This window comes from Grus americana, chromosome 8 (genome assembly GCF_028858705.1).
Source record: "Grus americana isolate bGruAme1 chromosome 8, bGruAme1.mat, whole genome shotgun sequence".
Classification (NCBI taxonomy): domain Eukaryota; kingdom Metazoa; phylum Chordata; class Aves; order Gruiformes; family Gruidae; genus Grus; species Grus americana.
In genome coordinates this window covers 7,167,072-7,307,827 of record NC_072859.1, presented here as the reverse complement: position 1 = coordinate 7,307,827, position 140,756 = coordinate 7,167,072, and the positions used below count along the sequence as shown (strand labels likewise).

General features: G+C 49.5%; 7 protein-coding genes across 8 annotated transcripts; 3 read left to right on the top strand and 4 right to left on the bottom strand.

Moving 5' to 3' along the window:
* Positions 1-48,940: 48,940 nt before the first annotated feature.
* NUF2 (NUF2 component of NDC80 kinetochore complex) lies at positions 48,941-64,774 on the bottom strand. The gene is made up of 13 exons (XM_054834420.1): positions 64,590-64,774; positions 63,415-63,489; positions 62,246-62,322; positions 61,716-61,777; positions 60,706-60,803; positions 60,035-60,108; positions 58,097-58,193; positions 57,254-57,316; positions 56,368-56,505; positions 55,351-55,491; positions 54,360-54,535; positions 52,565-52,700; positions 48,941-51,600 (listed from the first exon to the last, which is right to left on the bottom strand). The coding sequence occupies exons 1-13, from the start codon at positions 64,710-64,712 to the stop codon at positions 51,451-51,453; spliced, it is 1,410 nt and encodes a 469-aa protein (XP_054690395.1). The 5' UTR covers positions 64,713-64,774; the 3' UTR covers positions 48,941-51,450.
* An 837-nt stretch (positions 64,775-65,611) lies between these two features.
* On the top strand, positions 65,612-70,278 carry LRRC52 (leucine rich repeat containing 52). The gene is made up of 2 exons (XM_054833725.1): positions 65,612-66,236; positions 70,031-70,278. The coding sequence occupies exons 1-2, from the start codon at positions 65,612-65,614 to the stop codon at positions 70,276-70,278; spliced, it is 873 nt and encodes a 290-aa protein (XP_054689700.1).
* A 3,190-nt stretch (positions 70,279-73,468) lies between these two features.
* Positions 73,469-80,120, top strand: MGST3 (microsomal glutathione S-transferase 3). The gene is made up of 6 exons (XM_054833446.1): positions 73,469-73,585; positions 76,275-76,398; positions 77,554-77,627; positions 78,314-78,371; positions 79,475-79,547; positions 79,892-80,120. The coding sequence occupies exons 2-6, from the start codon at positions 76,282-76,284 to the stop codon at positions 79,999-80,001; spliced, it is 432 nt and encodes a 143-aa protein (XP_054689421.1). The 5' UTR covers positions 73,469-73,585; positions 76,275-76,281; the 3' UTR covers positions 80,002-80,120.
* Positions 80,121-80,339: 219 nt separating this feature from the next.
* ALDH9A1 (aldehyde dehydrogenase 9 family member A1) lies at positions 80,340-89,193 on the bottom strand. Its single transcript, XM_054833445.1, has 11 exons — positions 88,849-89,193; positions 87,952-88,097; positions 86,719-86,848; positions 86,256-86,390; positions 85,562-85,758; positions 84,588-84,728; positions 83,674-83,862; positions 82,500-82,587; positions 82,005-82,146; positions 81,329-81,441; positions 80,340-81,219 (listed from the first exon to the last, which is right to left on the bottom strand). Exons 1-11 carry the CDS (start codon positions 89,027-89,029, stop codon positions 81,125-81,127), a joined length of 1,557 nt encoding a protein of 518 aa, XP_054689420.1. The 5' UTR covers positions 89,030-89,193; the 3' UTR covers positions 80,340-81,124.
* Positions 89,194-90,712: 1,519 nt separating this feature from the next.
* On the bottom strand, positions 90,713-109,409 carry TMCO1 (transmembrane and coiled-coil domains 1). 2 transcript variants are annotated; one of them, XM_054833964.1, is made up of 7 exons: positions 109,228-109,409; positions 107,575-107,652; positions 104,092-104,151; positions 100,479-100,525; positions 99,779-99,846; positions 96,081-96,225; positions 90,713-91,065 (listed from the first exon to the last, which is right to left on the bottom strand). In XM_054833964.1, the coding sequence occupies exons 1-7, from the start codon at positions 109,295-109,297 to the stop codon at positions 90,967-90,969; spliced, it is 567 nt and encodes a 188-aa protein (XP_054689939.1). In that variant the 5' UTR covers positions 109,298-109,409; the 3' UTR covers positions 90,713-90,966. The 2 variants fall into 2 exon arrangements, with proteins under 2 accessions (XP_054689939.1, XP_054689940.1); XM_054833965.1 differs by lacking the exon at positions 107,575-107,652 and having other exon boundaries at positions 109,228-109,381.
* A 4,019-nt stretch (positions 109,410-113,428) lies between these two features.
* UCK2 (uridine-cytidine kinase 2) lies at positions 113,429-134,941 on the top strand. Its single transcript, XM_054834196.1, has 7 exons — positions 113,429-113,763; positions 124,135-124,294; positions 125,188-125,284; positions 126,140-126,282; positions 130,090-130,187; positions 132,182-132,230; positions 132,804-134,941. The coding sequence occupies exons 1-7, from the start codon at positions 113,665-113,667 to the stop codon at positions 132,941-132,943; spliced, it is 786 nt and encodes a 261-aa protein (XP_054690171.1). The 5' UTR covers positions 113,429-113,664; the 3' UTR covers positions 132,944-134,941.
* A 2,598-nt stretch (positions 134,942-137,539) lies between these two features.
* Positions 137,540-139,907, bottom strand: LOC129209455 (uncharacterized). The gene is made up of 2 exons (XM_054833878.1): positions 138,198-139,907; positions 137,540-137,763 (listed from the first exon to the last, which is right to left on the bottom strand). Exon 1 carries the CDS (start codon positions 139,434-139,436, stop codon positions 138,309-138,311), a length of 1,128 nt encoding a protein of 375 aa, XP_054689853.1. The 5' UTR covers positions 139,437-139,907; the 3' UTR covers positions 137,540-137,763; positions 138,198-138,308.
* Positions 139,908-140,756: the final 849 nt, after the last annotated feature.

The following is a 140,756-nucleotide window of genomic DNA, read 5'->3' as shown; positions in this document are numbered from 1 at the left end:
ACAGGATTAATCTATTGAATGGTTTGCAGGCATTTTGCTGACATACAAACATTTGAAGAATACATTATGCTTCCCCCCTCCTAGTATAGCATTAGTGCTTTTTTTTTCCCCGTAAACATCTTTGTGCAGGAATCCATGAGACAGGATGTGGAAATGCATCTCTGCCTTGCAAAGTAGCCTCATGTCTGCAAAGTTTTGCACTGCACTTAAATCACTGGTGCTTGGTGACTTAAAAAAAAATAGAGCAAAGACACCTAGCGATGCACGAGACGTTCCAGCAACACAGAGCGTGTACTGAACTGCCTTTACATAGCCAATACTGAACAAAGCATCAGCAAGTATAAATGAAATAAATGATATAAATGATATAAATTCCAACTTCAGCAGAAGCCTTGACCTAAACACCTGCCAGTCTAACAATTAGTCTCCTCTGCTGGCTTCACAACATCAGGACATGCATGTAAAAAGCCATCTCACCTCTATTACGATAGCAGTCTAGTGTAATTCTGGGGCCCATGAGAAAAGGTAGTTGACCATAGTTTATTCTCTTCTCAGAAAAATGAGGATCTCATCACTTGTGGTCCTTAATTTGGTCTCCAGAAAATTTATTGCCCTGTTCTCAGCAGGATTGCAAGACACGGCAAACTTTCTGGAAGAGTGTGTTACATTTAATGAGATAGTTGAATTTTAATTTCCCCCCCCTCCCATTTTACAGGCATGGAAATAGAGGCAAGTTTTCTTCTTTCACCAGTATAAGCAGGCCTTCCTGAAAACACTGTGCTTTCAACACTAGCACCTTTTCAACTCCCGAAGAGTTGTTTCCCACCCAAACCTGGGGATACATTGCCCTCAGTTCAAGTATCTGCGCTTACCCATACGCGGCAGGATCTAAATTTCCATTTGTCCAATATCACAGCTTCTCCACACCCAGTCTCCAAATGTCAGCATTGTTTGTAAAACTTTCCACAGGTGATGGATTTCAGGCCAAAGGCTAAGATTCGTTTTAAAATGTTCTTCACAAAATTTGATCTGGGCAGCAATATCGAAACTGTTTTGGAAGAACAGAGAACGATAAAGCAATTATATCCCATGCAGCAGGGCAGCAGAAAGCAAGTGCATCCGTCTCACCACAGCTGTCCTTCCTTCCTCCAGCAACCTGAGTCCAACAGACTGTGCAGATCTATTTCCCACCACTGTGGAGGGCACTACAGGTATTTCCAACTCAGAAAATACTTTCTATGCTATAATGTATTATCCTGGCCAGAAGGGACATATCTCGTTATAAAGACGTGATAGCCCTGCTTGCTTACCTACAAAAGGCTCTACCCCCCAGGGCCACAGGGAGAGAGCAGAGCTGCTCCAGAGCAATCCCCGCCTGGACACCCTGCCTGATGCAGACAGCAGTGGAGACCTCAGCGTGCATACAGGAAAGCTATCCGTTTCTTTGCCTCAAGATGCCACGTATGGATGTGGCGTAGAAAAGGCAGCAGAACAGCAGCGCCATTCAGGAGCCGTTCCTATTAGCGGCTGATCCCAGCTCCAAAATAGTCAGCTGCACACACCAACCTTGATGCCTAAATGGTACTACGTTCACCTGGAGGGTCACATTGTCCACTAGACCTTCTCTTAAGAGCTCTCAAGCTGTCCATGAAACACATCTTCAGGCCTGCCCCCATCATGATATCCTCCTTCCCCCAACTTATCTATCCAAATTATTGCCCCTCTGTTTCTGTATCACTCACCTGCTGGGCTGAGACTAAGGCAATGCATCACACTTGCTTTTCACCTAGGAGCAAAGCTCCAGAAGTGGATTTATCTCACACAACTCCCAGCACTTGCAGCAATGCATTTATTTCCTCATGAGCCCTCTGGATGGTCTCCAGTTGCCATCAGCAAGACCTTAGTCAACAGGTGAGTCCCTCCAAACAGCAACACTGTAGGTTGAAATAGGCTGTTTCTGGCTATCCCTTGCAAGCCTTTGTTGACTGCACCAGGATATAATCACCAGTCATGAAGCATGAAGAAACCTACACCGTTCTGGGAAACAAGTCCCCTTGTAGGCAGAGCAATGTGCAACGTGCCCATGCTGTGCATTGTCTGGAGAGGAGCATGGGACACTCAAGGACTCCTTTGTACTACACCATAGAGCACCACTGGAGAGCTTCCATCAGGTTCTCTCATCTTGCCAGGACATCCAAGACAGATCCACAGTAACTGAATAATCAATTAATCCTCCTGTAGAGCTCCATTTACATAATGAAAACACAGCCTCCCAATATACCACTATTTTTCAGTTGTCTAGACTAATATATCTGTCCTGTAGTTGGAGGGGGGAGACCTAACACAGCTTCTATTACGGATGGCAGAGTTCCAGCTGAAGTCACATGGTGGCAATAAAACTTCTATTGATTTCATGTAAGCATTTAACCCTAGCAGAGCACGTATTCCTCCAACAGCCCACAACGGACTCTGCATCCAGCAACCCAGACTGAATTACAGTTGCACCTCACACGGAGCCTGGGGAATCTCTTCTTTCGGAGCTAGAGAGAAAGAGGAGTCATAGACAAGCAGAAATCAGGCAGGCTTCACGGCATATTTTGAAATACGGCAATGAGTTTGGATTTTTCAGTTCAATACGTGCAACTCATCTCAGACCGCAAAGGTAGGTCTCGCCCTACGAGCCTCAATGAGAAACAAAACAGCTATAACTCTAGATCCAACTCATTTAGCAAGCGAAGGCCTAGGGTTGGGCTCTGTCCTCAGAAGTCTTCTCCCAGACTGAAGACTAGGCCCAGTGGTGCTGAAACAACCCTCCTCCTCCTCCGCTCCACACAGTGCTGGCCAAGCACAAGCCAGTAGAGACTCCAGAGCTGAATTAAAGCCCTTACTCTTCCTCCCACTTTCACCTCCGTACACAGGATATGAAGAGCAAACAATCAGTACCTCACAGCAGGGCCCACTGGCAGTCCCCAGCTCCCAGCCAAGCTAGGCTGGCTGCAGATGGGCCATCAGCAGAGAAGGCTGAGGTTCAGCGGCAGCCCTTGGTCCTGCCATGGACTTCTGCAGGTCAACAGGCAAATCATTTTGAACTTATCTCCAAGCCCACAAAAGTCAGTGCAAGACTCCCCATTAATCCCAGACATTGGAAAGGGGACCAAATGTCTGGCCTGCACCGCCAACAGCACAGCTGGGCCGCCGGAGATAAAGAGACAAAGCTTTTTGTCAGACCTTCTCCCGAGCAGGACCGTCTCTGTGTGCAGTATGACAAGCCCTGAACCAGCGTGCAAGGCTCCCACTGCTTCAGTAACAGCACTGTACCGACGCATTTCCATGAGAGTGCGGTTTAAGTGAGCACGCTCTGCCCTCCTCTGCTTGCTACAGGTTGTCTCTTCAGCCTGCAGAAGTCCAGGCGAACTCGTACATCTTACCCAAGGGATCGCATTGTGCTTTGTTGATGACACAGCCGCCCAGCACAGACCCAATGACTTCTGGCCATTCCCATGACTGGGGCACACACACAAATCATCTGCTAATTGCAGCAGCCTAACATTGCAGCTGGTAATAAGGACACTGATGCCAAACCACAGGGTTCCCCACAACCAGCTGACAGCTATGCTGAGCACAACTTGTCTCCATCTGAACAAGCAACTGTTCAGGCAGTGAAGGCAGCTCCCCCAAGGCGCTGTCCTGACCCAGCACCATTGTCAGAGGAGACAAGGTCTTTGGAGCACACACACGAAGCACCAACAACATCTCACATGTAAGCTGAGGCCACAGCATGCCGAGAGCCATGAACTGCCGCACTTAGGGACACGTGGGTTGGCCAGACCCTGTGGGGACAGGACAGCCACCGTTCCAAGTGAGTGTCCGGGACACGTCCTTAAAGTCTCCCATCTCCTCCCGCCCAGCCAAGCACAAGAACAGGAGATTTTGCTTCCTGAGTAAGCAAGTACCAAGATTCGCCTTGACATTTGTAGGTGACTGGAATCAAAATGTTTGGGAAGGGAAGACTTCAAAAATCCTTGAAAGCTCAGCTCTTGCCAGCACACCTCAGTCTCAATCTGCCGTGCTTCCTTCTGGCCTTTCCATGTCCCCCACAACATCCTTCTCCCTTTTGTCATGGGACAGAACTTCTCACCTTACAGCCCTCTCTCCCCATGGGGTGGGGGAAATCAATTTCACCAGCACCAGGATCTCTGGTTCTTCTGTCTCACCTTCCAAATGGAGCCTAGGTGGTGCTTCCATAAAACAAACAGAAGTGTACACATCTCTGCTCCTGCCCAGGTGAGCTCTAGGCCTGTTTCTTCTCAAAAGCCATCTCAAATGTCCTCTGAGGAGCCCTGGCCTGCTTGATTTTCACGATCATTCTTGCTCCTCAAAATATGAATTCCAAGTTTTGCAATCAAAGGTCCCTCCAGCTCCTCTGAGCAATCAGGGAGGAGAACAGTGCAGACTAAATTAGATTTCATGGGGTAAGCCCTCTAAATTTCTTGCAGAAGCACACAAGGGTGGCTTGTATGAAGGTGTTTCTCTGGTAGGTTTTGTGGATTTGTTTTGCCAAGTTCTCCCCAGGTAACAGTCTTCAGCTTAGAGAAGACCACTGGGAAGCACACACAGTGCTAACAGAAGGGCTCCCTGCTTCCAGAGCATCCCACCAAGGCTTCAACCACAAGGAGAGCCCTGGGCTACTGTGATCTTGTTCTCCACACCCAGGACTAAGGCCCAGAGTTTTCCATTGGCCGGGTGTTCCTCTCCATAGTCCTACCCAAGGATAACAGCAAGACATTTAGACTTGGCAGCCCTGTATGTCCCAGGCATAAGTTTTGGCACAGACTCCAAAACCTAGGATGCTGATATCTTCCTAGATAGCAGTTATGTTCCTCTGTGCGGCTTCTGTCATGGCTTTCCCTGCTTTGCCCCTCATGTCCTACATCCTCCCTGGGGACTGGAGCAAACACAAAGGCATCTCCTCTTTTACGTAGCTCAGAACAGCTGCCTCACACAACAACTTTCTCCGCAGGTCTGGAGCTCTTGTGAACAGACTACATCTGGTATGATGCCGTGTTTCGAGTCATCCCCGCTCCCAAAGGACAGTCTGAGCCAAGCTTATGTTACCAGCACCAGAAGCATGTTCCCCACTTCCGAAACATTGCATCAGAGCACAGTGTCAGAAGCATTTGGAAATGCATTGAAGCTGCCTCTGCATATGTGTGTCAGAGGACACGCATGCATCCCGTCTGGAAGCTAGAAGAAAGGCCATCTGCCTTTCATCGCGAACTGGTGACGGTCGCAGATTCTCCCTGTCGCTTTGGCTACTGCACGCTGAGCTGTGCCCAGCTCCACAGCGTGCTCCAGAGCCACCTCCTGGCTGAAAGGATAATAGTCCTGGAGAAGAGCAAGGAGACTAAAAAAACCAAAACCAAAAAAAACCCAAATGCACTCTAACGAACCCAAACACCAACCCCCAAATCCCAGTCGTTTGATTTATAGCTGCAACACCCCTCAATATTGAGTTTCAGCATCACCTCCCTTCAGAGACACTACCCCGCTCCCATTCCTACGCACGGCCCCAGATCTGGGACATCACAGGGACCTTCCCGTCAGAGACAATTCTTCCCGCAGCGCTGCCTGCCTTCCCACCCTGGCTCCAGCACCGGCATGTCCACTGTACCCGCACCCTCCCTGACTGTAACCCCGCTGCACCGCGTGGATGCTGCTGTGCGTACCCAGCTCACCACGCAGAAGCAGGGAAGGTGGCGGGCACCAGGCAAGGTAAAACACCGAGACTAAAGCTGAACCTTTGCGTTCAGGCGTGCAAAGGCCAGCGCTCTCCCCATCACTTCCTCCCTTTGTCTCGCACCTGGCTCGTGGGCAGCACCACCCTGCTCCCCCAGCTTAAAATATTCATCTGTTTCAGCCACTTCTGCAGCCATTTATACCAGGGATTTTTCTTCTCTGTAGAAGATCTGTGCCATTCCTTTATCAGGGTCTGCTCGGCTCAAGTCACACTGAGACAGCCAGGAACTGCTCCCCTTCCAGGCCAGAAGAAAGGACAGGAGACACAGTTATCCCAAAGAAAGGTCCTTGGTCCATCAGTGTGGAGCAGGAAAAGCGTCTCTCAGTCCACAGCAAGGCCAGACCCTGCTGTTTGATGAGGCTTGTTTTCCAGCAAGGCTGTGCAAAACATCCAGGCAACTGAGCTGCCCTGAGGACAGCAAGACGCAGTTTACAGGGCAAAGTGTCCTTCCCCAGTCCTACCAAAGGCAGGTGAAGAGATTATCACCAGAATCCTATCTCTGATGCCCAGGTAATGCCCTTCAAACTTGTTACTACTTTGCACAATGGAAGGTACGTTACCTAACTCTGGAAGCACAGGCTGTAAGACAGAGGCCAAGTAAAGCAGAGATTTAACTCTAAGCTAAGGTTGTGCACACAAAAAAACTCTAAACCTGATAAAACATCATATGGAACCCTTATAAAAGGGTTTTGCCCGCTGCAAATGTGCTAACATCAGGTAAAGGAAGGGTTACAGCAATTTATAATGGTCTCTAGCCTGGATTTCTTTCCTCTCAACCTCCTTTCTTCCAAGGTGCCCCTGCCACGTCCACCTCGTCCAGCCCGATACAGAACAAACTCAAGCATCCTGCGTGATCCCCAACACGAGACCAGACTGAGGAGGCAACCACAGACCTCAAAAGGTCTGGCAAGAAGAGACAACTCACCGCTATAACCCCACTGCAGAGAAACCCAAAGGCAGCCAGAAATCCACCCACCACGTACCCTTCAAACACGTAGAAATGCGCCAGACGAGCAGCGTAGCCAAGAGTGACACCAGAGTCCTTATGATGTAAAAATCTCTTCCCATGTTACAGCATGTTGACCTGACAACATGCCATCAGAATTTTAAATTATGTATCCGAAAACCCTTCTCCCTGTCAGCGAGTGTTTGAACCTGAAGCGAAGCCGGCAGCGGAGAAGAGCAGACAGGAGAGGTAATTACCCACGGTCTCCTCCAAGAGCTGACAGAAAGCAGGCCCCGTGCTGGAGATCCTGGCCTCATTACGGGCTCTCCTGGAGGCTGCAGCTGCTCCTCTCCGTGGTCAGATGTGAGTCAGAGCATTTCGGAGGAGAGAGGAACGCTCCTGCGAGCTCATTAATGGCTGCGGGGTCCATCAGCCACAGCACAACCGCAACCATGCTGGTGTTTGAAGCCAGAGCCCCAACGCTGTGCTGAAACTTCAGAGACTGAGCAAAAAGCCAGCCATGAAGTTGGCTTGCTCATCACTGTGGCATTTCTAATACAGGAAGGGGCTTTCTCCTGAGCCAGTGTGTGGTTTGGGGCTAACAGAAAGTGATGGAGCAAACTCTCACCCCCTCCTCATTAATGGCTGCAAGACAAAAGCTGTAAGATCCCACACAGTAGCTGGGGAACAGCTTTAGAAGCCATACCAACTCCTGCAGCAGAGGTACGTCCCAGGGAAAAAGACATTTTGCCCCAGGAGAGCTGCCACTCCACAAAAATCAGGGTCTCCCTGAGGCCGCACACGCCCCTCAGACCTTGCCGCACAACCCGTGGATCAAAAAAAGCATATTGTACCTCTTTCCTTCCCACCACCGTGCTCACAGCCCAGCCTTGCCCCTTTCATTTTGCATGAGGTGTCTTCAACAGGTTTCCAGTTGAAGACCTTGGGCCTCCAATTGTAGGAAGGGAAACACGAGTGCACAGCCGAAGGACTTGCAGCATCAGTAATTTGTGCTCCGTCTCTATCCACCCATCAGCTGTTTGAGAGAGAAACTGCCAGCTGGACACGAACTACAGACCCAGACAGCAAAAGGTGATCTGTCCCAGCCACCTCAGCCCCTTCCTGGCAAGGGCCCAGCCCAGGGAAATAAAAGTCCTGAATAGCAATGAAGCAGGGAGACAGACATAAATGGCCAAGTCCTGCACGGGTGTAAGAAAGTCCTGCGTCCGTTTACTCCAGGGGAAGAGACATGAAGCATGTGAAGCCACTTGAATACCAAAACAGAGGTGCAATGGTGATGGAGAACTTGCAATACATAATATCCCTCAGATATGCCCTTGTGGCTGGTGGCCCAGGCTGAGCTGTGATGGAGCAACCGGCCAGGGGATGCAGCAAGTCCAGCTCTTCCCAGGAAGCCAGGAATGAGTGTCTTTGCCTTCAAAAAGGTCCACTGTTAACTAGCAGCTTCCTTTGGGAAAATACAGACCTCACAAAACCAAAATCTGCAGCGTATCTCCCTAGCAAGCAAACTGCCTGCCCTTGGATCCAGGGAGCACAAGGCAGAGAGAGAGGAAAGATACGTCAGGCTGTTCAGCCCCCCGCTCCTGAGGAAAAGGACAGGAGGGGAAGGGACAGAGAAGAATGGGAATAAGTCACCCCCACAGCCACCTGCTCTACAATTTCCTCTGCCTTGTCATTAAAACACCCAGTGCTAGAGCCACCATGAACACCAGACCGAATCAAATGGATCTTGGTGCCACTCCTGCTGTCCCTTCACACCTAAATAATTAACATGGCCAATTGTTTCCTCAAGAGCCATTTTCTGCCTTCTCCTCTTCCCAATTCTTTATCTCAACACAAGCCAAATTAGCTTGGCAGTTTGGGGTCCAAGCACCAAAGCAGAGGTACGTATGCCAAGCCGCACAGTCCTCCCCGCACCCTCCAGCTCGCATCACACTCGAGTCTGCACTACGTGCACTAACGGGTTTCCCACCGAGCTCAAGGGAGCGACATCAGACTTCAAATGCCTCCAAGAAAGCCTCGTATTTCTCTCCACTGCACGTCCCACGAGGACCTGTTAACACAGGCAGCTTCTGCTGCCATCCTGGTTGGGGCTGTGCTCGAGGAGTCTTAAAACGGAGCATAAACTCCGCTCTCCTCCTCTGGAAGCGGATATCCTCCTAGAGGGATCGGTGGGAAATTTCACACAGGGTTAGTTTTAATGCTTTGAATATTCCGTGAGGTTTGCGTTCAATTTCTCATCATAAAGTTTTAATGGGAACTCTTTGAAATTGCCAGCTTTTCTGACACATCTTCAGACAGAAACTGTCTGTCTATGCAAAACCTGGTGAGGTGCATCCTGATTGTATCTGGGGCACTGTCTACAGGTTTTAGTTTAAAAAAAGAAAGCAAATCAGATATGCAAGTTTTAGCAACACTTCTAACCACGATGTGTCAACATTTGTCCCACACTTGCAAGCCTGATAGCCTAAATCCTTGGTTGTGGGATTACATATATTTGATAAAGGTGATTTTATAGCTGTCTCCTGCGATGGGAGGCAGGGAGCTGAGGACAGACAGGACTCAGCTCAGAGCTGCCACAGGCTAAAACCCACTCCCCCACAGATCACTCAGCCCCCTCTCTCTGCCATAAACACCACTGCAAAACTCTTAGAAACACCAAGTGATAAAATCTTTGTTGAACAAACTCACTGCTATGCTACCTAACAAACTCCCAAAAGTAAATCCATGTCTTTTCTCCAGCGACCTAAGCATTGCTAGCATGAGCAGAGCCATGGAAGGAGGATTACAAAGAGACACTTAGTGGCTTTTTTTAACATAGCATTACTTCTCAGGATCTGCACACAAAATTCTAGTCCTAAACAGCCAGGGTCTTTAGATAAAAGCAGAGGTGAGGAAGGAAATTTAAACAAAAAAAAAAAAAAAAGAGTGGAAAACAGGGAGGGAGGAAAGAACTAGAAACTTAATTTGGTCAGGGAGGAAGAAATAACCTTGGTTTTCTAACACATCAGCTCACCACGTACGTCAAATGTAGAGAACATTGACATAAGACAGGATGAATGTGGTGAAATAGAAAAAAAAATAAGATACCTGCTCCGAGATGGGATTTCTGACCCCTTGCACATTATTTCCGCTTGGATTTGGCCCTTCCGCTTGTGTACTAAAGGACAGCACATCCACTCTACCCATTTGCCCTGCACAGGACACCCTTTCCACCAGCCCATGCCCACAGTTAACAGCCCCAAGAGATTGCTGAGCTGCAGAGATGTGCCGCAACAGGACTGCATGGCTCTTCCTCGAGCAGCAATGATGCTCACGAGGGCACCGCTGGACCACAGCCTTGCTCCTACACCTTGCCCCCATTGGTACAGCACCAGCCTCAGCTGGGGAGGGGAATTTTCTAGTCTTTTCCTATCCGCTGACCCTATTTCAGCGCTGGTCACCCCCAGAATTAACCAGCCATCAGCTGCATGCCACCTGGGCAGCAGATTGGGGTGCATTTCACCCTGCATCCCTGGACCACCCCCGACTCGGGCAGCGGGGGACGCCTTCCCAGAGCAGCGCTGCATTTCAAGAGAAGCTGGGTTTCTCTCTGCTTCTTCCCTCTCTTTACCAGAAAGACTTTATGCAAATCAAACGTCTCTTTCGCTGGCTCCCGCTGTGCTGCGGAGGGTTGGTGGAAGAGAGGAGAGGGGAAGGGGTGGGAAGGAGGGGGGGAGAGGATGAAGCCTTGTTCGCTATCAGCTGCTCAGAAGAGCAGAGCAGAGACAAGATTGATGATGCTCTCTGGATATAAGATCTCCTCCTTGTGAAAGGCTGCTTATGAGGCCTGATAGACTTGTCATCTCTTAATAAACATCACTGATATGTCGGTGAGGAGAAAGCGGGAGCGAGGGGAGGACACACAGAAAGGCGGCTGACAATTTACTTAGAACGACACTCTTCTCTCTCCTTGGCCCCCACATGCTGTTCAGATGGCCTCTTCCCGGGGAGGAACATCCCCAGCCCAGCCTCACCAGCACATCCCACCTCAGCAGAGCTCAGGGACAGGCTGAACCCAGCACCAGGGCATTCCCAGTTAAACTACCCCGTTCCCCATGAGCCTGGGGGCACCAGCCCTTTGCATATACCTGGTCCAGAGCCTCAAAGCCAGCAGGATTTTCAAACAACTTACACGGTAGCTATGGGAGCAGATCCCAGTGGGAAGAGAGTGCAAGGGAGGCATTTCATCAGCAACTTGCAGAGTCCAAAGCTGTTTCGTTGCCGTTGCGCTCCTTCTATAAATTGCTCTCCAAGCATAAGTGGCTCTGCTCTTGCCCATGTGGCTGTAAATCAGAGGGACTTGCCTGCGATCAGGAAACAAATCCCTTGCTTTTGTTTAATTTCTGTAAAACAGCAAGGAAAATTTTAATGTCTGGAGGGAGCATTTGCCCTACCCAGTTCCAACAATGACAATCACAGGTAGCAAATGTGACATTACTACCAGGAGCTTGCTTGGATACAAAACACCCGTTTATGGTCACCCACATCTAGCTATAGGCATGCTGATTTTGCGTGACTACAGCCACATTTTCCTTGCATATCTGGCTCGGTTTGTATTTAATCAAGCTATGCATGGTTAAAAATCCTCCAGAGCATTAGCAGGTGCTTAGTGGTGCTGTGTAAGTGCAGAGCTAAGGAATAACGTGCTGTAAGCACAGCTAACATAAGTGTTCATAGCTCCCCGTGGGGCTAAGAATGACTGCAAACCAGCTTCTCCACCCCGGGCTTACAGACGCAAAGAGAAGTTCCTACAGAGACCACACTGGAAGCAGTTGGGCTGGAAGGCAGGTCCCTCTGCACGTCGTAGCTGCTCCCTGGAGAAGTTCAGACCTGCCCACAGCTATGGGGACACTTCTCCAGCGGTGTGGGAGGACATCAGGCTCCCCTGCGTGTCAGGGCCACCCCAGCACACAAGGATGACCAGGCAGCTCTGCTCCCACAGGCAGCCCAGCCGGGCAGGCTCCTTCTGCTAACACTTTTGGCCCCCTCCAAGGTTTCTTCCCCCCTTCCTTCTTCTCCCCTCACACACTGTCCTGCTCAAAACCTGCCTCGGAATGCTGATGCTTTACAATATGCTTCATCCTACGCTATTTATCTGTAAAATAACACCACGCAGTGATCTTCCCTGTCTTACACCAACTGCATCATCACTTTATTCTAATACAGCTATCAACAAGCCCTAAGAGAAACTCACTGAGTTACAAGGACTCATTACATCCCCAGCACCGATACTTAGACCCTTAGCAAATTAAATCCTTTTAGGACTTGGATTAATATTTTTGAGAACTCACCATATCTTCACCACAGCTTTTGTGTTTGCAGGAGCCCAGATCCATACTCCACGTTAATACAGGAACAGACTTCCAAGTGCTAGATTCACCATCAATAAACACCCATCCTAAATGAGCACAGTAGTGCCTACACCCCAAATCACTACCTGGCAGTAGGGAAAAATATATTTCTCCTTGTTTTGTCCCTGACCTTTCTACCATATCTCCCAGGAGAAAGATGTCAGACCTCCCTCCTCCCCAAAATTAGTGACCCACAAGGGATAAAAGCTTCTCAAGGCTGGAGCCCACAGCTCAGAGTAGACCTGGATGGCCTCAAAAGAAAATAACCATGACTCCAAAAGGTGAAAGTGCAGCCCCGGCATTTCCTGCCCTTGTCAGTCCATAACGAAGCAGCGTCACCTTCTCAAACGGGCACTTCAACACTTGAAACCCTCCAAATCAGAGGGATTTTTGACAACCCCCAGTTACAAGGTTGGTGTTCAGGCATTAAACTGGGATCATGCTCACTAACTGGCATATCCACGCCTGCCTTCCGTTTCCCAGGAAGGCAATGTTCTGCAGGAACGTTAGAACATGTTCGGCTCACCTGGCTGCAGGTTCCTCTGCTTACAAGATTTTTCTGAGACAACCAACACACCATAGCCCACATCTAAGCATACAGTGAGACTCTGTCGTTCGTATTTTAGTAGTAAACAGCTTGCTTTGCAGTTACTCCATATATACAAATGTCTGAGCCCTCTTACTCATCTGGCACCCCAGGTCAAATCCATGAAACAGCAGTCCCCAGCACATCCAAAGACAGAAAAGTTCAGGTGTCTAATGCAATATTCCCAAATCCTCACGATTTCCTTGTCTTCGAATATTTTAGGAGCTTTTTTCCAAGTTTCAGCTGCTGGTGGCAAGCGATCACATGAGAATCATAATAATTGTGCTAAAGGAAAATTATAAATTTCTAACCTCTGTGGCTGTGAAATCCTTGAAACCAGCAGGCAAACAAATGAAAGTCTCAAATGGACTTTTTTTCCTTAAATTTGACTCCCCCTCTCCTCACCTTAGGGCTTAGAGTCATGACTCAGAGTGCAGCTGGACTTTCAGATTTGTTTACAGATGCTTGCTTTGTTGGGATTTTTTCATTGCACTGGAAAAATTATTTTTAGATCAAAATCCCCACAAAAACCCCCATGCATTTTGTAGAGTTTTTTCACATTTTTCTCTACAAAAAAAGGTAACAGTAAAAGTACAGGATAAGAGGTTTTCACAAACAAAAAGTTAAAAAAAAGCTTTGCCAAGGCTACAGACAATAAAGAACCAACTAACTACCTCATCCAAGAAAGTGAATTGCTTGTCATTAAAAAAAGATAGTACCGATCTAAACTCTGCCATTGTCATTAGAAACTTAAGATACAGTATATACATTTTGTCCTCAGCACTTAACCTAATGGTTATAATGAGGATATCTAAGTGACTGAGGATATTATTTGGTCAGAGGGTCACCACAGCGAAAGACAGGTACAGCATAACTAGAAAATATGAGGGTATTTTCGCATCACATTTTACAAGTTGTCTTCCAATACAAATAGAGGCACGTAAGAAAACAAAAAAAAGCCCTTGTGACACCATTTAGAAACTCTTCACGTTAACAGAAATTAAAATAGACAACAAAAACACAACGAGAAAAAACAGGAGTCATGAGTGATGAAGGGATCAAGTGGGAGTACAAAACCCAGTGTTTTGGGAGATATACTTTTTTTTAAGTAATCTGAAGATAATCAAGCTAGAAAAAGAAACCACCAAGGGGAGGAGGAATTATTCACACTCAGGAGCTGTTTGCAATCTTCCACTGCTTAATGCCCTTCCAGTGCCACCCCATCTATGCACCCCCAGACCTTTCCTTCCAGGAGCATTGCTGTGGTTTCCAGCAGGCCGTTTTGGGGAGCGGGTGTGACTGAAGGATCACAGGGCATGAGGGAGAGAGAGTAAGAAGAAAAAAAAAAAAGAATATTTGAAGAGAGAGAGAGACTTAGAAGCCTAAGGACAGCCGAGGGTGTATTTCTCCAGCACAACCCTACTTGAACAGCAAAACTCTGATCAGAAATACGGGATCGGAGCCCTTTGAAATCTCTGCCTACAGCACGCAGCATCAAAGATTAAAACCCCAACAGTTCCCATCTATAATTCACCCCGGTTTGGCAGGGAGCATCACACAATTGAAAACACAGAGACAAACGGAAGGTGTCAAGTTAGTAATTTCCTAGCTCTACAGTGAGCAGCATGGAAAATATGTGAACCTGTATTTCATCCTCCAAATCGTATTAATACTCAGATCTCAAGCAAGAGATAATACAAGAGTAACTAAAGCTGTTCTAGCCAATATTTTGAAACACAGAGATAGAAAGAGAACGCAAGTAGTGTTTTAGAATATATATTAAAATACCAAGTGGGAGGGTGGAACAAAGTTAATGAACTTAAAAGATGACATCTGAACAAGCAGTCCATTACCCAGATTCCAGCATGCTCAAAAATCATATATCATTTGCTTTCACGTAAATGTCCATTACCTCGGGTTCGTTTGGGGATTTTTTATGTAGCAAGACATTACCCTTCCTAAGATCCCCTGACAAAGACTTAATGCTGCCGTTTTGTATCCACATCTCCTTCGTCTACTTACCAAAAACCTCTCACCCCTCCCCTGCTGACACAGTGTAATTCTCCAAATCTGCAGTTTTAACAGAAAGCGAATCTGATTTTGACTCAGACTCCAGGCAGGTATAGCTATAAAGATATTGTCTTGTGAAAGATTAGGCGCTAAACTTAGACAAAGAACCGTTCATCTGCAAGATAATAGCCTCTGAAACAGCAACTGCCACGAAAGAGTTACCAGGTACCGCTATTGCTATCCATAACAACGGCGTTGCAACAGAAGATGGAAGTGCTGAAAACTCCCAATGGTATTGAACGCTCTGCACAGAGAGCTAGCAACCCCGGAATACAGCTCCGGGCTCTTGCAGGTTGTCTACGTCCACATTACAGTTGTGACAGTCAGCGTGGAGTTTGCTACGAGATGCTGGAGGGCTGAGATGCAGCATATCACCGTGCAAGGTGATCTGCCAACCCTTCAGGGCTGGGGATCTGCTGCACAGTTACCTACAGGTCTTTCACCTGGCAGAGACAATGCATGGAAACTGCAGGAGTAGGGTTAATCCCACCCATCCAACTCACTGACCACCCACAATTCACTCGGTGCCTCTCCTCACAACTCTCTCATCTTTGCACCTACAGTCTACATAGTCCAAGCAAAATTAGGGGGCATAAGCTAAGGAGACAGAAAATCAGAACTGCAGCACCAGGCCTGGAATGAAATTGCCACCTCCTGCCCCAGAAATCCTAGAACAGGTCCCAGCTTGGGATCTGGGAAGAATCACATCCCATCCTAGATCCTATGTACACACTGAATTGATCTCCTGGCCCCTGCAGCTCCAAGCAATGACACAGGACATTCTTCCATGTACCACTCTGCCTTCCCAGACATTACCTCACCACCCAAGTTGGTGGAGGCCACTTACATCCAAGTCTACTGCCCCGAGACCCTAACTCTGCAGCCACCTCAGCCAGCAGGAGTTTCATCATCATCAAAAAAAAAAAAAAAAAAGCAGAGATTACTGTCACTGAGAAGACTCAGTGTCAGTGCCACACAGCAGAGACCAAGGCCAACACGGCAGACCATGCTATCAACATAATTGGGAGCTACTCACTTCCTCCTGAGGTTCTGCATACTCCAAGGCCGCTGCTCCTCGGATGAAGCCTTCTTCTCCAAGAGATACTCGGAACGTGTCTCAACAGGGCATAGAATAAACGTGCAGACCAACTGTGCCATGCCCCATAGCAGACAGCAGATCAGCAGCAGGCATAAGCTATTTCCACCTGTGGGAAGAGAACAAAACAAGACAGCTTGGTTAGGTGGTGCAATAGAGAAGCCACGATGCCCATCTGCCCTGGACACGATGAACACAGGCACGCAGATGGCTAGCCGCCAGCTCAGGCACTGGAAACACAAGAGCGTAATGCTAACGTTATGAACGCCAAGTTTGAAAGTGAGTCCTTCCTCCCACCTCCTGGGGACACAAACCTAAATCCTTGGAAGCAATGGTGAATTGACTCAGCCGGGTGCACCTGAATAGATTCTGCTGGAGAGAGAAGAGAAACACCAGGGAAAGTCAAAATGCCCCCCCAAAAGCTGGAGCCGTTCAGTGCAGCTGCATACCTGCATGACAGGAAGGCAGCTGGCTCTTCTGTGCCAAGCTGCCAGCTACCCCTGGGGCTGCCACCCGGGCAGACACTGTCACTATGTGGTGTGGGACCTCTAAATGGTCTTGGACTATATTTGTGGAAAATAACAACCCATGGGACTCCATATGCCAAAGGGGCTGGAATGGATAAGCAGAAGTAGCCAGGCAGCCAGAACACTGCATGAGGCATGATGTTTGCCAGATAGGTGCCAGAAGTACCTAACGAAGCCAGAAGTACCTAACAGGGTCATCCTGTATCCACAAGCCCAGCAGTCTGGGCAAAAAAGCATGCCAAGCCCCGCTTTCAGAAATCCCAGCCTCTCACCCCAACACCAATAATTCTGTGCTAAAAAAATACCTCCTGTTGAAAAAATAATGCAAAGGGACAAACTCCTCCGCTACTTGCCATGGCTTCTCCAAGGGGGACGAGCATCCTCAGGGATGAAATAAGACCGCTGCATGATGAGCAAAGCACAGCAAAACTGTGCTCATCTGCAAGACGTATGGAAGCTGTAACAACCACCTTGCACAGATAAGCTGCACCTACCGATGGAGAGAGCTCAAACTGGGAGATGCCTTAGCATCCCTTCCACTCGGTCCTAGAAAATCCTATTGTCCGGTGCTCCTCCTGCTTCCCCAATGCTCAAAAAAACGCCACACTGGGAGCTAAGAGACAGGTTTCCAGGGCACACGAGGCACGCCATCCATCACTAGAAAGACACATTCCTTAGGTGCACAGTTGAGAGACAGATGTGCCCCGTGATTCCCACGTCACTATAATTCACCCACCCATAACAACATCCCCTTACCCAGGGCACTTCCCCATTTGTTTCACATGGGGTGTCACCGCCCAGCCCCACAGAAAATAAATGTTTAGAGGGAGGGGGAGGTTAAGGAACCTCCTTTCTTTATCTCAGATTAATTAATCCATTCTGCTTGTTCAAGGAGCTGCTTTGCTGAGCTGTGAGGAGCAAGGCATACGGCATCCAGGGCATGGTGGAGTTCCACGATATCCCCTGGCACAGCCATGCCAGGTAAGGCTGGGGAACCACTAAATTAACACTGGCAACCATTTGCGCTATGCAAACGCTGTTGCTCTGGGAAACAGGAAAACTTTTTTTTTTTTTTTTAGGAAATGCTAGAGTAGGGCCAAAACATGCAGAGCTGGCATCAGTCTCAGTGAAGACTGTTTTCCCTGTTATCCATCTTGCCTCGTGTCAAAGAACCCAGATAGGATCAGGCTAAATATACACCTTTTTTTTTCCCTGATGGATCATGCAAATAGAGCATTACTATTGACTTACACAATACCAACACATACACAAGTGTAGCTGAATAATTTTTACCTAGACAGTAGGAGGAAAGTTTAGCTTCCCTAAGTTAACTCCAGGAAACCAGACCATAGATCTGATTTGTGTGTGCCAGGCTCCTACCTGATGAAATGGAAGATAAAATTTGTGCAACAAGAAAGAGTTATAATATATGATGAATAGATAATGGGGCGTAAGGGCTCTGAAGAGGTCACCTGCACCATCTCCTCGCCCTACAACAGGAGCCATAAACCATCTCCACGCTTCCCCATGCGCACAACTTTTATATTTGTGGAGCACCCAGCACAAAAGAGCCCTGTGCTGATGGACACTTTGATGATTTAAGTGTTAAATAACAGATAGGTGCTATTTATGTGGAAATTATTCCTGTTGGGACAGACACATGAAAGCAACATTTTCTCCGATGCCTCTGCCTGCCTCACCTGCACTCTCGCTGCTCATCCATCTCCCAGGATTGCCTGGAACATTGCACATGTAGGAGCATTTTCAAACAGCTCACATTTTCTTTAAAAAGTCAACCTGTTCGGTAATGGCTCATCCTGCTCCTCCCACCCCCTGCTACGCGCTCCCTTGGGGCCAAGAGGGGAGAAGATTCAGCCTGCGCTGGGAAACAGCTTTATGTACATTAAAATATCACCGCTTGTGAATCTGATGCCATTGCAACCTACAAAGCCAGAAATAGCAGCTTTGTCCCAGAGGAATAGAAAAGGACAAATTTCCAGCCTTCCAGAAGGGCTCAAGGTATGCAGGTGCACTTAGTCCTACAGTAACAGAATCTGTAACAGCAAAAATATTACAGGGAGGAGGGAACAATAGTGTTTCAGGTCATTATATTTTATATAATGTCCTTGTATACCTGTACAGTGAACCTCCAGCTCAAAGATTAAAATAAAAGCATTTTCCAGAGATGAAAGTAATAATCCCACATCTATCATTTTCGAAAACACTAAAACAACTTTATGAAGCATTTGGTGACTTCGAGGACCTCTACAGGGTACACGGGTAGGAAACAAAGAAACACTTCCCTGCAACCAGCCATCGCCTCAAAATGACAAATAAAGACCTAATTTTTTTTTTTTCATAATCTTCTTTCCCATGTTAAGCAAAATAAATATTTCCGTTTTCAAACAAAACCCTTTTTCTGTCCATCAGGCTGCAGGATTCCTGGCTCTGCCACAATCATCCCTTACGACTCAGCCAACCCGTTCCAGCCCAGATGCGCAGAGGCTCAGACATTTCCAAAGGTACGCGAAGAACAGGGGGAACCAGGCAATCACCTGTCTTCAAAAACACTTTGGTGTCTTGTAGAATTAGAAGATGAAGACAGGAGTGGAATCCATCCCTCCCACAGCTGAGGACAGCAAGTTAGCAGAGATTATCAATAGGGCTGTTGGCAGCGGAAACAGGGACAAGAAATACAAGGATACGGCTTGCACCAGCTTTTCCCCCCCACGCCGGAGGAATTGCGTGTCGACAGGGGATACGTACAGCACTGGGTGCAGAGGCCTCCTGCCGTTACAGGATCGCAGCCCAAGCAGCTCGTGTGCAGAAGAGGGAGGGAGGCGAGTTGCCTAAGGCAGCGAGGTGAGCATCGCGCCCAGGGGACAAGCAGCGGTTCACACTCTCTGCCCTCAGGGGCAACGATGGGGTGACAGCCAGCAAGATTATTGCTTGTTCCCAACAAGGAGGGATGCTTCAAGAAGGTCACTGGTCATCTCCAGCTGCCCTGAGATACAAATGTTTTGGAGGATAAAAATCAGAACAAGTCCTCAGTTTACCCCCCTTCCCCGTTGCTTTTCAGTCTATATGGTCCCCCAGGAAAGCGCTTGCAGACCAGCGCTTGTCTCCAGCCCTGTGACAGGAGGCAGATCAGGACTGCCAGGGACTGTCACCCATCACAGCTCTTCGTACACCAAACCCTTGAGATCTACACAGCTGCAGGAGCACCAGCCAGGTCCACAGAGCGATTTGTCCTGTGGCTGTATCACCTTGTAGGAAAGCCTTTGCTGTTATTTGCCCCAGGAAACCTGGAGGGGACAGGGCTCCTTCAACACCACAGGAACTGAGCTAAAGCCAAGAGCCAGATTTTAGGCAGAAAGCAGCCAAAAGAGCCCCAGGAGTTAAAACCAAGAGTTACTAACTGCAGTTATCATTTGCCTCTTGGTGCCATCACAGCAGCAAATGATTTTGCATTTTGTTGGCAAGATGAGAGTCTTAGAGAAGCCAAGAAGAAAGAAAAGTATTTCACCAAGTGGAAAGCACTCTTGGATGGCTTTCAGTGACCTTCCCAGCCCTCCCAGAGATACGCAGGTGTGTACACACAGATGCACACACCATCACAACTGGGGTTGCTGTTTTGGCAGCCCCCGGATTTGAGCTGATCGAAAATGCACTGGATGCAAGAAGACCGCGCACAGCGGCACTCCTGCAAAACACGAGCTCAATGCAGTGGCGGCAGCAGCAAGAGCCGAATTCCCATTTAAATAAAATGCCAAAAGGCAGTCAGCGAAAGTGACATTTATGGTGTTACTACAAATGCATTCAGTGGGAAGCTGAGTAGCAGAAGCAGGTTGGGGGGAAAAAAACAAGCTGTAGTGAAAACTGCCATCTGTATATTGTGCCCCATTTTTAATATTCTGTATTCTCATAAAAAGTGTTGTTTCTGTCACTATTCAATCTCCCAAACTCACATGGAACACTGTTAAAAGTCAGCAGTGTGTGAAATGGTATTTTAAAATAAATGAAACCCGCTCGCAAAGCTGCGGAGGAATATTGCAATGCCAGGGTGCTGACAGACAGGCATTGAAAAGTAACAACCGTTATCATCTTAAAGCAAAGCGGATTAAATAAAAACCCACAGCTAGTGGTGCATTACCAAGTCTGATATTGACACAGCTGCCGTGGTGGTTATTTTTCATTGTCTCATCAAGACAAAGCATCACGGGATATCAATCTTCCCTCTGTCAGGCCATGCCTGGTGTAAAGTTTTTCGTTTACATTTTCATTATATCCCTTTTATCTCAGCTGCCAGCAAAAAAATATATATATGTATTTTTTATATATATACACACATACATACACATATATATCTGTAAGTATGCATGCATGTATATGCTTGCGGGAATGCTGAGGCTGGTTGACCTCCGGCGCGTTGCCAAACCACAGCCTCTGGCCGTGAGGATCCCCGTTCTCCCAAGACAAAGCCAACCCCAGCTTGTCCGCGTTCGAGGTGGCAGGTGGGTGGGCTGGAAGGACTGGTTTAGGTCCCCTCTAACTGGAGATGGGCTCAGTGGTGAGCTGGTAAAGGTATGATTCCCCACCACATCCCCCCCCCCCCACAAGCTTTATAGCCAAGAAATCCAATTAACACAGCTGCCAATGCTTCCTGAGCAAGCCCCTTCCTGTAACCAGATTTCACTGGATAGACCAGCCGAGTCTGTTCTGCTCTCTAGCTCAGTTTGGTGCACAGAGAGGAAGAAAACAAAGCAGAAATCACAATTCTCTGCGGAGAGCACCGGCTGTCTCATCAATACCAGTACTGTTACATTTCTCCCTTTGTAGCTCTGCAGATTGATCTCTGCATCCAATCATTCCACACATTTCTGTCCTCGAGACGTCTTTAACTTCTCCAGCCCTGCAGCCTTCACAAAGCACTGCTCCCATTTCCAGGAGGCTTGCAGACTAGTCTTGCTAGGGCAGAAACCTCTTCCAGAGTGTGCCGAGAGCCTCACGCTGCTCACTTACCAAGGCAGCCTGGGCTCTCACTCCCGCTAACTCTGCTGTTCCAAGGCCTGAGGCCTTCCCCAGGCCTTGGAACAGCCTTCCCCAGGCCTTGGAACAGCCTTCCCCAAAGCAACAAGGGCTGCAGCAGAAAGAAAAGGTTCCACCCCTTATCCTTTGGAGACCCTCATCTTCCAAACCTGTTGCAAACATCTGCTGTGGCTGCTATTCTCTGCTTGTTATTTAACTAAAAGCACAACCCCATTTCCAACCTTGCGCGTTGTGTCTCGTCAGAGGCAGCTCAGCGCTGCCTGTTACAGCACTTCAGTCCTTTAAGAGCAGGAACTCTGGGAAATGTAGTTCCCGGTGGAAAAACAGAGCTAAAGCAGCCACGGAGGGCAGGTGGTGCCCTGGGAGAGCTACAGAAGGGGCAGGCAAAATAGGAAGGCAAACCTCTTCGGAAAGGGGCCACAGAGGAGAGAGCATCTCAGCAATCGGCCGCCAAAACTCCCGGCCTCCCTGCTAACTCCCCCGATGAGCTGCCTGTAGGCTGACAGTGCAAACTCAGTACCTCCCCTCCCTTCCTCAACTCCCAGCTCATGTAACTGCCCAAATCCTGTGCAACGTTGGACACGCAGGCTTACGCCAGTCCGCGCAGGCTCTGTCCGTGGCCCACCATGCTGTACAGCAGGAGTAAAACACCGATTACACCTTTCCCAAGCCAGGCAAGGGCTCTCTACAGCAGCCCAGAGTGTTTTCCCCATCCAAGTGGCTATTACCTCCAGTACACTCGTCTGCTTCTCTGGCACTTATCTTGAGGTCCATAGTGGTGCTGCTCTGCAGCCCAGCTGCCCCAGAAGCAGAGCTGACCGGTTCCAACACGCAGCATCTGAGATACTCCATCATCTCCCTGTGCTCCACTCAGACCCTGGGGATCTTCACACCAATGAGAACGCAAACGTTCCCTATGGCAGAGCAGGTGTCCCCTAAACACAAGAAATCCCTGCGTGGAAACCACAATGCAATGTAAAGCAATTCATCCTCCCACCTTTCCCGTGCCTCAGTTTCCCCAGCACTGCAGTTGATGTCCTTGAGCACTCCACAGTCCCCCTCCTGCTGCATGTCCCAGGCTGCCCGCACCATTCTCCCCATTTCCCCAGTGTAAATCAGGATCATCCCCCTCCTGCCAGAAACTTCCATCCCACTGAGGGGGGTCTCCACAACACCGGGACACGCGTCCTTTATCCTGCTGCTGGGGACGTTCCCTCTCCATCCCCAAAAAACGCTCCCTTCCTCCAAACAACAGCCCATCTTCCCGAGGTGTTTCCATTAAGAGAGAGGCTCATCAGCCCCTGCAAAAGGCCAACTTCTGGGAAGCCGCGGCAGTTCAGTGAGGCTCCAGCCTTCCCTTCATCCCTCCGGGGCCAGCAGCGTTCACGCTCGCTTGCACCTAGCCTGAATTTGACCCCTAGGTCCTGCCCCACCAGCCTGCAGCCCCAGACTGGCAGCGGTTACACCTTCTCTGCAGCGCTCGGCATAGCAAAGGGTTACACCAGCTCTCCCAGCAGCGTTTCCTCTCTCTCGCTCTCTGCAAGCAGCAGCAATTGCCATTCTGCATCCTTAATAGCAGCGTAATCAAAAGTTATGATGCATTTTTCAGTAATCACAAGAAATGATCCCCACTTAGCGTTAAGTAAAGCAAATTTGCCACTGGAAGGATAAAAAAAAAAAAGAAGAAAAAGAAGAAGTCAAAAGCATTTCAATTTTCATTTGAAACGAATGAGTCAGAGTCAATTTGGTAAAGCAGTTAACAGCAGCTGTGCTCCCCTTCCCAGCCCCTTAACAGGTACAATTTGCTTTTAACAAACAACCTCACGGAGGTCTCTGGCACTGTGTTAACATAGTGGCATTCAACCCCTCTTGCTGTTGTGTATTTAAATTGGGTAATAGAGTCAGGCGGAGGAGATCCACCATGAATCTTAAGAAGTGCAATTTGACAGCATCTTTTAAAAAAAAAAAAAGGGGGGGGGGAAGCCTTTATAAAAAATAATAAATGAGTTTGAGAGCAGGTTTTGCTGTGTTATTTCAAAGCAGCATATTAAAAACAACAAAAGTCCTAGAAAGCCCCAGCATGGTGGTAAGATCCCAGCAAGCCTGGAGCCATGAGCAAGCAGGGACCCTCTGCAAAGAGCTCTGCAAAAAAATCCAAGACATTTGACAGCCAAAGCATCCCCAGCCTGGCTGCACTCGAGATACTTCACCCCACACCAAAAGCAATAGTGGGAGGCTGCATATCATAAAGGATAAAAAAAAAAAACACCCCCCTACAACAGCCCTGGACCCTCATGCTAAGGTTGTCCCAACCCTTCAGGGCATCCCACACCATCCCATAGTCTCAGCACGTTTTTTTAGAGAGAGGGCTACCCCTGGGCTGGGAGGAAAACCAAAGATTTGTGATGAACCTCCAGCCACCCCTTCTTATCCCTCCTGACCCCAGAGCATCTCTGTCCTTCCCTCACCCCAAAGACAGGCCTCTGATGATGCCCTTATCTCACCAGGCTTTTCAGTTCAGGCAGTCATCTTCTCTCATTCATTCATTCTTTGAAGAAATCTCATTTCATTACCTTCCAGACTCCTCAGCTTTGTGGGGAATTACAGGAGGTCAATGAAAAATTCATGTTTTCAGTCAGTAATTGGCATTTTTGTTTCTTTTTTTTTTTTCTTTTAGAGGAAGGAAAGCAAAGAAAAGGATGTGAATTGGGCGGACAGCAGGGTGAGTGGGTATCTTCTGCCGGTTATTAAGATAAAGTCTCTCATATTGCTCCTGCCCAGTGTACTCTGGTGCTTGCTCCAAGCAAGCCCTGTAATCCTGCATATGGAAATTTGAAAGCATTCCTGGTACTTTTATTAGAGGGACAAGTAATGAAAGCAGACTGGACATACGCAATTATTACAGTGTAATCCGCTGGAAATGAAGTCAATCCAATCACCCAGCGTTCTGCTTTCTTCTCATTTTTTAGACTTCAAGTAAGTGCTTCCCAAATTCCAGCTGAAGTTACTGTTACGATCAATAGCGCGAGGGCTCTCAGCATAAGACTCAATTAATATGATGCTAGCAAGCACTCCCCTATTGATCTCAGGCTGCTCTGAACCACCAGCCAGCAGTGGCACCAACTACTAGCGCTAGCAAGGAAGACAAATGCAAAACAAGGGGCTGCCAGCAAGCTAAAAGGAGAAGCAGACCTCTCTCTTTTCAAGGATACTCAAGAAAAAGAGAAACCCCTGTCCTGAAAGCACGGGGATCTTCTCCAAAAACCAAAGCCTGCCTGGCTGCGATCCGCTCCTGTCGGTGGATTTGCCGTCAACGAGCGTGAGACCAAGAATTCACCTGCCCACGTGAAAAGAAACTCCGTGCAGCCACCTTCAAGGTCCTGCCCCACGGAGCTGCGGACGGGCGATGCTTCTTCCTCCGTCTCTCCCTCCTGCTAGCAGCGAGCACGCTGTCAGCCGGGAAACAGATTGCTACATACGGCACGACCAAGGCTTGCGATGATTAGATCTATTAATACAGCGCATCTGATTCACCTCCAAGGCCCCGACGCTCGGTGACAAATAGGGACGGGCTTCCCTGCTTTGCTGAGCGGGGCCCTGCGATAACGACCTCCTCGCCAGTGGCTGCGTGGAGCCCGGACGGGCAGGAGCCAGCAGGGACCGGGGAGAGCAGCATCCCCGTATGCTGGTGGGTGCTATGGGAAGAGCCCCAGCAAGGACGGAAGACTGACAGCCTCCTCAGAGCAGGAGGAGCATCACCCTATGCTTCTCTACTCAACATCTTCCACTTCCTAAGCATCCCCCTCTAGCTGTCCTTTGCCCATCACCTCACGCACTTAAAACCAGGAAGATCGCAATTTTAGCACCTTGGCTGAAGATGTGAAGTTTTTCATGACAAAGCGAAACCCTACCTGTTCCCTCTCACAACCTGCTGCGTGACTCGCAGAAATCAGACAAGCCCCGCTGCCTCGGGGGCTGATTTACACAGGATGAGGCTCTCGTGCCCTGACCTGCTTACCCCACCCCAGACCTTGCCCTGCAGAGCTCGTGCTCTCCTCTGCCGTGCCGGAGGCTGGGAGAGAAAAGCCAGACAGCTGTCGCTCCAGCAGGTCTGACATCATCTGCTTATCAGCAGGGTGACGTCTCCTGGTCAGCAGCCGCAGCCCAGGGTCTGCCTCTGCGGGGAGGCACGCAGGCAAGTTGAAGGTGGACACTTAGCGCATTTATTACCTGCTTATTAGATACCGGGCTCCCGTTATGATGAATTGGCTGGGTGATGGCTCCCGCCAGCTCCCAATGCTCAGCGAGGCTTTCTAATTCCATTTTGCAAAGGCTGGACCAAGGCAAAATTCGCTTCCGAGAGGAAGGAAGGAGTGGTTGGGTTTTCTCCTGCCTCCAAAACCATCTGAGCCCCTTCCCAGTCTCAGCAGGACCTTTCCTTGACGCTCTCCGGTTTTCCTCCTGACTGTGTGAGTGCAAAGGGGACAGCTGGGGACCAGCAGCTCCGGTGGCCGCAGTCTTCTGTCACCGCACGGGGTGGGCATCCCCAGTGCCCCTGCAAAGGCTCTGTGGAGGGAAGGGCTGCAGCAGAGGACCACAGCACTCGTTACGCTCCCTGCGCACGCCATCATTGCTGTTACCACCGTGGGCACAGGGCTCCTTGCCAGCCCTGAGAGCAAATAGCTGGTGGATCTCAAGACAGAGAACACCCCAGCATAGGACAGGCTTTGAAGCAAGATTTTGCCATCTCCTGAAGGTTTCACAGAGCCCACCCAGCAGCTTTCCCCTGTACAGAAGGACTGGTGCCAACCTCTGCGGTACCACACCACATCCATGAGTCTGCCAGCAGAAAAACAGCAGATGGGGACGGGTATGATGAGGTTAAAAAGACAGTAGATGGTGCAAAGACTTTTCTGGGAACAGAAACAGGCTCGAAGGACATTTCAGAAAACCTGAACCCATGAAGGAGATGGTTTTGCAAGGCAAATCAATCAGGAGATAAGGAAATTCAGCATTGTTTCACAGGATCACTGTTCAGCTCTTCTGAAGGCAGGGGTGAAAGCCACAGCCAAGAGGCTTTGGGTGCCTTTCCCAGAGGCATGGAGTGCCGTCATTCTTTTTGCGATGATTTCTTCCGTATTCCTCAGTTCTGTAGAAACCTGTTCTGCTATCCTTTATCCCTCCCGCAGGCCAGATTCAAAACTGCACGAAGGGGCGAAGAGTTCGGCGGATGGTGAAGCAGCATTCTCACCGAGTCACTCCCAGACTTTAGCGATTTTCACATTCTTGGGCTTTCCCCCCCCCCTCATTTTGATAAGTGAAAGCAACCCTTGGAGACTGAGTCCTGCAGAAATGACCATGCTTTGCTAGCTGGAGTTACTTCATCACCCATTCATCTCTGCTGGCAGGAAAGACATTGCCATGCTGTCTTTTCACCAGTGGCACCAAGTAAGGACAGGCAGCGATGCCACGCTGCAATTCTGCTGAACAATACAGAGCAACTCCTCGGTTGAGGGAGACAGGTTGTGAAGGTGGTTTGGGGGCCTTTGAGGTGGGCAAGTGTCAGTTTGTGGTGGCCGAGGTGCCTGCAAACCAAGCACCCAGCCCTTCAGTAGAGACAGACGAACAGTCCTGCAATGCCAGAGAGAACAGATCGTGGGCTTTCATCTCCATCTTGACCTGCCGAGGTCCTGCTGACCTGCTGCTCCCCACCGCACCCTTGCAAAGGAACGGTCACGCGTAGAAACAGACGGGGTGAGGAACCTCATTCACACAGAGCCGAGCGGTGGAGTTAGCTATCTCCGGACACTGGTCTCTCGGCTCGGCAGGAGGTGAACACCTGCCCCCCTCAGGGATGGACTCGGTGCTCAAAGTTTCCCTCCTCTTCCATTGCTGGAGGGCCCTTGGCCCCAGCCTGAGGGAGGGCTGCACGTTATACATATCCCCGCTGAATTGTTACACGATTCTGCTGTGTTCCTTAGACAGAGGGCTTCGCTACCAGTGAGCGGGAGAGAAACTGCCATCTGGGACCGCATGTGCTTTCCAGACAGATGGCTGACTATTCTAGTCGTGTTTTATTTCTAGCAATGGTTCATACAGCAACAGTGCTAGTGTGAAAATGGGATGTGACAAGATGTGTATTGCTTACACCTTCTGTAAAGTTCAGATAAAACCAAGATGTACAGAATGTAAAAATCAATATAATTAGGTAATTAAGAGAAGTGAAAAACCCCTGATTTAATGCTGCATTGTGTTCATGTACATTACAGATTGTGTATATATGTGTGATATGGAACATACATATGTATGTTTCCACATTTATGCATGTCCACAATGCCAAACGAATTTAAAATAATGAATGTATGCATTTATGCATTAAAATAAACATAGTTACCTGTTCCAGCAGGTGTTTCAGACAGAATTTCTGACAAAACACTCACCATTCACCAAAGACCGAAGCTCCACCGGGCAGGAAATTCCCTCCGTCGTGCTTGAGCAGGACCGAGCGCCAGCTCCTGGTTCTGCCCCTGTTCCTTGGGCATTCTCCCGCACTCTGCGATGCTGAACAACTCCATCTGCAAAGGGTAGTAGTAAGAGCAGCACCACACGTGCCCAAGCTCTTTCTAAGCGCTGGTTAAGTTAGGATCATAGCACTGGTGTCTGCAGAGCCAGGAATTCAGCCCCGTTGCTCTCAGCAGCACAGGGAAGCACATCCACAGAGAGCCTGACACGTGCCAGCGTACACAGAAGGGGTGAAACCTGTCCGTAAAACCCGTTTCCAAGTTCTCCTGCAATTCAGGTTGGAATGAAGGCCTGAACTGAACGTGTTAAAGACCACTGGTCACACATTCGGAGCTGGCTAGAAGCTGGTTTCCCTCTGCGGCTCAGCTCTAGAACTCACGTCTCCCACACAGAGGTCTTCATACGGACTCAAAAAGAAGGGAAAAAATGGCAAGAAAAGCATTCAAGACAAAAAGTACCTGTCCTCTGGCTGCCCAAAGAGCCAGTGCAGATGTAAGGACCTTCTGGAAGAGGCTGCTGCCAGACCCAGGCACGCCTGACACTGCTCCTTCCGTCGTGTCCTGCTTCTTCAGTCTCAAGAGCAGCGAGGGTCCGTCTCATTTTGCACCGCGTGAGGCAACGTGGGACTAGAGAGAAGAGGAGCAAATGGGAGAAAGGCATTACTTGATCCACACCTCAACCCACAGACCCCACCCAGCAAAGTCCCGAGCTCGTGGGCTCACAACGCATCCCCTAAGGGGCTCAGAGATGTCCTCTGAAACAGCAGTGAGGATCTGTTCCTATAATCAAATGTTTGTTATAACGGGCTAGCGCAGAGCGGTAGCGGTAAGAGACCCAGATGCAGTGCTGTACGCCGATAACCTCGGCATGCTAAGCCCCTGTCCCTGCGAGGTTGTCATCAGGTGGGCAAGAGCCAAAGCATGCAGCCGTGCTAACGTTATCCTGCAGGGCTGTGGCTCGGTGAGAGCTGAGTGGCAGCTGACACGGGACCCTTGGGCACACAAGATCCAGGATCCTACACAGGGACACAAAACTGTACTTGCAGATAAGCTTAGGGATGCAGAACAGGGAAAATTCGTCTCAAATAAGAGACGAGCCCCACGCTCAAACCATTCGCTCCAGGCAAAGATCCAAGCCTGGTCACACAGACGAGTGAGAAACTGCCACCTCTAGACCCCCCATGACCAACTCTGACTCAGCAAATGGGTTTTTTTGCACTTTCAGGCCCCAAAGTAGAGTGCAAAGGACATTGCGTAGAAACCAGAGCACGTTTGAGGACTTTTGGCAATGGCTAACTGTCTTTTTGTCACTTTGCAGCTCCCTGGGTGTCACTCAAACTGGAAATCTCCCGTCCAGTTCCCGTTAGGTGTAGATGTGTTTTCACACTTCTGCCTCGCCAGGTACTTTCTGTACTGCTGATGGTTAATTACTTGACGATGAATCACACTGCTCAGCGGGGAGGTGGGGCAAACAGCATTATCTGAGCAACTCATGGAGCAGGGTGGCAGGGAAGAAAACATCTCTGCATCAGGCAGGTGGGCACACACGTACAGGATTCGCGAGGAATAAATTCAAAGAGGAACATCAATAAATCTCCCAGCCTGGCCACTGGGGTGGGAGTTTCTTCTCCCCCTCCCCGCAACAGGGAAATTCTGCTCTTTCCGTGGGGGGGTGGGAAGTGGCGCAGGGCTGCATTGAAATGTAAATTCACTCAAATTATTAAGCACAAGAGAGCAGCTCCTGCCAGCCCTTTGTTCCGCAGTCAGAATGTGTAATCTAGAAGAATAAATATAGTCAGATATCAGCTAAACAAAGAGACCCGGGGCCATGCATATTCAGCGACCCTCTCCCCCAGGACATCCCTTCCCCCTTTATCAGGGAGGCTCTTTCTGCAGTCAACAATTGTAGATCAAAATGCCCTCATTAACCAGGGCTGAGAGGAAAACCTCTCGCTGTTTCATACTGAGGGTGGGGTCCTTTATTTCTCTCCAGGAGCAGAGATCTCCCTGTCCCTCGGTTTCCTCCTCTGCCCCTTCTCCATCCTGGGAGGACAGGGCAGGGATGCCTCTGAGGCTCCTGGTGCTACGGTCCCATCAGACAGGGGGGTAGCTGCAGGACAGGCCCAAGGTCCAGCAGCTCCAAGAACTGCCCTACGCTTTGCTGCCACGTCCACCACTGTGCCAGCAAGGGGAATACCCCCAGGAGAGGGCAGGCAGACTACAGGTCTGTGCCTAAAGAGGGCAGAAGCCACCAAATACACTGCCGCTTCACAGCAAATACTACCTGGGCTGAGCCTGGCAATCGGTGGAGACTCCCAGAGGTGCTTAGATAAGACCACCACCCGTAAGAACCGTGCCATACGTTTCTTCCCACAAGCTACTCACCTCCTGCAACAAGGGGAGCTGAAGCCACCCTTGGGGCTCCAGGTCCAACAGCCTTTGCAGAGCTGCAAGTTCACACTCTCTGCTGTGATGACCAAGGACGTTACTACCTCCACTCCTGGGTCATACGAGGGCAGGCAATCCCACTGGCCTGAAGCCATGCTGGTAACTGGACAGAAAAGACAGACCCAGCTTCTCAAAGCCGTTCCACCAGCAGTGGAGACCACAACACCAAGGAGGCAGCCTAGGACTGCATCTGCCCCAAGGCGAGGTGGTTGGAGGCAAAACAAGCATCAGGTGAGGAGGAGAGGGTGTTGTCCCCACCCACGGCTGGGGTCCTTACCCAAACACAGCTTTTCATCTCCAGTGCTGTCAGTCCCACACCTGTCACCACCACTAAACCTGCTGCAAGATTTAAAGATGAGGTGGAGAAGGGGGAGGGGGGAGAAGAAAAAAAAAATCAATTTGGCTGGTTTTGAGTTATATGAATATAATAAACCCTGAGTGTCCTGCTTTTGGATGCAGTTTGCACTTCCAATAACTCAGCAACATATTCATTAAACAAAGAGAGGTAAAAGCAGCAAGCCATTAAAAATAAAGCTCCAGGAGAGGGAAGGCCATGCAGGCTGTAAATATCTTTGACTCTTTTTCAACCTCCATTTTCTTATCCCTGCTCATTCACTAATTGACCTCTGGATCCTGCTTCTCAGAACCATTTCCATCACTGCACTTTGTCCTTCAACCGCAGCTTGCAACAAAGGATCTCAGGCACTCTCTAAGTGCAGAATAAACTCATACGGTAGCCCTCCAAAGCAGGAGAAAGCGTCCATCTCACTCATTACCCCAGTGCTGTGATGCAACACCCTCTGCACAGGGCTGCAAAAACCACAGGATCAAAGATCAGGTGTTGCAGGTGAAAACACACTTCCAGTTTTAATCTGTTTACGCACCGTGCACAGACCCTCTGCGCATACGTAAGAAATGCCCACCTTCTGGTATTGCAGCTTCATAGCATGAAGTCTCCTCGTAGCTACAGACACAGACCCTTTTTTCTCACCCAGATGGGGGCATTCCGGCCACAGGACACTGCTCCCCATCCTGATTCAGGCAGGACTTAACTCCAGGTGGCAGGCACCAGAGCCTCACCTGCTGATCTGGACTGAGGACCAGCACACAGTAGCACTGAGCCACCTGGAAGGGAGGGTGTCCCGCTCCATGACAGCCCATGGATTTCAGCACTGCTCTACAAACCCTGAAAAGGTTGAGCTTATCACAATGTAGACCCTCCAAGCCTAACTCCAGGATCACCAGCTTCCCGGTATGGCTGCCAGGAGGTCATCTCTGACACAGCATCTGAAATCTGTCTTACCTTGTCCCATCTGAAGGGCCACCTCTAATACCAGGTGTTTTAACTCCCAAATTAAATATTACCTCCCATCATATGCCACAACAGTGATTCAGGAGACAGCACCTGGCTGGCTCACCACCCTGCAAAAGTCTCCCTAACAGCTGGGATAGATCTCATGCTGATTTGGAGGGAAGTGGTTACTCAGCAGGAGGCTCAGCTCTGTCTCTGCAGCATCTGGTTCTTCTTTGGAGTTCATCATCCTCTGCGTGATCTCGTTCCTTCACAAGTTTTAGAAGCATCTCAGAGCATCACCCAATGTGACAACAAAACAGCAAGTGAGGCTTCCCTCACTTTTCCTCCAATGATGAAAAAACGCTTGCTGAAGGAGGCAGTCTTAAGTTTGGTAAGGGCATAAGGATTTTTTTCTGCCCCAAAAACAGAAGTGATGGCATTCCTCTATTCCTCGCCTGCAGGCACTCAAAATGCCACGTTTCCTCCTTTCCATGGGATTTAAAAGAGCAGCCTTCTCATGTTCTTAATCCCTCCCAAAGCTCACAACATATGGCAGTTTTGAAGGAAATTGGGTTAAGACCATAAAGGCTATTAGAGGAGTTTTGCTAAGTACTGCCTCTGCAAGAGAGAAGCTACGGAAGAGGGACAGCCCGGGGATGTTACAGACCTAACTGGGCCTTGGAGAGCAGAAAGCAGGGCCAGGAGCTCCGTATCATCTGCCTCTTTGACAAGTCATCTGCACCCAGGCCCTGCTAATGCTGAGCAGCAGAAGGAAGAGATCGGACAAGCTCATCTCCCTGTTTTCTCTGGGAAAAGACACGTTCAGTGCAAGGAGAGAGGAAGGACGGCACATCTCTTGAGGTCCTTATCTCCCACATCACCCAGGGATGATGGGCAACCGTTCATGCAACCCCTTGCCTCAGGTCAGCCCAGCCAGAGGAAGGAGAAAAACCTGGACAGCAGAGATGTCCACAGCCATTCCCGCAGGCGTCAAGGGAGTGCTCTCAGCCAGCCATCACCCATCTGCGTATCAGGCAGGTGATTGACACTACGGCTCCTTGGGTTAAACGCAGAGTTTAAGTAGCCACTTCTGACCACCAGTACGCTAGACAGAGGTCCTCTCCATACAGCCTTCTGCTGCAGGGAAGGGACTTGCCACAGCCAGCAGTGTTCACTCAGCAAGCCTTTTTTAGCTACAAATCAGTTAAAGTGCCACCTTCTTCCCCCAATAACTACAGTTTTTCCTCTCACTGGGATTTTACAACAGTGCAGCTCAACTGGGCATAAATCCCAAGAGGGGAGCAGAACCTGGCCTCAGCTACTTGTCCAGTCTGAAGGGCCATCTCTAGTGCCAGGTGCTTTAACTCCCAAATTTAATATTAAACAAACTAAACAAAGTCACATTTGATCAGAAATCTCCGTTTCCATCTACTCATTCACTGGTACTAGGAGATATTTTCAGAACAGCACAGTACTTGGGCAGTTTCACACAAGATTTCTTACATTCTATTGTCCAGGATAGCCCAAAAGTTAATGGAATGCTACTTATCCCCAGATACCCTCTGATCCATACACAGGTATATGAACTCACCCACAGATCTGACACAAAACCATTAGAGGGGAAAAAAAAAAAAAGCTGCAAGGCCTCTCAGTTTGGCTCATCAGTGAATATTAATTTCTATTGTCATGCAGTTGACTTGTAAATCAACTGGATCATTAACTCAGACCTTTTGAGCGGTAACATTACAGGATGTCGCAAGTTATTTAGACACCGCGGTGTTCCCTACACTCCCACTGCTTTGAATGCAGAGTTCTGCTCCCAAGGAAAAAGGGGCACAACACGAGGCCACCCAAACACGGGTAGTGCTCAGCGTGACTGCATTGGCTAAAACCACCACACCACGCTAAGCTTTCTAGCCAAATAGTGCCTGCTGCTAGATGGCTTATTCCCCATGTGTCCTGGAATAGCAGGGCTAAGGAAAGACCTGTTTCTGCCAAAACAAAGGTATCCACAATAAGTTTTCAGGTCTGAACTAAAAAGTTTTAATTAAGGATTTGTGGCTGAGACTAGACTGCAGTTTCTAGATGAACACATCTATATCGATTTACAACATCCAAAGGCTCAGATCTTGCCTGTTTCGTATCTATTAAGTATTGACTATAATAAACTAATTGAGAACATACCACTGGATCTCAGCCTGCTGTGAATACTGAATTAGCGGGGTGATGCGAAGCACGGTTTGCTCGCTTCTCAGGCTGTTGTTGCCATGGATGTCCCACCTTGCCAAGCCCGGGCATTCCTGACCATTCTCCTGAAGAAAGGCACAAGTGTCCATCGTCTCTGCTGGAAGCTCTCGTGTGATTTTTCTCTAGACTGAAGCAATGAAATTAACAGCCAAGGTATTTTCAAGTAGGAAGGAATGCTGACATGAGACGCTAAGTCACCTGGGCAACTTGCAGCAAATTGTGACCTGTAGGATTTTATGGAGATTCATCGAAGGAGCTGAGCATTTTCAGCCAGCTCTCCTTGTCCGGGAATGGTGCAGATGTGCTCACAGCCAGGTCAGCGTCCGCTGGGCTCAGTGCTTCAGCCCTGGCACTGCAGTGGCCTCCTCCTGGAGACCTGCCCAGGAGAGGACAATACCCCTCTGCAGGAGCACACTCGTGTGTAGCAGCAGCAGTTTAACCTCCAGTACAGCTAAAAGCGGCTCGAGGAGCTTCAAAATGGGTTTCCCTGCAGTGCTGCTGCTCAGACCGAGTTTTAACCAGGACCCACGCAACCACCACACGTCCACGTGACAAGGCGTGCCTGACGTACAGAGTATGGCCGAGACGGACGCGCCTGCAGAGCCCACACGCAAGGAGGCTTGAGCCGCACCGATTCTCCTGCTCACCACAGTCAGTTCAGTTAAACTGCGTGCTGAGGAAGGGCCATGGCATACAGCCTCCCACCCCCAACACCATACAGCCCACCTGAACACGAACATTGGGCACTGTTCCTGTATGTGCTCCCTTCCTGTAGCATCTCACTTTCGGGAGGGCCACGTTACCCAAACGCATGTCTGCTTCTGTCCCGTCTCATTCCTCCACGCTTGTAGGCGATGTGACCTCCGTCCTGTCTGCAAGTCTGTGCCCCTCAGAGACCGTCCCCAACACGTTGCCTTGGCTGCTTCTCTGCTCCGCAACACCACATATATTTCTCCTTCCACAGGCAGCCACCAAGGCTAAAAGAAGAGAGATCTGCTACAAACAAGGCTATGTCAGAGACCAGGAATGAACGAAACTGAGGAGCTGCAGATTAAGACTGAGGGGTATGTGCAGGACATGTTGGTAGGTGCATGAGGCAAGAGTTAACTGCAGAGAAAGAGAGTTCAACCACACGGTCCTACGTTCTCCTCTAGCTGCACCATTCAGTCCCTCATCTGCAGAAACCTCGCGTTGTGCTTTCGAGAGAACAGTCTTGTTGTAAGGGAGAAGCAGCCCGAGGTACTACAGAGCAGGTTAAGAGCTGGACACAATAGAGAAGGTGGCTCTGGAGAAGCGAGGGGGTCTCCATTTCCAGTTAAACAGCGACCTCTGGTCTCAGCAGGCCGAAACGCACACGTCTTCTGTTCGCTCCACTCAGGGACACCTTACGATAGATAGATCATTTTGGTCTGGTTTATCTATGGGGAATAAGGACACATCTTTCACATGTGGGCAACCACCGTGACCTTCAAATCCCATCAGATGGAGCCGAGGGCTTCACAGCCCCAGCAGTTGTTAAAGCATCCTAGGATTTACCTTCTCCTACTTTGCTGATATTTAACCAGATGCCAAGAGAGACAAGGACACCTGGTTTCTAAATGGATTATTTTCAGCATACCCCAAGAGGGAATGGAGATATACGTGCGCTCTCACACACACACACACGAGACTTGCATGGAAACTCTTAAACAGGGCTATGGAACTAAGACAAACAAGAAGGGTGCAGCTATTAAACACACCGGCTGCCCCTTGCAGGCTGGGGGAATTAAGAGGCTGCAATACCGTGACGCAGCGCTCCGACACCACGCGCAGCAAGTCAGTCTGAACCTGCCTGCAGAACCATTCCCAACAGACCACGGCCAAAAGCTCTGTCTCAGCTCCTCAATGCAGGGCATCCTTAGCCCTCTCCGCACGTCTCAACGCACATTCCCACATCACAAATTATGGGATACCAAGCACCCTTCTGATAACCACAGGAACGATCCAGAGGAAACTGGGCTTCGGGCACGATGGGGTTCCTTGCAGGCTAAGGGGTTTTCACCTCGCTGGGAACGGCGGGATGTGCCCATAGCAGCAATTCCATGGTGCCAGCTCTGCCTGCCCACCCCAGCACACCCGTGCACCCACGCAGCAGCAGATCCCCTCCACTCCTACCACTCCAACGCTACGGTCCCCAGGAAGAAAAAGGACTGCTCCAAAAAGCCCCAAGCATTCGAAGATCTGGTTTGGGCTAAACTAAGACAACCAAGTGAGAAGCTCACAGCTTGCAAATTCCAGAGATGTCTTAAAGCTCTCCAAAATATTAATAATAAGCTAAATATCCTAATGCTGTTAGATCAAACAGCTTTTAGGACTGCACGGGAAGGCTCTGCTCTGCTCCTTTCTCTATGCACACTCACACAAACTACTGTTAAGTCATTGCGAAAATTCTTAGAAAAAAGCAGCAAAGAAAATGAAAGTCAGTTTAAAAATACCCTCTCGGCTATAGATTTAAAAAAAAAAAAATCAAGCTAAAATTAACCATTTTGAGTGAGACAGAAAATCTATTAAGCAACTTCAAAATTGCTGCAGCCAAGAGTGTCCAAAGCTTAGACAGAAGCCAAAGAAAGCAGACGAGGTCTCTGCAGCTCCGGGGGGTTGTGTGCGCTCTCCTCACAGACAGTTTAAAAAAAAAAAACAATTGCCAAACATTGCCTTACCTATACAAAACATAAGTTTATACAGTGTTTCCAGGAAGCAGTCATATCGACTTTAACAACTACCTTCAGGAACGTTTGTCTCATACACTTCTGTATGGCTTAATTACTGCTCCGTTGCTGTTCGGTGGGTCGTATCCGCGGGACGGTACCGAAGGCAGCAGCCCACCCGGCCCGAGCTCCAGCCCAGCACGGGGTCCAGAGACCAAACAAAGGCAGGAACCTGCAACAGGTGAAGTTGCACTTCAGCCAAAAATACCTATGCACGGGCTTCCACATGTGTTTCTATATGTTACTGTCCAATGATCTTACATAAACCGAGTCCTTACAGGGGGACACGTTAGTGAAAACAAGGATATTAATCCTGGTTTGTCAGCTTTGCTGCTGTATTCCTAGATACGCCATTTCCAACAGCCAACCACACAAACGGCACGCAGCATTGCCAAGTGCCTCCGAGCCCAGCAAAACCATCTCCGCAACCGCTTCTCGGGTTAAAACCTGGGCATCATCAGCCGCTCGGTCCTTCTGCTTGCCTGTCCCCAAACGCTAGTGCCGTGACGCTGCGGGGTGCCTGCCCCCCCTAAGGCGATGGACAGTCTCCAGGTGGTGACAGCCCAGACTTGGACACCCACCAAGGGGCCAGAAGCCAAAGGCTCGGTATCCCTTTAGTCCTTCAGAGCCCCACAGCCCAGGTAACATGTGCTGCTTTACGAAAACCAAGAGCTTCCCGACGTAGTCGCGCCCTCGCCTCAACAGCCCTCGCAGTCCCTAATGGGAATAAGTTTAGGTGCATTAGCATCCGTTCAATTTTCAGCACTCAGACTTCATAAGTCTTCCCGTTTTGTCACTCTTAATATTTATAAGACATCTAGCAAATGATTGATTTTCCTTCGGACCCCTTGTCATTCACAGTTGCTTATCTCCTGCGTGTAGGGGGCAATCAACAGATTTATAGCAGCCCATAAAAGTTGTTACCAAAAGTACAGTTTCTTTTTGTGTGCGATAATTTCTAATAACTCTTATGCATGATAGCAATTACTGACAAAAGTCAGCCTCTGTTAATAGAGTTTATCTCAGTTCATCATATATCCTTTGTCAGTGGAAGCATTTTGACAAGCCTGGGGTTAATTAAAACCAAGAAGACAATAAAATACACCTAATCAAACATTACAGGTACAGAAATCAATTAGCAGATTTATGGCACTTTGGAGCCCTCTATAACGTGCAAAATTCAAAGAAACTGTCAGTTCCATCCCCCCAAGACAGTGTAATTGAATTTCTAATTGAAACTATTTTTCAATAGGTAACACAATCCACAAAGTTTGATTTGCATTAAAGTGGCATCTGCAGAGGACAGAGAAATCTGACAAAAAAAAATAAAGAAATCCCATGCTGCTCCCATTATTACCAGCAATAATAATAATAATTATTATTTGCATATTTAAATTTTTTGCAAAAGCCCTTTAGAATCAATGGAGTGGCCAATTCTTTGCCAAGACAGCTCTAGATGCTAAGATTCCTGTAGAAAGAGTTCATTTAGATCAAAAGGGTAAAAAAAAAAAAATATAAGAAAGAAAATTCAGGGTGGGCAGAAATAAGAAATAAGGTGGGCAGAAAACCCAGTGATCAGCAGTATAAAGCCCAACTGATGGCCATACAGGTCTTCACAGAAGCAGAAAGTAATTCAGGTTGGAAGGGATCTTCAGGACATCACCCAGCTCCAAACTAGCGCTTGTTCAAGACGACAAGAATAACAAAAAATAGATTTTAAAAGGCCGCAGTATAAAACCCCTGAGCTTGTCGTTACACAGCGTTTCTCTCTGAAGCGCGATGAGACGGAGCACATCTGTGCACAACTGTATAGTCTAATTACACAGAGCACTGTTCGATATGTATTATCTATATTTTACATTGCTTCATTTCTGCTGCTGCTCATAAGATATAGCTAGGAGCTATCTCTCAGTAATTTACTGGGAGATGGGAAAGACTAGGAATGAAAAGTCAGAAGAAATGAAGATACAAGACCACCATAAAGCCTTCCAGTACTTGCATCTCTTTCAGCGTACGGAGCCAGATTACTAACTTCTGATTTTAGCACTCGGATACCTAGAATCTGATATACGCAGAAGTATCGTTGTTATTTAAAATATTAACCATTCATTTAATATTTATTCAAATAATTGTTACATTTTTCATGTTATACAATGAAACAAAAACCATAAAAATTGTTTTTATTCAAATACCACTCTGATGCTAGCAAGTCCAAGCTCCATCTAGCTGGGTCCCGCTTCATGAGCGCACGAGCAGCAATAAAAGATATTAGACTTTAAAAAAAAAATCTGGGCAAACCATTACAGCAAAGAGTAAAGAACGAAGCAAGAGCAAAATGAAGCTTTCCACTGATTTTTCTCCTATTTTAAGGAAACCACAGACAAATGGACAAGGTCCTCAAATTCCACCCGCTTTTCCAGAGAGCACATCGTCCCAACCGCATACCTCCCTGGTCCGCACACCTTTCTTATGCCAGGTGACCCCCCCCCCCCCCGGCTTGTTTTACTAATAATATCTCAGCAGCGTCTCATCTGGGAGAAAAGCGCACGCAGAGAGCACATCTACAGCGGTTCACAAAGCAGTGAACCTCATCCGAGAGAGGAGAAGCATTCCCAGGAATCCATCTCTCCAGGATCGATCAACGAGCGAGGCCGAGGGGCAGGGATCTTCTCGCAGGGAGAGCGGCCACCTGCGATAGAGATCTACTTTACAGGAGGAGAGATTTCCTGGAGTGCTAAAGACAGCTTTTCATCTGGATATCACTCGGTGTGAAATTAAATCCTGGCACGTTTGGGAAATGGTCCATGGAGAGGTGATTAATTCTATTAGAGGATCTGGAGGGAACTCACTCTTATTTCTTTTGTTAAGGAACAGAAAAGGAGTCCAGAATTCAGCTTGTAGCAGAGTTTCTTCTGGAGCTGACCCTTGAAGCTATCACTTCCAGTGACAGCGTTACTATTACGTGGCTGTGCTTGTGAGAAGCACACTTTAAACTCTGCGTTCCCTCCCATTTGGGAAGTTCGAGGGCTTTGCTCTGGCTCTCCCTCCCCTCCCGTAACGGCTCCATGTAGATGGACCTGCAACGGGACATTTCCCGGTGCTGCAGCATCCACCTCCCTAATTTCAATAGGATAAACCAAAGGACTGTCCTGGTTTTGCACCTTACACTGCCCCCCATTAAAAGCTTTTTGGTGGTCCCAGCACACCCTTCACAAGGGAACCGATCCGAGATGCCAGTGAAGCATCACCTTGCCAGCACCTGTAGGAAAGGAGCTGTTTGTCTGGTTTGGTTGGGGATTTTTTTTATGTTTGTTTGTGGCTGTTTGGTTTCTTGTTGGTGTTTGTTTTGTTGGTTTGGTTTTTTTTTTTAATTTCCCTCCCACTACGAGCACATCTTTTTGCTTACTCTGTTCCTTGTACGTTTACACGCACCACTTGTCTAAAAGGAAAGGAGGATTTCTGGTGCTGAGAAGTGAAACCTTTCCCTTAGTCATCACTAGAAGCAGCTTTCAGCACCAGCCCCCACTGGAATTTGCTGGAAGTAGAATGAAACAGGTAGCAGGGAAGAGGAGCTAGTGAAGATGAGGAAGAGGTACGAAACCATCTACCCACGCAGGCTGTAGGAACACGGGGCAACTGCGGGGCAGGAGAAAGCTCAGTCTTGCTGAGTTAAGAATAGAAGCAGGTGGAGTTGGGGGACCAAAGGACACATCCAGTGGGTCCAAAGCTTTTTTCCTGGCAGGCTGATATGCGAGTAATTAAGCATTGTGGCTTATAGTTAAGGTTTTCCCCGACATCAGCTTAATTCTCCCTTGCTGTAAACGAAGTTTGGTCTTTTCCTTCTGTAAGGTTTGTCATTACTTACCCCACAGGTCATGATTTCCCAGCTTTCTCTCATTATTGGCTTTTGAAATGCAGCATGCAAAGCTAGATACATCCCGCCAGCCTAGGCTTCACCAAGTAATGCAGCAGTCGTACCTCTCTCCCTACCCCACATCTTGCACGTGGCGCGCCTATGAACACTTCCAGGAATAAGATTTCTTTTTAAAGGAGCATCACTGACTCCCTTAGCTGTGATTCACTACGATCCCAAATCCTTTCCTGCACTACCGCTTGCCTAGGCGGTTGTTTCTTATTTTTTTAATCAAATGTTTCCCTGTCATGAAATTCATCTCATTGATGTCGAAGGATTCCTTCGATTTGTCTCGATCATTTTGAACTCAAAGCCAGCTCTACAGACTGCTTGTAACCTCACCCCGGTGGTGGCATCCTCAGGCACTGTAAGATATCCTTTCCTGTACAAGCCAAGGCACTCAGGGAGGAGAGCTGCACCACCCAGCGTAGAGAGCTTGCAGGACTAGTAAAATCACTCTTTGACAGTAAGCCAAGGACAATTATTCCTTGAGAAAGGTTCTTCCAAGCAGTGTGATCCTGCTTTCTGAGTAAATTCAGTCCGTGCTGCTTTTTACAGTGGTGTCCTCAAGGATAACACCAACAACTGCAGTCAACAGGCATTGCACCAACCACCCCATCACCCACCCACCAGCTAGCCAGCCCGGGAGGAGGATTCCCCTTGGATGAGCCACACTCAAAGCAAACAAGCTCAGAATGCTTTCTTAGCCCATCCAAAGCATCGCAGCTTGGTCCTTCCCATCTGGCAGTCGAAAAGCCTTCGGGACCCACTCTGAATCCCATAGGCGTAGACCAAAAGCATCGCACACCAACCCAGACCAAACTCTGTCGTCGGTGGGGTTGTTTTTTTTAATTTCAAAACCCATCTGACAGCAGCGCGAGAGTGCCAGCGCAGCAGACACCGACCAGCTGACACATCTCCACTGATACAGGGCAGGACAGCTCAGACAGAGCGGACACGTGCTCCGCAATATGTTCACTGCTGCTTTAAAACAGGAGATTACACCAATGCCCCATTCAGAAGATGTCAGACTGTGCTGGCACACGGTCACAACGTGTTGTTACACGGTAATTTTCCCCTCAGCCCAACTATCACTAGCTAACGTTCTGGCCAGCCAGCGCAATCCCAGGCAGAAAGAAAATCCAAAATTCTTTCCCTATTAAGTCTGTGTACAACATAAGACAGATTTCTCCCCCCCCTGCATTTCAGCTTTTTGCCTGGCTGCAAAGACACAGGGGTTTAAGAGGAATACATGAAAAAAAATGCTTTCTTAACACTAGCTGCAAATTCACCTGTCTCCTCAATGCTGGTACATTTTCCTTCAAGAGTTTGCATCCTTTGACATCTTTGCAATCCCTCCATGTTCCTGCTGCTGTTTCTCAGCGATAGATAAGAGAAACTTCAAAACCTTGCTCTGCACTGGCAATAATGAGATTCAAAAGAAAAGATTTTTTCCAATTTTTCTACATAAAAAAGGCCTGAATCAGAGCCCAGCAGTGCACAAATATTACTCATGTCATTGACACTAAGAAAAGGGGAGCTGTGAATAAAAAAATGTTAAAAATGAACACAAGGAGCATTGTTTGCATATCAGAAAAATTAATCTACATAGAGAAGTGTAAGAGTCTGCAATTCAGAAAGCAAAGAATTAGGACAGCCCAGCTGAGAATAATTTTCTAGCCAGTTAATTTAATTGCATAAATCATTCCTTTGTTAGCAATAAAGAGATATAATTAAAATGAGATTGCTTCTCATTTCTATTCTCTGGAAACTAAAGGAATTGATTTTGGGGAAAGCATTCTTCCAAATACCAGATCGGCAAATTACATTTACCTTTTTAGAAAGGCTAAATTATTTTGCGCTAATATCATGGAGGGTTTAATTAATTATAGATCTGCCATATGATCTTAAAGAAATAATTTACTTAATGCCCACAGAACAGAAGTTTGTAAGTGCGCGTATCCCTCTGATAGATGGTGTGCAGATTTTTACAAACAGGTCAGAAGTTGAACAGGTGGCTGTCAGGAGAAATATGAGGAAATATAATAAACGTTTAAAGACGGGGGATGATTTGTTACGAGATATGAAAGTACTGCTTCCTATTTATTGGCACATAGCCGGCTTGCTGGTCTTTGAACCCCTCTGAACTGGTTTTCTTCTGAATATCGTAGTGATGGTTGGTTGCTAGCCACAAATCTTCAGGGCTTAATCAGCACGAACAGGTTAATAACAGAACAACAGCCAGAGCAAATAAAAAACCACCCCACCCTGTGAAGCCCACCTATTCAAACAGAATATTGCTTTTGCCGAATATCGCAGGGGTTGTCCGCAGTAGGCTGCCCTTAAACAGGCTGTAACACAATACATCTAAGTACAGAAGTCCTATGTCATAACGCACGTCATACTCTGCGGGCTCTTTCCCCTCGAAGCGTCACAGAGCCCGGGGGGGATCCCGCAGGTACCGAACTCCCTCTGCTGCACTTACGGCCAGCCAGGCTACAGGTGTCCAACAGAAGGGACCGGAAATACCCCGCGCTACACGCATACAGCGCACCACAGACCGCAGCACGGCGCCCAAAGTCCTAAGTCTTTGAGACCCCGCAGGAAAAAAACAAACCAAAGTAAACCCAGAGGCCGTAACACGCGACAAAGCGTTGCCAGCGCCCCGGCTTTCACCAACCAAAGCGCAGAAGAGAGAAGTAGAACTTCCTGGAAATAGGTACAAGTCTCCCCAAACCTTCGCATGCCCTCAGCTCGTACCCCGTGCTGGAAAGGGCTCCAACAGCGGCTTACAAGCTGGTTTCCAAATTTCACTCCTTTGAAGGTCAAGAACTCTTCCACCCCAAAGGCAGTTATGACGGTGTATACATAACACACAGAGCATCATTTGGGATCCCTGCCTTCTCGTACCACCCTCTCCTTGCCATGCAAGAGACCTCGGATACAACGAGGAGGGGGGAATTCTTCATCTTCCACCCACCCACCCCCCCCCCCCCGTGTCCCGCTGCAGGCAGCTCTCCTCCTTCCTGCCAGGGGCTACGTCAGGGGCGAGAAGGGGATGGAGCGAAGGGTGCTGCTGCTGCGGGCAGAAGGCAGGGAACAGAGTCTGTCTCTGTTGTACCCAGAGTCTTTCCCATCCACTCAGGGCTCCTCTCCCCAAGGAAGGAAGAACGGACACTCCTTTCTACGTTTGTTGACACCCCTAGTAATTTCATGGACTTTTGTCATGCTGCCCGCTCCCTCGATTCTCCTTTTTGTCAGGTGAAAACTGCCACCCTTCCACCTTCCTCCACAAGAAACTTCCCCCTCCACCAAGGATTCCCAAATCGGAGGCTCTTCAGACAAAAACCAGACCGCTGGGGACAAATCCAAGTCAGGCTACTTTGACAAACTCTCCAAACATCCGCAGAAAGTCTTCCACAGATCTCGGGCACTAAGCTGCGTCACCTCCAAGGAAGAGACGTCCTTACGCAGTAAACCCTGCGGGCTACGGAACATCTCAGCAAGCCAACTCTCGGTACCAGCTTAGCCCATCCTCTCCGGGATCTGCGGGAAACAGAAGCTTCTCGAGGTCAGCACAGCCAGGAAGTCGTTCCTACACACGCTGCCTCCGTCTCATAAGCTTTTCCTTTTCTACGTGCTTTGGAACAAGGGGAACGGAAGAGAAACAGCCTTGTCCCAGGAACATCAGTCCCCACGCAGAGCACCGCTGCACGGGGACGGTACGCTCATCACCAGAGGGGATGCTGTGAAGGATGGCAGGTAAGCCGAGAAAGGAGAGGGCTTTGCATGCAAGAGTTAAATAGCAGATAGATTAGATCTCATCATTTGATATTTCCAGGAAAAGTATTGCGTTGCTATGGAAACCTCAACATAACCCGAGTTTTCCCTCCTTTTGTTTGTTCATTTGCAAACACTGGCCTCTCCCAGTCCCCTCCAGTGGGGCTTGCAGCTCACAAAAACAATTTTTTTTTTTCCCCCGAATGTCCACTTCTCTCTGCAAGTTTATTTTTCGGTACGTTGCCTTTCACAATATCACTGCCACAACCCCCAAACTCTTCTTTTGCAAAAAATACTGTATAATTTGCTATCCATTAGGAAACTCGGCTCCTAGGCACGTTGCTCTCTTTCTGCTTGGGTAGAAAAAGGGAGAAAAGCCTCGTGGTATGAGTCTGAGCTTCCTCGGGCTTCATTCGGGGAGAAGCCACATCTACAACCTCCCTTCTCCCAGAGTCAGCACGTGCACCTCTAGCGATTGCGTTTTAATACTTGTTAGGACCCGTCTCACTCTCAGCATTGCATTGGTGTTTACTCCCAAATTGCAACAGCTCTGCCTGGGAACTTTCCACGTAGAAAATGAAACCCAACCCAAAAAGCAACCTAGAACTCCTAGAAACGGGCTTTGCGTTTGCAGTAGGGTCAGAGAGCCACATCAAAGCGGGGAACGTGGCAAGAAACAAAGCAACGTCCCGTGGATTCTTCTGTGTTAGCCCAGGCCTCAGCAGTTACTACAGGTGTACAACTTGAGGATGCCAGATGAGAATCTGGCAATGCTGCTGCAAACCGGCAAAGAATCACGTACAGGCAGTGACATTGGTGACACCCTGGAAGTTCATGTCACCTTACCTGTCACGCTGTCTCTTAGATTGTCAGCACTGTAGGGACCATCAGGGACTGTTATACAACACATCGCACGGCAAGAGCCAAACCTGATTCTGGCCCGTTGGCTCTACAGAAACAAAAGTGACACGAGGTGGGTACGGAGCGAGAGGAACAAACCCGACCCAATCCCCATCGAGTCCTGCAGGCACACAAAATAAAAGCTTGGTCTCTACCTTGCAAGACCTTGGTGCAGTTTGTAAGAACTGCTGCTGGGTTTTCCCACTCTGGAGTCACCCTCTGTTACCGAGCGGTGGCCTGCAGAGCAGCGAGAGAGCACCCCGAACCTTTTGGGGTTGAAGAAACAGAAGCATATTGCAGCAGTGCCGGTACACACCTACCATTTATTTTCTTACATCCACTGGCATCAAGAAAGTCCACCATAATCAATATTCCGCAAGCATTTCCATAGAAGCGTTAGCACTAAAAATACCACAAATTAAGAGGGTCCCTTGAATGCCACAGGAGAGACCGACCAAGTGAGAAACGCTCTGGAGTTTCATCATGTCATACATAGTTGTCCCCATTTAGAAGGTGTCGAGAAACAGAGTGTTCCCTTTTTAAGCTTTGGAAAATGAGGCATTTTGCAGGCAAAGAGAATTTGGATATTGACCTCAAAGTTTTCCTTGTTTTTATTCCCAGGTATCTCTAGCCATTTATTTTACTCTGTTATAATAAGAAGGATTACCTTTAACGAGTCTGATGGAACCATCAAGAGAATCTTTCCAAAAGGAAAACATCCCCCTCCTTTCTCCAGACCAGCTCTTACTTCAGCAGCATAAAGGGTCAGATCCTTAGGTGGAAACATCTGCCGGTAAGCTTTGGAGACTCAGCGCCAGGTAAAGGCGGCCTCAGTGCCTGAGCAAGCTTTACTACAGGTAAAGGCACACCTCACAGCTGAGTCCCACTACTGCATAACACAACGTGATTTCACGGGCACTGGTGACCTCAACACACCCCTCACATCCTCCAGTGCGAAGACGCCACCAAGAAGGACACAGCGGCTTTTTGCAGTTGTTTGGATGGTCTTCGCGCAAAACTGACCATCAGTTGCCTCAAATCTTTATATAAAAAAAAGTTTTAACTTTTAGTTTACCTGGTCCTGGCTAGTGCTAGAATATGAGTGTCAAGCAGCAAAGTTGTTATTCTGGGGCTGCAGATTCAGCAGGTCCCCTTCAGGTCCCTCAGCAAAGCTGTGGCAGAACCAGCCGTGAATTCACCAGCGCTGTCTGTGCCAACAGCCCCACCCCGTGGCCAAGCACACCTCCAGCTCCTCTTCCAGCTCATCCCACAGCCGGAGCAGAAAGGTCTCACGAAGCGCTGTTGAAAAATAAGAGACTTGCTGGGCTAACCCAGCCCTATTCGCTTTTCCAGCCAAAGCTTTGAATGAAGGCAGAACAGGGGAGTGGAAGGAAGGCTTCCTTCCTTCGCAACGAAAGGAGCGGCAAGACATGCAAGCAGGGAAAAGGTATCACATCGCCTCTTGAAGTTTTGTTCGTGTTCACATACCGTGCCAAGCCATCGTCTAAGTCGCCCGCCCATTTCCCCTCTTACCCATTGCTACTTTTTCTACTTGCAAAGATACCAACTTTTGTATAAGTTATTAAAAAAAAAATTGGAACAAAGCCCTGTCCTCCCCGAGACAGCAGATCCTCACGGGCAGGAGACGCTTACCTTCCTTTTTAATAGTTTATGGCGCGTGGAGTCTGTGCAGAGGAAGGATACTCAAATAACAGGAAGTCCAGGCTGTGCTGTCCATACGTATATTCTGGATGTTCATATGGCTGAGCTTGTTAGAGGAGATATTTTCATCCCAGTGTTAACATACAGCACCCTCCCAGCAGCGCAGCAGCCGCATACAACAACTGTGCCGATGAGCTCCGTGCCCTCTCCTCTCCCCACTTCCCCCCGTACACACTTTTTCTTCTTTTTAAGTTCTAAGCTAAAACTGTTGTGCTCTAAGGAAGGAGGTTTGGGGACAGGCTGTGGACAAGCTGACAGACAATTCATCTTAAACTTCCTCCTCCTGGAAAGTGATCTTCTGAGTGGTAACCTATATTCACACTGACCTCCTGGGTGATCTAAGCTGCTGCCTGATCTACGCAGGTGCCCTGAAGAGCAGCTCTAGTAAGACCCAGACCATAAGTAAGACCCAGACCATGCTAAATCAGAGCACAGAGCAAGTGCTTGGGCTCTGCTCTGTATCCATCTGAATTGGCACCGAGGTTACCTGGTTACTCAAGCAGAGATATAAAGCAAATTTTACAGGGTATTTATAAAAAGATGGAGTAGATGTTAAGTCTCCCGCATAGGTTAGCATGCTCAGATGAGGGCTACATCCCGCCCTGGCTTCCCAAAGATCACCAGAAGTACACATATGGCCTTCCACGTATGGAAGACGCACAGGTACGGCCCAACAAAAGGATTACGAACAAGTCAGATATAAACAAGCCCATCTTAAAGATCTGATGATTGTTAGCATCAGAAGGAAAGTGGTTACTGCTTTAAGAGACATTCTGGATCATTATATAGCTACAATAATTTTCTGCTATACAGAAGGAATAGGCAGCATTAATCTACGTAGGTACATATATACAGTATGTATATGTACAGTAAGAGAGTTAGAGACTTTGCCAGAACAGCTACAGGAAACTATTCCTGCCCAGGTGGGCAACCAAAATGACTTGGTGCCATATGCGCTTAGAGAAGGGGGCACACTATACATATATTGCCAGACTAATATGTTCATATGGAACACTCACCTCAGTAGAAATCACACGTTTGCTTGCAGGATTGGGAGCCAAGAATATTTTTCATATTACTCTTTAAACCTAATATCTAGCCGCAAATATACTCACGCATGCACTCTGTATTTCTGTACTGCTAAAGATTTCACCCTGACATAATCCACGTGCCAAGTACAAGGTGTAGGCATGAACACCACTGTTAGCCATATATGCTTTTTGTGGGGTTTTTTTTTGTTCTTAAAACTCCTCAAAAACAACATTTGACCCCGGTACTACAGGCAGCGTACACGCATTTGGAACGCACAAGACCAGAAAGCCTTGCAGCCCAAGCAGTACAATGCAAATTTATGTAGCGTATGAAATACTGAAGTACCTCCCCTCCCCAAAAAATAAATCAAACTACATATTTAAACAGCGTCATGCCAAGCTGTATAGCAGCTACTGACATCCAGGTACTCTCTCAGAGAGGGCTGTGAAGGTCTCATTCCACTAAGTCTAGCCTGGCTATTCTTTTCTATCAGCCTCACGGTAGACATCCATCTATAATCCTCTTATTTCACACCAGCATCTCAAAAGAAAGGAGTTTTGCAGTTTTGTTTGATTTAGGCCTTGGCAGGGGGCTCTAGGCATTTAGACAGAAGTACTAACAACAAAAAAAACCCCACGCAAATAAGAAAATTTTGAATAGCACTGCCCTCTTGAGGGAAATTGAGTTGCATCACCTTAGCAAAGCCATGCTCCCTTCCCTGCTATTCAGGTCACACTAGAACTCCCCCCACTGCCTTGCCATATGGTTCAAGATGAGTAGAAGTTCTTGAAAAGCAGCAGTGCTCACACCTAGGAATCAATTATCTCCAGATAAAATATAGTTTTCGTTATGTTTTATTTATAGGTACTTTAGGTACAAACAAATAGGCCACTCAAGGCACAAGAGCCAATTGGAAACACACAAACCTGTTCCCGGAAATCAGAAGTTTTGTTTCTTCGTGAATTGTGGCCTTTTATTTTACCCAAAAGTTGGTGTTACAAAAATCCAAGAGCAGGAACCAGAATCCAGCATTTTCTTTGTCTTACAAATTCCTCATCACTGGGCTATACAAGCATGATCTCTCTAGCCTAAAAGTCTTGATCTTTATACACAGTTTCCTGAAGGACAGTAAGCTTATCCCATCAAAATCATCTGCTAGCTGGAGTAATCCCCTGCAGTATTTATTTCAAGCTTTTGGGAATTTCTTTCCCAAGAGCTGCTGTAACATCCAGGCTGTGGAACGCAACCTCCAACCAGTCTTTGTGAGGAAGTAGATGCTACTGCTATATTTTTAGAATACCAAGTCACATGAGTTTACTTTGAATCATTATAGCATCACTAAAACAAAAAGAATAAGCCACACCCCAAAATTCTCAGAAAAGGTAGAGGAGGAAAGCTTGGCTTCCAGTATCTTATCAAGCTGGGACATAGGCTAGAGTGACATGAGAAGCAGGGATATCAAAAAAGCTCAGGAAAAATCTCTACACAAGCCTTGCCATCTGTCTACAAGAACATCATAGCATTAGAAGTCTGGAAATACTTAAAAAAAAAAGTTATCACAGTTTTGCACTTACATTGTCCTGATTTTCAGCTGGGATAGAGTTAATTTTCACAAGCAGCTGGCAGGGGACCCAGCCAGGACAGCAGAGCAAACTGGCCAAAGGGCTATTCCATACCTTAGGGCATCATGCTCAGTATATGAGGGGGGAGCTGGCCAGGGAGGAGGGATCACTTCTCCGGGACAAGCTGGGCATCAGGTTCCAGGCAGCAAGCACACCGCATTGTGTATCACCCGCTCCATACATTCTAAGTACTGTTGTTGCTGTTTTCCTCTCCCTTGGCTGTCCCAGTAAACTGTCCTTATCCCAATCCACGAGTTTTGGCTTTTTATTCCAATTCTCCTCCCCATCCCACCAGGGCAGAAGGAGCAAGCAAGCAACCATGTGGTGCTCAGCTGCAGCTGGGGCTGAACCACAACAGACACCAAGTTCGTTAGCAAGTGCTGCCAACAAGAAACAACATCTTCCCATAGACAGTATCTGTGTCAGGCTAGAATCTATGTTATGGCAAAGGAGTGGAGCACACCTGCACATGGAGAACATGCTGCTTTAACACAGCACAGAAGGAGATATTCATTAGAAAACTCACTCCCAAAGCACAATACCCAAAACATCACTAATTATTCCACATGTGGCCTAGTGTATGAAATCCACAAAGAACTTTTCTGTGCCTTATAGGTATTTAACATATTTAGCTCTTGGGGGAAAAATCTGCTACCTTAGCAGTTAGACTTCTGCTGGTCTCTACACCAGATGCTGTTGCACAACATTGCAGGACTGGGATGAAGAGTAAGCTTCATGGTTTCAAGTGAGTGGTGTTATACGCTCACTGCCCTATCACACAGACTATATTTGGTGGAAATGGGAAACCTCTATGAGAAGCTTTAAAGAAAAATTAAACAAATTGAACTAAACAAAACCAGAAAGATATTATCTATACAGGCTTCCTTCATTATAAAAAGCTTTTAGTAGTACACATGCCTACAAATGTACAACTGAAGTTTTTAACTTGGAATGTTATGTCAAGTCAGTTGGGAGAGTGGGGAGACATAAGAGAAATAGGGTTAAATATCCTTATATATCAACTATTTAAAAAATGAATCTTTTATTTCTTGAAATAATTAAAAACACCGTGGCAAACTGAGTGCCATCACAAGTTATGGTACAAAACACTCATCTATAGGGGTTTTTTTTTATAGCACTAAGCACCCAAACACAGACTTCCTAGTAAACACAGATGAAGGTTCAATACCTCAGAGCAGAAACAGCGAATTCAAGCATCTAGAGGTACTGTACCGTTAACCAGAATGATACTCTTGAGTGTTTACAGTCACCAATAATCACAAGGAGAATTGGCATTTACATGGATGCTACTGCTCCATCAGGATTTAATCTTAATTGAATAATGGTAGTGGAATATCACCCATTACTGACTTATCTTGTGTCCACTCAGGCCAGACCAAAGCGCCAGGTCTTCCCAGATCAAAGTTTGCAGAACAGTTTCTACAAAAAGCAGGATTCTATCTAAATGTCGAGCAATTTGGTGTTCGCAAGGCTTGCATTATTACCACTAAAAATCAGGTACTGACTGAAACAATACAAACAGGCTAAACCAAGTGTTTTCTTATCCACATTAGCAACCTCACAACATCAAGATCTGTCTAGAAAGTTAAATGTGTTCCGACATGGTTTTTGAGAAAGCTGGCTTTTGCCTGGAATAATTATCCATCCCGTACAAAGCACAAGCTTTGTTCAGATATGAGGGTAAACATCATGAAAGTAGAATACAAGTGAAGACAGGTCTAAGAACTACTTCCAGGAGTCTGAACTCTAAACAGCCCCTTCTTCAGTTCAGCAATTTTATCTTCTCTTGAGGCTGCATAACTCTCTGCTGTCTTAATGAGAGAGTCATGACGCTTCTCCAACCCAGCCTTCAGATTTAGGTATATTTCCTAGAAAGAGGAGATAAAAGAAAAAGCCCATCAGCAAAGTTAACATTTCTATAAGGATATAAGTGAGAGTGGTCTGGGGGTCTCAAGTGATTTCAAAGATATCTCACATCCCCGGCTTAAGAAGCAGCATTCACAGAACACAGGAACGATACAAAACATAAGAATAAGAGCAGCCACAAGCAAAATCCCAATGTTATGATTCTGTGTAACTCTAGTGGTCACAATACTACAACAGTCAAACAACCAGCACTAGTCCAGTAGTCACACCACCACTGCCCCATTCTGCGCTAGCCTGTGTCATCAAGGTCTCTCTGCCACTGTGACTGCTACCGCTGTCCTCCCAGCATGGACAGTGCTTCAGTAGTGAACAGATAGGATGAGATGCTACAGATGGACTGTGATCCCCTACTCCCAACCCATCAGGATTTCTGCCCCTTTCCAAAGCTGAACTGGACAGTCATCTTCCTGAAACCCGAGAAAGAAAGGGTTTGTGACATGGCAAGTGGTCCTATATTTGAGGGAGACAGAGGATTACAGTACTGCCCATCACTACAACAGATGTAAAGCCTCACAGGTCAGGTCCCAGGGGCCAAACAAGAAAAAAAATCTAATTGCTCAGAGCTGGAAATACCATGATACAAAAAAATAGACATCGTGGAACTAGCATAGTATCTGCTACAGGCACAGGTGGGAAGACAAGTTTAATTTCACCTCCCAAAATACTGGGCAATCACACCATTCCAGTCTCCTCTCAGGTCTGCAAAGCCCGCTTCTCCTGTGGGCCATCTGCAGCCTGCACAAGCCCTAGCAACCCAGTGACACCACGAGCAGGAAGTGCTCTCTCTCGCACTATCCACCCAAACCACCACCTGCACCAATAAGTGTTCCTTTACCTACACAGCCCAAGTTAAAAATCATTTTGATAACACCAAAAAGGTTCCTTTGGGGGGGGGGGAAATCTCACCTTGGCTTTCATTTCTTCTTTTTCAGCATTCTCATTCAGCTGCTGAATTTTGAACCTTATCTGTTGGATTTCCTTGTGAATGGCTGTGACTTTATCATATACAGCACCCCTCTTCTCCTGAACTCTGTTACAATATCTAAAGGTGAGAAGAAAAAGTTAGTACTGAGCCATTTAACTAATTCCAGATTAAACTTAACCCCACCACAAGCAAAGCTTGCATTTTATAAGCATGAAACTAGCAGCTTCTACAGCAATGCTGTATAAAATTTACTTGCTGGAAGTTTGTCCAGTTCTTAAACTAGAACAACTTAGGCACAAGAAGTGAAATTCAGAGTGGAGCTAGAGAGTTATGTTTCCGCATAATTGAAAGTCACATTCTCCTTAGCCTTAGATCTCCTCCTACCAAGTTAGAGCTCTGATCCCATACTTGTACATATGTTATCGGCAACTTCCAGCCCATCATTTCACAGCATCCCAAAGAGCAAACGAGTATTTCCCCAGCTCAGAGGTAAATTCAGATAGCTCCAGCTGTGGGCTGCTATGTGATTAGCAAAGGGTTAGGGTGGGAACAGGAGATCTACTCTCTGACTTCAAGTGCAAGAACACACCTACCAGTTTATGGTAAGCATTTGTACAATAATTACAGTTGGAACTATAGCAGCTGCTTTCTCTAAAGAATGGCTGAAATCACTCATACTTAGCAAGAGCCTACTTACTTCATCTTCCCTCAAGGGAAGAGTCAGGACACATTCTCTTACTCACTAGCAAAAAACTCATTTTCAAACCAAGGTTACCTCCCTTCCCCTCTTGCTTATCAAAGCATCTAACTTTATCACTCAAAGGAAATACCTAACATTAAAACCATTGGCAGCAACTTATAACATAAAGGAGGATCAGATTATATTATTTATTTTCATTCTTTATTTGCAATGAAAAGTAGCTTTTAATTGATCTCCTTTACCTGCTACAGTACACTAGATGAGAAGCAAAGTAAGCCTAGGAATCTTGCTGCCATTCTACACACCATACGAGCCTTATCAGCATGACTAAGTCTTAGTTTACTCAGTTATGTGGAAAAAAAGCTCTCTTCCATCATAGTTAATCTACCCAGCCAATAATTTTTCCATATTTCATTTCCCACCACGTACAAAAAAATTGTTACGTAGTAAGCTTTCTCCATAGGAGTTCAGCACTTCTAATCTCACAGTGAAGCGGTGACCTTACAATGCTGCAGTTTGCTGCAGCAGAAGCAACTGCCGTGCTGTAAACACTGCCTTGCAACTTGCCTTCAGCATATGGTAGGAAGGAAGATGGGCTAAGAGGCTTTGATCAAATGACACTTTTCCTTTTGTTTTAGAAGCATCATGTCAGGATAATACTCCTCTGAGATACAAGCCCCATTTCCCCATGGGTCTTGAACATCTTTGATAATGAGCAAAAGTGGCAAGGGAAATTATGAAAAATTCATGAAAGGCAAATGGGGCTTTGTTGAAGTCTGATAAGTTGGAAAATTATCCCAATGTGACATTCTCTTTAAGAAGATAAAAGAATCAAGAATAAGCATTATAAATTAAATTAGCACTCCAATAAAAGAATTGCTGTCAAGTCACATTGCAATTATTGATTTGAGACCCCAAGTCCCTGCCTGCAGCATTACTGGTCTTCATACAAAGCTATCCCACATCACTCGTTTTCTTCTTACTGCTAAGTTACATGTTTGTACCAGACGCGAAGTTTGGTAGCACATAACGAAGACATAAAGTAGCATCAAGCAGAAGTGTCAACTCATCCATACTCAAATACAGTGTGCTTATATTGCTCAACATCTTCACGCTTCTTTTTTATCCTTATTTCAGCTGTAGACAGCTTCTCATGTTTTGCAGTGACCAGTCTCTTTAAGGACATTTCATCTGTCTTCCCCTTTTTCAGCTCTATCTGAGCACTCTCAAGCTGGTCCTCCAGACTTCTGACCTAGAGTACATAAGTAGTATTGAAATAAATTAAATGGGGAGGGGGGGAACCAATCGAAACAGCATACCCTGTTAGTTTACAAAGATTAGAACTAGCTTCCTGCTTTTGAAGATTGATTGCTAACTAATTCTCCCAGCTAAATCCCTGTTCCCTAGTCTTTATCTGATTTTAATTACATCCAAATGGACAAAATTCCATCACTTAGAAGTCATAGTAACTTCTGAAAAATCATTCTGCTATAGCTCTTAGCCATGGGTAATTTGAACATATGCTATACAGATACCTCAAAAGACTGCATACCATTTTTCAAGTGCTCCTAACAATTGCATTCTCCCCAAACCGAGTAGCAAATAACAAGGTATTGTATTGTGACAAACATTTCATCAGGGAAAGGCTGGCTTAGTAACATTAATAAAGTTAAAGGCACTTAAGACATGACTCTTCTTGAAGCAGTAATTTTTTTGCTCTTAGTTTCTGCTCTCTAGGCAGAAGAAACTGGACCTCACTTTTCTTCTTCCATCATTTCCTACCAACTACCTCAAGACAGTTCAAACTATTTTAGGTCAGGTTTCTATGGCAACAAAGGCTTTGACTATTAAAAGCAGTCAACAGTACATTAGCTAGTGGCATGCAGCAAAGCAGCCACTCTGTTTTACTGATGTGTGCAAGAATGAGATTTTGAAGTTATCCAAATTCTTTCTTTTTGGGGAAGAGAAGAGATGGGAACTTTCAAAGTACAGACATTTACTGATGATCACTTATCTTGCTTAGACATTAAGTTCTCCCTAACCAGATATAATTTGGATAATGCAAACCTCTGATAATACGCTGGCCAGTCTCTCCACATTTGTTCCCTGTCTTTCCATCTTCTTTTGATATAACTGCACCTCCAGTTGGCATGACGGCAGAACCTCAACTAGGTCTCTATAACCTTCATATTTCTCAATAATTTCTTGCTTTAGAGAGAAAAGACTTTTATTAATAAAACAGATTTGGAGTTCAACAGTTATTTTGCTTAGTATTAATGCATATTGACTTTCATACCCATTCCCTCGTTGTTTAACATACACTGGAATTAATAATTAGTAGTTACTGAAATGAAATCTTCAGGTTGTAAAAAAAGCATTTACTTGGAAAGCACAGGAAAAGTGACACGCAAGTACTTTACACTGAACTAACTAGCTTGTTACAAGAGCTTCCAGGACAGAGAAAAGCTGTACAGTGAAGAAATTCTATACTGGTAAAACAGGAGTTATGTAAAGCATCATAAAAACAGATGCCTGGAATTAGCAATAAAGTTTACACCTTTGTCTCCCTATGTATTTTTGTTCAAAGGTATGCAAGCTTCACTAATGTATGAGCAATCATGAACTACAAACATTTAAAGACTGGACGTTACCATAAAAAACCCAAAAAGCTAGGAAGGAAAGTCAGTGTTCAGGATATTAGTGGTGACAGCCATCAATTCCAGAAACAGTGAATGATAACAGAGACACTATGAAGCATTTGTTCTAAATCTAAGGACATTTGTGAGCTGTCATCTCTTGAGAGCAAACAGCCAGACAGGCATAATCTAGCTTTAAAAAAAGCCAAAACACCACCACCCCCAAAAAACCCCACCAACACAAACAAGAAACAAAAATAAAAACCACCCCCCACAACCAACCTTCAGTTCTCTGAAGCTGTGATTTCATTTCAGACTAACCACTGTTCTGTTGACTTTTGACTAGAAGTATAAGTCATTCAAGAAGCAGTTTTAGATGATGACGGTTCAGTAAAACATGCACTCTCCAAATAGAATACCTCCTTGTGTGGACAGAGGAAAGCCTCACCTTGGATTTCTTGAGTTTCTTAACAGTCTCTTTCATCAGTTCTTTGTAATTTTTCAGTTCCTCTGGACTCTCCACAATTTTTGATTTCAGCTGCTCTTGTTCTTCTTTCAAAGTAGCCATTGTCACTTTAAGGTCATTCTAGTTAACAAGGCAAACGCACTTTCAATACTAGCAATTAGGTGAACAAAGAAGAATTGTGAGGCATGGTTTGCCAGGAGCTTATGACTAGACAGGTTCTTCTCTGTTGTAAGTCATTCCTCATTAGGAAGTTCATTTTAAAAAGAAATTCCTCTAAACACCATTAACACTCCCAAAGTTAACAGTCCATTTTGCTCCCTGAACAAGCTTACAGGGGTGCAATAGTAAGTCACAAGATCATTTAACTAGTATTCCACAAAGCCTGACAGCTAATACATATTACTAGCAGCTTTCTCCTTCAGAACCCCTCACGCAGAGTGACCCAGGCAGTCACTGCAGGGTTTCAGAGCCAGCCGTATCAACCTCGTAGAAGAGCAACAAGCTCAAAACATCTCAAAAGCCTTCTCCTTTGTCCCCACCAGGTCAGTGGCTGCCTCATTAGCCATTTTATGCACCTAAGGTACACCCATAGCTTCTCAGAAGTCCAGATATCTTGCCCTTTAACAGATCAGCTTCCTGAACAAAGAGCTTTACATTGCAGAGATGTGCGTTTAAAGTTAACAACAAAACAAGCCACTGCAGTAAAGCTTCCGTGGAGAAAAAAAAGTGAAGCCAAATCAGTTTTTTAAAGACTAATAATCACCACCTGAACACTACCTAGGTCCAAGAATAATGTGATCCTAGAAAGAGAGATGATCTATTAGTTGATCTGAGATGGAAGCTACAGCCTACACAGAGGTGTACTTACCAGTTTTCGGGTACTCTCTGCAATATCTGACTTCTTTTGCGAAATCACTTCTTGCAAAGCTGTCTGAAAAAAGCAATAAACTTTAAATAAGCACCTCTACAACTGTTACCTCCTTTACCCTTCTGTCACAAATCTGTCTACAAAAGAAATCCCAATTATGGTTTCTTTGGAGTTCCATAACTAGACAAAATTGCTGTCTATAAGATTTAAAAGTCAGGGAAGGAGAACATTGTTGCAGAAGCCACTGGGAGCACTAGGGATGCAGCCAGCAGTAGGTAACTAGGAACAGGGATAAGAGACAGACTACCTCTGTTCTTACTGACCCTGGCAGCATTACACATACACAACCTTTGCCAGAGGCACTGTTCTTGAGAAAAAAAAACTAAGTTAATACAAGGTTCCCAATAATACACAAGTCAAGCACATGGTTAATAATACTAATAGTAGAGACATGACTTTACATAACAAAAAACCTAACCACAGATTGTTAGGGTTTTGTTTTTTTCCAAAACAGCTGAAAAGATTACCTATGAGACCTCAGAGGCAAGTTGCCATTGCTGGAAAGTTACCCCTGCCATCAACCCTACTCTTTTTGCCAGGCACTCCCTTGGGTGACCCTTCTAAGGCCTCATTTCCTGCTACATCTCACCTCCAGTTCCAATTCTTCAAATTCAGGTGGAAAACAAAGCAAAAAATTCAACAGAGAAATATACACATCACACTTTAAAGTGCCCTTTATCCTTTCTAGAAGTAGGGGGAGAGTAACAAAATCAACAGGAATAAGGAACACCCACGATCAGAAGCCATAGCAGCATTTCAGAGAAATATATAACAAGATCATACTTGTTTCCGACGATAGTCTTGCCTTAGCAGTTGTTCCAGTTCTCGAATGTTATCTGTCAGTTGCTTGACCTCTGCTTGGTGTTCAACTGGAACGGTGCTAAGCAAAAAATAAAGATATTGGACAGTTTCAGCATCATTATAGTCAGGTCAGAGTACAGTAAATAAAACAATCAATCCCCCCAAAGAGTTTATAATCAGTAACTTTAGTAATCAGGGCAAGACAGTCTCAAATTAATACCCCTTATTTTCCTTTGCTCGTAAGGCTTTGTAGTTGAAGCATAATCTAAATAGCTGTTTTGGCAAGAAGTGGTACAAGCACAGAGGACTAACTTTAAAGATCACGTTAAGCACAAAAGAACAACAGTTCTATCAATTTGTGGTGATTTTCATTTATGAAATTTGCATAACAGTACCTGACATAGAAACAGCTTGTATTACAGTAGATCTATCACTACCTAGAGAACCTCCTGTCTAGCACATACCAAGAGCAGCTATCAGAAAAAACCTCTTTGTTTTGAAAGCTGTCTCGGAAACTAGCTGTCTCTTCATTCTATTATCCGCAAGCAAAAACAAAACTTAATGGTGCAAAGACACAGGCAGTAGGACTAAATGGCCTGAAACAGAGAATGGGGCAAACGTGTCAAATAACTAAGGAAGATAACTTTACCCATCTATTCAGTTAAAGATGAGCTTCCTACAGCTATTGAAGGGATAGAGACATATCACTGAAAACCAACCATAGCAACAAAAATTTCACCATAGTCCCCAACATAAAAAAAATACAGTATCCTCTCAAAACAACCATATATTCCTGAAGTCACATTTTTATTTTCTGCCAGCAGTTCTTCTAGTCTAACACCTGCAGAGCTACTTCTGTAACTCTGAGCACATTCCAACAGTGATATCTCTGTATTTTCTGACTTATTTCCCAGGGAGGATAACCAGCAACAGACAAGGGCCAAAGGAGAAGTCAAGTCTGCTCAAATTTAAAGTTTCTACAGTAGTTATCAAACAATTCTGCTAAATCCCACAGCTTAACTACTCAGTTCCTGTTTAGGCAGCCCATATACAATCATAGAGTCATTTAGGTTGGAAAAGACCCTTAAGATTGAGTGCAACCACTGACCTAGCACTGCCAAGTTGACCATTAAACCACATCCCTAAGCACCACATCACATGTCTTACATACCTCCAGGGATGGTGACTCAACTACTTCCCTAGGCAGCCTGTTCCAATGATTGATAACCCTTTCGGTGAAGAAGTTTTTCCTAATATCCAATCTAAATCTCCCCTGGCGCAACCCGAGGCCATTTCCTCTCATCCTATGACTTGTTACTTGGGAGAAGAGACCAACACCCACCTAGCTACAAGCTCCTTTCAGGTAGTTGCAGAGAGCAGTCAGGTCTACCCTGAGCCTCCTTTTCTCCAGGCTAAACAACCCCAGTGCCCTCAGCTACTCCTCAGACTTGTGCTCCAGACCCTTCACCACTTGGTTGCCGATCTTTGGGCATGCTCCAGCACCTCAGTGTCTCTCTTGTAGTGAGGGGCCCAAAACTGAACACAGTACTCGAGGTGTGGCCTCACCAGTACCAAGTACAGGGGGACAATCGCTTCCCTAGTCCTGCTGGCCACGGTATTTCTGATACAAGCCAGGATGCTGTTGGCCTTCCTGGCCCCCTGGACACACTGCTGGCTCATATTCAGCCAGCTGTTGACCAACACCCCCAGGCCCTTTTCCACCAGGCAGCTTTCCAGCCACTCTTCCCCAAGCCTGTAGTGGTGCCTGGGGTTGCTGTGACCCAAGAGCAGGACCTGGCACTGAGCCTTGTTGAACCTCATACCATTGGCCTCAGCCCGTCGATCCAGCCTGTCCAGATTGTATGCACTGAACAGGAAAGTCAAATAGTGCATCTGACAGTGCTTACTCCTCATACTCACTTCAGTTTCTCCAGCTTCACTGCTGCCTCACGATTTGCAGTCTCCAGCTGCTGGTGTTTCTCCACAGCCGATTTCTGAAAATTAAGTATTCAGAAATATTTTTTTTTTAAATTTTAGAAGCCCAGAGAGAAACTATATTCCTCTAATAGAGCCCTGCTCATCATTATTTCACAGGAAATGCACCATCTCTGAACTACTGAGATATTCAGAAGAGAAGCCACCTGCAATTCTAGCTTCAGTCCACTGACTGTTACATTTATCTATTCTCAACATGAGCTGGCAAACCTTTGCTTACCAGGCTAAACTATCAAATAAGTTATGAGAAAAAAAACTTCAGATAATAGCCTAAGTAATAACTTGGTCACGCTGAAACCTTTACAATATTGACAAGCTCATCCACTCTTCTGAGCTGACATGTTTTCTTAAGGGCTTTGCAAAGGTTTTTCATAAACCATTTAAAGTAGCTGTGTATGCTTATAACATGTAATATAGTTGTACAAGTGTTATGAAATATTTAACTGGTACCTTCCTGTATTACTCGCCTACATTTAAGATTCTAATGTGTTACTTAAACATGCAGTTAAAAACCCACAACCTCCATGCTCCCAGTTCTAGGTTAACATTAATTATACTTAGGTAGGTATCTGGAGTAACACAGCACCCAATCTTACATAGTTCAGTTGCAACTCCAAGTAGACCTCACGTCGCAATTCTCTGAAATTCACAAAGTTGAGAATGCCACTCAAGAAGCGAGCTGTCCTTTTTGTTTCTGAAATTAGAATTGCAAGCCATCACTGTTCTGGTTTCCACATGCATTGCAATTGCATAGAAAGAGTTGGGCAAAAGGTAATTGAGAGAAGAGACAGAAATCACAAACCAGAATCCAAATTAGTTCTTCCCCTGCTCACCTTGCAAAGATTTCAGAAACTACACAAAAACTAGCACCAAGCTACGAACTTACAGTGTTTTAGCAATTCTATGCAACTTAACAAATGAAAAGAGCACCTAGGAGAAAGGCTATTAAAACACAGCCTCACATTAAAACAAAAGCCAGGCAGAAAGAGCATCAATCTTCAACTACAACTCTGAAGACAGAACTTCACTGTAACTATTGGGCTAAAGACAGCCATTTGAACTGCAGGGACTTTTTAGCTCTATTCAAGTGAGCTTTGTGAAAGATTACTACAAAGGCTTTGAATGTCTTAGACAAGACAGAGCCAGAAGTTGAAGAGCTCTTCAGAACAGCCTTTTCTAAGTTGTTTGTGTTGTACCAGAATCACCACAGTCAGGTATTGAAAAGGGTGAAGCAAAAATTCAATCACTTCCTACATAGGTGTAAGAAATCCTACAGTATTCCAGAGTCATCAGGATAGTTTTCATTACCATCTATTCTTACGCTGTTTCAAGTATGTCACAGTCCACTCCCCAGACTAGCAGTTCAACAGACTCGTAGCATTCAAAACTTCCCTCAGTTATCTAACTAGATTAGCCTACCTCAGGAATAAGGAAGAGAACTGCTCATTAGAACCAGCTTGTCTAAAGGTCAGAAGAGCCACTGGAATCCAGGGACAGTTTTCCATATTAGATGCCCATCTGGCTATGCCAAATGAGAAAGAGCACCTGGATATCACACGACACCCACCACCCCAGGAAACACAAGGATCACAATGCACTTGCTTACTTGGGTTTAAAACATCAGCAATTTGAAAGTCATTAATCCGGCACACTGGAAGTAAGCGCTCCCTGCAAGGAAAACAAAATGCAGCCTTATCCGCAGTGATCATTACTCAGTTTTTGTGCTATATCCATTTACTAAAAACCAGATCTTGTCCTGTCATCCCAAAGCATATGTACAGCAAGCACATAACAATGTTAAGTCTCAGGAGAATAACACAGTAGGACCCCACACACAGATCAGCATTAAAAGTTTGTATTCTGCAAGCATCTTCAATTTCTATAGACAAAACACTTGCCTGTAGAACAACTTTTCAGCTTAATTAGGGAACTCCTACGCTTAACTGTTAGACAGTTCTCCCCTTACAACTGAAACAAAGGTTAAAGTCTAACACTTTGCCCTGTTCATCTGCAAATTTCACTTTGCTCAGAGCCAACAAGCAGTGGAACCACCATCAGCAAAAAGCTCCACTACTTCTAGTAAACTGGACCTTTACAAGGAATAGCAACTGAACAAGTGCAGCATCTTCTACTTACATGTGAATATACAAATTACAAACAGGTAGAAAGCCTTCAAATATTTGTGGATACAATATGTCAACGTTGACTGGCATCTAAAGAGTAAAGAGAGTCAATGCATAAGTAGAGAATACTTAAACAAAAATACACAGGTTTGTTTCCACAACATAAGATAATCAAATAGGTTAAAAACACTGAGGATGGTCTCCCCATCCACAGGAAACACAGCTAATGCCATTGTCTGTGAAGAACCAAGTTATCTTGTACACATATGATCTTCCCTTTTGGTTTATCCAAAGCTGACATAAGTCAATACTATTCATTCTCACTGTCACAAATCAGTTCTTGTCCAACAGAGACAGAAGATAAATTAAGCGTTAATCACCAAGGTATCAGTTAACCTCCAGCTGCACTTCTCCTTGGTTTCCTCTCAGTTAATGGAGAAGTGGAAATGATCAAACATTAAAAGCAACATTTATTTTCCTTCTAGACCAGTCTAACATCTAAGCAGAGACCCTCCTCCAGCCGTGGCCAAAGGCAGACGCCCAAGACAACAGTATGTATTTTCAAGGCCAGAGATGGTGTCCCTTCGTGAGTTTGTCCAATCCCTCCTGGACCTCACAGACATGTCTGGCACCTGCACCATCTCAAAGAAAAGAATTCACAGCTTAACCACAGAAGGAGAGGGCTCTCCACTGAGCCTTTCCTTACAGCCTACAGTGGTAAGTGAGCTCCTCTTCACACCCACTAGTTCCTGTAGTGGAGAAGAAAGTCTTCTCTCCATAGACAGATAGGGAAAAATAAAAAAAAAGAAACCCAGAGGCACACAGACATAATCACATAATCAGCAAGGCCTCAGCAACAGCCCACAGATGATGCTCCCAGGTTCATTTACCTCTGGAAATGACCCACACTGCACTGCAGTACTACACTCTCATTCCTGCCTAAGTGAACAGACTAGTTGCCTCCTTGAACACAAACGCAAATGCCCATGGGTATACAGCATCTCACACACAAGTTTTCTGTAGTAGAGGCAGAATTTCTAAGCTCCTATTCATGCAGTTACAACATACAAAACAGCTACTTGCCATTTGCTAGTGAGAAGAGAAAGATACTTCGACATTTAATTTGTTAGGTGCAATATTTTTTCCTTCTACATTTCGTTACACCTGCCACTACAGACATACCATGTAGAAATGCTCCAGGCGGATTCCATACACCTTCTGCAGGACTCTCATGTAAATCATGTGTAAAACTTCAGACTGCAAGAAAGAAGGACATGAATCAGTATTCCATATGATTGGTTATTCAGGGCTCCCAGGCTAGGCCATAAAAGCAGTTCAGCCTTTAACACATGAAGACCAGTTTCATTGAGCCACCAAGCCTAACAGGTTTTACTTTCCAATACTTCGCAGTGCAAGGATTACTATCTCATAAGAACCAGCAATCGGCTCAGACAACTACAGCCCTAACTTCCACAGCTACAGATTGTTTTTCATTACATTGCTTCTCACTGAGCAGTTTTCAAACCAAGTGACAAAAAAAAAAAAAATCTAAAAAAAGGTCACAGAAACTACAACCCCACAGCAAAGAGCACCCTTCATCACATTATTAAATGGAGGGGAAAGAGACACCTACAAGCCAAACAGTTACTCATTTACCACACTAATCCACAGTCAGCTCAAACCAATCTTCCTTAAAAACGATCATCTCATCACTCCCTAAAGAAGCAGGGCCAACCTCCTCCTTCAGCAGGCACAAGCACTTACACAGCAGCACAAGGAATCACACTGAGGCATCAACTCAATTTTAACGCCACTTCTTTTTTCTGGAGGTCACTGCAAGTCTGTACAAACATTGATGGTCAAACCAATACAAGAAAAAAAAAAAAAAGAAGGGGTGGAACAGGAGCAGGGAAGAGTTGATTTTTACGGGGTTGGTTTAAAAGCATTAGTCCATCAACTGAGCTGTTGAAGCCCTGACACTATGCCAAACACAGTGGCTATTTTACCCGCTTCCCACAGAACGGAGAAAGACAGACGCATAACTTCATGCGTGCCCGTTAACGAACCCACTCGCTTCCCGGTGAGGCCTGAGCACGCTTCTCTCAAGCCGAAGAGAAGAGAAGCTCCAGGTTTAGCCCTGCGACTCCTGCGAGGCTCATCCGCCACATCGGAAAAACCACTCACCTCACTTCCAAGTACGCCAGAGGCCACGCAAGCCGGAGGAGCGATCACCCCAGAAACCAACCGCGCTAACGGCACGCAAAGGCCTTCCTCCCCGAACAGCAGAGAGCTCCCGAGCGCGGCTCCCCCCGCCAGCGCAGGCCGCGGCCTACCCCCCCCGGAACCCCCTCACGCACCTTGGGGTTACCGAACACGTCGCTCTTGACCAGGTTCCGGGCCTCGGCGCCCGCCAGGACGTGGCTGCGGAGGTAACTGATGATATCGTCGGGGCTGTAGCGGGGGAAGGTCATCGCCTCCATCCCGGCGCCGCACAACGGCCGCGGCGCCAACCGCTCCCCGCCGGCCGCAGCTTGAATCTGGCGGGCGCCTCCTCGGCCCCCGCCTGCGTCACGCGCAAGCCCGCCGACGGCCTATCCGCGACCGCGCCGGCGGGAGAAGGGCGGGGCTTACCGAGGCCCCGCCTCGCCCCCCCCGGGCGCGGCGGCCGTTGGCCGTTAGGGGCGGGGCCACCCGAGGCTCTCGGGGGGCGGGGTCAAGGGCGGCGGGAGCGGGGAGCGGCGCCGCTGGGTCCCCTCGCCGCCCGCTGCAGGCAGGGTCAGGGCAGGGCCCTCTGCGGGGCGGTGGGCAGGCGGGGGAACGCCGTGGGGACGCAGCTGAGGCGGCTTTGCAGAGCCTGTCCGGGGTAAAAATGCCCCAAACGCCTCTGCGGAACCTCCTTAGCCGCCGGCTCCTGAAAGGACACAAAGCCAACCCAGCGCCTGGCACAGAGGGCTCCTGCTTAAACCCATACAAGTGACCGCTCCTTGGGTTTTGACACCATTTGTGACAAAATTTGCACTGTTCACACCCACCCTGCACCATTTCAATGCTCTCATCCCGTGCATGCCTTCCCCGCACCTCCACTTGGCCGAAAGCATCTCCCGCTCGGCCAGCAAGGTCACAGCGCCGTCCATCTTACAAGCCGTTGACATCACAGAGGTGTCATCTGGCACCGAGCGCGACATGGAGACGCTCCAGCCACCATTCCGTGCTTGCCGATGTAGAAAAGGGGCTCAGTTTCCAGCCGGGCGCCCCGCCAAGGAGTCAGGTGAGTCACGGACACAAAAGTGCTTCCCGACAGCCTTGCGGCCTCCTCGGCATGGCTGTGACTGTAACGCAGCTTCCGTAGCACCGCTCGCAGCTCGGAAGGCGTTAGACCATGTCTCCTTCGGGTAGACCGCAGCCCCTGAGCCTCGTGTTGCTTTTGGGGATGGGGATGGCATCGGAGAGGGTCAGCTGCCCGAGCAGGTGTAGCTGTCGGTACCTGGAAGTGAACTGCACGGGGCAGCAGTTGCAGGAGTTCCCCGCGGCCATCCCGCTGGACACCAGGCAGCTGATTCTGGCGGCAAACAACGTCTCGTACCTGCCGGCAGTGGAATTGAGCTTCCTGGCTGATTTGGTCTATCTGGACTGCAGGAAGAACCTCTTGGGGGATGACCTGGATTTCGCTTTCATTGGTGTGGCCAAGCTTGTCTATCTGGACCTCAGCTTCAACAACCTCACACAGGTCACCTTCAGCACCTTCTCACACCTCCTCAGCCTGGTGGTGCTGAAGATCTCAGACAATCCCAACCTCGTGGCCATCGAGAAGGACGCTTTCGCCAACAATACCTGGCTGAGGCACCTGGATGTGAGCCGGACGGGCTTAACATTCCTGGACACCAGCACTGTCCGGGACCTGCCCAACCTGAGGTTTCTGGGGCTCAGTGACAACCTGTGGCACTGCAACTGTTCCTTTTTGGACTTCATCACCTGGATGACAGAGAGCAACGTTCATTTTCCAGGTGAGGGCTGTGTGAGCAGGACCTCTTTCCTCCCTACTCCCGCAGATCTGTGTGGAACGGAGACGGCTCTCTGTTCTCTTTCCCAAAACTTGAGCTCGCTGGGGCTGTGCCATTGCTTGTCGACTGTGGGTCCCAACCTCTGGTGTCGCACAAAACAGGGATTGGAGCAGGTGGGGTGCACATCCTCAGGACAGTCAGGGAGGTGTAACCTATAGCTAGGACGTTGCTGCTGCTCCAAAACGCCTGGCTCCCGCCTCGGGAGGTGCCTCCGTGCCTGCGAGTCACAGCACCCCGTGGCTGCGGTGCCAAGAACAAGGAGCCCAATGTGGTGCGGGGAGATCTGCGCTGGGAAAGCTGCTGCTCTGAAATTCCTGCCTTGTCTCCATCTGCTCCGATCGTTTGGTGCTGCTGCAGTACCAGCATGTCCGTAACGATCAGTGACCCCCTTCTCTCTGGGGAAATGCTCTCCTGCCTCTGTTCTGACCTGCTCGGGGCAGCCTCTCCAGCCACGAGCTTTCCACCGTTCGGCCCGTGTCCCCTTCACCTCTAACACCTTCCCGCACGGCGTGCCTGGCAGGCAGACCTCATTCGTGCAACCTCTGCAGCAATTCTGCTCCACGCCGAAAACAAAGCCAGGTTGAAAGCCAGGCAGCTCCTCTTCTTGCTCTCCTCTCTCACTGACCGGGTCTCCGGGAAAAGTCTGGGTGGTGTGGAAGCCAGCGAGAGTTTAGCTGCTGACTTCCACGGGGCTGTGATCACACCCTGCTCCCCACCGACCCGTTTCTGCACACAAAGAGTGAACGCAATGCCTTTTGCCTTAAAAGCACAGTAGCTGTTGTGCTAGGACAGATAAAAATTACAAATCCTGCAGCCCCCGGCCATCGCAGTGCTCCTAGCCCTCAGATCCTCTGTATCAGCCTGTGACCCAAGGCTCAGAAGTCAAAGACGTTCTGCTGGGAGCTCTGGTTTGGGTCCCAGCTGGCATTTGACGGTCAGAGTGAAACAGCACAAGTTCCGCTCAGAAAAGCATCTGTGTCCTTATGGGTGGGAGGCTCCGTGTGTTTCCACTCTTCCTCCAGCACCCCGGAGCAAAGCGGCTCTCTGTTAAGTTTTCCAACACAAGGAATGCAACGCAGGTGAGCACTGAGTCCCGCAGGCTGCAGCAGCACAGCGCAGCTTCCCTCTGAATAAAAGCCATTTCTCGAAAACAGGGTCTCCAAGACTTCTTTCCTTCTATCATCTGGGACACCAAAATCAGCTGTTTCCCGTCGTATTGAGAGATTCTACGAGTGGGCTGTGGACGCCGAGTGTTCGTGAGGCAGGGTAATGACCAGTTCCCTTTCCCAGAAAAACACTGGTCCTGAGGGCAAAGCTTTGTTCTGCAGCTGCAGCACGTGAACTTGGTTTTTCCAAACTGAAAAGGACCACAGCGCAGCACATACTAACGGAGCAAGCTTTGTCTTCAGTAACGCGTGACACAATGGCGAGAGAGAGCTGCAGAAGAGAAAGCGTTTGAGAAAGTCTGTCCAGCAAATAAGAAAGAAGCACGAAAGAGCCCAAGGGGAGAAAAGGGAAGGGCAAATGGAAGCTGGTGTTAGGACAGAACCCAACTGAGGACATCTCTGTGTCTTATTAGATGTAGTAAGCTCCCTAGAGACAATAAAGGTTTTTATTTTCCTCATACATGTTGCAGACGGTTATGGACCAGTGTAAAAAAGAACTGTTCTTAGCAGTGAGATTGGAGGTAACACACTGAACTCCGGAACGGGAGAATAAAGCTCACTGCAGGCAATTTGAGAGGGTAGGAGTAGGAAGGGAAGTGGCGGCAAAGACTGGGGGTGTGAGTATGGGTCCCTGCGCCGTGCTCTGGAAAATGAGAAAGCCAAAGAAACCAGGGACCTCGCGGAGGCTCCTGCTCCACTTCCCTGCTCTGTTGGGCTTCGCCGCGACCCGGCGAGACGCTGCGGGTGAGTCTGCAGGATGCCCTGCGCCTCCAGGACTGGTGTGAAGGCTGCGCAAAGCTTTCAGGCTGCCGGTAAGCGTACATGGGCTGGATGCCCCGAATCGCAATGTCGTGGTTTAACCCGGCGGGCAGCTAAAAGAACCACGCAGCCGTTCGCTCACAACCCCCCAGTGGGATCGGGGAGAGAATTGAAAAGAAAAATGTAAAACTCGTGGGTTGAGATAAAGACAGTTTAATAGGACAGAAAGAAAATAATAATAACAATAATAATAGTAATAATAATAATTATTATATACGAGTGATGCACAGCACAATTTCTCACCACTCCAAGCCAATGCTCAGCTAGCTCTCGAGCCTAACCACCTCCCAGCCAACCCCCGCAGTTATATATGGAGCATGACGTCATATAGCACGTAATATCCCTTTGGCTAGTTTGGGTCAGCTGCCCTGGCTGTGTCCCCTCCCAGCTTCTTGGCACCCCCCGTCTTCTCGTTGGCAGGGCAGTATGAGAAGCTGAAAAGTCCCTGACTGCTTGGCAACAACTACAAACATCAGTGTGTTATCAACATTATTCTCATCCTGAATCCAAACCACAGCACTATACCAGCTGCTAGGAAGAAAATTAACTCTATCCCTGCCAAAACCAGGACACACAAACACCCGCCTGCCTTTAGGCAGGAAAAGGAGCTCCCTCTTCATCGGGACTAGGAGGCCCTAAACCAGGGATTGTGACAGGAGCTGACAGCTCCAGTGCAAAGGGATTTTGGGGCAGAGCCCTGGAATCTGCTGCCTGCAGGTCCCCATCCTTGCCTTTAAAAAGCTGCTGCTGCTTCGCAGAACACTTTTGCACCACTGTTTTGTGCTCAGCTGGGTCTGTGCAGTCTAGGTGCCGACACAAAGTTGCCCAAATCTAGATGGATTTGGGTAACAGAGAGATAAAAGCTCTCCCGTTATACTCAGGACAATGAGAGATACAGCACAATCAATCACTGCAGCTACGTCACTCAGTAATGTGTGATATAATGTAATGGAACAGAATGTAAATGCCCTGTAGCTTGTTCCTCTCCACTGCTCCCTTTCCCTCAGGTCCATCCGTCCATCCATCCATCCGTCCATCCACCCACCCATCCACCCATCCAACTCTGATCTGAACGTGCCGGGGAAGGTGAGGGCTGTGGCCAAGGGCACGCTCTGCTTCTACAGACACCAGCAGGAGACAGGGTGCTTTGCATCTGGTCTTCGCTAACTTCAGAGGGAAAAGCCAGCGTCTATTTTATCACCGTGTCTACTAAAATACAACAGGGGACAGTCGTTATTTCAGTGGAACTGAATCATTAATGAGTTTACTCTTCCTCTCACACAGAGCAAGCGAGGCTATGCCTAACCGCAAACCACTCGCGCTGCGCAAGCCTCGTTATTCCAGCATAATTTAGGCTGTGTCACTTCAGAAGGTGTTTGAGATTAAAAAAAAAAATAAAACCACAAGTGCTCTTATATTAAAATAAAAGCGCTCAATCAGCAGAGACGAACGGTGCAGGTACAGCAGTTTGCCACAGTGGCATAATCTGATGGGCAATATTTTCCTACAAAGGCAACACCACAGAAATCATTCCGGCAACCTGGCAGTTGTGGTTTGGCAAGGGTTTGGCAAGGGTTTGGCAAGGGTTTGCCTGTCCGATTTTACCTAAGCCACAGAGGGAGAGGGGTGCGAAGTCTGCAGACATTTTTCAGGAGTTTAACAAACTCCTCCATCATTTTTCTCGCTGGACTCCTGTTCACTAATGCTTACGACACGGGCATAAGAGTCTTGCTTCTGCTTTTCCCTCTGCAGATGCTGACAACATCACCTGCTACACCCCAGAAGGTCTGCGTGCCCTGAAAATGCCGGCCCTGGAGGCACAGCTCCACTTCAACTGCCTGACCCAGCTGTACAAGCAAGACTACATCTTTCTGGGTCTCATCGGCTTCTGCATATTCTTCGCCGGCACCATGGCAGCCTGGCTGGCTGGCATCTGTGCTGTCATCTACGAAGTCCACACCTCAAAGGGAGAGGAGGAGGAGGAAGACACAGTCGCTTAGGATCGGCCCTACAAGTCCTTCTGAACGCGCGTCATGGGAACTGTAGGCAGGTCCCTCCTGCCCGATTTCTCACATTATGTCCCACTCCAGATGCTATTTTTTTTTTTTTAAGTGAAATAAAACTGCAAGAAGAAAGTCTCTGTGCTCCAGTTTCACTCACTGTGCTACCTCCACTTGTCTTCTTCCCCTGGGACTCAGGATATTGGCAAAATACTCATTTTGGGAGGGACATGAGAGGTGTGCACAGTGCCAGGCATTTACACTCCCGCTTTACCATGAGACTACAGAACAGCAGGGTCAGAGGGACCGGCTTGAGGTATGACCTGAAACAGGGGAAAGGCCCCAGCACTCTGCTGTAGCCAAGGAGTTCACCAAGGCCTTTTTGACCAGGAAGCCCAGCAGAGCTTATTGGGACCAGCAGAGATAGCTCACTGAAGCCCCAGGGAATCCAAGAACTTTCTGCTGTGGAAAGGCAAGAAAGGCATTGAACAGTTGGAGCGGTTCAGAGGAGGCCACGAAGATGCTCAGAGGGCTGGAGCACCTCCCCTGTGGAGACAGGCTGAGAGAGGTGGGGTTGTTCAGCCTGGGGAAGAGAAGGCTCCGGGGAGACCTTACAGCACCTTCCAGTACCTAAAGGGGCTGCAGGAAAGCTGGAGAGGGACTGGTGACAAGGGCAGGGAGTGACAGGACAAGGGGAATGGGTTTAAACTAAGAGGGTAGATTTAGATTAGATGTTGGGAAGAAATCCTTCCCTGTGAGGGTGCTGAGGCCCTGGCACAGGTTGCCCAGAGAAGCCGTGGCTGCCCCTGGCTCCCTGGCAGTGTTCAAGGCCAGGCTGGATGGGGCTTTGGGCAACCTGGGCTAGTGGAGGGTGTCCCTGCCCATGGCAGGGGGGTGGAACTAGATGGGCTTTAGGGTCCCTTCCAACCCAACCCATTCTATGGTTCTATGATTAAACCCAGGACTTCAGGGGCCTGGGATCCCCCTGAGTCCTGCTTGCTTTCTTCCCCATTAGACTGGTGACAGCAGAAGTCACCATCTGTCCCCCTGCGGCTGGACCCCCTGTACCTCCACCGGTTTATGAGCATTTACAGAACTGGAAAGTCCAGCTCCAGTTTTGTATCATTTATCTCTAAAACTGAGATTTTTTAAATGTAAAAAAATATTGCTTACACACACTCCAAGTATTCTTGGAAATGGCCTGTGTTTCGATGCCAAAGTCCTAGGGTTGCACATACACACCAGAATAAAGGGAGATGTAAATAAGATCCTTCATATCGCTAACGCTGGTAATTGCCAGGAGAAGTATCTGCTTACACAACCGAGTACAGCAGCTCCACGTGTGAAACACTGGCTTCTTCACCCGATACTAGCAGGATCTGGTGAAATAAAAGGGAAAAGCAGAAGAGTTCAGCAAGCGTGGTATAAATTACCATACTGCCCTATAGCCTTTAAACTGTAGACTGTGAATCAAAGGTGAAGTCTTTGTCTTAGGTATAATCGGTATGACAGTGCGGTCTGTATGGATATATATGTGCTGGGGACGCACACACAGTGCTGGGTACACATTGCAGTGCTGGGGACACATATGCAATGCTGGGGACACACACACAGTGCTGGGGGGACACACACAGTGCTGGGCACACATAGCAACGCCGGGGACACATACGCAGTGCTGGGGACACACATGCAATGCTGGGGACACACACACAGTGCTGGGGACACGTAGCAGTGCTGGGGACACATATGCAATGCTGGGGACACACACACAGTGCTGGGGACACACACACAGTGCTGGGGACACGTAGCAGTGCTAGGGACACATATGCAATGCTGGGGACACACACACAGTGCTGGGGACACATTGCAGTGCTGGGGACACATATGCAATGCTGGGGACACACACACAGTGCTGGGGACACACACACAGTGCTGGGCACACATAGCAACGCCGGGGACACACACACAGTGCTGGGGACACACATGCAATGCTGGGGACACACACACAGTGCTGGGGACACGTAGCAGTGCTGGGGACACATATGCAATGCTGGGGACACATAGCAATGCTGGGGGGACACACACAGTGCTGGGGACACGTAGCAGTGCTGGGGACACATATGCAATGCTGGGGACACACATGCAATGCTGGGGACACACACACAGTGCTGGGGACACGTAGCAGTGCTGGGGACACATATGCAATGCTGGGGACACACACACAGTGCTGGGGACACACACACAGTGCTGGGGACACGTAGCAGTGCTAGGGACACATATGCAATGCTGGGGACACACACACAGTGCTGGGGACACGTAGCAGTGCTGGGGACACATATGCAATGCTGGGGACACACACACAGTGCTGGGGACACACACACAGTGCTGGGGACACGTAGCAGTGCTAGGGACACATATGCAATGCTGGGGACACACAGTGCTGGGGACACATTGCAGTGCTGGGGACACATATGCAATGCTGGGGACACACACACAGTGCTGGGGACACACACACAGTGCTGGGCACACATAGCAACGCCGGGGACACACACACAGTGCTGGGGACACACATGCAATGCTGGGGACACACACACAGTGCTGGGGACACGTAGCAGTGCTGGGGACACATATGCAATGCTGGGGACACATAGCAATGCTGGGGGGACACACACAGTGCTGGGGACACGTAGCAGTGCTGGGGACACATATGCAATGCTGGGGACACACACACCGTGCTGGGGACACATACGCAGTGCTGGGGACACATAGCAGTGCTGGGGACACGTAGCAATGCTGGGGACACACACACAGTGCTGGGGACACACACACAGTGCTGGGGACAGATATGCAGTGCCGGGGACACACACGCAGTGCTGGGGACACGTAGCAATGCTGGGGACACACACACAGTGCTGGGGACACACATGCAATGCTGGGGATGCACACGCAGTGCTGGGGGGACACACACAGTGCTGGGGACACACATGCAATGCTGGGGACACGTACGCAGAGCTCCTGGACAGGAAAATGTCCTCTTAGTGGCCCCCGTGGAGCGCTGGGAGACCCTGGCACGGCAACACCCTCTGCAGAGCCACACGAGCCCGCCTCCAACCCACCTCCCAACACCTGCCCGGTTCCCCCAGAGGCTGACCCCCCCCCAGCACCGCTCCGCTGCGCCGTGGGCGGCCGCCGAGGGGAGAGGCCCCGCCTGCGGGCGGTGCCGCGGGCAGACCCGGCCCCGGGCGCGGCCCCGCTCCCGCCTCCGTCCCGCTTCATCGCGTTCGGCTGCTCCGCGCCGCGCCGGAGGGTGAGTGCGGGCCGGGGCCCCCCAGCTTGTCCCTCCGGGAGGGGGGGCCGGGGCTGCGGCGGGGCGGGGGTACGGGCGGAGCGAATGCTCCGAATGCATGTTTGTGCTGATCATCCCGATAGATGGCAAAGCAAATACAGCGAGCGCTATATGACCTTCCTCCCCTTTGCTCCCCCCCCGCGCCGAATGCAGGCTCCGGGGGAAGGTGCCCGCAGGATGAGCGGGGCCCTGCCTGCACCCCGGCCCGTGCTGCCCGCTTGCAGGGAGCTCTGCCCTGCGCTAAGCCGTGTGCTCGCCTGGTAATGGGCCGGGGGGGACACACGGGACAGGAGGCTCTCCTGGCGTGAGAAAAGTCTGAGCTTGGATCTGGTAGTCCAGTCCAGACCCAAGCGTGGGTCTGCATGAGGAGACTTAGTGGGCTTTGCTGATAACTGTAGTGTTAGGGCAAACTTGGTATCTCCTTATCGTGGGGTAAAAGCACCCCCCAGGAGCTCTTGTGCTCCGGCTCCCAGTCTGTGCTGTGTCATGCTCCAGAATCTCTTGGCTGCATGGCTTCTGCATGGAAGATACACATGCAGTCTCATGCACAGCGCCAGTGCTTGTCACCAAAGACCTTGCAGCTGGGACAAAGGTTGTTGAGATGCGCGAGCCGCCAGAATCCGGAAACAGCCGCAAGTCATGCAATCGGAGAGAGGCCAAAGGTCCCGTGGACTTTGCAGTGCTTTATATGGCTCCAGCTTTCTAGACCAGAGGCTCACAGTAGAGTTTTATAGCAGAAGTGTAAGAGTAGCAGCTTTATAACACACCTGGCTTAATGCTTTGGTGCGACTGAATTGTACTCTTTACTGCTAAGATAAAACCCCAGATTATAATTTAGCAGCGTGAAGATAAAACGCCTCATCCTTGCTGGCAGGTGGGGGTTCCCCACCAACCTTGTAATTTGAAATTACAAGGGAACTGTGACCATCAACCTGCTCTACCGAGTGGGAACATGTTGTGTTTTCAGCATCTCATCTGTTGGGCGCTAACCTCTATTATATGTGGGTGCAGCTGACATTCTTAGTTACTTGAGGTTTTGAATGTTCTTACTGATAATTGTTTACCAAACTTCATGTGGACAAAGCCAGCTGATGTCTTCACCTTGCTCCATCAATAGTAATCCCTTTGCAAATGAGAAATAAAAGCCTCTGGTCCCCAAAGATCTCTTGCGAGGGGTGCTGGTGCTGTTGCAATAGGAAGGCTGTTTGCACCGGTTCTGTGATGTGGCCCGTTTTCCCACTGCAATGACAGATTGTGTTGCTGGGACAATGCAGGAGACACCAAAACATCGTGGAGGCACCAGATGGAGAGTAGGCATCGGCTGGGGTTTGGTTTGGAGAGAGAACGGGCTCAGTGCTGGAGAGAGGTCTCTGCTGTTTCCTGCTGTGAGGCATGATGCAGCACCATCTTGGGTCACACAGACAGAAAAGGTTTGGGATTGTGCGAGAGGACCAGTGTGGGATGATTGCAAGTAAGGGCCCTTCTCCTCACCTGCAGCCGGGCAGGGTGCCGGAGCTCTCGGTGTCCGCCGTCTCCCAGCAGCACGGGCCGACGGCAGGTCGGGCAGACGGGGAGCAGGAAAGAGGGAGAAGCACGCAACGCAGCCTTGCTGCGGGGCAGCCTGGTGGGAGGCTGCTGGATGCACCCTCCGCTCTGTGCTTCTGTCTCAGGCCTGCGCGAGGAAGTGCAGAACCGTTAGTGCAAACCACGTGGGCCCTGGCGTCCCCTGGCCGGCAGACCTGCTTGTGCAGATGTTGGTAAATGCCAGCAGCTGCGCGTTGCTGGGGGCTGTGCACTGACTTGGGGCTCTGAGATGGTTCCTTGGAGCTGTGCGGGTGAGGTGAGCGTCGCTCGTCTTGCCAGTGCCCCTTTACTGAAAAGGTTCGGTTATTATTGCTGTTGTTGTGGTGGGCTTTATTATTGTTTTCTGTAAGGATGACCTTAGTGGTTCAAACTAACTGTTCACACGGCCCAGCTCCTTTCAGCTCTGGGGATTTCTGAGCCACTTCAAGCTTGTATTGTAATTCCCAGTTTACCTCTCACTCCTAGAGCTTGCCCAGTCTCCCTTTGAGCATATGAAAAGTGCCTGCACTCACAACATCCCTCAGCAGGGAATCCCACAGGGCTGTTTCCCACTGCATGAAAACCCACCTCGTTTGGTTTTTTGAATCTGTTTCCCAACTTCATTTGGCCCCTAACTCTGGTGTTAGGAGTGGCCGTGAACAATCAGCTTCTGTCCACCTCTCCAGAGCATCCCTGCAGGCACGGCACCGTGTCAGAGAGCTGGTGGGGCTTGGCCAGCCACAGCCAGAGCTGATGGGACCTTCTGTGGGCTGTAATCCTCCTCTGAGCTGAAGGCTGCTCTGGGGCCCTCCAGACACCACCTCCCACCAACACATCAGTGATTTTCAGGCTTGCTTGACAGGAACCGAGCAGACAGCCCTTGGTTTGTGCCGCTTTATACCCAGCGGGCACCAAGAGGTGAAAATTTCCCCAACTCACCGTTTCTCCCTCCCTTCAGCCAGTCCCCGCCCTAGGAGGGCTTGGGTCCACGTTCAGCAACTCTTCCACGCGCACGTATCTGCGTGTAGTGAGGTGCCGCTTCTCCAGTCACACCCCGAAATAGTAACAGGCTCTCTTTTTCTGACAGCACCAAGATGGCTGTCCTCTCAAAGGAGTACGGCTACGTCATCCTGACAGGGGCTGCCAGCTTCATCTTGGTCACGCACCTTGCGGTGAAAGTGGCCAAGGCCCGCAAGAAGTACAATGTGGAGGTGAGTGCTCAGGCTGAGGGGGATGTTGGAGACAAGCTAGGTGACACTTTGCTTATTTTTGGGTGACCTGCTGACACTTCCTGCCCCACCACATGGATGCAGAAGGGATGGAGCTGCCATCCTAGCACTCTAGACCGGAGCAGATGGCGGGACCGAGCACAGGGTTTGGCAGATCAGGTGTTTGGCACCGAGCCGAGACGACTGAAAGCACAAGGCTTTGAGCTGGGAAACACTGATGAGTGAGAAACAGCATGGCTCTGGCTCTTTTTTTTCCTGCAAAGAGGGTTGATGCAGCAAAGGGGGGGGGTGGAACAAAAGTGACAGGAGGGTTTCTCAAGCCCGGAGGGAGCACGTGAGCCCTAGCACAAGCAGTCTTTCTAAGTGACCTTCCCTCTATCATGGAGCCCGCAGGCTGGGCAGGACCGTGGGCTGGGGCGGTCAGTCCTGCTGTGCCACTTGGCTCTGAGTACAAACGCTCCTTTGCTCTTTCGCCACGTCACTCGGGGAAGTGACAAGCAGGGGTGGGCGCAAGGACAGCCCCGGGAGCGTGCTGCAGGTCCCGGGTGCCTGGTGGGGTGACCCCACTCCTACCGCACCAAGTCAGGATGACAGCAGACGTGCCCAGCACGCGCGGTGCGCAGAGCGCTGGAGTTCAGGCTGGGGGAAAAGAAGCCTCTGCAGCCAAGCGGCAGCTCCGGCTGGCTGCTCAGCTCTGCAGTGGTGAGGAAACCTCGCTCCCAGCCTGTTCCTGGGTGATGGGCTGCTGCCAGCTCCCCAGAGGGGACATGGGGACGTGTCCTCAGTAACGCTGCTTTGCTCTCCTCTCCAGAGAGGTGGGATTTAAACAGGGAGGTCACCCAGTACCTGGCTATCTTCTGTTCGAAGCAGGGCCAGCTCCAGGGTACAGTCAGGTTGCTCTGGGAGTTCAGGAACCGGCCTGGGGCAAGCAGCAGTTTCAAAAAAGCAGCTGTGGGCCACGGGCAGGAGACAGGCTCTAACCTGCCATGGCAAGTCAGCCCAGAAAGCACCCCCGCAGCTCAGGGCCCCCCGGGGAGTGGTGCTCCAGGGCATGCTCCTCTGCTACAGAACAGGCTCCTGAGCCCCGACTGCACTTGCTCATCTTTTGCTGCTGGGTTTTTTGGGTTTTTTTGGCAGTATCCAACCATGTACAGCACAGACCCTGAACACGGACATATGTTCAACTGCATCCAGCGTGCACACCAGAACACGTGAGTACCACGTACGAATGCAGACCTTGAAAATGCGCAGGGCTGTGGAGCGGGGCCTACAACTAGGGACTCGCTGCTGCCAGGTGCTTGAGTTCAGGCTCAACGCCCAAGGAAAACACATGGCCACGTAACACTTAGCAGTAAGGCTGTGCTGCCCCCTTACCATGCTTCAAACCATGAGATGGGGCCATGAAACAGCCTCCTCTTCCTCAGTGCCTGGCTCTTTGCCTCCACGGGTGGATCTAGAGCCACTAGAAATCTTGTCTCCAGAAGAGCCTGCCCAGGGGCTGCTGATCTGCTGCTGTATCGCCCAGGTCTCCTTGGGGAGAGGCTGATGTTCAACCAGGCTGCAACAGCACATCAGAGGGGTGCTGGGAGGAACAACTCCTGGATTAGGTGGTGGCAAGTAGTATTTATTAGTGGCTTAAGGCACAAAATGGAAAGAGTGGACAGCCTTGGAGAGAGGCACAGACAGGGGGAAGTCCCTAAAAGCCTGTGTGTGCTCAGATTCCCTCTTACCTCCATCTGCAGCCACAGCATCAAGCATGTCTCTCCTGGGCACAGAGAATCACGAGCCAGGCCCCACAGAGACCTTGGCAGGGGATGCTCCCAGCTTCTGCGTTTCTGGAGTTTCCTCTTTGTAAGCAACTTGAGCACAAACACAATGTCCTCGCTTTTATTTTCAGATTAGAAGTTTACCCTGCCTTCCTGTTCTTCTTAGCCACTGGCGGAGCCTACCACCCGGTAAGTGATGCTACGGTATAGGTCTGCATAACTGAACTCTGCTCCTGCACCCTGACTTGGGGAGGGTGGGGGGCATAAGCCAAGCTAGCCCCTCTGGAGGCAGCAGGCTGCTTCACTAGCCACACCATGCTTCATAGCTGTGCCCCTTCTGAAAATATAGTGGTAGAAGGTCTTGTACAGGGGAACCACAAGTATTTAATAAAAAATCTTATTACTGCTTCAGCTATGAGGCCCCTTTCCTTCCCCTGAGGGTGCCTTGTTGGACAAACCAAAGCATTTGCAGCCTCCAAGCCGTGCAGGGTCCTGCTGGGCTTACAGCAGTGCTACTCAGCAGCTGCTTGTGTGGAGGAGAAGAACCCTTTTCCCCCCCCTTCTAAGCACACTTTCCTGAGGAGTTTATCTGATAAGAATAGGTGGGGAACATGGTGATCTTCCCACTCAGTTCCAACACCAAAGGAGTTAAAAAAATAAAGAGCCTGGATTATTTATAACTGAAAGATGTAGACAACGCATGAGGCGGCAGGCATGTAGGAAAGGTCCAAACTAGCAGCTCTTTCTTTGCCACCAGTAGACAAATATTCCTTTACAGAGAGGGAAGGAAGCCATGTAAGCAAATCTGGCAAACTGGAGCCATGTTGCAGCAAGCTCTAAATGAGGAGGCAAGGTGGAAGTCTGCAACAGGAAACCCTGTACACCTGCTGGAGGCAGTGGAGTGGGGCTTGGGGCAACAGCTGCCCCCAAGATCCTGGCACATGGTCTAGCTCACTAATTGGACAGTGGTGACATGAGATTCAGCACCTGCTGCCTGTATGACTTCACCATTTCTTGCTTGGGAAGAGCTGTGCTGCAACACGGCCAGGCTCTGCAGCACATCCCATGCTACCTCTCCATAGGTGACATGAAAGTGACTCCTCCCGTACAAACCTCACCCTAGCACGCTGCACCAGTCACCTGCCTCCCCCACAGTGACTCCCAGTTGTCCTAGCAAGGTCAGGACCCATGCTGTAGGTGGTGGTTGCTTCTCTGAAATAGGGCTGATGTAATATCTAAGCACATGCAAACAGCAAGTCTCCAAAACTTTAATGCTTCTCCTTCCTCTCTAGCGGATTGCCACAGGGCTTGGCATCACCTGGATCCTTGGGAGAATCCTCTATGCCTATGGCTACTACACAGGAGGTAGGTCTTTACCCTGCAGCACAGAAGGTGCTTGGAAGCTCAAGTCCCCTACAGTGGCCTCAGGGCTCTTTCCTCCAGCTCACATCAAGGAGGCAGCATAAAGCTTCCAGTCAGGGCATAGAGAAAAGGGTGCAGGTCCCCAGGCTGCTAACTCCACAGCACGCTTTTCCTACTGATGGGAGGAGCACTAATCTAATGATAGCACAGACTGAGGGTAGGTACATGGCCTCAGCATCAGCTGTTTTGCCTTGAGATTTATCTCTAGTTCCTGCTCCCTCTGATTTTCAGGATGGGCTTGTCTTTCAGTGATGGGCTGCTGGACTAACAAAACGTCTTTTTTCCAGACCCAAAAAACCGAAGGAGAGGCGCCATTGGTTCAGCTGCGCTCATTGGGCTGGTGGGCACAGGCGTGTGCTCAGCTTGCCAGCACCTCGGCTGGAGCTGCCGGGACTAACTGACCATCACAACAGTTGCCTGGGAAACTAAAGCGATTTTCGTTTTGTTTTCATTTCCTATCTGTGTGTTGGGTTTTTTTTCCCCTCAATGTAATAAAATGAAGTTGTCAGTTCTGTATTTTCATTCCAAAATTTCAGAGAGTTTTCTGAAGTTTTGCAGAACACTAGAACACCTCTGGTTTTGTAGAACTGCCTGTCAGGTAGAGACATTCTAGCTGTTATGATTTTGGTGACCAAAAAGCCATCGTGCAATCCGTTTAACCCATGCAGCAACAGCCCTGCTGCCTATCAGACTACATTATACACCCCTCGATTCACGTCACTCTCCGAGAAGATGTTCTAAACAGAATTAATATTTATTTGATTGCTAAAAAAAAAATGTAGGTGAACATTTAAAGTTGTTGCTTCAGCATGATTATAAAGAACAATAAGCCTGTAGGAAGAAAGTCAAATAGCTTTTGCTTAAGATAGGCAGCACTCTATCCTATGCTGGAGCTTGCTCCTACTCTAGTTGTGCTCCATACTCTGTGTGTGGAGATGATTCTCAGGGCCGTGCCTGTCCTGGGCGGCATCAGCTCACCATCCCCACAATATTTTGCCCCACCTTGGAAGTGAGGTACAGATAGAAAAAACAAAACTTGTGTTTACAAGGGGCCTAGAGGGAATAAACAATCCTACCCTTAAGGCTTTTATGTAGTCAGAGAACAGACAGAGCCTGTACCTACAGGATATCAATGTGCCCGAGAGCTTATATGCACACTGAGTCGTGTCATACCTGTTAAGAAGCCAAAACCATAGTTGACTGAGGGTGGAAGAGAATGGGGTTCAAGACACACGGCAGGGGATGCAGCCTGGCAACACCTACATAGGTGTACGTGTTGTTGCTGCTGCAAGCCAGACTGCTACCTCCTACTCTGAGGTTCCCATCCTCCACCAGACAGGACAGAGCGGGCCCACAGGCTGAGTCCTGTGTGCAGGAGGAGGGTGGTTACAAGTTGCTTCAGCTATGCTCCCCCCCAGGCACTTACAATTTTAGAGCACTTTATTGCTGGGTAAATGATCCACATCTCTGGCTGACAGGCAAGAAGTGGCTGATACTCCCTTGAGCAGGCCCCAGAGCCACTAAAACACAGATTCCACATCACCCATCTCCACACAGACAGTCTTCAGCTGCGAGTAGTACTCGATGGCTGCCCGCCCATTCTCTCTGCCAAATCCTGCAGGGACAAGCCAGAAGCGAGAACTCAGCTCCAGGCAGTGCCAGGTACCACTCATACCCCCTGGAACTGGCACGTAGTCATACCAGGAAGGTCAAACAAAGCTCACCTGATGCCTTGTATCCTCCAAAAGGCAGCTCCACAGGGCTGATGTTATAGTTGTTAATGAAGCACATCCCAGCTTTGAGAGCAGCCACTACTCTGTGAGCCTTCTGGATATCCCTGCAGGAAAAGGGCAGTTCAGCTGGATCCCTTCCCATTCATCCTCTCCTTCCCTGCTAGCTGACGTCCCACTAGAGAAAGGACAGCAGGTCACAGTGGCTTTTGGAGCCCAACCTGTCCTACTCCGTCTCTGCCTGCTCAAAGGATGTAGCAACTATTCCCAAGGACACTCAAAACTGCATTTGATTTGAGAGGGCAGGACAAGGACACCAGCAAAGCAGACTACGGCAAGCAGCCAAGAGCTGTCTTTGTGTGCTTTCAGCAGCGTGGCAGGCTCCCGGTGCACATATCCTGGAGATGCAAGAAGGCAGGCAGCAGGCCAAGCACAGGCTGGAAGGAGCCTGAAGGACAGCTGGGTCCACCTAACCCTTCAGGAAAAACTAGGAGGAGATGTGCAGCCATGTACAAAGTTCCCTTTTGGCAATCCCTTGCTCCAGCTTTTCTAGAAGATGATATCCATACCCGTGCCAGGTTCCGCAAGAGGAGCATCAAGTTGCTGTTGTATTTCCCTTCTCCTCCCCTCTCTAGACCACTTCCACACCAGCCACGCTACCCAGCCATACCTGGTGAAGACACCACCTGCCAGGCCGAATTTGGTGTTGTTGGCTCTCTCCACAACCTCCTCCTCTGTGTCAAACGGCAGAATGGACATGACAGGCCCGAAGATCTCTTCCTTCACACATGTCATGTCATCCCTGCAGTTCCCTGGAAGCATGGCAGAGTGCACGTGTTTCAGGAGGAAGAGTTAGTAGAACAGCCTGCACATTCAGCAACCCACATAGCCTTTGGCACAGCACTCGGCTCAGCACTGCACAGCCCCCCCCGCCCCAACTCGACTAGCAGAAGAGCAAGTTGCATCCTGTCAGACCCTCCAACAGCAGAGATTTCTCTGGACACAGTTCCCAGACACCTCAGCTCTCTCTAGTACACCCATACCACTGCCTGTCCACACTGTGGATGTACACAGAGACAGGTTACACTGAACACAGCTTTCTCTAGAAGAAACTCAGCAACGTCCATTTAGAAGACCGCAGTACCATGAATAGGAAGGATCATACCTAACACACAGGGTCGCATGTAGTAGCCATTCTTCAGCTTCGGGTCATCTGGCACGTACAGGTCCCCACCACACAGCACCTCTGCCCCCTGAAAAAGAGCCAAGCAAAAGGTAAGCAGGCACATCCAGGGGCATCCTGCCCAGCTGCTGCAGCTCTGGCTGACCGATACTCCCTGCTGGATTTACAGTCCTGTCAGACAAAGCGTGTCTATGCCCTCCCTGGTGTCTCTCCAGGACAGGACTGCTGACAGAACACCACTGATAGATCAAGGTCAGGGGGTGCGACCATCCTAAAAGTCCAAACAATGCTGATTGGTGTAAGTGGGGTGTAAGTGCCACAGGAGCCAGAGTAGGTTGGAGGGAAGCAACTACAACTAGGAGCAGATCCTCAGCTGGCATCACATCAACTTCCACATCTTCACATGGTGTGAATTCCCTAGTTAGGGAGTCAATCAGTCCCTTCACACACCACCTGGCAGGAAACACCTACCTCCATCAAATACCCCACTTTAGAGATGGGGATTTCTCCTCTCATTCCCCACATCTCTTCCACATCCATCTTCCTGTTACCAAGTCCTCATCTAGCCCTCCTGGCTTTCACTCACAGTTCCCCTTCTCCAGCCCATCCTCAAATTTGCTACACCTAGTCATATATCTAGTGCTGACATTTGAAACATCTTTACACTTTACAATAATACCTGGAGAAAAAAAAGGAAAAAAAAAAGCCTGCATAGATCTTATTGCTCTTACAGAGATTATTTCCAGCATCCTGTAAATCTGGCCTTTGATCCTTAGTAAGTTCTTTCTGCAACCAACAAAACCAGCACCCAAACGAAATAACAGCCAAGCATGCAAGGTGTCACCACAACTTATAAAAGAGAAACCAGTCCAAATGTATGGATTCTCCCATTTTACACACTGCTGTGCTGGGTAGCTCACAACCTCTAAAATTTGGCAACATCAGGATATGAAAACCCACGTCACCTTCAATACTGATTTAGAGATGGGCCATTAGATTAAAAGTGACCCAGCACACAAGACACCTATTGAGTAATTCAACCACAACAAAAAAACAGCTTAACTGGGAAGGTATGGGGCAGGAAAGCAGCTGCCAGTCTGTTTGTCTAACCAGACAGACATTTCAGGGCAGTCATGAGGCAGCATCACCATCTCACCTGCTCCTTCGCCTGCTTGATAAAGCCCTGGACACGATCCAGGTGGGGCCGGTTGATGAGGGCTCCCATCCGTGTGTCTTCCAGAAGTGGGTCTCCAACTTTAATTTTCTGGGTGCGTTTCACCACCTCCTTTGTGAAGACATCCAGTATCTTCCTCTCCACAAACACCCGCGTGCCATTGCAGCATACCTGGGATACAAGACAGGCTGCTCAGAATAAGACACACATCACTCCACAGTTCTTCCCCTGCTTGAGTCCTGCTACAGAGGCTCTCAGAAAAGCCCCTCCACAGCTCCTAAAACAGCTAACTTGTCCCTGGGAACAAAGACTGGATTACCCTGCTGCTCACGACTGCACTGCACAGTCCATGCTGGACACGGTGGTACTGATGCCACCAGGTGGCAAAAACACATCAAGTCACCAGCAGGAGAGAACTTCAGCAGCCCTTTCGGTTCCCAGAGATGATCCTAGTAAGCCAATTTGCCAGCAGGATCACATGAAACCTGCAGCACACATGGAGATCCCAAATTTGGGACAACGGACAGAGCCCCATGGGGCTGTGGCTCAGCACACCAGACTGGAACCTGCTGCCCATCCAGAGGACACCCGCACAGCTTCTTCTGACCTCTGTGCACCAGACTGGAACCCAGTGCACAGCAGCAGCTGCTGGAGAGGCTCCACTTCTGGGAAGGACAGGGCGTCAGCTAAGTCACGCTCCGCTGAGGTGCCCTGCACTGGCTTCTGCAAGGGCATCCTTTCTGATCCCTTGTGACACTGCACAGGGAAACGCGTGGCAAGATGGGAGCTTCAGGGCAGCCCTCGCGCTAAGCAAGGTCACAGGCTGACTCTGCTGCCCAATTCTCAAACCACCCCACCACACTGGGGAGGACCCGCTCCTGCCCCGTAGCACACACCTCGCCCTGCGTGAGGAAGTTTGCCATGAGGGCTCCATTCACAGCATTCTCCAAGGCACAGTCCGAAAAGATGATAAGGGGGGATTTGCCACCCAGCTCCAGGGTGACTGGTTTGATCCCTTTAGCTGCCATCTCCATGATCTGACAGAAACAAGGACCAAAGAGACAAGTAACAAGTAAATGGGAGGCTGGTGGAGGCAGGAAAGAGACACCCAAGGGGAAAGTTCCCACAGGGTCCTTTAAAAACAGAAGCAGCACAAAGGGCAAGCTGGGTTTCAGAGATGTGTTTAGTTCAGACTGGGGACAGTCTCAGAGGGTTTGGGTTTTGTTTTGTTGTTTTTTACAGATAAAAACAACAAAACCTGAGGAGTCATTTGCAGGAAGTCTTGTGCTCAGCATAAGCCCGGAGGACAGCCGTAACTGCACCCCACAGGTACACACATGTAAGGAGAGTTCAAGGGGCAACATTTCCCCTCCTGCAAATCAGATTTTATTTCTACAAGTCTTTTTAGGGACTTTCAATTTTTTGAAGAATAAATTGAAGAAGAAATTCACAGAAACTAACCTCCTGCTTAAAAACAGGAAGTTGTATGCAACTAAATCGAACTAATTCTGCCAGAAATGCTCACACATTTTCCCAGCGCTGCTCTGTTTTACACAACCTCCTCCCCACACCGATACCCACATTAGCAGCTCAGAGACTTCCCTGTTTAGCCAGGGGCTAAACAAGTGAAGATGACCAAGGGGTTCCTCTGAAAGGACAGAGTGCCCAAGTCCATGCCCAGTGGGCTAACTGGAGCCCCAGTGTAACCCTGTACGTGCAAGCTCCTTGCTCAGACCCAAAAATGCCAACTCGCACCCCATCTTTACAAGTCTCACGCACCAAAGCTCAAGGAGGTATCGACATCCACAGCACACCAGGAAGGCTGGCACTACAGACCCCCTTGCGTCCCCGAGTGCAAAGGTGCCTTTACCTTGATGCCAGTTGGCACACTGCCAGTGAAAGAGATTTTGGCCACGTCTGGGTGATGACAGAGGAACTGGCCTGTGGCCACTCCACCCTGCACCACGTTGAAGAGCCCCTTGGGTACACCAGCCTCTGTGAAGATCTCTGCCAACCTCACCACCGAAATGGGGGTGAAGGGAGAAGGCTTGAAGACCATTGCATTGCCTAGGGGAACCCAGACAGAGGCAAGGTGGGGTTAAAACCCAAACTGCTTTAGGAAAAAGAACAACAACCAAACAAAAAACACCCCACACAATGAGTTTATCTCAACAGATCCCAGAAGATCCTCCCACAAGAGATGGGGAAACAGTTTCAACTGAACACTGCAACCAGTGAAAGGGAGGAACTGCACCTTCCTGCTGGGAAGGGCTGGGGGAGACGAGGCTGCTGGTCCTGCACTGCAGATGTTTCCAGACACCTTCCTCGCCTGGTACAAAGCCAAGTGATCAGCCTTTTCCCTGATGTACTCCTGTCCTCTTAGCACCCACCGTGTTCCCGCTGCCGTCTCCTTTCCTTTCCTGCCAGAGTAACCGTCTGAAGGTTCTGCTAATCCTTCAACACCTCCTTCAAGGTAATCCTAGACTTCATCCCCCAAATCACCCTCCCCCACAGGATCATTTGGCTTCAAAGAGAAGCTTGTGCGGGCAGAGAGTCTTCGTTACCGCAAGCCAAGGCCGGGGCAGACTTCCAGCAGGCAATCTGGAAAGGGTAGTTCCAGGCTCCAATCCCAACACACACCCCAAGGGGCTCTCTCCGAGTGTACCCAAAGGATCCTCCGGGAAGCTGGATATGTTCACCTGCAAATAAGAAAAACAGTCAGAAGGTAGAGAAAAGCAAAGCCCCTTCCTGTCTTTTCATAGCCTCAGGGGCCAGATCTAGCTTTGATTGGAAACAGAGACACACGGCCTTTACCCCAGCAAGCTCACAAAAGGCACGTAAGTGCCCAGAGAGCACAGCAGCATTGGATAGAGATCTCTGAAAATCCTCCCAAGATCTACTCCTACCCAAGGAGCAGCCCATCTCTTAGAGAAATCAGCAGCAAAGATGGACTTGTGCCATGGAAGTTACCAGGGAATGCAAGCGGCAGGACAGAGAGTAAAGAGCAAACTCCAGTAATGTTCTCACCAGCTAAAGACGCTGCCAGTCCTGCGTAATACTCCAGGCACTGCCAGGAGATGTCAATGTCCACTCTGGCTTCAAAGATGGATTTCCCATTGTTGATGGTTTCCAAGGTGGCGATTTCTTCTCTCTGCTCCTGTGAGAGGCACGGGACAGTGACAACATGTTAGAGAAGCCTGTAGTAGAACTCCATGAGAAGACAGCTGCTTCCCAAGCACGCAAATCCCAAACAAGGCCCTGCCATCGGTAAGCCACGCTCTACCGCAAGAAACTGTCATCTTTAAAGGGTACAGTCCCAACTGCTATTTATCAATTTCCCAGTGGTGACAGATCGCAGGGGAATGTCAAACAGATAGCTGCTGGGGTTCACTGCTGGTCCAGTCTTGCTTAACATCCCTGTTTATCTAAAAGATGAGCAAACTTGAACTGAGAAGCCGGCTGGTAAACAACGATTCGAATTCACAGAACTAAACTGGGAGGAAGAGCAAACAGCAAGATCAAAATGGAACTAGAGGACTTGGTGAAGGACAGACAAAGCAACGCAGCTGGAAAGCGTCCTTTAACAGACCATCTTCCAGACAGAAATATTACCCTGCTGCCGAAGTCTGGTAGAAGTTTGGCACAAAGAAAATAGTTTTCTCATCACTGGAGAAAGGTCTGGTTTCTTACAGATCTGTGCCTCAATGGGGATTAACTTTGATGTCCAAGAACATGTTATCTCACAAAGCAGTTTGTGATAAAGCTACCTTATTTGTATCCTCTCCCGTATGTATTATCTGGTGTCTAAGATAAAAACCAGCATTCCTACTTTTTTTTTTTTTTATTGCTAAAACAAGACACTCTCCAATCACGTGATAACAGCGTTGGACAAGCTGGAAGTTCAACAACGTGACAGTTATGCAATTTCAGCTTTGAAAGCACGTGCAGTGAAGCTTAATCTTTGGAGTTGTAAAAGAAGTATGAGCCCTGCAAGATCTCAACTGGATGGCTTCAGTTTTATGTCTTCTAACAGAATAAAGCAGAGAAGGTACACACTGGCCTTGAATACAGAGATGAGACCAAAGCTTTGCCCAAGGCCACCCACTATCTCTTCTGGTCAAAGGTGGGTTTTAACTCCTGCATTCTTCCTGGAGCTCTGGAATTCCTGCTGGAAGCCCCCAACAGCCACAATGACCCACAAGAAAGCTCAGAGACAGAACCACCCCCCTCTAAAAGAGGGGCTGAACTCCCACAACATACCCGAATAATTCTGGCAGCCTCCAGCAGTACCCTACTTCGCTCCATGCCAGACATCTGGCTCCATATTTTAAAGGCAGCCTTTGCACTCTGCACAGCCAGATCGACCTCCTTCTCCCCAGAGCAGAGCAGCTTGCTAATCACTCGACCTGGACACATTTATAAATAAGAAATAAATAAGATCAAAATCTCAGAAAAAGGGGCCCAAAAGAATATGGTTTATCTCGCATCAAACCCCAAAACACTTCAGTCCAGCCGCCTGTACCAGGCTACAGAACTTCATCCTATGGTTCCCACTGATTTCTAATTGGCTACAGAAGAGGTGCTGCAATTCAGCTGGTCTGAATTAAAAGATCTGTCATTAGCCACAGTCATGTTCTAGTTACTAATTAGCTCCAATTGTTAAAAAATTCCTCTGTTTCCTACTGGAGTTTGTTGTACTTTTACCACCAGCTTCAAGAGTCTGTTACACATTCCTCAGTATAGTTAAACACTCTCTTGAAGCACTTCTGCTGAAGCCCAGGTATTTCAAATTATATAAAACCCCCTTAATTTTAGAAACGTTTAAATTGCGTCCTTTACCAAAATCAGGCACCACCCGATTTTTTTTTTTTTTTTTTGTTTGGCTAAGAGTCAGCGCTGATTTCTGATAAAAAGTTTGACGACGGACCTGCACTGCAAGACGCAAAGCCCAGCCACCAAAACACCGCGGCGTTCAGGACGCCTGCACAGGCGGCCATCTGCTCGGTGAAGCCGATGTGGGCAGCGGGGAGAAGCCGAAGGCACCCGGCCCTTGCAGGCAAATAACGAGGAGGCAACTCCCGGGCACCGGGCTCGCACCTCAGGGCAAACTTAACACCCCCCCCCCCCCCCAACCCCGAGCAGGAAGCGGGGGGGTACCTGTGGCCGGTTCATACACCTCCTCGGCCTGACCACCATCAGTGGGCTGAACGCGGGCGCCAGCCCGGTAGTTAAGGGGCTGGTTGATAGTGACGGTACCGGTAACGCTGCTCATGGCGAGGCTAGGACGGAAGGTACAGAGCCGGGGTAAGAGGTTCGGCAACCGGGGCCGCGCCAGCATCAGCTGGGCTGTCTGTGGGGATGCGGTGGGCTGGGGAAACCCCACGGGACAAGAGCCGATACCCCACTACGGGCGCCCCGCTTCTACCGGTGCCTTTTACCTCAGGGCCGCGGGTTCCGCCTCACCGCGGCGGGCACGCATGCGCGTGTCCGCCGCGGTGGGGCGGAGCCCGCGGCCCCGCCCAGCACTCAGGCTCCCCCTGGCGGTTGGGAGGTATCACGTCCCACCGCACCCAGGGAGACGCTGACGTTTTTAAGGGTTTTTGGTAAATTGTTGATTCGCGGGGGAAAAAAAAAAATCGATACGTACAGGCAAAAGGCAGAGAAAGGAAACGCCTTATTGCGCTTGCCATCTACTGCGGGATGTGTGAAAAGTTCCTCTAATAACTGCTCAGTTCGCTATGAGGATTAACAACCCCCAGGGAACTACTGTATCAAATAAATGATAGCAGAAAACAACTAGAATATAGCGATGGATCAATAGTTTTCAGACAACACTTAGGTGTGCAAATGCTTCTCTCCCCAGGTGACAGAGTGTGGCATGATGCAATGCATGCAGATTTGCTGAGAGCAGCATGAGAGGTTACTGCACCTCACATAACACTTCCAAAGCCAGAGGTGGAGGTTGTCATTACACCCGATGAGATCTGGATGCCTTGGATCCAACAACCACACGCTGCAGATTAAACTACTTCAGCAAGGCTGATCCATGCAGGTAACAGGCTGGGATGCTTCTGGTTTTGCTGTAGGATCAGACCCTTGATCTAAGAGTGGTTACACAAGGGAAACAGGAATTTTTTGGAAGGTTGTAGCTACACCAAACACAACAGTAAGTAAAAAAAAAAAATGCAGCTTTACAGCTAGGCAGCATCAGTATACAGTAGCTGCTTTCCTTTACCTTCCAAATACTCATTTTTGAGAGTTAGAACATTGACTAGAGGTTCCACACATGATTTATTTTTAATTAATCCTATAAAAGTGCCCCAAACTTATTAGTGAGAATTAATCCAATATTTAGTATTTGATACAGTATTGCACACACTCCACACTGCCATAAAGTGTTTCAGAACTATCTCCTTGCCCTGTATCTAGTAAAAAAACCTCCCAGTAAGAGGTAGGGGATGATAAACCTCTGGTCACAGAGGCAAGAAATCAATAGCCCCCATGACAGCTGCCTGTTGTCAGCCTAACTCAAGAGCAGCAGCAAGATTTATTCACCCCTTTTAAACAAGGTGAGCAAGTTCCTGCCAACAGGACTGATCCAGGTAGTTGTTTGATGAAGCAGAAGACAGTGTAGAAAGCTTCCTGGCCTAAGAAGGAAGTCTTTTAAAGATGCATACTGATCATCAGTCTGTTTAGCAATAAACTAACATGTATGAACAAACATGCTGCTGTCATAACCACTGAGGCAATAAAGGGTTCAGCAGCAGTGGACAGTACTGACATAATTTAACAGTTTACTCAAGTTTAAAGGCCAGGTTTGTTTCTGTAATTGAGCAAACACTATAGCCAGTACAGCTAAGACAAGAGTCACTTCCCAGCATGAGTGTTACAAATGTTCCAAGTTGTATACTTTGCAGATCTCACTCTTGCTATCTGAGTCGATTTCTATGCCATAAACATCAACTGCACTATATCAATGTGTTTCTACTTGTCCTACAGCACAAGTAAGAGACATCTAAACAAACATGCCCATGCCATTTATTTCTCAGAAACACCAGAAACAAAAGGTCAAGTAATCTTCTGAGAACTTTCTTGGTTTGATGAGCAAACAACTGCTGGTAGAATACTCCAAGTGGAAGATGTTTCCAAGACTGTGGCCAACACTGCATAGGCTGGTTTTGGACATGTGAAGCCCGGTGCAGAATCCCATCTTGTTACCTCCCAAGGGCAGTCCTGTGCACTGGTCAGACCTTCCATGAAGGCTGTAACTGTGCTTTAGGAGAACTTCCCTGCCTGAGGTGGTGGGCCAAGGAAGCCCCCTGCTTGCTTGGTGGCAGCCCGGGAAGGAGCGAGACCAAGCATCTTCTGGATGTTCTGCAAAAATAAGAACAGAAGAGCAAGACAGTGTCAGACCATGATGAGGGAAACACCAAAGAGGAAGAAATCCCAACTCTGCTTACAAGGACAACCTTCCCACTAGTTTCAACACATTCAAGTTCTCACCCACATAGCCCTACCAATCTGGCTACTATATATTGGACCTCTATCACTATGCATTCAAAAAAAAACTTAGCACAGAGCCAGACAACCATACACAAGGGCTACAGTTCAAGCTGAGCCACTCTCCCCCACCTCAACAAAAGCTTTCTGATCATTAAATCCACGTTTTGGTTGAGGGTTCTTTTCTACCTCCAGCTACACACAGTCAGCTGGCAGGTACCTTGTTAATGTCTTTGCACAAGGGTTGGGTTTAAAAAAAGTCAACCTACAATAGTTATCTTTGCAATTTAACTGTAGTGTACACACAGGAGCAGGTTCCTAACATCTGCTCACAGGCAGAACCAAAGCAGCCTTCAGTTTTCACAAGTTCCAGAAACCCACTGTTGATGGCAGCCATCAGAGCCTGAGGGTCTGCAAGCTGGTGAGGAAGGCCCTCTAATGCAGCTGGAATTCAGGTCAGCAACATGGCAACCAGAGTATGTGCCAAGTTCAACTCCTTCGGCACAGAATTTACATGAATGGTAGCGATGCAGACAGAGCAATGGTTTGGTGGAGACACGCAGTATAACAAGACATATGTAGCAAAACCCCAAAACTGACTATTGACCTCATCTGCATCTGAGCAGGGCATTTCAGTGGAAAACAAACAAACAAGGAAAGAATTAAATAGCAGAGCCAGGCATTAGCTAAAAACTCACAGTAGAATATTTAAGTTAGATGTTTTTCTTTACTTCTGTTAAATTCCTTTTAAGTTTTGCAGCAGTGCAACTACAAAGAGCTACCAGTTCTTTCAGCTTCATCCTTCACTGTAAATAACTGCAGCTCAAGATGCTGCTCATGCAGTGCATCAGGGACATCTGATGCAAAGGCAGAAGAAAACAACTGGAGAACAAAAAAAAGGCAGACAGAGCTTCATAATTCCACAGTAGCTAAATTTAAAAAAATAATAAATCAGGAGTCATTCCAGGTGGAGACTATGGAAAGGAAGGTTTCAGTCCACACACAAGCACAAAAGTAAAGGAGGGGAACACCTGAGAAGGAATTACATTGGGTTTAGTCTGTGGCCTGCATAAATCAGCCACTGGTTGATAATCAGCAACTGAATATACATGAGAGCATTTCACTGTGGGAGACTCCTTCGTGTGGTTCCTCTTCTTGGAGCTTCCTTAGTCAAGAGATGGACAGAAAGGAGAAAACAAAAGCAGCTAAGGGACAGATTCACCAACACCAGAGGGTGCTGCAGAGTCAGCAGCAGGCAGGACCAGGATCCTGTCAGCTTTGTACTGGCTGACCTGTGGAGCAGAGTAGAGATCCTAGCAGAGCATCCACTGAAGCCAAGAAGCATGCACTGCCTCCTCCCTGTTCCTTTGAGTATCAAGACAGAGGAGAACTGTGGTGCTAAAGTTTACCCCATCTGCTTGAACAGTTCCAAGAGGAATAGAGATGACAGCTTGTCTGTATGTGGATTTAAGACTACAGTCACTCCCCAGCATTATCCTACCACAGCAGTTCCCTCCATTGCTGTGGAAGGCAGCTAGCCTCCTGCACTAGCTGCAAAGCAAGTTTTGCTGGACAGCAATCCTAAAGCCTACTCAGCTGGAAACACCAGGGCTGGGGCAAGGTCCAGCAGAAGTCTGCTGTGGGCCACGTTGCACAAGGAAGTCTGCAGAGTCTACTTCCAACACAAACGTGACGATCACCTTCAGGAGCAGGGAGGGAAGACTGTAAGACTTCAGGATCCAAATTCCTTATCTGAGCTCTTCTGAACTTCCCTCAAATGACCGCAGGAAGGACAGGAGCTGCTTTTGCTTTTGTCTTCAAATTCAGAAGGGGCCTCAAAGTCAAGGCAGCAAGTGGCTCCCTGCCTCAAGACCGGAACATGTGGGAAAGTGCACTCCCGGCAGTAGGGATAATCGCTGAGCTCCCCTTCGCACTGGCAACACATTTCAGAAAGAAGCAGCCAAATCTACACTTCAGGTGTGTGTGAAAAGGAAGCAGAGACCAGCAAATGCCTGAGGAACAGCAGCATATTCCTGTTCACAAACAGCACAGGTGAAGGCTGGGAGCTCAGAAACAGGAGCGGGGACAGAGGATGTAACCCTGACATTACACCTCCCACCCAGCCCAGCAGCAGACTTTCCCAGCTGAAACCCAACAGCTCAAGGACCCTTGGAAGGCCTCTCCCAGCATCCCTCCTCTCTCCAAACAGGAAAGCAGGAGGAACTAGGGGACAGGATTTACGTGCCAGGGAGAGCTGGGAACAGCGCAAAGGAAGTTACTCACTGCGAGTTGACTATTTTGGGAGATGCTGGCCAGGTCACAGGCAGCAAGCTTCCCAGTCAGTGTTTGAAGAGTTTATCACCCCCACATGCCTGAGGACCACATGAAGAGACTGCCTAATGCTGCTACTGCCCATCCCACTAATCTCAGTTAATTACTGTCCAGTTAGTCTCCCTACCCTCACGTACTCCCCTGCATTTCCTTCCAGGTCACTTTTTTCACACACACAAGAATTCCTCTACTTCTGAGCTCCACAGGGATGTCTCTCTTCCCTGCCTTTGATCCCTTCACAGGCAGCTCTGGGATTTAACAGAAGGCTGAGGGACATATGGTCTCCTTAGTTTGTTCACTGACTTTTGGTACATCTCCATTCCTTCTCCTCTTGTGTCAGCAGCATCAAGACAGACTAACTCCACATCAGTTCTCCCCCAGCCTAACAGCAGTTTTGAAGCTGACCTGGCAAAATCTCCCCTTCTGCACACAGTAAAACACAAGAGGTCACAAAGCTTTCACCTCCAAGGTCACTGAAAGCACCAAAAGCAAGTCTTTGGCATCATTTTAAGCCCTTAATTACTTTCTTCCCCTCTCCATGGCCTCTCACAGCCCTTCAAAGCCCTCTTCCCAACGCTGTTATCAAAGTTCCTTCAAATAGTAATAAAACAATCACAGCTTCAGTTGCTAGCTTTTGCACAAACTAATGTGGCTGGTTTCTGCCACTCCCTCCATGTAGCAAGGAGGAAGAAACCAAGTTGACTAACAGCTGGAGAACTGCAGGTATAGTTAACCATGACCACATAGATAAAGCACTATGAAGACTGCAGTCTCAAACTTCAGAGCAAAGACACCCTTCTCGAAGCAATAAAGTAACTTCCAGCCTCCACAGGGCCATCAGCATGAACTCCCAAGCACAAGGGCAATTTTTTTCCTGGAATATCTCTTGAAAGCCCAACCCACTGCAAACAGCTCAGCATTTCTGCCCAGAACCAGACTGGACCACCACTCAGTTCATGCCGCCTACTGATTTCACAATAGGAAACATCAGGAAATGCCTGGACTAGAACTAACCACAGGAATTATATTTTTTGACCAAAAAAATATCTATGGGGGATTTTTCAGCAAGGGAGTTCCCCAATCAGCCCAATGGGCGCTGAAAAATCTTGCTGATGGTGCTAGTTTCAGATAACAATCTGCAACACTGGAAAGAAGGGACTTTCCACATAACAGGTGAGTAACACAGCAGCACCAGACAATATTGCCTGAAGAACAGCATCAGATCATAGCATCCCAGGAATTCAGGAAGATGATCCTAAGAGCTAAAAAGGTCTCATGTCTTTCAAAGTAGCAAACACCACTCCAGTTACTGGGAAGTGAAAGAAGATTTGTCTTGTAGCAAATGGAATGAGGAAATCTTTGGTACTCTGAAGCTGGCCCTGCTTGGAGTGAGGGATGGGCCAGATGACGCTTTCAACATAAGTTACTCTATAATTCATTACCTGCTTTCACATAGAACCACACAAATCCATTTCAACACAAGCACCCAATACTGAGAACTATGGAGAATTCAATTCATTCGCATGCACTTTATGACTAAAGGAACTCTCTGTTATTAAGCTTCTCCATCAAGCTCATCCAAACTTCTGACAGCAACTGGCATAACACATCACTTCCCTTTGCTGATCTGCTTTAAGTCTTTTTAAGTCCCTTGGCATCCCCTGAGGAAAAGCAACAAGTCGGTCAAGGAGAAAAGCATCAAGAATTCAGGAAGTGAATCGAAGAAAAAGGAAATATAAATACAGAAGAGCAGATAATTTGCAGGTAGTTGCACCAGCATTCATCCAGCCCCCAGAGTCCATTAACTTATCCCCAGCACTCTCTGGGGAAATTTGGCAAACAAAGCAGATTTCTGGTTGCACTGAGAAGGCCCACTTGTCCTCACCAGCTGTTCTGCCACTTAAGCTGCTAGTGAACCTTCCTGAACAGGCATTTCCCCTTATCCTCACTGATGCTTCTCTTTTCAAAAAAATAATCAGCTTTGCTGGGGAGCTGCGTGTAGCCTACTCTTGACTTACTGTACCAGACCTCCTTTCTGTGTCACGTCCCTTACTCTGGGAGAGACCTGACACCAAAGGTAAAATTCTTAAGCCTCTGGAAAAAAGAAAAAATATCAGGCAGTCTGCAAAAAACAGGAAGGACAAACCCAAAAGAACAGGTTTAACTGTTTCCTCCTTTTTCTAGCAGGTTTATGGACTAACTGAACCTTTACAGAACCTCAAACCACCTCAGAAGTTTCCCCTGAAGATACTACACTTATCTTTTCTCATATTACTATAAAAGTCATAATTACTAAGAAGCAGTACTTGGATTGGCTTCTGATGGAGACAATCCCTTGTTATGTTAATCTCTCCACAAAGTTATCAGACACACACACAAGGAAGGAACTCATTTCTGCCAACTCCATCCTAGCACCCTGGTGCAACTCTCCAGTCAAGTCTTCCACATCAGTCCAGGGAAGTGGCTGTTTTTGTGATCCCAACCTAGAACTCCTCTAAATATGGAGGAGATGTGCTTTCCCTGCTCCAGGCATGCAAGAGACATAGCAGTGTACTCACCTGTCTGATTGACATTGTGCAGAGAATGTAGAGGAAGATGAAGGAGCAGTCAGTGTAATCCTCACCTAGAAGGTTGCGGTGGGAGAGACCCTGGATGTACGAGAGGGGGATAAATGGAAGCTTTGCCACCACTCGGCCATCAAATCTGGAAAAAAGAGCACTGGATCACACCAGGAACAGTGAAAGAGCCTTTGGCTATAGAAAGAACAAGTGAGCATCTTCAACAGGCCACCAGAGCAGACAAGACCACGTGGAAGGCTAAAAAGCCATGCTGCCTTCTCCAGCCCACCTCTGTATAAACTACGCTAAGGAGGCTAGTTACACCTTTCTCAAAGCCCTCTACACCCAAGCACCCACAGGGTAAGCAGGCTTCCCTCAGTAACGGTTTTGCCATAGTCAAAGTGTTTCATAGTGATTTAAGTGATCAGCTGGGCAAGCTATTGGTTCATAAAATCTCAGTTGGTGTTTTGCAGTTTACTGATGCATTTTATATAAGAGGCATATTTAGCAGATCACTTCCCAGAACACAGTCAGCATCTGAATAAAAGACGGATGACCACCACCCTGCAGTATTGCAGTTACTGTATTAAGCAAAAGAGCTTTTTTTTTTTTTTTAAGCAGAGCATAAACCAAAGACACCTTTTCCTTTCCTAGAACAGCTACACTTCTCAGCACAAGAATGATGTAAAGAGCATTCTGTTGATGGCTCTTATAATACCAACAGTCTTCTCTGCATTAGCTCTGAAGATGAAGGCAGTGCAGAAGCAAGATGATGCCACATATTTCAAGCAGCCTATCCTGCTCCTGGAACTCCTCCAGGTCCACATTCCAGGGCATCAGGCAGAGTGTGAATTCTGGCCAGTTTGCAAAGATTTCTTCCAACCCAGGCAGTCGACCCAATCTTTTGAAGTAATTGTGTATGATGCCTCATCAGCATGTGCATATTTGGATGTTATTTTCTCTGCATGCACTGATTTTCTAACAGGTGTTTCTTGTTTCAAGAGATCCTAAATGAGCCTTCTTTCCTGTGGAGATGCGTTCACACAGCTACAGCTCAAACACACACCAACTTTGTTTACATCTCACAGGCAGTTTGGCAAAAGAGCGAGGAACGGATGTTTATCTCCCTGTAACATCCCCCAGCGGTTTAAAATTCTGCGTTATTCCTGCTGTGAGAATGACAAGTACTTCAGCAGCAGCACCCCGATGTACCTGTTTTTAATTCCAGCAGGTTTTCACAATTATCATGAAGGGGTACTGAAATGCACAACTCAGAGCAAGACTGACTGCATTAAAAAAGTTTTTGACAAGAGGAAAATTGAGACACACAGAAGCTAATGTCTCACCCAGAAGAGATCCCATCTGCTTGGAGGCCACCACCGCTACAGATCTTGCTGCCCTAGCGTACGTTTTAAGACACAACAGTCATTCAGCTGCTCATCTTCAGCACAGCATTCTGCTCTTTGGGTTTAAACCAGCCTTCCTGACACTTACATATCCTTCCAGCATGGATCACCCCACTGCCCCATTACTACTGACACTCTAAGGAAGAGAGGCAGGCATCACCATCATTTCCATTTTGGCTAACCTGGCACTTGGCAAAGGTGAGATGTCCAGACACAGAGCAGCAGTGTCTGCATAGTACTTGTCCAAAGGGCAGCACTTCATGCTACTTCATGCAATTCCTGCTCCTTTTGTCCCCCAGAGCATTGAACTCATTCAAGAACAGGAAAGGCAAGCAAATGAGGCTACAGCCCCTGCAGGTGTCAGTTACCCTTTCCTCCTTTTCATACCACACCCACAGGGCCTCCATGGATGACCTGGCAGCAGCAGCTTCCCAAAGGGAGCCTAAGAACCTCCTGAGTTCATAACTGAAGTACCCTCCTCCTGAGACAAGCAGCTGCTCTTTATGCTATGTCAAGAGAATGACAGCACATAACTGAGAACCAGCTCCATCAAACCATTCTATCAGTTTCAAACAGTGCAAGTGCAACATGCCAAAGCTGCTGTTCAGATACAAATGCACTAGCTACCTTGTACTGAGACCAGGAGCAAAAAAATTAACTATCTAGCCCCAAAGGCAAGACAGTCAAATCTTTAGATTTTAATTCAATAGCCTCAGCTATTAGCAAGAAAGCTATCTAGATTTGAACAACCAGCGAGGTCTCTGGATACACCTGCTGCTCAGGTTCCCTCTCAAGAAAGAGACAGTTAAAGGAAGGATACGCCCAAAAGCTTCATGTCAACTCTGCAGCTTATAGCATGGTCTCCATGGGCAGGAATTCTCAAAAGATGAACAAGACAAACTTGGTGGTCTTAAAGGAGAAGAAACAAAAAACATGCTTTTTTTCCTTTAGGTTAATATCTATGAAAGGAGCCACACAGGATTTAACCAAAATCAATTCCTTCCTACAGCTGTTAATGAACTTACAGTCCTGTTACACTTGTCAGTCACAGCATACTCTGAACTGCCTCTTCCCACTCTAAGAAAGTGGGAGGAGTAGAATAGGTTATTTAGTTTGTTTTTCAGTGTTTCAGGGGCGGGGGTGGTGGTGGTCTTTGTATTGCACCCAAACAGGCAAGCACTGGAGCGTCTCAGGTGCAGTACTATAAATCCCTCCTGGACACATGACTCACTATGCACCTCCATCCCCACTCTGGTCTGCAGTTTAACGAGCTGTCAGTGACTCAAGACTGTACCCAAATTTTAAAGTCCTTTAGTGCTGTGGTGTTCTGCTCAGCTTCACAGCATTCCTGAGAATGCTAGATGCTGAAGTCTGACTAAGCTGAATAAATAAAGAGTCCACACAGTGGCACTTCTGTTATTACGTTACCCCCTGTTTGCAATTTATCCACCCACAGATCTGCAGTAAAATAACCATTGACTGTATCCTAGGGACTGCCAGCAGAGGCCAAAGGTTTTGGTGCTCAAGAACATAAAATCCCGTTTGCAGGACAAGTATGTTGCCCAGATATTAAGCTGCCTCCTGAAGGTTATGCTAACCATATTCATATTACCTTCAGATTTAATAACCAATGGAAAGTTCACATTTCAAGACTGAATCAAGTTTTAAAAATCAAGCAGAGTCTTTCAGTTTTGCATGTCTGAAACCAAGCTGTCTATAACCATGCAAACCAGTTCGGGCTTTTTTTGTCTTTGCTTTTTTAAGAAATGGACCTATCCCAGGTCATTTTTAAAACAAAGGAAGATTAGAGCCCATGCCTGGACCTGTTAGTATCTTGACTCTGATCACCTTAAGTAGGGCAACAATAAACTCTGCAATTACAGCTCATTTCTAAGGGCAAGGGAGCTGACCCAATTTTGCTTGCGAGAGCATTCTTTGGTCACATTATTATAGCAAAGCCAAAGAAGCTGATGAGTATAGCTGCTTGCCTGACATCTACCAAGCTTGCCCTTACCAAGATGCTCCCAAGCAGAAAGGATGTTAGAGTTGTGTCTAGACTGAATGCAATTTGTTCAATTTGATTGTATTCAGCATGCAGTGCTCCCTCTTGAGCACAGCGTGTGTGTGGTGACCAAATAACTGCATCTTCATAGGAAATACTGATCCATTTTATACAGATTAGTTGTGGGGTTTGGATAGACTTTGTCACTGTAACACTTCAGGTGATAGAAGGAAGGTAGAGAATATATTCACCATGAAAATTTAAGAAAAATGCAGAAAGTTGATACTTACATGGAGTTAAACATTCCCATCAAGGCAGTGAAGCAGAAGCCAATGGCAAACATGGATTTCATCCGAACCTGCGAGCAGAAAGGTCAGAGATAATCAAAACAGGCCTATACTGAAGGATTACAGGCTGACATCCTTAAGAACAGACTTTTTTTCCCAGCATCACTGGAATCTAGAAGGAAAAAAAAGACGATCCAGAAGGTCAGAGAGATTGTAAAAATGACTGGAGAACTCCCAAAGAGAAGTTTGGTCAACAGCTGGGTACAAAGGCAGCCAGAGTGGACCAGTGATATGAAAAGCTGCTTCAGGGGGAGGGGGGAAAAAAAAAAACTGCTCAAGAACTGTCCTGTTAGCTTCCACAGGTTTTTGTTTGGTTTTTTTTTTCCCCTCCCTTCAAGCCTATACAACCAATCATCAGGGGATCATTACAAAGAGAGTTTACAAGAGGAAGTCAGACAAATTAATTCTACTTTGAAAACATCATGGAGACTTATAAAGATGAAAATAGCTAAGGTTGGGCATGAGACAAGGCAGTAACTGCTGGAGAACTCTGTGGCTCATATTAAAATCTGTACCTATTAGAGAGAATCCAGAAGGACCTTTCAGGAGGAAAAGCTGCTATGTCTGTCAATTGAACAAAGTCTTTCTGTTGGAAAGCTGACCGAAATCTTCAGCAGTTGGGAACTAGTTTTAAATGTCTTACCATTGATAAGTCTCTGTTGTTATTCTTCAGTTTCTCTTCTTGTCTCTCTGGAAAGAGAAAACCAACAACAGTTATAATCAGTTATACCAACCTAGAAACCAGAGTGTTTTCATTTCCAGGAAGACTTAACCTTCTTGGCTCTCCAAACAAATAACACTTCCAAAACCAACTCCGGCTCCCTAGGCCAGACAGTAGAAAGCAAAAAACTGGACATAGTCAACTGCTTCTCCACCACAGCAACATGCAGCAAAGCAGGCACAAAAGAGGTGGCTAGGATCACACATTCAGCACTTTTGAAAGAAATGCACAGAAGTCAGATTTGCTAACTCAACCAGCTAATACAGTAACATGAACAACATTGCCAGAAAAACAGAGACAGTGCTTCTATATCACACTTCCAAAAGACAGCAGTCTCAATTTGCTGCACATCAGGCTCACCATTATAAATACATTATATAAGAAAGGATTTCATTTTAGAGGTGTCAGAAGGGACTCTGAAACCGTACACAGAGCTGGGAGCTGCACCTCAGCAAGGCTAACGTCCTGCTGGTTTTAGTAATGAATTTTGAACCCTTGTCACACTCAGAAGACTCTCCAAAGAGGAAAGATATTTTCTACGTGAATTTCAGTAATGCATGTATTACTACACTTTGTAGAGAATAGTCTAAAAGACTACTTTGGAAGTTTAGTCTGTCCTTAAGTCACCACAAACTTCAAAGATGCCCAGCTTTCTTCATTGGAGGACTGCTCTGATCTTCAGCATTATCTACGACCTGTCACCTTTCTTGTCCCACATCCCCATTGTCTTTTCTCCACTGTGCTCCTCTCAGACTGAGGATCCAGAATGGCAGCCAGGGCTTGGAAGCAACACCTAGATGAAGTAAGGATGTAGATGATGAAGAAATATCCAGAGAACAGTGTAAGCAAAGAGAAGGGGTAACATCAAAGGACTGTCAAGGGCTATCCAGAATGAGAGTTGTCCAGTGGATCCCTGCTGAAGTTTCCGTACAGGAGGCCCACAGCACTGAAGCTCAACAATTACCTCTCAAGCCCCAGTGAAAAGCCACTAAATACAGGGACTCTCAGTAAGTTACAAAAAGCAATAGCAACACCACTATCCAATTTCTTAGAATCTTCATTACTATTTTCAATTGCTTCTAACTACAAACCATCCACTCTGGCAGGAACTTTCCAGACACCTGCTTCCTGACCCAGGTGGAGAGTTTTGTTCTGGGACATTTCAGCAGCCACAGGCCAGCTCTTTAGGAATCACATTTGGCACAAATACTTGTTTTTTCCCCTCTGCTACATAACTAACCATCTATTTAGATGGGCTAAAGGTTACATAGGGGTAAAAAATACAGCCCTGATCCCCCCGATACACCTGACCTGTTTCTCACCCATTTCTACAAATTCAAAACAAACAGGCTTCGGGTGTCCTACCACCTTACATAAATACTCTGCTCCTGCCCAAGTCATTCATAGGCAACATTTAAGTATTTTGCTACACGGCTGGATAGAGGCACTGAGAAAGAGGACTGGGTCAACAAGCAGCACTCTGGAGTCCAAAAATATTCTTGTTCTGCTCATTGGAACACAAACCATAAGAATACAGGGATACAGCAATAATATTATTTGCCAGCATTGTTTTTTTGTTTTGCTGTCTACCCAGCACTCATGCGGACTCATGGGAATGTCACCATCTATTTCTTCTAGGGGCATGTGGATGCCGAAAGCAGAGACAAAGTTTAAGCTAACAAATGCACTCCTTGAGCTGAAATGACAGAAGGCAGCACCATGATGTTAAAGGTGTCCTGTTCCAGCAGTGTGAAAGGTGATTTAGACACAATGTGACTGAAGTTGGTTCGCTTTACATTTAAAAATAAAAAAGTTTGACATGTAGGAAACGCCAAATTAAGGGAAACACCAAATTAAGTCTTCTCATGCAACTTTCACCCTACCTCCTTGTGCATATGCATGATTCATCCCTTATGTAACCAAGCAGTATCATACACACACCACCTGCCTTATTCTGTGCACAAAACAGATGGCAACTGAGGCAGGTCTGTACCACGGCTGTGACTTATCTGTAAAGACTCAGCTCTTCGCCCCCAATTAGAACAGTAGAATTTAAAGGAACTCTAGCACAAGTAAATTTGCTGTTACAACAATGCTACATCTTGCAGAATGATTTGACATCCAGCAAGTTACTGGGATCAGAGATTTCAAATGCAGTTAACATTTGTACGTAATTTTCTGGATGTCCATCTTGACATTCAGAGACTAATTTTTCAGAAACAGTAAGAATTCAGTTTCGCCTGAAAACAAATGAGACACTGAAGTTATGCAGCATTTGCAAAAAAAAAAATCAGTCTCCGTATCTTAGGCTTGGCCAGCAAGCATCACAGCAAACAAAATCAGTGGTCATTTCCTAAGTTCTGTTCTTAGTCCCTTTGTGCTTTGTTTTTCGTGTGCAAAACAAGATTATTTCAGTGTATAAAAAAATTGGTGGAGCATCTGAATTCCTCAGATTCTACTGTTTATTAGTTTAGTCCAAGCACAAGTGAAATATTCTCTGCTAGGAACATAGCTTGGATAGTGCCCTGCAAAAAAAGTCATTGCAACACATTCAAGAGTGACCATATGTAACAACGGCACGCAACATTAAAAAGCTGCCTCATCCACCAAGTAGTATTCAGCCCATGTATGGATTATTCAAGATTAAGAACTGAACATGCACAAGAGGAAGAATTTTGGCTCCTGTCCCTTCAAGAGTCTAGCGATAACAGGTTTTATACCTAGGAAGAACTGTTTGAAGCTATGTTTATAATTATTCCCAAGCTTTGTACAGATCAAATGACTAATCCAGCTACCTGGTGTTAGAGAAGAATGAGGAAACCAACTCCCAGGAGCTCTCAGAAGTGTTCCTGCAACAATTTCTCTAATAATTTAACTAAGCTTTGCTGCACGTTTTACTTTATAGTCCTACAGATAACAGAACTTTCTAAAGCTCATGTCCATTAAACATCTACCACATTAAGTACTCAACCATGCAAGAACAAAGTGTTACCTTTACCCAGAAATACTTAACTTTACTGACAATGAAAAAGAATGGAAAACTAAAGCATTACTTAAAATTGAGCAAAGCTAATTTATCAAACTTGAAATAAATCTAAGTGCAGTTATAGTTAACATGCAAACACCTTCAGCTCTGAAGTGTTCAAATGAGAAAAAAAAGAAAGATCCAGAAGCCACAATCAGTCATATAGCTATTGCAAGCTGACAGTGCACTGCAGCAAAGAGCTTTGACAAGAGAAGTTAACAACACTCATGGATGTAAAGGCTCAAATTGGAGAGAAAGGCAACCAGTTCAACAAGAAGTGCTGCTCCTCAGTGATGCTGCCCTTCTCTGCATTTGACTAAAACCATCAGAAGGCTAGATGCCTCCTGTTTTGGAAGAGTAAAGCAAAAGTGTTCATATTCCAGCATCAGGCCAAGAATCAGTTCTAGTACCACTTTAAATAGTTTTGAAAGGGAAGAAAGGATAATCACTTCCATAAGTTTCTCAAATTTCCCCCATTCTTGGGTCACCGCAATCCTCACCCAGTCTTACCTATTTTCTTTTTCTGCTGTCGGCCTGCTGATTCAGTTATTGTTTCCTTCTTCTTTTCCACTGCCAAGTAAAAAGAAAGACATTCATCATTTCTGCATAGGGATACCACCACTACTTTTCCACACAAACAAAACATTTTATTCCTTTAGAGAACAGGGGCACAGAAGGAAGTCAGGTATGACTAAGAACATATTCAGAATCAACAAGTTATAAACCACCAAGGCTGACTCCACCAAACACTTAATAAAAAAAAAATCAAAATCCTAGACGAGATATCAGAATATTTAAAGGGTTAATTTTAAACTATGTCAAGAGCCCATTACATGGTTAACTGAGCAGTCTGGGAACAATTTTGGCTCAACTGACCCTTGCTGATTTGTCATCAGTACTAGGCAGTACTTTTGATTCAGCAAGTGTAATGAAAAGAGCTTTGTGGCAAGCTCTGCTCCCGATTATCTGCAGTGGGAAGCAGAATACAGGAAAGCCTGTGTTCTCGTACATCCCTTCTTCACAGGCAAGCATTCTCAGGGGAAATGCTGTTCAAGCAGTCGGCCACAGCCTCTCCATTCTTCAATTAATTAGTACTGAAGCATTTCCAATATTTTAAAGTAGGAACCTAAGCTCAAAGTTACTAAAATCCCAAATCAGACACTCACCAAGCATCTGCAAACAACTACCACTGCAGCAAAAAAAGGCTAACATAAAGCCAGCATAGCAAACTTAAAACACAGTGAATGGGTTGCTCATCTGCAAATGCTCCTCTGCCGACAGCAAGAGCAGCTTTTCCAGGAAGTAAGAGACATTTTAATTTAAGATCTATAGCAACAGTACTACAAGAAGCAAGAATGATAAAGCATGACTATGGCCTTACAACAGATAGCAGACCTTTTTTACTCTAAACTCTATGTATCTCTACCATATCTATTCTACCAATAAATAGACTCAGCTCCTTGTTAGCTCACAGAATCAGCTTAGAGGCCTGAGCATTAGGACTCTTCTCCCACATGAAGTATTAGCTCAGCACAGATCATCTAGCCTTGATTTCAAAGCACAGGTGAAATAAAGACAGACAGCCTTCCAAGTCACACAAGGGTTTGTAGTGCTGCCTTCTGAAATGCCTGTGATATGCAAGTCAGTCACAACTGCTAAGAAAGCCACACCAGCCCAGACAAGATACCAAAACATCATCTCTTCCATGGTAATGTAGCAAGACAATTGGTTTTCTTCCAAAGAAGCAGCATATCTCTGATGGGCAGGCTAGCACAAGGGGAAAAAACCAGGGAAGTCTGCTCAGAGGGAATGCTGGAGAGAGGTGCCAGATGACACAACACACCCAGTGCTTACAGAATGCTCTTTCCACAACCTTCCTTATGCCAAATCCAGCTAGGGAATCCCAATCTGTCTATCTCAACCCTAGTCCACATAACCCTGTGGCCAACTAAACCCAACTGCAGACCACTTTTGACTCTTTTCAGGCCTACCTGTTGCTCCCAGCCCTAACAAGAGTGTTCCTCCAGACCCCAGCTTAACTCTAGACAGCGCTATTGAGCCTTATGCCAACACCAAGGAACTCTACAGCCTTAATTCCCTTATAGTTTGAGCAGAACAAATAGGCAGTCTCACAAGCCTGACTGTGGGAACATAGATGACAACACAGCAGCAATTCTAGAGACAGCCTTCAGCCTTGCAAATTTACCACTACATTCACCCCAGAACACTTACTATAATTTCTGCAGTAGCCTCAGACAATACTGTGCCTCTCAACAGAACGGAGAGGACAGGAAGAGATGAAATTAATGACTGTGAGTAACAATGTCTGCTCAAGCACACTACTTGGCCCATTTGTTTTTGGAAATCCTAAGGATTGCTAAGACTCTCATGGGAGAGCTTAAAGATCTCAAATCTGTTTTTTCCTGTTTCAGATGTGTTGGATAACAGCTGAAAGGTGTGGCTCAAGTGGTCTACTTTGCAAGTTGTCTGTAAGCCATCAGGTCAGCCAGCTGTCCTTAGCACAGAAGGAAAAAAAACCACCCCACAAAAATCAAAGCTGAATTTAGTGACTCCCTATTCTATTTTTTTTTTGTTGTTGGGGGTGGAGAATTAAACAAGGAGGTTAGAAACTGAACCTCATATCTAGGCTATAATCTGTAAAGGGAAAGATATCAAGAGAGCTATAAAAACAAACAGCATTAAACTCTTAAAGCAATCATTAAGCCTGAGAGATTAAGCCCTGCTAACTGCTTTTAGAGTTCCACCGCACAAACACACTAGGACATTAAGTTTTCAGCCGGGTTTCAACTACTTCTCTAACTTGCTCTTCCGGGGCTAATTCTACCTTACACATTTGTGTCAGCCAAGTGGGATTAAAGTGCAATCCCCACCTGATACTGCTGTGATGACAAAAGCCCCTAATTCAGGAGCTATAACACAGTCATGACTATTTCAACTCTTCAGTTTATTTTGCCCAGGGGAAGGCTGGAATAAGCTAGACTGGAAAGAGCATGCTTTGATAATATTGTTCTCTCACACACTAAAAGTGCTCACGCCATGGTGAAATATTTTTTAAGGTAAAACCAGCTTAGGTTTGGCTCCAGTCACTGCATGCTCTTACCACTGCAACTTGCATAGGGTGCACACAATTGAGTTTGAAAGGACAGCTGAATTTCTTCTCTGCTCCCTGGCTTCTGATACAGAAGGTCCATTGAAACACTCATTGCTCAGACCCTCCTGTTTACCATTCCTCTTAATATTCAATGCATATCTTCTGACTGCCCACCCTCTGCTCCCTCTTCTCTTCATCCTTTGTTCATCCCCCTCCAGGCCTCTCAGATCTCCCCTCTACGGAAGCAACCTGTGACTTTTTTCCTAATAAGCTCTATTTGTTTCCAGTTTATACTACTATAATTTATTTTTATAACAGCTGATAGGTCAGACCTTTCTGTCATGACTTTGTCTTTACTCATTCCCCACCATTAATCATCACTTTTACTCTTTACATATTACACTTTCCTCTCACAGTATTCATTATTCAACACTAGTTCTTTCTTACTACAGATCTTAAATTTTCCACTGCCCTCGAAAAGCAAGAACTTCATCTTTGAACTTATTTCAAGCAACTAAAGGAAAGTACATATACAGACACTGGCTACTTATATTCAGAAAAAAAAGGTGCCAGTACTGATCTCTTACTCCCTCCTGTCCTCTATTAAGAGGAGGAGCAATTCAGACCACACAACAGGTCTTTGTACTAACCTTCCCTCCAGCAAAAGACAAGAATTGAGGACAGAAATAAGTTGCCTCAGTATGGATTTGGGTAACTTGTAAAATTAGGCTCCTATGAAATCTGAGCTGAAGAAAGAAAGTTCTCAGCAGAAGAGGCAGGAGGAATTTCTCAGAGCGCAGACTCTTCTCAATTTGAGAACTGCTAAAGCAGGATGTAACTGGAGCAGCAAGACATGTTCTCTAATGTCTGAAAGTACTTACATTTCTTGCTTTGTTTTTCCACTTCAGCCTTTAATCTCTTGTATTTGTCTGTTCGGTATACCAGCACCCAAGTTATACCTGAAACAAACACTCAGCAAGTAACTAAACAAGTAAAGGCCTCTTGCAATAATAGGGACACAAGTTAGGAAATACATATGCAAAAAAATACACACCATGTCTACAAAACCACATTATGATACAGCAAAGGTACCACAGAGCCCCAACAAGCTGTATCATTACTTTCCTTCAAATCCCCTTCTCAAGTTCCATGTAGCAATGGTGCCTATAAAATAAATCAGAAGCTACCAGCTATCTTACTGAGCACTGCTCTTTTGTGGGACTCAGTTTCTCCATGCTCATATTTATCAGCTGTTGCTCACCTTAAAACCAGGAGCTGATTGAGGCAACAAACATCTTTGTGCTCTGCATTTTCATAGCACTTAATTAAGGCCCGACGAATAATTCCCGCTCCTACCAGGACCTGCCCATTAGTAGTAGCATATTTTGAAAAGGCAAATAGGGATAATTAGGCTAGAGGAGACCTGCAGAGATCATCCAGTCTAACTCCTTGCACTCAAACATGATCAAAACGAGTTGTGTCACAAGTCCTGAACCAGTGGTTCGTAAACGGTTTAATCTGAGCTACCTACACAAATCTTTTGGCCCTTTTTTTTTTTTGGCTTTTGTTTGACAACAGATTGCGCTACTGAGACCCAGGGATCACCAACTGCAGAGAAGGAAAGCCTGTAGATGCTTCTGAGGCCAACACAGCTTTGTGCTGTGAAAGGCAACAGGTGTGTACACTGTCTAACCCCAAACAATGCAGTAGGGCTCCATAAAAATCAAGTATCATATTCTACCTGGGACCCTCCCTGCCCTTGAATGCTCAAAGACGGTGTCTTGCAGCTCTGGTACAAAGGAGATTTTGGGCTACAGCTCAGTGCCAGGAAAAGGGAGCAGCCTCTGACTTTGACTACCGCAAAAGGTATCTATCCAACTTGCCTTTAAAAAGCTGCATCTATTTCAATACTCTACCATTTTTAAAGTCTTTTCAAGCAACCAGCCTAAGCCACCACCATTGCAAGCTCAGGTGACTTCTTCACATCCTTCCCACAAGGGCTACAGAAAACCACCAGTGTCTTCTTTCAGGCACACTGAAAACTGTCAGCCCATCCTCCCATAACCTTCCTCCTTCTAGACCAAAGAAGCCCAATCACTTCACATCAGGGGTCAGTTTTGCTCAAGAGATTCACTGCTGTCCTCCTACACTGGGTACCTACACACTGCCTATACCGGCCTCCAGGCCCCAGGTGGCCCTGAGTAACTGAACCTCCTCTCACAGCCTCACTACCCTGCCTTTCCCTCCAACACCCGCTCTCCTTTCCGTTCCGCCCACCCTCCCCAGGGCCCTCAATCCCACCCTTTAATCCGCTCCCCCCCCCCCCCGGCGCTCAAGGCCTGCACGGCACCGGCGAGGTGCAGCCTCCTGCCACCTCCCTCCCAGCCACTCCCGAGCCTATCTGGGGCCTCCCCGTGGACGGGACCACCAGGACAGACCCCAAGGCCTCCCCGCTCCACCACAGCCCAGCCAGGACAGGCCCCACCGGTGGCGGAACAACGCCGCAACCCGCCCCGCAGTGACCCGGCACTCACCCTCGGCCAGCAGCGCGGTACATACGGAGATGAAGACAATGAGGAGGGTATCGGCGAACATGGTGCTCATGGTGATAGTACCGCCACCCCCCCCTTAACCCGGTAACGCCGCCGCGCTCCCGGAAATAGACCCCACCACCCGGAAGCTACCGGGGGCCACGTCGCCTAGCAACGGCCGGAAGAGCACGCCCACCCTTCCGGGAGACGACGCCGGCCAATCGACGCGGCGCTGGGAGAGGCGTCGCGGGAAGAGCGGGTGGCGAGGAAAGCGAGAGCAGACGCCTCTCTGATTGGGCGAAGCGGCTGTCAATGCTGGCGGCGGGGCCCCGCCCCTCCCGCTGGCCTGGAGGAGCGCGGCCTGCTGCCGCCGCGTAGCCTGTCATGGCGGCGGGGGTTCAGGGGCATGGCGGGCTGAGTGAGTGCGGTCGGGACCGGACGCCTTCCCTGCTGCTGGCGGGGCCGTCGTCCTGCCCCAGCACCACCCCCTCCCCCCCCCCCCCCCGAGTCCCGCACACCTAGTTCTGGTGGTGCCCAGGGCCCGCGGTGGGGTGCCTGCTGCCGGCATCGCCCTCCCCACACCTTGCCAGGCCGCGGTGCCCCGCGCGGCTCCCTCAGAGCAGCTCTGAGACTGTTCCGGGGGGAACATACACGAGGCGTTTGCTTTTGTTGAACGTTCCCACTGCAATCACCAAGGAGTTGGCTTGGAGCAACCTTCCTGGTTTCTAAAATTGTGCCCTGGGTTAATTTGCCAATGGCATGACTATCCTATTAGCGCGTAGCAGCAGGAAGCATTTTCTGGGATCGAATATTTACAAAAATTATTGTCTGCCCATTATCAGGATTCATTGCTGGCCCATTCTCTCAGCTAGCAGGCAGTGGAGTACTGCATTCAGTAATTAAAAGGTTGGAAGCAGGGAAGTAAATCGTAAAATATTCGCAAATGAGATGAGACTGAGAACACTAACAAGGGCAATGAAATAATGGCAAGGATTTAGCAGAGAGGCTAATTGACTTTTATTGAGGCTCCAGTGGTTACACCTGGAGCAACAGAACTAGACCAAATCCACAAGTTGTAATGGTGTAAGGAGACCTAGAAAGCAGAAATACAGAAAAGGAAACGGGGCAGGCAGGGTTTGTGCCTGTCCTTGCATAATGGCGGAGTTTGCCATCAGTGAAGAGCGATGCACTGTAGGATTACGTGTGCAGAGCTGAGTGAAAAATAAGGAAGGTAAAAAGCCCTGCCGTCGCCCTTAAATTAAACACTCTGTTCAGAAAGACGCTGTCAAAACCGTAGTTCAGAGAAGGCAGCGCAAGTAATGCGTGAGGGTGTGAGATTAGACAGCAAACAAATCCTCGGGAGCCTGGTGACATTTGCATACAAGGAAACACGAAAGCCACGTGTAACTGAAAAGTTACACAGCTAAGCACCCTCTGTGCCCCAAGGGAAGTCCCAGAGCTGCCTCCGGCACAGGGAGCTTTCTGCAAGATCAGGGGAGAACTGAGAGCAATGGGAGTCCAGCGGGAGCAAGAGCCATCAGGGAGATGAGGATGAAATTAAGGATGGATATTTCAGTTCAGGGTGAGCAGCAGGAAGATATTAACGGCTGATGATGTGGCAGGAGCCATGATAATATTTTGTGCCCTGCTGTGTGCTACCTCATGCGTTTGGCTGTGCTGTATGCCGTCTTCCACCCTCTCTTTAGAGCTCCCTGGCTCTCCTGGCTGTGAGATGTATTGGTATCAATCAGGGCAATATTTGGAAATAGTTTCTCTTATACCACTATGGGAAACGATTCACACGATAGCAGTTATTGGTACTGAACATGGGCTTTCACAGAACGCTTGTGCAGCAGAAACCAGGCCAGGAGGAGACGGCGAACGCCATGAACCTCTCTCCTCTCTAGTGTCCGTGCTTTGAACTGGAGGTAGAGGTGACATGGGCGCTTTGTAATTTCATCCTGTCGTTTTGAATCACACCAGGATCCTCATCAGCAGTTTTTTTTCAGACAACAGAAAGCATATGACTTGCAATGGCATTTCATTTTTAAAACAGCATTCTGTGCTTTGATCAACGCGTAAAGGACAGATGAAGAGTTGGGTGCAGTTTGATTTGATCCAACAAGCCTGGGATATGAGAAAAAGGAAAGCGTTTGCATAATACATAGCTCTGCACGCATGAGTTAGGGGCCAGTGCAGCCTACAAACATTCTAGATACAGCAGAGGTAATATTTATGGAAGTAACCTTGAAACCAGATTAGAGGGAGACATGTCCAAACAGATTTCATATACTGAAGTCTCCAGACTTGAACAAAAGATGAAGTTGCTTTGCACAGTATGTTAGTGACCAGCAGCTGGGAAGAAGAGTGTGTGAAATTCTCAGGTAAGTTTTGAAGAAAGACGCTGCCTAAAACTAGCTGGGACTTGGATTTGATTCACTTCCAGTTTACAGCCCTGGCCTGGTTTTGAATGAGCTGTTAATCTGATCTTTGCAAGTTCTCCTTGTGTTCTGTATAAATAAACCTTGAATATCCTTAGCTCGTACCCCTCGAGGGCCCATCAAGAGGCATTTACTTATCCTTCCCTCTACAAGTGCGTCTGCTCCTGCCATGTGTCAAGCGTCTGGGGGAACTGGAAGGGGAACTGGAGATGAAATGCCACGACGGGTGTCCTGCAGAGACGCTCGGCTCTGAGGTGGACAGACAGCACAGTCTGAAACAGCTTCAGCGCAGCAGAGGTTTTGATCTATGCCCTAGCAGGGCAGCGGAGAGGCTGGCAGCAGTGAGCGTAGGCATGAGGAGAACCAAATAACCCGGAGGTTACGACACGCTGGAGCCCAGCGGTGCGCGCAGGAGCCAGGCCCATGGTCAGCGCTTGGAAACTGGCATGGGGCCATGGGAATCCGCTGGAATTCATCCCCACAGGAAGTTCTCATCCGCATATAGCACTTCCTCCCCTGGCACTGGCTGTGCGCGGTGCCATGCTCCTGTGCTGCGAGCCACAGTCTGCGGGGGCACGGTTGGAGGGGAATGGGGAGCCGTGGGCAGAGAGGGGCCACACCTTCCCCAGAGATCCTCTCCCGCAGCCTGTGTGATGAACAGGGGCAGGAGGAACCTTAGGGCATCGCTTAGGCCATCTCCTGCCCAACACAGGATCAACTCTATGAAAAACTTTCTATACAGGAGCTTGCCTAGTGGATTTTTTTTAAATCCTCAGCGGTGGAGAGTCTTTACTCTCCCTAAACAACTTACCCTGGGACGTAACCATTCTCACACTTGGTGTCCCTGAATATCTATCCTGAATTGCCCTTGTTGCAATTTGAGCTGGCAACATTTTATTCTAATCCCCACGGGGAAGAGAAGTATATTCCCTTCCTGTTTGTGGCAGCCTTTCATGTATTTGGAAACCGTTATCGCGTGTCCCTGCAGCCATCTCTTCCCCAGACTAAACACGCTCGGTTCCTGCAGCCCTTCTGCAAAGCCAGACCCCAGGCTGATCCCGAGGCCCCGCTGGAGTCTCTCCATCCGGCTTCGCCTTTGTCGAAACGCGGTACCCAGTGGCATTGGTACCCAGGAGAGGGTTAGCTACCGCGCCCTGCCTATGTTTATACATCCCAGTGGGACGTTTGCCTTTTTCACAGCAGCACGGCGGCATTGCCTCTTTGATCCACTGTACTCCCGGATCTTTATCTCTAAAAGGGCTGACTACGCAGCAGGTTCCCATCTTGCATTTTCACGGATGATCACTCGTACCTCAGTACTTCGCACTTGCCCGCGTGGACGGGCACCCTACGTTTTGCCGACCCTTTTTCCATTTTGTCAAGAGCGTTTTGACTTTGAATCCTGGCCTCCAGAGTGCTCACGCCTCCTCCCAGGCAGATCCTGTTTGCTAAATACATAAGCATAATTTTTATTCTTGGTGTTGCGTCGTTAATAAGCCTCCCAAAGTGCTTGCAGGACCAGGGCCCGGTGGGGTGGGAGAAGCCGGGGTGGAGGACATGCAATGGAGGGGGCAGCCCTGGCCCGGTCCTGCTGGGGACCCCCCTGGTGCGGTGCCAGCGTTTGCTGGAGGCTGATGGCGAGCGGGCAGCGAGACTCATCGGGCAGAGCGGCAAACCAAGCCGGAGGGGAGAGGGAGCGAGGGCCCGCGCATCGGGCGGCCACATCGCCTTTGTCCCCAGGCGGGCGGCGGGGGAGGGCGGCGGCGAGGTGCGGGCCCATGTGGCCGCCGTGCCGTGCTATGCCGTGCCGTGCAGCGTCGCGCAGCCCGGCCGGAGCATGTGCAGCTGCGGCAGGCACCTGGCAGGGAGCCGCAGCGCCGGGGATGTGAACCAGGCGGGGAGGAAGGCCCTTGACTCATCAGATAAATCCAGCCCCGCACAGAGAGCGAAGGCGGAGGAGGCGAGGCGGCGGCACTACTACTGCTGCTAGCAGGGGAGGATGGCGGGGGACAGCGAGCAGAGGTTGGAGGAGCACGGGCAGCCCAGCGGCGGCGAGCCCTTCCTCATCGGGGTCAGCGGCGGCACGGCCAGCGGCAAGGTGCGAGGGCTTACGGCGGGGTCCGGGGGAGCCCCGCGAGTGGGCTATGGAGTGGGGGGGGGAGCCCCGCGCCTTTCCTCCGCGGCGCAGCCTCCCCCCGCCGGGCGCGGCGGCCACATGGCAGCGCGGCGGGTCCGAGCGGCCGCCTCGCCACGTGCGCTGCCCCGGGGGGGGCTCCGCCGGGACGGGACGGGGGCGGCGGGGACGGGGACGGGCGGGCTCGTTCGCTCGCCGCCCCGGCGGAACACGCTGCGGTCCGGGGAAGGACGAGCCGGCAGAGGGAGCGGGGCCGCCGCGGCCTCTCCCCGAGCGGCGGCTGCGGGAGCTCGGCAGCCGGGAGCTCCGGGGACACGTGGAGGGGGGGTGTGGGGTGGGAGCAGGCTTTACCCCCCCGGCCGGGACCCTGCTCCCCTCCGCCGCCCCGGGGGGGTGGGGGGGGATGCCGGAGGGCAGCGGGAAGGGCCGGGGGCTGCGCGGGGCGTGGGCGGCCCCGGCCCGGCCGGGATGGAGGCGGCATCCCCCTGCAAAATCCTCCCGCCCGTGGCTTTAATGAGCGCTTCCCCTCGCTTGTAGTGTCCCAACGGGCTGCTCGCCCCGGGGCAGACCCGCAGGGTGTGTGGGGTGCGATGCGATTTTTTTTTTTATTATTTTTTTTTTTTATGGTGTCGGTCGTGCACGGGGCTGTTCTTTTCTAGCCAACTTTGGGGTAGCAGGAGTGAAATTCTGCAGTAAATGCTGACTCACAGCGGCAGAACGACCTCCTCGCTGCGCCCGGGAGGGGATGGTCCTTGGCAGCGGGCAGGTAGGAGCGGGGCGGGGGGCTGGGGGCAGCCGCGCCGGGGGGAGCCGCTCCGGCCGGGCTCAATGCGGGTTTTCTCTGGAGGGCTGCTACACCCAAACTGCAGCGCAGGGCAGCTCCGGCAGCGTTACGGCTTTTTTTTTTTTTTTTTTCCATATAGTGGGTTTTTATTTAATGTGAAGTAGGTTGCTTTCTATACTAATATGAAAATAAAATGACTTTTTTTTTCTTGCTTAAGAACAGTAAAACCAGATCCACAGCTAATCGGCCCTCCTGTGGAGGGTAGCACAGATATTCTACCAGCATTTTTAAGAGGTATTTCAGAGAGCATGAATAGATTTGGAAGTAGCAATACCTCTGAAATACTGCTTGCTAAGAAAACTGAATGTGGGCTGTCATAGGAGGAAGACGGAGCCTTGTATCTCTGTGTTGACTTGTATTTGGGGGGGGCTCTTTCTCTTGAAAGATGGCACAACCCAACTGCTGTACCTCAGCCCATAATGACAGGGTTTTCAAGAATGTGTCTCTAAGTTCCCCATTGATTCTTGGACCGCTGTTGCTACTGCAAGGGGGAAAAATCCAGATATAACAGGGGAGGAATAGCGAGAGAGGATGCAATCTCCTCCACTGGGAACCAAAGCTGGATTGTTCCTGCAGTACGGTTCCTGGTGACTCAAACGCACTGGGTTTGTCTGCTCTCTGATGCGTGGGTCTGCCTCTCTGTAGCTGTCCCAATAACATTGTGTCTGGCGCTGCTGAACTGTTATGTCTCTGAACACTGTGTCTCTGGCCCACAAGGTAAAAGCAGTGATTACAGTACAATACGCCACAGTTGTTCTCAACTTCAAAGTGAAAATGCTTGGTAGCAGCAGGCTGCCTTAGGAAAAAAAAATAGGGAAATGGTTCTTTCTAGCAAGGGAGATGTACTAACTGGCTTTTCCTGTCTCTCAGCTTTGATTTCCCCCCCCCCCCCCTCCAGTGACTGCTGGCTCCTAAAAACCTCTGTGCAGTGCTGCCCATGAAGGGAATCCAGCAGATGAGTACACAGTTTGTGGGAAAAGGCTGCAAGAAATATGCTGGCAAAAAAACCCAAAAAACAAACACCCCAGAAAACTTGCTCAAGGAGAAGCAACAGGAAAAAAGGAGCTGGGGTTTGTGCACACAGATGCTCAAATTCACATCTGATGTAGCTGCAAGGCAGGGGTGCAGTGGGGCTGTCCTCCACCTGGCTGGTGACAGTGCCCTGCGCCAGGCGATGCCGAGTGCTGCAGAACGTTCCGGGGAAGCAGCGGTGGGGCTGGTGTGGTTTGCTCAGCTAAGGGCTGGCCTGCAGCTAAAATCCAGCCCGGGGGCCGCTGTGCCAGTGCGCTGGCTCTGGGTGAAAACAAAATGCTTCTATAGGGAAAGCAAAGCAGGCACCTTTCCCACTGGGAAAGCGGCAAATCCATCCCACTCGCCCTCACACCAATTGAGGGTTGTTGTCATAACATGCCCCTTTGGCAGCACACCAGCCCGAAGATAACTGAGGGCATTTGCCTTCCAAGGCCCCCCCCAGCTCCTCCCACTGCTGTTTTTGTTGAGTCTAAGATGGGGAGAAAGGCTCCGCAGTCCCCTCACCGCTCTCGATGTACCAGCACAGTCAGGCTGTGGAAGGAAGGCATCCTGTTTGTAGCTTGCCACAACTTGTTGTGTCGCGTGGTGCCCTCGGGAAGCTGGCATCCGAAGCGGACAGCCTTCCCCGAAGAGCTGGGGGGAGTGTTTGGCTGGTATTTCTTAAAGGCAGATTGATGAGAACTCAAATTCAAAGGCTGACTGCTGTTCCCTAGGAACATACGAAATAGGAGGTAGAAATCTGAGCATCCTCCTGTGTTTGGGTCTTAAAAGAAACCTCGACTGTGTTGGGAGTAAAACCAGGGAGCCGCAGAGGTCCTGGGCAGGCTGTGGTGCTGCAGCCACTACAAGGGCAGTGCCAGCTGCGTGGTGGCTGTTTTGTGTCGGCTCAGCTGGGACAGGCTCTTCACAAACACTTTTTGGGAGGCAGCATTTCTCCCACTGTCCCCTGAAATCCAAGCAGCGTGCAGCCCAGGCAAAGCTTGCTACAGTCTCCTGATGTGGAGGAGATAACATGGCATTATGACCCCTGTCCTGTGCCAAAGCTGGAGAGGACTGCAACCGCCTCATTTCCTCAGGGGGATTCCCAAGACTAGTTGTAGCATTTTCTTTCATCCTATATGCTTTCAAGTGTTCTGCTAAAGCTCTTGTTTCCTTCTTATACCCATGGTCTTTGTGCTAACAGCTTCTTCCCTTCCTCCCACAAGAGATTCCTGACTACCAAAGACTGCAGCATGCAAGGCAGGCAGCCAGGCTGCGGGCTGGAGGAAAGTTCAGCAAACTGACTACTGGGATGAGCTGGAAGGTATTGAGATACCTCCTTAAGCTCTTCACGTGTCCTTACTTCAGCTTAGCTCCTGGAAACCCTGCAGCACTGCTGGCGGTGCTGGAGTGGTTCACTCCCAGCAGCAGCGGAAGCATCTGGTGCTGGGGTGGTTGCAGGGGTGGGGGGAGCTTTTCGAACTCAAGCTGAAGCATTAATTGCTTGTCCCCACGTGCCACAAAGTGAGGTGTGGATTGCTACCTTCCAACAGGAGGTTGGAAGGAAAAACAGATTTACAAAGGGCTGAATGCTTTCCTTGGGCTTGGCCGGTCCTGAACACGGGTGTCACCGTGGTTGTGTGGTGGCTGCACTGTTTGGATCTTTAGTTAGCACATAAATTTGGGAATGTCTATTTGAACATGCAGACTGCAGAGCACCAAAATTGCAGCGTGTGTTCAGCCAGGTGTACTCTTCACTGTTCATCCATTAGGCACCTCTGCTTTAAACACCAAACCCGCTGTCTGAGCCTGAGCTGGCTGCCTAGAAGAGCGAGCTAGCCAGAAGGCTGGTATCACCCAGCCAGGGTGGGACAGCCAGCATGTGTGTCCCCAGGGAAGCAGTGGCCCCAGCTGCAGCACATCTCCCCACGAGGCAGTTCCCTCTCCACGTGGGGCTTCTTGCATGACAGACCTCAGACCCCTACGCTAGCAAGGGCAGAGGTCCACCACAGCAACATGGGGGTCACTGCCACTGGGTCACCACCTAGGCAAAGAAGCCCAGGGGAGATCCGGCAGTGACCTGGGGGGGACTAACAGGGATTGCAGCAGTCCTCTGTGGGTTCAGCACCATTTCCTGGTGATGTTCTGTGGCTGGCAGGAGCCCTGAATCACAAGGTCTGACTTGTTAAACACTGGTGTCAATGCATGCTAGAGACTCGTCAAGCTTTCTAGTAGAACGTTATTCTGGGCCAGCCCCTGATCAGACTGATACACAGGACGTTTTGATGGGTCAGCCCTTTCCGGTTACTGATTGAATACGTGTGAGTTTGTTATGGAGATTGCTTGCCGTAATTCCGTGGGCTCAGCCAGCTCCAGGCTACGGAGGGTGCAGCAGGGACTCGAGAAAAATATCCTGTGTCTAAAATGATTGGGATTGCGCTAGGGGGTTTGTTTTCCTCCACACATGTAATCTGTGTTCAGATCTTCTGTATTTGCGTGTGCCTGTTTATGCTCCAGCCCAGGACTGCTGATCACATGCGCAGTGTCCCAGAGCGAGTGAACAGAAACCTGGCTATCCCAGTCCTGGACTGGTTGGCCTGTGGCTCACAAAGGGAAAGGCAGGAATGGTGAACCTGCCTGGGAAAGCTCTGGGTGGAGACCCAGGCTTTTGGTACAAGAATAGCAAGTTTCCAGTCCCAATGCTGCCGTACGGATGTGCTCCATTAGGACTGGAAAGGATTGCGTGGGTCATGCACTAGCTCTCTGCAGTCACAGGCAGACATTTAATAGATGCTCTGGGACGCTTCCCAATTTGGTATCTGTTCTGTGTGTCACTCCAGCCCACCAGGCACTTCTTAATACTCTATAATTAATATAACCTCACAAGAAGAGACCAAAATCCACAACTAGTGTGCTGCTGGAGAGGAGGACAGCATTGCTACAGCTCCTGATTTCAAGGACCCAATTGAATAAGTCCTCAGTGATGCTTGGAAAGGGAACCACGCTGCAGGCGACATCAGAGAAATGCAACAAGTAATCCCAGTGGTCCCTGATGTGATCCTAGGGAAAATCCTGCCAGATCCTAAAACTGGAGACTTTTATCCACAAGCATGTGATGAGGACGCCCTGGCCAGGCTCCTGTGGATGCAAAGCTATTGACAGCCCCCGTCAAGCCTGTTCACATCCAGATCCTACAGGTAGGGGGTTGTGGCAGTGGTGTCTGTAGATGTAACCTCTGGGCTTCTCTCCTTGGTGGGAGGTGGGATGTGACTGCTGCAGCCTGTCCTCGCTCCTGGCTGTAGCATTTGTTGTGGGCCAAGGGTGTTGCTTTGTTGGGGAGGACTGGCCTTATGGCGAGCAGCATCTTGGCTCAGGGCGAGCAGCCTGCGGCGGTGGCAGGAGTCTGTGCCTCTTCCTTCCACGCTGGAGCCCAGCGCGTGCCTCTCCTGGTAGGTCTTGCTTCTGGCACAGACCTTCCCCCTTTACCCGCTCCCCAGGGGACCGGCAGCTTCACTATTTCTTCAGAGCTGGAATCACTTTATCTGGCGTAAGTCACTTTTGCTAGGTGTCTAGTCTAGAGTCCTTGGGAGGATGGGAGCCTGGTGAGCAGCTCGGTGTAGCCATGCCTCTGCAGTGTCAGCTCCCTGGGGATGGATGGACTTCTCCGAGTGAGTGGGTTTTACCATATTCACGTGCACAAGGCTTATGGATTCCTCCTAGCCCAGGACAGGGCTTACCAGCCAGGGGCTGCCACGGCAAACCCGGGGCTGAAAGTATCAGCTGTGTCCTGCCTGCTTCCTTCACAAGGGGGTTAACTGTAGCACTGTCCATCAGCTTTCTCTCTCATACTCATCTGAAGTCATAATTCACTGCCTGATCAGAGCTACCCAAGAGGGATTGTGGGATAATCTGCATAATAATATTGGGGAATTAGTCAACTCCTGAAGAATATCCGAGCAGCTGGCTATAGGCCGTCAGTGAATATGAATTAAATATGTAATGTAATTAATATCTTTCAAATAAATGTCAGGGATAGGGCTCCGAACGCCCGTCTGTTGAGTTTCTTCCCCTGTGCACCACCTCTCTGCTTTTGGGAAAATATGCTGGAGTTCTTCCCCAGGTGCCCTCTGCCTCTTCCCCTCCCAGCAGAATAAAGCTGTACTTCTTCCTTTAAACACTGGTTATTTGTGTGCTTGGTTCAGAGGAGGAATCCTGCGAGGGGAGCTGCAGCCGCTTGTGTGGGGGAATAACGTCTCTCTGAGGTCCCTTCTTGCGCTGTGGTGTGCAGATGCCTCCCTCTGAACCGTCTGCGTGTGGTGTGGGTTGGTTTGCACAGCTTTTCCAGGGAGCAGCTCCAGCGCAAAGCTTGCGCTCGGTGGGTCACAGCCAGTTTGCTCGAACCCGGAGCCGAGTTCCCTTCGCTGCAGCGTGTGGAAAGTCGTGAACGATGGCAGAGAGACCGGGGCTCCCTGCCCGCATGCTCGGAAAGTCCTGCATCGGTTTCATGTGGCTAACATGGGAGAGGTCTGCTTGGCAACCACGGAGGCTCGGAGGCTGCTGTGTCCTGTCTATATTTAGTTTTAAACAAGTTCTGGAGGAGGGGAAGGCTTTTGCTTGAGAAAGCATCCTGTTGCTGCAAGTGTGTTGCGGCTGAATCACCATCTGCGGTTGCTTTGGGTCGTGGCAAGGTGTGTGCAGACAATGTGGATCTGGGGAAGGGGCTGAGCAGAGGCAAGGAGCCCTGTCATGCCTCTCATCTTCCTGCAGATGAGATGTGTCACACAGGGCTGAGCTAGGGATGAGGCTCAAATCCCGGAGTTTCTGTATTGGGATTCATCTATAGCATCACGTCATCTTCCTCAAGTCATCCTCTGTTTGCCTCTGCAGTCCTGGGATTCTCGGAGAAGAAACAATTGTCGTCTTCACCCCCGGGAGAAGCGGTTGCTGGTAGGACCCAGGCAGTTAGGAACTGGCAAAGGAAGGAATGGGAGCCCAGGTTGTCCCTTCGAGTAGGTGCTGAGTGCATGTGTCAGCACCACGCATCCCCTGGGTCACCATGCATCCAGGCCGGTTGCATCCCAGAGTAGAACTTTGCAGGCATGATTTGGTCTTGGCCAAGACGTCTTTCTGAGCACCTGCAGGCCTCCCCAGAGCCTTAACTGCTATAATTTCCACTTATTAGTGGATTTTTCACACTTGTGATTAACATCAGTCACACGTACGCGTGCAGTGCTGGTTTGGGAGCAGGGGACATGAGTCATTCATTTGAAGGGGCGCTTCCTGACAGTAGGAGTTTCTGTTCCTGCTGCATAGGGGAATTTGTAACCTCTCTGTTTCTGGTTTTTCTTCCTCCTTAACATAGGGTGTTTATTGACCAAGGGGAAAAAACTGCCTGTCCGGCTGTAGGAGGTATTCAGACTGGCATCAGGGAATGCCCCTCACGAACCGTTCTTGTTTCCAACATCCGCAAATGATGCAAGGAAAGGCAAAACTTTCTTTACTTAGACCTGAGGTGGGTGTTATTTCTTACTAGCCTCAAAAAGAAAGCTGCAGAAGTCCTCGCTGAGGTTTGCTGCCCCACTAAAGCAAGCAGATGGGTTGGAGGGACATGCCGTGTGCTCTGCTGTCCCTGTGTCCCGCTGCGGTTATGCAGGTATCGCGTGTGAGCAGTGGCCTGACCCACACCCTCCGTTTTCTGCGGGACCAGGGTGACACATGTGCCTCTTCCCAGAGGTGACATCCCTGCCCGCCTGTGCAACACGGTACACTGGACCTGAGCTCAGTCCTGAGAGCAGGATGTCCTTGTGATCATCTTCCTCGCCGCTTCTGACAGCTCTCCAAAACCCACCAGAGAAAAGAGAAGGGTCTGTAGCATCTGCCTGGATGCTTTTGCGAGGGGCGCTTGCCACCCTAGAGCATTGGATGGTAAATGCAGCCAGAATACGTTCTGATCCTCATCCTGGGCCCCGGTGGGAGGACGGACGTGTGAGCCAGGGCTTGTGTTCCTGTCTCCAGCTGATAAGGGCTGCTTTCTCCTTGGCTTTTTCTCACCGTCATGTGTCTCCAGCTGTGGGGTGTGGAACAAGGGGGTGATTTTCAGAGCTGATGGGGACTCTTTCCCCCACTTTCCAGGATCAGTAGACCAGGGATTAGCATGCATAAGGCAGAAGAAAGACTGGCCAGAACTGTCTGATGCCCTGAAATGGTTTTGTTGGGTTTTTTTTTTCCCCATTTGCATGGTGAGGTCCAAGGGGAGAGTGTGAGTGCAACTGGTGTGCTCCTTTCTCTGATCCAAAGTAAAGGAGCCCCGCTCCTTCCCCCCGGGCTGGGGAAAGCAGTTTCTGGTGCAGATCCGTCTGGAGCCTGCTGATCTACAGGCTGGGGATCTGTCTGGGAGGCTGTGCTGGAAGGCGCTTTATTCCCGGTTGCAAAGGGCCCGGGAAGTTTGGTGTCCTCAGCAGCTGTGGCCAAGGCTGAACCCTGCCGCGCTGCGTCTCCTCGCTGCACGGGCAGCACGGAAAGGCGGCAGCGTCCAGGGGAGAGAGCAGGGAGGAGAGGCGCTGTGCACACCCTGTTTTTGCGAAACCTATGGGATACAGCTGGATAAGCAATAGGGCTGACGTAGGCTGGAGGAGGATGTAGGGAGTGGGGGGGAAAAAAACAGAGGAAACGGAGAATGGGCTCTGGCTTTGTGTCTGCGCGTGCCGAAGGGCGAGCAACTGGCACTGACTTGCAGTGCTTTGTTCTGGGTGGTAGCAGCTTGCTGCAGGGCAGGGCTGCTGACGTGGCTCGGGAAGCACAACTCGCCGGCCGTGAGAGGCAGGAGAAGAAGGTGGGATGCTCAGGGAGACCCCATCCCTGACCCATAAACCCAAACTTGTGCCCAGGGCCTCAAGGACTGCTGTCGGGCAGCCCGAGCCGGTTCGCTCTGCAGCAGTGCTGTGTGCGAAGGCTCTCCAGCCGGGCTGGGGCTGACTCACGGCGCAGCGGTCACAGCCAAGTCAGGTCAGCCTGGCCTGGAGGGGAAGAGACGGTCTCTGGGGACGGGAATGCCGTCAAATCTTCCAGCTTCTCAGGCAAACAGCCTTGCCCTCTGCCTGCTGGGGTGACCTCCTCTGCCAGGCATGCTTTCTCCTCCCTGTTCCTTCTCACCACTGCTGTTTTCAGCTCTGCATCTGGACGTTGCCAGCCAGGTATGGAGCATATGGTTGAGCCAGTGGGGAGGTGGGAGCGTGGAAAGACCCACAGTCAGGCTGGGGCAAGCAAACCTCTTTTTGCAAAGCGGAGCGCTCAGCGGAGAGTACTTGTGGTAACCGAGGCCAGGAGCAGCTCAACTGGGCATCTGCAGTAAACGTGATTCGCAGGAGGTGAAGCAGCTCAGTTTGGCACCAGGAGCACGTGGATGCCGTGGGGCAGGAGCGGGGCTGACGCGCAGGGCTCCTGCAGACAACAGAGCACTCAGCCACTGGCCTGACCTTGGCTCTCGCTGGCCGGGGCAGGCGTGCCGGCTGCCAGTTAGTGATGCAGTTAACACCACTGTGTTGCGCAGCGGCCAAGGACTCCTATGACTAAGGAGAAGGAACTGAAGCAGGCGTTGGGATTTGTCCCCCAAGCTGTGCTCTGATTCGTGTCGTGATGACGGGGTCTGGTGTGACCCTCAGCCGCGCAGCCGGTGCCTGCTGCGGTCGATGCCGACCGCTGGTATCCAGCCCGTTCCACGCGATGCGTGAGGTGCCGGACCCTCTGCCAGCAGCGCTCGTGGGGACCTTGCACTGGCAGTCAGAGCCACGTGGCCCTTCAGCCGCTGGCTCCGCAGTGCCCTTAGCCTCGCTGTGCCAAGAGGCACCAGGATATGCTCGCGGCTGCTCCTCCCAGCCCTGGCAGCTGCGGCAGAGATCCCTGATAAAGTCCCTGAGCTATCCTCCTGGTGTCTTTTCATCCTGGGCTTTATTTAGGGTATGAAAACAACCTGGCTCTCCCACTCTGAGGACTCTCTCCCTCCCTGCCCATGCAGTGCTGGAATTTCTGGGCTGGAGCAGGGCTGGGAGAGCCAAGGCACTGAGGCTGCCTCCCGGGGAGGAGGCTCAGCCCTGGTGCCACACACAGCTCTGCTCCCTGGGGAGCTGCTGGGCAGACTGGAGCTGGCCATGGGGACCCTGGGGGTGCAGCTGAACACAGACAGCAGCCAACTGGTTTGTGCCCAGCATAGGAGCTGTGGGCAGGCCGTAGGGACGGAGGAGAGGGAGGCAGGGAGCAAGCTTGGTGCTGCTTTCACGCTGAAGGACCCCATGGTGATGCCCCAGAGCACTTTTCCCTCAGTGGCTTTGGGCTGTGCCTTTGAGGGGATCACAAACTCTCGACTGGAGGTCCAGCAAGTGGTGCCCCATGTGCCCAGGAGCGGCTGTTAGCTGGGGACATCCTCCCTGTGCAGCTCAGACACCACGTGCTGCTGACTTGCTCCTTTGCTGTTCTTTTCCCAGTCCTCAGTATGCTCCAAGATTGTCCAGCTGCTGGGCCAGAACGAGGTGGACTACCGCCAGAAGCAAGTGGTGATCGTGAGCCAAGACAGCTTCTACCGGGTCCTCACCTCAGAGCAGAAATCCAAAGCGCTCAAAGGCCAGTTCAATTTTGACCACCCAGGTGAATGGAGAACAGCGCTGGGGTGAGGGCTGGAGCGGGACCCCCTGCTCCACCAGCAAAGAGCCCTGCATGGACACTGGGACTCTGTCTCTGCGTGGGGCAGGAGTTGGGTGGCTCAGTTAAGCTCTTCTGGAGCCGGGTGCATCCCTGGCAGGGTGGCTGGGGGCCATCTCTGTCCCCTGCAGTACAACCTCTGTCTCTCTTGGGAAAGAAACTGCCTCTGGGGTGGAGTGTTTGGAATGAGAAAGGGCAGGTTGTGAACCCTCAAGCTCCTGAAGACATCCCCCAGTTTGAAAGCCTTTCTGGTGCAGCTGGGTCGGGACCAGGGAGATCTGGCCTGGCACATCCCCCTGGAGCCAGCAGCTCCACGTCCCTCCTTCAAGGAGGGAACCGTCTGGTGCAGCTGCTCTGCAAACCCCTCCGCCGAGGGGGCCGTGCCCTGTTGCTACAACAGGGGCTCTTTGAACCATCTCCGGGCTTGGTGGAGAAATTCCAGAGTCGCTGTCCCTTCGTCCCCACGAGGACAATGGCTGGAGGCAGCGAGCACCGAGCAAACAGAGCCCTGTCTGTCCAGCGACTCGAGGCTGAAACACTGTTCCAGTCTCTCCGAGGGCTGGAGCCCCGGAGGAGATGCCTTCCCGGGCTGTCAGGGCCACCGTACAAGGGCGGTATTGATCTCGGCAGGCCAGATCCCAGGCTGGCGCAAAGCAGTGAAGCCCCGGGGCCTCTGGACCTTGCTACGCCCATGGGGATGTGCAGGGCTTTCCTCCCGAGTCTGCGCGTCCGTCTGTCCCTGTTGCGAGGTGCCAGTGGCTCTGGCTAGGCTAAGCTCAGCGTCTGGTGGGCGGGAGAGGTTGCAAAGCTGCCTCGGGTAACGTTTCCTCTTTCCTCAGATGCCTTTGACAACGAGCTGATCGTGAAAACGCTCAAAGAGATCACGGAAGGGAAGACGGTCCAGATTCCTGTCTATGACTTTGTCTCCCACTCCAGGTCTAACAGCTGCCCCTGCCTTGCTGTGCCTCCGCTAACGCCCTGCAGCGCAGCACGCAGCCTTGCCAGCCCAAACCGCCTGCCCCTCCGCTTGTGCCCGCTCTTCATGCCAACCAAAAGTTTCAATGCTAACTACTACTCCAAACCCCTTGGTTAGAGGATCCAGAGCAGATACAGGCACAGTCTGAGGGTCTGGAAAGCTGTGCAGCCGTGCAGTTGCATCCAGCAACTTGCAGGCATCAGTGGAGGGGGGTTATGGCCCCTTTTTTTCCCCCCATCCACACTTTCTTTCCCCACAAACTCTGTGTTTGCAGCTTTAACAAGTATTCCAGGCTCAAACAGTACGGCACTGCTGTGAAAGGAGCAGGACAGTTCTTGCTCCTGTAGCTCTTTCCTTGCATGCATTCAGCTTGTTTTCGCATGCCTGTGTTGGTCGTGCATGGTGTGACCCTGCTGCGTTTCCCAACAAAAGCGCTGTGGTGTCAGGGGAATGCTGCCTGGTGCCCAGGGGAGCAGAGCTGGCCCTTGCAGGTTCTCGTGGGTCAAGCCCCACGCACAGGCTTTCTGGGCTTTACGGCTTGGCACCTAACACTTGCAAGCAACAGCTGGCCGAGGTGGGGGGAGAAGGGCTAGTCTGCTTCCTGCTCTGCACTTTGTCCTTCTAGGAAGCGTACGTATGCCTTGGATTCCCTTCACCGTGGTGGGGTAGGTCTGCCCTCTCCTCGGTCATTCCCCTGGTGCAGCAGTGATGTCCCAGGGTTGGAGCAGTGCCTAGGAGCACTGCTGTTCCCCCCCTCACCTCTCTTGGCTTGTTTCCCCCCACCAGCATATTTTGACTCTCCTTCCCTCTGCTAGGAAAGAGGAGACGGTGACAGTGTACCCTGCCGACGTGGTGCTCTTCGAAGGCATCCTGGCCTTCTACAGCCAGGAGGTGCGGGATCTCTTCCGCATGAAGCTCTTTGTGGACACGGACGCAGATACCCGGCTGTCCCGCAGAGGTGAGGTCCGGACGTGCCTTGTGCAGCAGGGACAGAAATGTCACTTAACTGATGTGGGTGGCTGTCGCAGAGGCAGGTGACAGTGCTCGGAGCAGAACTGGAATTGGCACAAAGCTGTGCTGCTGCTGGCGAAAAACCACGGAGCTTTTCCTCCCTGGTGCGGAATGTCACGCAGGGCAGCTTATGGCAGCGGGGAGCACCTTGCTCCATGTCTCTTAGGGTTCAGTGGGGATTTTGCTGCCTTGTCTGGGATTCCTCCTTTGATGTGTGCAGCCATGCGGCTACCGAGCGTGCTGTGTCCTTGCGTGGCTCTGTGGCACCAGCCCTGTGCCATCAGCTGAACGGCAGTACTGCCAGTCAGCAGGTACCAGCAGGGAAGGGTGCAACGGGCAAGGAGCTCAATCGGAAGGCAGTGCCTGATGGATCTGCTCAGCACCTGGGGTATGGGTGTGCTCCGAGGATGGCATTTGCGTGTGAGGGTGTCCGTCGTGGATGATGCAGATAGGGAGTATGGTTTTACATCTTGGTTTGGGCTAGCACCGCCAGCGTGGCGTGGAGCCTCTTAGTGGTACTTGGCACTGGGGTGATGGCTGTGGGGGCAAAGAGCCCTAGAAACCAGAATATGTCTCTCTAGGACTCTCCATGTCTGGCTGTGGGTTGCCAGCTGACACAGGAGGGACTCCAGCTCTGCAGGGTCTGCGTGGCTTGAGATGCTGTTCATTTCAAAGCAGCCTTTAGGAGAGGGGTCACCGATGTAGCACCTGAGTCTCCTGGATGACTAAGAAAGCATTTGGGGACTCTTGGGGCAGAATTCAGTTGTCTGAACTGTTCCTACCCCTGCCTGGCTCTGACAGCCTCCACAGGGTGTCTGGGGATGCAGAAGATGACTTAGAGGAGAGATCACATCCAGACCTCTGTGCTGTGACGAGAGGAGCGTGTCTCAGCGCGTCAGCCTGGGACTGCTTGTGCGCATGGGACCGTTCCACTCTGAGACGGAACTGGTCTTGCCTGCCCTCCTGCTGTCAGACAGATACACAACCTCCTCTGCTGCTGGGATGTCATCAGCGCTGATTAAAAGCTTTTTTCTACGCATCCTTCTTGACCCTGCCCACTGTTCTTGCATGACTCACCCAGGGAGGTGACAGCCCAGTCATTGCAGGGAGATGTATTAGCAGGTCACAGATATGCATTTGCAAGATCCCCCAATGTGAGCCTTATCCCTTAAGCAGACTGTGCCGTGCAGGAACTTGGGTTCGCACCCAGCCACGGGGTTTTGGCAGTGCTCTGTATCAGCTGTCTGAAGGCAAGGCGTTGCCTTGTGCTTTTGCAGTGCCACATGGCCATGTGTGCATCCCAGTCGTACTCTGGAGCGTGTGATTCAGTCGCTTCGGACTTGGTGTAAAACGGTGAGCTCAGGGCTTGAGAAGTGGTTGAGATCCCATTGACTAAGAACCGAGACCATCCAGCTGCCGAGCGCAATACAGAGCTAAACCCTGGTGTGCTGCAGCCGTTGAACGGGGTCCTGAGCCACGTGGGCCCAGGTCATTCTTGGGGTATTTCTCCCATCCACTATCAATTGCTAAAGCCTTACAAAGGCCGGTTGAGGTGCTGGTGTCTCCTAATTAGGGCAACTCATCAGCCTCCTGATAGGGAACTGACCATTTGGCAGTCTCCCAGCGTGCCGTCAGCAGTTGGTAGGACCGTTGCAGCAGCAAATCTGTTTACTGTGTGTCGCCCTGGCATTGCTGGGAAAGGAGAGCCTGCGTGCGAGGTGCTGAAGGTATAATCGTGTCCCTGAAACGTAGCTGGAGGCAGCTTGTAGAAAAAGTCTGGATCTTGCATTGCAACATGGCTCTGAGTCATCTTGCTCTCCCAGAAGTCTTGAAGAGTTGCAGCGATGGGCTTCTCAGCTGGCAGCAGCAGGAGATGAGGTTCCTGGAAATGTAGCTGACGGGTCAGTTATCAGTAGCGCTGGGGTTCGGTACCTGCCACTCACACTGTCCTCATCTCAGTGCCTCTCCCAAGAAAAAAGCTGCTGCCAGAGCTCAAGGGGCAAGGTCTGTCAGGTGCCTCAAACAGCCTGGTCCGTGCAAAGCTGATTCTGGCTGAGGTCCCTCGCTGCGCCATCCTCAGCCAGCTCCCATACAACAAAGACCAAGTCAGGCATTGTGTGCATATTTCAGGCCTGATTTGAGTGATGGGTGCCTGCTGGCTCTGGATGGGTGTGATCCCTCCTTGGGACAAGGAGGGTGCAAGCAGAGGGTGATACCTCCAGATGGGGTGCGTGGTCTTAACCTGGATTTCTGGGGACCCGTTGCTTTGGGTCACCCATGAGACAGTGGGTGCTCGACTTGTGTTTGTGTGTGGCGATTGCCCTGCTGCCCTGGGAGCAGGCAGGAGAGTTTTGTCCTGTCAGGACCAGCCCCTGCAACCTGGGCGCTCGCTCCGTGCAGCTCGCAGGCCTCTTGCATGCCATCCCAGACCGGGTGTGCTGCAAATACACCCTCGCTGTGCTCCTTCCCTGTCCCAGAGCAGCCAACAAACAGGGTGTGGGACCTGGGAAACAAAAGTCTCTCTGTCTTGCCCTTTTTTTTTTTTTTCTAATTTTCCTTGCCTGTTTTTCTGTATTGTTTGAGCTGGGGCTTGCTCCCGCTCTCTGGAGAAGGCAAGGAGCTGGCTAGAGCAGCCTGAGCTTGGCTGAGCCATTCCCGGAGCAGGCAGGGAGCTGGCACGCATTCTGCTGCCAACCCTTTCTTCCCCCCATTGCCCCGCCTGCGCGGGGCTGCGAAAAGGGCACGCTGCGGAGCTGCCGGCCGAGGGCAAACAGAGCCGCGGGGACGGTGCCAAACCGGTGCCGGGAGAACAGCATTGCCGAGCACGCGGGCGACGGCTGCCGGGCAGGTCGCATAGGCTGGTGGTGCCCTGGCTTGGCTCTGCTTGGCACGTGGAGAGAAAGCTCACTCTGAACCCGGTGCCAGGCATTAGCACGCTGGGGAGAAGCCAGCCAGCCCCTTGGGGAGAGCCAAGAGCCGTCTGCTCGGCCGCAGGGCTGTTTTGGCTCTTACCCGTGGATTGAATCCCCACTGTACTGGGGCACTCGTCCACGCTGAAGTGGCTTCAGACCAGAGATGGCAATGACCCAAATACCTTGTGCAAACAGGGTGTAAGGCCCGAACGGCAGAACAAGCAGGAGGCCAGCTTGCTCTCCTGGCTTTCCCCTGAGCTGATCTCCAAGCACCCCCTCAGCCTCTGGTTGTGGGAGCCTGCTGCGCCTTTGCAGCCCACTCAGCTGGGGACAGCACAAGGAGCCTGGCAGGGGTGGGTACGTGGGTGATTTTTATTCTCCTCACCTCCGCAGACCTGAGTTAAACTGCGCCTTAATGTGCGTGTGGGTGAACTCCACTGCTTTTCTATTCTTTGGGCACTTCTGCACTGGGACGACTGGGAGAACGCTCCATCCTTAGGGCAAGGGCAGAGTGACAGGAGGGATGGAAGGGCTGAGCCTGGGAACAGTCAGGACTGGGGTGGCACTGGTTATAGCCGGGATGTGCTTGCAGAGCTGAAAAGGGAGGGAGGCCAAGAAAAGCCCTTGGTCAGGTCAGCCAGCCCTTGGCTCCCGGGAAGGGTTGGAAGCTGGTTAAAATCATGTAGCCGGGCCGGGGTGTGCTCAGACGTGTGGGCAGCAGCTTCGAGGAACAGAGACCTCGGGCAAAGTACCCGGGTGGCTGGCAAAGGCCGTACTGAAGGGAGGGGGATGCAGCGATTCATGCGCTCATCTCCTGACTGTGCCTTACATCTTCCCCGCAGTGCTACGAGACATCAGCGAGCGAGGCAGGGACCTCGAGCAGATCTTATCTCAGTACATCACCTTCGTCAAGCCTGCCTTCGAGGAGTTCTGTTTGCCAGTAAGTAAGGGGAGCGACACCAGAAATGCCTCGTACCCTGCCCAGCTCCTCAGACAGGAGCACGTCGTGCCCCAGAGCTGAGGTTAGCCTGCCTCGCCTTGCTCCCTGCCTGCAGGCACCGGCAAAAACGGGGATGCCGGTGCTGGCCGGGGTGAGATGGGGACTATTTATACAGTCACTGCCTTCCTGGTGACATCACCCTCCCCTGTGGGAAGGGTGACACCGCAAGAGAAACCCCTCCCTGCACAAGCTCTGACAAACCAACACCGGGCAGATGCCAGCCCCAGGAGGGAAGATCCTCGGCTGCATCTAGCCAGGGAAGGGGAGATTCCTGGCCCCAGGCAGTGTCCACTGCGTCTGCCCTGCCTGCCCTTGTCACCCTGCAGCGCTGCTGGCTTCTTGCTGCCTGGATGCTTGGAAGAGCAGGGGAGCTTCTTCCTTTGCTCCGAGCTGCAGGATGTGGCCTTGCAGGTCGCGTTTCCTGGCTGGTGAGAGGCCAAACTGTAGAGCGGACAGACCTCGCTCGGGGCCAGGGTTGCAAGGTCTGTCTGGAGAAAGGAGGAGACTTTGGGAGCTGATAACTGAGGCAAGGCTCCCTAGCAGACAGGGACTTTGCATGCAGGAGACCGCTGCAGTCCTGCAGAACTTGCAGGCGAAATAGCACATTTGCAGGACTTAGCCATTGCACACCTCTCCTGGCCGCCGCTTTTGTGGAGAGAAGCCTACACCTTGGTTCCCGAGGCTTTCCAAGCAGATGGGGTAGTTCTATGAGGAATTTCTTCTTATCCTGGAGGAACCGAGTTCTGCAACCTGGGAACTGCTGGCCAGCAGCACAGGCAGGAACTGAATCTCTGTCTCCAGCCCCAGGCCTTGGCCACAGAAGCATCTCAGTGCCTGTCTATATGGCCAGCTCTGCCCCTTCCCATATAGAGGGGCTGATTTTTTTCTGTGCTACAAGATCTTTTCTGGGCTCCTGGGCAGCACCCTTTTCCCTGTCTTGCTCACATGTGGCTTTGGGAACCAAGGTCCAATTCCAGGGTAATGCCATAAAGATTTTTTTCTGAGAGGCAGGTGCAGCTTGGTGCCTCCCCTCCTTGCAAGTTCCCAGCAAAATAAATCCGCAGCTTTGCAAAGCAGTGGATGCTGCATCAGTGTCTTCTGTTGAAGAGTCTGTAGGAGGACGAAATGTGAAACAAGGAGGGTGGAAAACAACTGCTTTGTCCCTACCTGCCAGCTTTGCAGTGGTCTGCTCCCGCTTCCAACCTGGTGGTGGGCTCAGCTGCAGAGCAATTGTGTGCGGATGTCGAGCAGGCTCAGCACCCACTGTTGCTGTTTCTTAGCTCCTAAACCAGCTCTGGGCCAGGCAGTCCGGCACTGAAATAGTCCAGCATGTCCTGGTGATTTTTGATAGGGCTGGAAGCACCTGGAGATGTCAGGTTTGCTGATGGTAGAGCTTGGCTGACAGGAAGCTGATCAGCTGTAAAAGCTGACACAAATAGGGGAAGAAACTGAGACTGGCACCTGCAGGTGAAAGTAGGTCAGGACTGGTGTCCTAAATAAGACCTTTTTTGCAAGCGATGCTGGCAGAAAATTCTCCCCACACCCCAAGCAGATCAGATGTCTGTGCCCTGCATGTCCACGCAGCCCCAGCACGCCAACTCTTGCTCTTGTACCGAGTCTGGCTGGATTCAGGGCGGGAGTTTGTTCCCAAAAGCATCAGCTGCTGGAGTATTGCGATCGTGAGGCTTTTTAATTTCAGATTATGTTAGGGTGCCTCTTACTGGAATCTGTATGAACTCATGAAAATGGAGTCAAGGCACAAAGCATAGCCCTCAAAACATAGAGCAGAAGACAAATAAGAGCATCCAAACTCTATCAGCAACGATGTACCTCCCAGCGGGTTTGGGTTTGGCAAGGGGAGGGTTAGGGCCTGCCCCAGGAAGCAGGGACAATTCCCCGCATTCTCTGTAACGCAGTGCTCTCTCTCCTCCCAGACCAAGAAGTATGCTGACGTGATCATTCCCAGAGGAGCAGATAATGAAGGTGAGTGGACCCAGATCCTGCTGTTACATCCTGGCAGCCAGCTTTGGGCCGTTGCTGGTGTGGTGGAGTTAGGTCATTGGAAGCGGGACCTGCCACGGAGATGACTCAGGTCACTGCCACCCGAGAGAGTGCTGTTCCCACACACGCGCTGAGATGAGCCTCTCCCCTTTGCTCCTGCCTGGAGTGTTAGTGACTGGGAGTTTGTGCTCCTCTGATCAAGCCCGGGAGCCTGCCTATGTGCAGTGCCTCCAGGCAAACTCCTGGTTCATCCCACACAAAGGGAAACGTGTTTCTCCAAGGCCAGACGTGCAGCTGGGACAGCCGGGTCTCCACCGGGCTGGAATCAGCCTGACCATACTGGCTTGAGTGCCGGGCTCTGCCGGGACAGAGGGATGAAGTCCCAGTGAGGGAGGTCCTCCCCGCAGGGTTTGCAGCTCCCCACCACATGATAGGAGAGGACAAGAGCAGGGGAGGCAAGCAGGGTCATCATCTCTGCCTTGGCTCTAGTTTATTTGCAGTGATCCTAATGCAATCTCTCCCCCGTGTCTTTCTCCCCCTCCCTTTTGCTCACAGTGGCCATAAACCTGATAGTGCAGCACATCCAGGACATTCTTAACGGAGGACTCAGCAAACGCCAGAGCAACGGCTACCTGAATGGCTACACTCCTCCCCGCCAGCGGCAGCCCTCAGAGTCCAGCAGCCGGCCTCACTGACCCTGGGCGGCAGGCGTGAGGCTGGGGGCGGAGGGCGCTCGGGCCCTGCCACTGCCCCTCTGTACATACTGTCCGTTCATTCCCCCCTTATCTATTTAAGAAACCAGACGGAGACGAATGCCTTTAATTTTGTATGTTGGAAATGCCGAATGAGAAGCAGCCGGCTGCTCGGGAGCCTGGACCGCCCACAGCTCCTGGCCTTGCTCAATAACTCCTCCAGCACGGAACCGGCTATAAATCTCTATAAATACAGAATTGCTCTATTTTTGTGTAAATGCAGAATAACGTAAAATTACTTGCCATAAGGTATTTGCCAGGCTCGGTGTTGCTGGGAGGGGGGCTGGGAAGAGGGTCCTGGGAGATGTTGGTGTCAGGATCCTCACCTCAAAGGCGGTAAGGAAGGAAGAGCATTTGACAACCGCTTTAGTATTGCAGTGATCTCCATCCTGGGGAAGGGACAGGCTGTGGTGGAGGTGGCAGCTTGAGTGTGGCATGGATTTTGTGACTAGGCTGGAGTTGCCTCCTCCTGCTGTCGCTGTTGAGGTCTGAGCAGCCCGGTTTTGGCTGGCAGGCACTGCACAATGCCACTGGGAGCTCGGAGAATGACGTGTAATACCTCTCCTGACTGTCTCTGCACCTCCAGGTCTCGGGCCCGCAACAGCATCCCTTTCTGTGTCTGACACCCCTTCCCACCACAGGTGGAAGGTCTGCTGTCACATCCTCCAATAAGGACCTGGTAGGTGATGCTGAGTATGTGATCATATAAACATGGCAGCTTGTGTCTAGCAGTCTCACTGCCTGGCTTGGGTGGGGATGGTGCGTGGATGATACCTTCAGCCTCTCTGGAGCTCGGTGGCCACGTGTGTGGTGGGACTCCTAGCCAAGCCCTGGGCTCAACCCTAAGCCCAGAAGGTGAGAAGGCGTGTCCATCAGTGCTCACTTGGAATGGTTTTGCTCTTGGATGAGGGATGTTGGCTCTGTAAGATATGGTTAAGGGAGAACCAGCCTCTTCTGAAAAAAAAGGGCAATGGATGAGGAAAGGCAGCTGCTGAGCAGCCTGTCTGAGCAGAGGCAGCAGTGTGTAGCGGTCCCTGGGCTGCCCAACGTCCCCTTATGGGACATCCACAGGTCCCAGCTGAGTAGCATGAAACTGGATGCCCAGGAGTCCTCTGCTCCCCTTTTTTCAGAGCATGCTCTTGCCTGGCCTGTGTTCCTTTCATTGCGTCCTGGTGGAGGACATGGTGTCCCTGCAGTGTGTTGTCCCAGGGAGTGCTTTCACTTTCCCAGGGTGAGAATTAGGCTCCCCTAACCTGGTAGTGCTGCAACAGCCGTGTCCCAGCAGAGCCTGGCGGGGCTGTACTGCAGGTTTGGGGATGCCTGGAGAGCAAGGTGGGGCAGCTGGGCTGGGGCAGGGGTTTGGTGGGAGCCAGGGAAGGGGATGTGGTAGGATGGTAGCCAGGAAAAATCCTTTGGCCCATGCTGCTGGGACTGACTTGCCCCACCAATAACGAACTTTCACAGGCATCCCACAAAGCCTGGAGCAGGGACCCTTAGCCTTGCTCCCTCTGATTATTTTCAGCCTTTCAGAGCGTTGTTTTTGCTCTGCATAGTTAAAAGCTTAAGACCTTAGACACTCAATGCTCCATTGCTCTCCAGCCCTGTGTGAGCTGAGAGAGCTTTGATTTTTTTAACAAAGAAAACAAGAAAGGAAACACCTCCCTCAGCGACTGCTGCCAGGGCAAACTTGTTCTCTCTTGATCTGTGATGGGGGCACATGGCAGCCCTTTATCCCCCTCCCTGTCTGCAGACACTCCCCGAGGCATGTCAGCTTTGCCATAATCAAGGGCTGGCACTGCCTAATTCTAGGTACAGCCATAGGTAAGAGGGACTGAAGCCCTGCAGCACTGGTGAAGCTTCTCAGGTCTTAAGGAGCCAAGACAGCTCTCCAGATGAAATACTGGCCTCCTTTCCCCTGTAAATAAAGACAGAATAAATGCATGCTGGTATTTCTTGGCTCCTGTTTGGTGCTGCGTGTTGCTGGCTGTGCTCCCAGTGTGGAAGCTGACTTGGCCAACATTGTCTTAGTTCTGCAAGTCAAAGCCAGACCTGGAGCAAAGCTCCGGGCAGACTGCTTTGGTGAAGAAGGAGGTGCTGAAGGCAGTGGCTCTGGCTTTTGGCTGGCCAGCCAGCTCTCAGCAAGTCCTGGTGCACACGTGGCTTGGGGTGCATTTGTGAACCCCTCTGTGCTCTCAGGACAGCAGAGAGATGGACAAGTTCAGTCCTTCCCAGCAAGATGACCATCAAGTGAATTTCCTCAAAAGACCCTACAGGCAGGATGGCATTAGCACTAGTGGGGTATCAGGCAAGGGGGAGACTGCTTTTAGTAAAGGGGTAAATCACTTTGTGGCATTTGCCAGCATGGATTCATGAAGGGGAAGTCATGCTTAAACAATCTGATAACCCTCTATGATGAAATGGCTGGCTTGATAGATGAGGGAAGAGCAGTGCGTATTGTCTGCCTTGACTTCCGCCAGGCTTTTGATACGGTCTCCCATAAGATCCTCATAGTGAAGCTGTTGATTTATGGTGCCAGCTTTACTCCTTCTTCTGTGTCCCTGGGCTTGGCTATGAGATGTGTCCCTGTCCCTCATCATGGGGACTTCCAGCACAGCTGCCCATGAAGTTTCACCTTATGCAAGACTTGAACTTTTTAATGTGGCGGTAAAAGAGCACTGAGCATGGGGGGGAAGAGGGGGATGGAGATGCTGAGTGGGTGCACTGGGAGTCCTAGATCTGGGAAGCTTTTACAGCAGCATAAACCACAGCAGTCAGGCATGCATTCACGAGACTACTGTGGCCTTCCCTCAAGCTAACCAGGGTAGCAGGTGCCCCAGGCTGGGCACAGTTCCTTTCCTCAAAATCTGCATTTTCCTTCGTGGCTACAGAGGAGAGGTGTATCTCCTGATCGTGCTGCTGCCAAGGTGGGGTCAGGAATGCTCTGGTGAAGAACTTACCTCTGGCTGTGACCAGAGCTAGGATCAGCACCCCCACCGCCTGGCATGAGCCTCACAGCATCCTTGTGAGGTACTGCTGCCTCTTAGAGAAGAGAGATGGATGTTGTTGCACCTGGGACAGGTATTATCTGTTGATTATCTTTGGAGGAGAATATTGAAATGCTTCTCAGATCTCACTGGTAGGGGATTAAAGCCAAGACCAGCATCCACAGAGCTCCCTGGTGGTCCTTACAAGGCTGTCCTTCTCCCCTGGTCACCTCACTGCCATCCAGCTGTCAGATCAGAGAATCTCATACCACTGCAGCCAGTGACTTCTGCTCAAAAGAGAGAATGGCATGCTTTCCAAACCCCCATGCTTTGTAACAAGGCATTTCATTATTTGTCTCTGATGATCAACCCAACTTCACTTACGGAGGCCTGCTGTTTTCTTACTTGTATTACTGCTGGGGGCTGAGACAGAAAAGGTCGTGTGCCTCACTAGCCAGGAATATTACAAAAAAGCCCAGCACGTTCCTTAGACAGAGATGGGCATATATGAGTCAATAGGAAAATGTATCACTTCTCATGTGACACGTGCTAAATGAGTGATTTATTTTATTAATCTGGAGTGCGCTAGAAAATGAATGTGGCAGGGTGCTTGTAAGGAGGAGTTTTGCTGTGTTTCCCAGCCAGCACTGCTGCATGCAGTTGCTCTTCATCGTGGAGAATGAGGAGTGCAGTTAGTATAGAATTATTCCAGGAGGGACACGATCCCTGGGGTTCTGGGCATGCAGTGGCCGCTGCCACCTCACAGGGGCATGGGCACCTTGGCTGGGATGTGGGGTCCACCTCCTGTAACATGGGCAACTGTGGGGCACCTCACAGCCATGGATGCCCGTTTCTCTCCCACCCTGGCTCTCCCACTTCTCCCGGAGCGCACGCTCCACAGGGCCGCGTACAGCAGCCTGGCTGGCACCATTGCCTTTCATGTTGCCTCTTCCCTGGAACCCTCGGTACTGAAATGACACGTGCTACAGGAACAACGCGCTTTATTGATCTGAACAGCGCTAGAAGATCGGGAACGGAAGCTGCTCCCGGCAGGACTTTTGCCGAGATTCCCAGATGTCTCTGCGGCACAGTGTCGTGGTTCAGCCCCAGCCGGTAGCTGGGGGCCACGCGGCCGCTCACTCACCCCTCCCCCAGGGGGACGGGGAGGAGAACGGAAAAACAACGGCAAAGCCTCGAGGGTTGGGATAAGGGCAGTTTACTGGGACAGCAAGGGAGAGGGAAACAACAACAGTACTGATAACAGATATTAACAATGGGTGACAACAGAGAACAATTTACCGAGCCAACGACCGACCGCACACTTAGCCCTTCCCGGAACCGCGCCGTCCCCGCTCTGCCCGCCTAGCCCCCTTTTATGGTGAGCATGATGTCACATGGTATGGAATAGGCCCCGGGCGCCTTGGGTCACCTGTCCTGGCTCCCTGTGAAATTAACTCTGTCCTTGCCAGAACCAGGACACACAGGCATGCTCTGGCTGTCCCCTTCGGAGAGCTGGAGATGAGCCCTTGCCTTTGGGATGCCAGCAGGCCCCGGCAGCACCGTTGGGAGGGTGGAGAAGGGGACCCTCTGCAGAGGTCCTCACCAGAGGGTTGCCAAACGCCCATTAGCTGTTGTGCCTGCTGGGCACAGGAATGCGATCATCAGGGCGATAATGGCCTCCAGCCAGCAGGAGAGGTTGTAGTCCATGGAGGTGCCCTCAGCCCAGGAGCCTTCGGTGGGCTGAGGCACGTCCTGACGCACCAGCTGGCTGCTGTCACCCTGAAGAGAATTCACTGTTAGCTGGACGAAAATGCTACAGTTGGCATTGTTGTCCACCCACTCGCCAACGCCTGCCCCTCCTCCTGGTGGCATGCTCGCCCTAGCCTTGGAGGTCCTAAGGACCCCACATGGGCAGGCACTGGCCACCGCCACCTTACAGGGACATGGGTAGCCACCACCAGACACGTCAGCGGGACATGAGCACGCGCCAGGCACCTGAGTGGGATGTGGGCACCCTGCCAGGATGTGGGCCCTTCCTCTGGGGACGTGGGCACCCATGGGGCCCCTCACTGCCACGGATGCCTGTTTTCTCCTGCCCCACGTCCCACTCCGCACAGAAAGCAGCACTCGCACCGCTGCCTTTCACGTTGCCAACCCGCCGGGCGCACGCTCCAGCTGGCATTGCACGGGGACCTAGAGAAGGCTCTCCTCACCTTTTTGCCATGACTTCTTCTTGCAGTGCCGGTGCCGCACCTCTTGCAGGTGGAGGTGGTAGATAAACCTCTGGCACCTGACCAGCAGGGCGATGTTGGCTTCCAGCCAGCTCAGCATGTCGTATTTGCAGAAGATGCACTGTTGCTGGCAGTCTGTCCCCATGGTAGACGAGGCCGTCCGTCCCCTTCCCTGGAAATGACAGTGCAGGAGGCACAGTGAAGCAGGCGGGAGCTTGGGTGGCGGACAAGTGTCCTGCTGGGCTTGGCTTCCTCTGGAAGACCTCCAGCCTCGCAGGACTGCTCGCGGCAGCACGTTGGGCTGAGGAAACCTCCGCCTGGGCCCATGTTGTGCTGGGGGCTCCCGGAGGGCTTGAGCCCTGCGGCTTGGCGTGTCCCAGGGAAAGAGGCAGAGGATCTCTCGGGGCCTGCTGAGGCTTTCTTGCCCGCACTGGGTTTGGTTTTCTCATTGCAAGCCTTCCTGGCCAAGGCTGTTGCGGTCCCCTGCTCCCCACAACCCGGACCCTTCCTGTGTGACTGATCTCCATTGCTCACCTGTGCTTGGGGTCTCTTCACATTTCTCCAGAGGCCAACCACAATCCAAGCCATGCAGAGCAGCCACACGGTCTGACAGGCCCTGCAAAGCAGCCAGGCCATGTCCTCCTGGGCAAGTTTGTCCCAAAGCTGGCCCAGAGGGTAGGGCAGGTCAGAGGCCATGCTCTCTGTGCCAATGGGCTGTTGCTTCCGGCCCTCAGGAACGACAGCCATCCTGACCCTCACCCAGCTCTGGGGGTTGTGAAGGCCAATGGTGCTGCTCCATTTGGCGGCCATCCTCTCGGTAACAACGGACCATTGCTTCCGGCCCTCGGGAACGACGGCCATCCTGACCCTCACCCAGCTCTGGGGGTTGTGAAGGCTGATGGTGCTGCTCCATTTGGCGGCCATCCTCTCGGTAACAACGGACCGTTGCTTCCGGCCCTCGGGAACGACGGCCATCCTGACCCTCAGCCAGCTCTGAGGGTTGTGAAGGCTGATGGTGCTGCTCCATTCGGCGGCCATGCTCTCAGCGCCAACGGGCTTCCGCTCTTCAGGAAGATCTCCTCCATTGGCTATGACACGGTCAGGGTAGATGCAAAGGCCAAGGCCAGTGGGGAACAGAGGCACCATGTAGACAGCAACGGTGAGGGACAGAAGCAGGCTGAGCTTCATTGTGGTCTCTCTCAAGGAAGAAAAAATTTCCATGCACGAGCTCACTCGGGCTGTCACCCTGAGCAGAGTTCAGGCAGTGACGTCCAGGAGCGAGTGGCCGCGATTGCAAGTGTCTGCGCTTGAAAGGGTTGCCGATGTGACAAGTCATGGGCTGATGTCACACAAGGCTCTGTGATGTCACAAGGCCGTTCCTCGCCTGCCCAGCAAGCCGTGAGGGCTGAGGCAGAGCTGGGGAGCCCCTCTGTAGGTGGATTTTGAAGCCTGCTGCTCCCACTGCTGTGCCCGCCAGGGCACACTGAGCCCAGCAGAGGAGCGGGACTGTGTCCTACGTGATTCGGGCTGCGCCTTGAACTTCTGAGCGAGAAGGAGCTGTGTCCAGTGCTCCATCCAAGCTGCGTTCAGTGCTGTGCCCCAGCTGGGCAGCCATCACCGGGTTCCGCTCAAAATCCTCTTGGGGACAAAGTGGCAGCCCACGTTAAAAGGAAAGCCAAAAATACACTCCTGTTTGACAAAAATCTTCTCTGCTGAGAATGAGGAGCATGATTAGTCTAGAAATATTCCTGGAGGGACATGATCTCTGGGTTCCTGAGCGTGCAGTGGCCACTGCCACCACACAGGGTCATGGGTGCCCACCAGCCACCTCACAGGGGCATGGGCACCTTGGCTGGGATGTGGGGTCCACTTCCTGTAACATGGGCAACTGTGGGGCACCTCACAGCCATGGATGCCCGTTTCTCTCCCACCCTGGCTCTCCCACTTCTCCCGGAGCGCACGCTCCACAGGGCCGCGTACAGCAGCCTGGCTGGCACCATTGCCTTTCATGTTGCCTCTTCCCTGGAACCCTCGGTACTGAAATGACACGTGCTACAGGAACAACGCGCTTTATTGATCTGAACAGCGCTAGAAGATCGGGAACGGAAGCTGCTCCCGGCAGGACTTTTGCCGAGATTCCCAGATGTCTCTGCGGCCCAGGCATGCTCTGGCTGTCCCCTTCGGAGAGCTGGAGATGAGCCCTGGCCTTTGGGATGCCAGCGGGCCCCGGCAGCACCGTTGGGAGGGTGGAGAAGGGGACCCTCTGCAGAGGTCCTCACCAGAGGGTTGCCAAACGCCCATTAGCTGTTGTGCCTGCTGGGCACAGGAATGCGATCGTCAGGGCGATAACGGCCTCCAGCCAGCAGGAGAGGTTGTAGTCCATGGAGGTGCCCTCAGCCCAGGAGCCTTCGGTGGGCTGAGGCACGTCCTGACGCACCAGCTGGCTGCTGTCACCCTGAAGAGAATTCACTGTTAGCTGGACGAAAATGCTACAGTTGGCATTGTTGTCCACCCACTCGCCAACGCCTGCCCCTCCTCCTG

Bases quoted from the DNA above. Each gene is read 5' to 3' on its own strand.
- NUF2 (XM_054834420.1), bottom strand. From the start codon at position 64,712: ATGGAGGCGATGACCTTCCCCCGCTACAGCCCCGACGATATCATCAGT. The intron at 57,317-58,096 runs GTATGATCTTGT...TGCTTTTTTCAG, and splicing joins AAGACTATCGTCGGAAACAA to ACAGCTTTGCAAGAAGTGAT. The intron at 56,506-57,253 runs GTAAGTACACCT...CTTGTTAACTAG, and splicing joins CAGAGAGTACCCGAAAACTG to AATGACCTTAAAGTGACAAT.
- LRRC52 (XM_054833725.1), top strand. From the start codon at position 65,612: ATGTCTCCTTCGGGTAGACCGCAGCCCCTGAGCCTCGTGTTGCTTTTG. The intron at 66,237-70,030 runs GTGAGGGCTGTG...TTCCCTCTGCAG, and splicing joins GAGCAACGTTCATTTTCCAG to ATGCTGACAACATCACCTGC.
- MGST3 (XM_054833446.1), top strand. From the start codon at position 76,282: ATGGCTGTCCTCTCAAAGGAGTACGGCTACGTCATCCTGACAGGGGCT. The intron at 77,628-78,313 runs GTGAGTACCACG...TTTTATTTTCAG, and splicing joins CAGCGTGCACACCAGAACAC to ATTAGAAGTTTACCCTGCCT. The intron at 78,372-79,474 runs GTAAGTGATGCT...CTTCCTCTCTAG, and splicing joins CTGGCGGAGCCTACCACCCG to CGGATTGCCACAGGGCTTGG.
- ALDH9A1 (XM_054833445.1), bottom strand. From the start codon at position 89,029: ATGCTGGCGCGGCCCCGGTTGCCGAACCTCTTACCCCGGCTCTGTACC. The intron at 81,442-82,004 runs GTATGGCTGGGT...CTTTTCCTGCAG, and splicing joins GCAGGTGGTGTCTTCACCAG to GGATATCCAGAAGGCTCACA. The intron at 81,220-81,328 runs GTGAGCTTTGTT...TTGTCCCTGCAG, and splicing joins TGGAGGATACAAGGCATCAG to GATTTGGCAGAGAGAATGGG.
- TMCO1 (XM_054833964.1), bottom strand. From the start codon at position 109,297: ATGAGCACCATGTTCGCCGATACCCTCCTCATTGTCTTCATCTCCGTA. The intron at 99,847-100,478 runs GTAAGACATTTA...TTCTGCTCGCAG, and splicing joins ACAACAGAGACTTATCAATG to GTTCGGATGAAATCCATGTT. The intron at 96,226-99,778 runs GTAAGTATCAAC...TCTTTTTTCCAG, and splicing joins ATGGGAATGTTTAACTCCAT to ATTTGATGGCCGAGTGGTGG.
- UCK2 (XM_054834196.1), top strand. From the start codon at position 113,665: ATGGCGGGGGACAGCGAGCAGAGGTTGGAGGAGCACGGGCAGCCCAGC. The intron at 113,764-124,134 runs GTGCGAGGGCTT...TTCTTTTCCCAG, and splicing joins GCGGCACGGCCAGCGGCAAG to TCCTCAGTATGCTCCAAGAT. The intron at 125,285-126,139 runs GTCTAACAGCTG...TCCCTCTGCTAG, and splicing joins GACTTTGTCTCCCACTCCAG to GAAAGAGGAGACGGTGACAG.
- LOC129209455 (XM_054833878.1), bottom strand. From the start codon at position 139,436: ATGGAAATTTTTTCTTCCTTGAGAGAGACCACAATGAAGCTCAGCCTG.